The 144179-nt window shown below is 41.8% G+C and overlaps 2 protein-coding genes across 3 annotated transcripts; one reads left to right on the plus strand and one right to left on the minus strand.

The window, feature by feature from the left end:
• The first annotated feature begins 484 nt into the window (after positions 1–484).
• On the plus strand, positions 485–25415 carry WDR41 (WD repeat domain 41). Its single transcript, XM_076363239.1, has 13 exons — positions 485–623; positions 4566–4681; positions 8842–8890; positions 10735–10866; positions 11221–11283; positions 11796–11907; positions 13635–13697; positions 14937–15047; positions 16368–16552; positions 19457–19578; positions 20574–20662; positions 22467–22600; positions 24486–25415. Exons 1-13 carry the CDS (start codon positions 573–575, stop codon positions 24636–24638), a joined length of 1380 nt encoding a protein of 459 aa, XP_076219354.1. The 5' UTR covers positions 485–572; the 3' UTR covers positions 24639–25415.
• A 3271-nt stretch (positions 25416–28686) lies between these two features.
• Positions 28687–117199, minus strand: PDE8B (phosphodiesterase 8B). Of its 2 annotated transcripts, none has more exons than XM_076363237.1 (22): positions 116873–117199; positions 80151–80210; positions 75113–75303; positions 73704–73763; positions 72618–72675; positions 65325–65413; positions 61429–61507; positions 60756–60896; positions 58991–59079; positions 58257–58317; positions 46442–46505; positions 43370–43447; positions 42373–42449; positions 40961–41125; positions 40102–40147; positions 39526–39661; positions 37524–37722; positions 36296–36513; positions 35173–35308; positions 31979–32146; positions 30292–30421; positions 28687–29753 (listed from the first exon to the last, which is right to left on the minus strand). In XM_076363237.1, the coding sequence occupies exons 1-22, from the start codon at positions 117182–117184 to the stop codon at positions 29638–29640; spliced, it is 2673 nt and encodes an 890-aa protein (XP_076219352.1). In that variant the 5' UTR covers positions 117185–117199; the 3' UTR covers positions 28687–29637. The 2 variants fall into 2 exon arrangements, with proteins under 2 accessions (XP_076219352.1, XP_076219353.1); XM_076363238.1 differs by having other exon boundaries at positions 80151–80207; positions 116873–117184.
• Between the last annotated feature and the right edge of the window lie 26980 nt (positions 117200–144179).

The following is a 144179-nucleotide window of genomic DNA, read 5'->3' on the forward strand; positions in this document are numbered from 1 at the left end:
GACATCGCAGACCTAAAGGAGGTTCAGCGAAGGAGAATGAAAACAGTCACAGCCAAGGGAAATCTGTTATATACAGAAAATTTTGGTGGTTGTTTACTTCAGGAAACAGGTAAGATGGTCACAATAAAATGGTAAAAATTATTATTTTGTTGTAGCGTAAATTTTCTCTGAAATTGGAAGACAACAAGGAAAAAGCTAGTAAATATTTTATTTGTCCCTTATACAGAATTAACGCTTGGCATTAAACTGCAGAATTCGCCCACAGGCTAACCTGAGCCAGCCTGAGGCTCCCGCCGCTGCCTCACGGCTCCCGCCACACCACCGGCTCCTCACAGCTCCCCCCGGCGGCGGCACGGCAACCACTCGGCGATCGATTGCTCAGGCCCCTCTCGGCCCCGCCCGCTGGAGGGCTGCTCTCTGCGAGGAGCTCGATTAAGAAGGCCTTTCCCTCAGCGGGAGCCCCCGCCCTCGGCCATCCCGCCGAGCCTGCGGGCGCAGCAAGGCGACGAGGGACAGTCTCGCTGCCGTAGCGAGCCGCCCGTGGGGGGGGGGGGACGCGGGTGCCGCTCCCGATGCTGCGGTGGCTGATCGGCGGCGGCCGGGAGCCGCAGGGCCTGGCGGAGGTAAGGCGGTGGGCGGGCGTGGCGGAAGGGGGCAGAGCAGCTCGTGGCGGGAGGCGGGGCCAGGAGGAGCGTTAGGGCCGTTGGCGGGTGGGGGGAGGGGAGCGCGGTCCCTTCAGTCAGGAGCCGCCGACCGGGCCGGGGGTGGCTGCCCGTGGGGACAGCCGCCCTCGCGCAGCACGGCGCCGGTGGAGGGCCGTGGGGAGCTTTAGGTCTGGGAGGGGAGCGCTGTGAGCAAGGGGGGCGCTGGGCGGTGGCCTTTCCGTCGGGTGGGTCTGCTGTCCTGTGGTAGCGCGGCTGGGCCCTGCGCCGGGCTCTCCGGAGCAAGGGGCCTTCAGGGCTAGCTCGCAGCCTGTGAGACTTTCTGGCTGTTAGAAGGGGTTGCAAGCTTCGTTGAAGAGAAAGAGGGGAGGGGCAAAAACACAAAAGCAAACAGCAAAACGCTCAAGCTGAGCTTGCCCAGGAGCTGAAGTGCTTGGGAGCCGTCCCTGTCAGGAGCGTCCCGGCTTCCTCCCTCCTCCTCTGCGCGTCCTGGGCAAGTGGGGGTTGTATTGTATAGTTTGCAAGCATATGGAGTCTTGCCTTCGGGACTCGCCGGTCGATAATGTAAATTATAGGCAGTAACTTATTAGTTATGTGGCCTAGCTGTAGTTTGTAGTAGTAATCTAGCATTTCTTCTCAGTTTCTCATCCGTAAAATAGACTAGGCCTATGTAGTGCACTGAACACTGACATCCTTCCTGTTGCCTTACTCGGAAAAAGAGTTTTATTGGATTTGAGGGAGAGATTATTGGGATTTTCTTGTTCCCAACACTGCTGAAGTTCTCAGCCTGGACTTAACAAGAGTTAATTAACACTATTACTGGGCTCCCAACACTTAGTGCTTTTATAATCTAGACAAATATGAGGAAGTAAGTCTTTTTCAGCTGCTGTATGTGACCAAGCTATGACAGTATCATGGTTGATTTCAAATGCCAGTAGTTACTTTGGTGGATATTTGAGTCTGTACCAATTTGGAATGACAATGTCTGGGAATGCTTCTGACCTTTGTCATCAGTCAAAATTTGGTCGTATTGCAGTCGTATTTAGCAGGTTTGTGTGCAGTTGTTTCTAAAAGGAAGATGGGAAATATGCAACAGCTTGCTGAGATGTGTTAGAAAACTATGCTGGTGTGTGTCCCTCTCCAAAGTTTAAACTCTGACTATGGTTTAGTTATACTGTGATTTAATAAAGCATGAGCATGAGTCAAGGTGTGGTCCAGTTCTTCCATTCTGCCATTTGTAGCTTGGTTAAACCTGATCCACAGGACTTCTGTTCCCATTGCTACCACTGGTTTGCTCAATGATGGTGATCATTTTGCTTCTCTGTGGAAAAACTGAATAACAAGTATTGATATGGGTTAGTCCCTAAACTTTTTGTTCTTTTTTCCTGCATTATATAATATTGTTTCATCTAAAGATCATCTTCATAACTATTAATTCTCTCTGTACTCTTCTTAAATAGATAAGGAAGCCCATAGCAGTGTGTGGGCTATGGATTTACGGTGTTTGTTTCATGTGCTATGGCTTCAGCCAGTCATGAAAAGGCCAGATGTATTAGAGTGACAGTGCACTGGGTGAATAGAGGAAGCCTCTGGCAAAGCTGTCCTAAATTAATGAAATGTAAATTTCTCCTTACCCCTTTCTTTTTTTACTATGGAATTGAAAATCATTTAGACTTAAGCTGCTGAATTTCTTCAGTTGATTGCTATGGTGTACATCTTAAGCAGGGTGGCTTTGGTAATGGGAGCAGTCTAACTGCAGTAGTATCAAGGTCCATATAAGCTAATTTATCATGCTCCATGATACATACATAGGTATGTCTGTGTACTCTTGTATCCATATTTTTGGTGAATTGCTTTTGAAAATCCCATTTTCAAATGCTTCAGATCATGGGTTTATAGGAAGTTCTGAAGCTGAGATAAATGTGTTTTTTTTCACTTATTGTAGTGATGCTTACAGGTCCTGCATAAAAACATGCAAGTTGAGAATGGATTCCATTAGCATCAGCATCTAGCTTTCTCTTCTGAAAACTTGGTGTTGCTACAAGAGAGTTCAATTAATAGTTTGTATAAAAATAGATTTCTTCAGAGAAAGAATGCACATGTAACTGAACACTTTGGTAAATATTAATGAAGATCTGAAGAGAGCATAGCTTGTTGTATGACAGTACTGGGGGAAAAACTGTTATTTTGTTGTTATCTATAGTACTTCATCAGCAGCACTGTTCCTTTCAATATTCACAGGCATTCTTAGAATTAAGAAAAAATAAGATGAGACACATTGTTCAAAAGAAGTAGCACTGTCTTGTATTGAATAGGAAGCAACAACAGAATATAGAATTGGGATGTTAATGTTACAAATTCTGACTTTTTCAAGGCGGTGTAACAATTGTTTTGTGAAGGTATGTTTCTGTTAGTAAATAAAAATGGAAGTCTTCTGACTACGGTATTGCTAATGTCATCCAGTGATGCTGAGATGTGCTTAGGATTTTTAGAACTCAAATTTTTTTTTTAAGGAATGTTTTGATTAGCTTTTGACAGCTGAACTCCAAGTTTCCATAATTTGTCCAACTCTTCTTTATAACCATGTAGACTCTACTTGCATTATTTTAAATGGGAACTGCTATTCTCACATAATTGCATAAAATGAGGAACAGTTGCTTCATGAAATGCATCAGATAGCACAAAACCAAGATAAAATCACAAGAACTAGCATTTTGACAACCTCTTCATTTTAAAAATAAACACAGATTTCTTTCCCTGTTTATTAACTTTGTCATTCTTAACTTCTGAAGAATAGTATCATAGTACCTATATGGAAGTAATAGAAAATAATTTATTATTCCTGCAAGAAAATGTTGATGTTTCTGAGGATAATATGGTTGTCTTTCATGCAGGGTTACCTGTCACGTATGCTGCATGTTGTACAGTGTTTAGTAATTACTGTTTTACAGTGTAGGTTCTGTTGAAGTCCTCAAAGAAGAGACAGTCCTGGAAGTAAGATGGTGTTGACTGTCATGTAAAATAAATCTAGAAGGAGGAGACTGCTGTCACTGAGTTACTGCTGAGCTATTTAGATATATATATATATTTTTTAAATAAAGTCTAATAGCAAGTTGTTCCAGAATGTGGAAGACCTAAAATACAAAAAAAGTTGTCTTCTGTTGAAACAAACTGGTGATTGAGGTTAGCAGAACTGTCGTGCCTTGAAACTGCAGTCCTATGCAATATTTTATTGACCCTGCCTGGTGATCAGCTTGCTCTGAGCGATTGATTGTTCTTTTAATTAATAGTCTTGTTGGGGTAATTGCAGATGCTGTTCTATAAAATGATTAATCATTCTTTATGTTTTTTTAAGTGGTTTGCTTTGGTATTTTGTGAATAGAGTCCCAATGGATGATTTATATATTATGTAACAGAACAGCGTTTAGTCTTATTTGTTTTAAATATGTCATCTTTATATAGGATTTTAAAATTGAATGGTAGATAAAAGATATGAGAGGTTCACAGACCTCTCGGAAGAGGTGTAATTTAATGAAAAACTGAATGTATGGTGAATTGAGTCACGAAGCTGGCTCCACATGACAGCTCATGACTAAAGTGGGTTTTCATCTTGGTGTATCAGTGATTAAAGCAGTACAAAATGTTTTTGTTAAACAGAAAATGCTATATTATAATTTAAAATACATGCTACAGAAAGATATTATTTACTTGAAATAATAGGAAATGATCTTTTGTAATGATTTTCATTGAGGCAAAATGATGTTTCAGAAACTTAATTTAACTTCAAATGTAACTATACATTCACACATGGGTCTATATGTAGATTGCCAGACATTACAAAGACCTGATGAAAATAATTATGTCAGTACAAAATAAATTTCATTCCTTTTTTATGAATTTTAGAAATCATCTGTACAGACAATTGGTGAAGAACAAATACAGAATCCTTACACGGAGCTCCGTGTGTTGAAAGGTCATCAAGATATAGTACGATTTCTAGTGCAAATAGATGATTGCAGGTATGAAATTGTATTTCATATTGTTTCACAGCATCCTTGGTAATACTTCAGAGAATATTTATGAAAATGTAGTAATATTTTTAATCCTCTCTTTTTATTTTTGGTGGGGGAGGGCAGGAAAAGCCCGGAGTTAAAAAAGGCAAGGGGTGAATGCTCCCTTTTCTTGGTATCTTTTGGCTTCTCTTTGTAAGTTAAACTTTCACGAGAAAATAATGGTGTTGAAGTTCTGTTTCTTGGTACAAATTCCTTTGTTTGAAAGAAATGCCTTTAGTTAATTCAGCCCTTCTTTTTCAGGCTGTTCCTGTGTTGAACGTTCCTTTCTATACATTCATACACACACTTTCTCCCAGGACAATATGCAGTAGTGTCTGCTTCTGTTCTCAGTGGATGCATGTGTTTTATGTCTCAGAACTGAGGACAGCTGTTATTTCACCTTTTGGTTCTACAGAAGTATGTAGTAGGCTTCTACAGATACACTGTAGCAATTGAACATGACATTCTCAACAGTATTGAATGCTGATGTTCCTTCCTTTCTTTCCAATCTTTTGTTACACTTTCTTCTGAAACTGGAGTGCTTAATTCACTTGAGCTTTGGTTAATGCAACTTTTTTTTGAAATTCTCAAATTTTGAAATTTTCACCACTTTATTCAGAGTGCCTACTTAGTAAAATTCAACATATGCCTAATATCTGCATTACATATCTCCTCCAATTTGATCTTGTTCAACTTGCTGTACTTCTTTGAAACATGACAGTTCCTTTGTTTCTCTCTTCAAATTTTTAGCTTTGTGCACTTTTTTGTGTATTCCCTGACAATCTTCATCTGTTCTGTTCTTAGTTCCTTGTAGCTAGGTCCAACTTTATTGTGAACTCTGAGGATGGAGTTATCTAAAAACTGGAAAACTGAAGCAGAGATGAAGTAATTACATTTACCATTGTCACTTCGGAAGGGTGACTGAGAGAATGAATTATGATCGGTTTATGTTACGACCTGGCTTCTATGCTAGCTTTGTCTAAATTAGCCTTGCATGTTCTCTAACTTAGCTTAATCCTGCAAGAGAGGAAATATTTATCTGCCTTGAAAGTAAGGTTGTGAAGCCTTTAGTCAATAATAAGTGTAGTGACTCTTGGCTGGTGTGGAGAATTAAATAGAAAACCTTTAGAACTAAGAACGTTAAGTAATAGGCAAGAGTCTCTGTTAAGGAGCTGTAGTAATTTATATCTTTTATGGATTAGGCACAGAAGGGGATTTCTAATATATTCATCAATACACTACACAAAGTTAACATGGGTAAGAGTTTGGTTTATACCCTTGCAGTGTACAGCAGGTGTTTTGTGAAGGAAGCTTCTCTCCTTCCCCATGCACATTGATTGGGCAGGTGGTCTCTTCCAAATTTGGAATGCCTGCAGAATCTTATTTTCTAATAATTTTGTAAATACATAGTGTGTGTGTGTATATACATATATACAAAATATATATCTATATAAAATTTCACAGAAGACTCCATGGAGAACTTTTAGATTGTCAGTTTTCATTCTTAATGTCATAAATATATATCAGGAAAGTTACATGCATTACCATAAAATTTAATTTTCTACATTATAGTAATCTACCAGAAGATTCATATAAAAATAGAAGAATCTTGTGGGGTTTTTTCCAGACCTTTTTTTTCCCAGACAAGTTATTAAAATAACCTTTCCTCAAAGTACATTTTTCCCAAAACACATACTCAATAAATGTAATTGGTCTTTATAGAAATACCAGAGTATTCTTAGATTGTACACACTGTCTGGTGCAAATAAATCTTTTACCATTTGGGGCTTCACTGTATGGTAGCAGGTCAATTATTGAAGCTAAACTAATGATAATCAGTGTAAAACTAAAGCCTGGATGGCTGCATTGAAGATAGGTTATAAAATAGCATATGGATAAGGAGTAAGTTATATAGCTGGTTAATATTCTGAGAGTTTGAGGAGTTTAATAGAGTCGCTTCACTGGACAGTAATTCTGAGGTCTTATTTATGAAGAATATGGTAGTTTCTGGATTGTTAAACAGCTGATAATATTTTTCACTTGATTCTTTTCAGTAATATTAGTATTGTTACTCAGCTTCTGAAATGTTTTTATTTAGTTTCTGCAGCTATTCCATTGTGTGCTTTTTGTCAACTATTGTAAGCCAAGTTTCACGCTTCAGGTCTTTAGATAATATCATTTTATTGAGAATTTTGAAGAAGGATTTTCTTGTTTTCTCAGTGGCTCAGCTAAAACCAGTGAGTGGAAAATTTTCTCAGATTGGTTTTTGAAGATACTAAATAAATCCTGTATAAATGTAACAGAAAGCTGGGGTTTTTTCCTTCTTTTCTCTTGTACTTTTTGAACATGAAGTAAGGGTCATATTGATTGGAAGATCACAAAAGAAGGCTAAGCCTCAGCAAGAGTCTTCCAAAAAATGGACTGAGATAAAATTGCATGTAATACTCTAGCATTTGACACATTAAACTAAACAGACTTCATAACACATTTTAAGAACAGCTTTTTTTGTTGCTCATTTGACCATTCCTTGCTCCTTCAGGAAACAGACAAGGTTATAGATGATGGTGATCATGACTGGAAAAGAATCAGGTGACCCATGAATCTCCACCTTGGTGAACAGAATGTAACTGTAGGATAACTGACTCTACAGTATACCTTTGTATTTAAACAGAAATCCTGGTTAGACGATGAGGAGGAAAATACACAAAACAGCACTCTATTGAACTTCTATGTTGATGAATTACACTTATGCCTTCTTTCAAACACCAGTTTTCTTCCTAGAATTTTGTTTAAGTGGCACACAGCTCCAATATTACTCAAGAAAGGAATCGGAATTTAAAGGGTTATTGCAGAATTGTGAGAGTCTTACTATTTTAAGTTCTTGACGTTGTGACAAAACAAGGTATAATAGAGCCAAAAGGCAAGTAAAGATAAGAAATTAATGTTATCAGAGGTGTGCATGGAAGGTTGTTTTTTGCTCAGATCTTTTTAAAGAAGGGCTTGATTTGATGTAAAATAATGAAAGATATGAAGAAAGTACAGCTTACGCTTTTTTTTTACTATAATAGAATAAAACAGGAGGATATGTGGAAGAAAGGGGGGGGGGAAACCCTATAGCTTTATGCCTGAAAACTTAGTCTGTTAGCAAGTTTCACAAACATTGTAATTACAAAGAGTCTAAAAGAAAGTATGTGTATATAGTTAATGAAACCATTCACAGCTGGTAACAAAAAAATGAGAAGTGATGTAACCTCTCTTCTTCATGACTTTCTTGCACATAGTACAAATCTTAGTTGGTTCTCTAAATATTAACTGTTTAACCCTTGGTGAAGGCTTAAAACAAAAGGAAAAAAAAATAGAAAGGTATATTTGCAAGTAACAACTGAAATCAATTTTCTATGGAAGGTCTTGTCTCTGTTCTAGGCTTTCTCAACTCATCGTACGCTTTTACTGGGATAGCTGGGATGTGTGCTCCAGCTACAGTGTAGCTGTGGTGGTGATAAGGTGCAAATGTAGGCAGATGGTTAGATATTCACTCTAGCCTAGGGAAAAGATTGAATTTAGGTCAGACTTTGTTAATGTGAGATTAAGATGCTAATATGAACCTGTTTTTTCCTCATATGGTATGCCTTCCAGCTGGATTTTTAGCAGAATACAAATTTAGCACCTTAAATGCACTCCCTTTGGCAGTTCTTTTAAGACACAGTTTAAAGTGTCATGATAAATACTGGGCTCCTCTACTCCTGAGTGGTTTGTAAGTTGTTAGATGTCTTGCAGTCAGTTGGCTCTGACTAACAGTATTTGGTTTCAGAGTTCACTGTTATTTGGTATGTAAGATCTCATATTTTTAAACAAGAGAATTGGTTCTGTAATGCGGGATTCTATTTATAATAGTACGTATTGGAATTCTTAACCCTTGTTCTTATATTAAGTATATGTTAACACCTATTTAAATGTACTGATTTCATTTTATAAACTGTAATTGGGATTTATGAATACGTGTTTATTCTCTAAAGTGAGAGTCTGATATATCTTGTAAATATTTTTCTTACATAACTGTTTATTGCTTTTCCATTACTTCATGCTATATTGAAGTTTTCACAGCTTTTTTTTTTTTCCCATTTCAGGTTTGCATCTGCAGGAGATGATGGAATCATATTTCTGTGGAATGCTCAGGTTAGCTCTTTTTTTTTTGGGGTAGCTTGTGTGCGGTGGGGAGGGTAGAAGTTGGGGAGAGGACTTAGAAATGTCTAGTAGCGAAGAAGCAGAATGAATAAGAATTGCTGCAGAGTTACTGTTCAAAAATGTAAAAGCGGAGGGAGTCTGTCAAATCTTAGTTTACAAAGGACAGCTAGGAAAGTGAAAATTGGGTGAACCCAAGAGAATAAGTTTTAAAAGTTAGAATGTTTTGGGAAGACAAATGTTTTTAGAGAGATTTGAGATGAAATGATGATGTGAAAAGCAGAAGCGTGTATGAACTTGTGGCTTTAATTCTTCTTTTAAAATATGTTCGGTGTTTGCTGTAAACACTGAAATGTTGACTAGTAACTCAACAAATACATAGCAAGGTCCCAATCCTACCAAGATTTATATATATACGTAAGTTTTAAGTACATTTCAGTGGCTCTATTAGCAATACCTATTTGTAGTATAACTGATTAGACTAAATGGAGAGCTAACACAAAACTGTATTGGAAAGACACAAAAGTCAGTGGAAGTTAAGCATGCAGTGCAGAAACAAGGCCTTAATTGCTTGTTGTGATAAAAAATCTTCTTATAACTTTTAAAAACCTTACTAAGACATTAGATTTGTCATGGAAATAGTGCTCTGTAAGTGTGATACCCGCTGTTCTGCTCTTCTGCTCTCTGTCTCCGTATCACCGACAAAATTATAGAGAAGGGATGAGCATTAGACCTGTGTTAAAGAGGGCTAGTATACAAGTTAGATTGTTCAATAGGAAGTCTAAAAGGGAGACATACTGTGCTGTCTAAACTGTGAGTATCAAACATTCAACTTAAGGAAGAAAGAAATCTTAGACTGTAAACTTTTTTAGAAACCTTCTGAAAAATTTGTGGGACATTTATGATGGTGTAATTTTAAAATATGGAAGGGAGAACTTGAAACTTTAGCTCCCTTTTGAGCAGTTTCAGTTAGTGCTTTGCTGTTGTTGAAAGTCTCTTATAATTCTATAGTTTGGAAAAGGAAATTGTTTTTAAATATTCAAAACCATGTATGTGAGTTTATATACTCATTGTTCTGAACAGTTTGTGAATGTAAAACTCATTTAGATATCCAGCTTAGCAACGGAGTTCCATTTTCTACTTCTGTAGGATTTTTGTTAAAGCAAACCTTTTGTAGTTTTAATTTAAAAACTTAACCCACAAGTGTAAAGAAGTTTACAGTTATAACTACCGTGTATTTTAATTGCATGTTTAAAACGCCAGCATGCTTCTGCATGTTTGTTTGTAGGGTTCTGCCATTTGACTAAGCAGAGCAGAAATAGCTGCAGTTATCTAAACCACTGGCTTGAAGCTATAGATAATGTACATACTAAATAAAGCTGTCAGGAATTTGGCAGTACTGTGTTTGCCATAAATAGAGGTCAAGTTTTTCTAACCATTAAAAGAAAAAAAAAATTACTTTTTCAAGAGAAGGTTTGTCAACAAATCTGAATTACTGTAATATCTGTTAAAAAGGGTGAATGGCCAATATTTGCATTAAAATGAAATGAGTTTAATACAGAACTCAGTTATTAAGGGCTTTCAGAGTGTTTTTTTTCTCAGAGTAATTTTTATTATGTACTACTCCTTTACACTTATACTTAATATATTATTTAATTCTGGGTAAGATCTTGAACAGTACTGAAAGTATAAGAAGTAAATCCATAAATTACTTTAGAAAGGGAGACTTTAGACTCTTAGAAATTCTTGGTTTCAAAAGTCATTTGGTACCTATGTCATATGCTACAGTAGGCATTTTCCAAATTTTACCCTTAGTTTTCCATGTTTTTATTTTTCAGACTGGGGAAAAACTTTTTGAACTTCATGGACACACACACAAAATTACAGCTATAGCACCATTTTCTTCGTCAGATGCTTCTGAAGAAAAAAACCATTTGATTTTAACAGCATCAGCTGATAGAACAGTTATTGTATCCTTAGATCTGGAGAGGATTAAAATTTCTATGGGTTTTTTCTTGGTTTTTACTTTTAAAGGTAGCATTGAGACAGGCTGCAATTCATTGGGTGATAATATCCAGTAGGTATAATTGGATTACACTAGGATTTTACTAGTTATTGCTCAAAAGTAGATGCAATCCTTGCTACAAAAATGACTCCATAACAGACCTTTATTAATATATCATTTTGGCCAAATATTGAAAAGAGAGAGTTTAGAAGACTAAGTCTCTGCATACCTATTTCCCAATCTGTCATTTAGTTACAAACACAGCAGTTATATTTATAATTTATAAAAACCTTTCAGTTTCCTTAATGAATAAAGTCAGGTTTGGGACTGCACTAGCGGCAGGCAGGTTCAGAAAGTGTCATGTTTCCATTCTACTGTAAAGGTAAGCTGAGGAAACCTTAGGTATGTCTGTTGTTTTGTTGTATACAAGAATCTATTATGTATGGCTCATGGGCCATATGGGCAGGTGTGTTAAAATGAACAGCAGTGTTTGGTTTAAGAACAGATACATAATGAGTGGCTGAGAAGTGGGCACAATTCTTAATTTGTTTTTGGAACTCTTAATACCTCAATTTTCTTTTTGAAAGGATGCAGGACAAAGGTAATTTTATGGCTTGGTTTTGTTACTGTGTTGGAAAAGGCAACCTACAGTCAAACTAGTTCTTGAATGTTAATAGTAGAAAAAAAACCACTGAAAAAACAGTTTTTTGCATTGTTGATGGAAAAACGTAACATATAGTATGTAATTAAATCTGTATTTCTCAGGAAAGTGACACCTTAATGCTGTATTGCATGGTACTTACAGTTTTATCTAACTAAAGCTTGTGATCATTTCACTAAGAAACTCCCTGTAGAACTTTTGCAGGGGACATATATCTGATTTTTGTTCTGCAGTGTTTGACAGTTCTTCAAAGACTGGATGTATGGTTGTCTGGAGGGAGTGATCTATGTGTTTGGAACCGAAAATTAGATCTCTTGTGTAAGACCAGTCATCTTACTGATGCAGGTAAAAATGTAAATGACTCATTATAGCTGTTAAAGTACAAGTAAAATGGATCTGTATAATGGTGCAAAACCACCTTGGCAAATTCTTTTTAATTCTAATGATAACATTACGTATTAGAGCCAGTCTCTATTTTTTTAAATGTCAGACTTAATTGTTTCAGAATTAAGACTGCTTTTAATCTCCTGTGCTGTGTGAATTTTAGAATATGTCAAATCTTAGTAACTGTACATTAGCTTGGACTTACAGGGCTAGACCTCAGATGCTGATTTATACATGTTTGCTGTAATGTGGACCAGATCCTTTGGCTGGCTTTCTCTGTGAATGAGTGGGAGTTTTATTATTCCTAAGTAAAGCTTTGTAGTAGTAAAGCAGTAAAGGTTTCTTTTTATTATTAAGAATCAGTACTTTTGATGTAGAAAATGCAGGTTTTGATAGAAATACAGTAAATGTAATCAGGTCTCAATGTCAGTCATGCTTTTCTATTTATAAGCTTATATAATCTGTCCATGCGAAGGAAATTGTTGCATATTATTGCCATACTTTACAAAGATACCTATGAAGCTGTGAATCAAATTCTAAGTTGGAACCAATATTTTCATAGAGTCATAGAATGGTTTGGGCTGGGGGGGACCTTAAAGATCACTTAGTTCCAACCCTCCTGCCATGGGCAGGGACACCTTCCACTAGACCAGGTTGCTCAGAGCCCCATCCAACCTGGCCTTGAAAGTTTCCAGGGATGGGGCATCCACCACCTCTCCGGGCAACCTGTTCCAGTGTTTCACCACCCTCATAGTGAAGAATTTCTTCCTAATATCTAATCTAAATCTACCCTCTTTCAGTTTAAAGCCGCTAGCCCTTGTCCTATCACTACATGCCCTTGTAAAAAGTTCCTCTCCAGCTTTCTTGTAGGCCCCTTTCAAGTACTGGAGGGCTACAATAAGGTCTCTGAACTTTTGTTATAGAATGGAGTAGTGGTAGGCAAAACCTTCTGAATCTTTAAGGATATTAATACTTCTTCTGGTTCAATACGAAATATCATGCCAAATACCAGTTGGAAGTGGTGCTGTAGTGCTTAACGTGTGGTGCTATTGAAACTTTTGTACAAGGTGTCAATGGTGTGTGCAGCATGGGCCCTCTCTTCCCTCCTAATTTCTTGCTTCCTTTGTGGAGAAAGAGACAGATTGCTTTTTCCTTGGGGAATTTTCCTTTAATGGTGTGGCAGCACGGACTGGTTGAATTGTGTGCAGGATGAAGGCAGAGTAACAGCAAGCTGGACATTTTATCGTGTGCCCTATTCTTCAGCTGTCTCCGCATGATACTTAGTATCATGCATACTGTGGTAGTATCAGTATCTGATAATTTTGGCACTGCGTATGTTTGGAGTCTCAATAATTACTACAGTGTCCTTAATATTGTCCAGCATTAGGACATAAACATCTTAACTGTATTTAAAGTAAAAAGGTTATTGATTCTCAGCTTCACCTCACGTTTGACGTTCAGAATTCTGCTGGATTCGGGACCAAAACTCCTGACTCTACCTCCATCTGAGGTAACCTGTTCAATTCCAGTGCTGTTTAACTTTCACTTCAGGCCATATGCTTTTATTTTGATAATAACTTATAAGTGGAAGGAAGATTATGAAGAACTTTATTAATAAGGAAATAACAGTTTGCTATGTTTTCTTGTGGCCAATGAATATCTCCCTTATCTCCTGTATTTTTTCAAAGGTATCAGTGCTTTGGTTGAATTGCCTAAAAATTGTGTTGCGGCCACTGTTGGCAAAGAGCTAGGTGAGTATGTTGCATTTCTGTTAAGTGTTCATGTTCCTTTATAACAGCTGCTTATCAGAGATATGTGTAAAGAGCATGCTGCTGGAATTATATAGGAAAAGTAAATGGTATTAAGGTGTGATTAGCAACCTTCTTCCTTTTTCCCTTATTTCACAGAGGCAGACAATACTAATCCTATTCAGGAATTTTATTGAGATCTGCATGACAAAACTTTTCTATATTCTTTGTTATTGTTATTACTGTTATTGCCATCTGTCCAGATCTGATTGTGGCGATCTACATTTGTCCTTCTGGAGAAGGTCTGGAACTCATTATCTGAGCTGTCAGATACTAGTCTTCTCTACAGTCTCCTTATCCCAAGATCAGGAGTATGAGATATTGCCGATCTCATTATACTGTCCAAAGCTATAATGAGACAATGTAATAGTTTCTGTTGCTCACTTGGAGACAGGGTTTTCTATGGATGCAAACTGTAAATCATCAGCTAGCTGTCAGTGGAGAGTCTTAAATAAGAGTGTTTTATAAGATTACTGAAATTTCAAAATATGGAAAAAAATCCAGGAGAAAAAGTAGAGCACTGAATCAGCAAAACAACAGACTTTGCTCAATATGATTAAACACTTAGCTGAAAAATAGCAATTTGATATTCTGATCAAAGAATCAGGAGCAAATTAAAAATAGTTGTCTTGTGTTTAGACATTGGTATACAATGTAAACTTCCATGTGAACTTCCCACAGTTCTTTTGATATCTTGAGATATCATAAAAGAAATTCCAAGACTGTTAAAATAAAGTTTTAATTCCTGGAGAACTTGATTGCCTTACTGAACTTACTGAGAATATTGTATCCTTTTGAATAATAGTTTTCAGTCAGATGAGCCCTTAAGAAAGGTGTTTCGCTTTTACTTTACTTATCCCTGAAGATGTCTAGTACTTTTCACTTCTGTTTTCTGCAACTTCTGATGTTGACTGATTCTCTGAATTTCAGAGTTACTAGGCTGAAATGTTTTATCCGATAGTTGCTGTAGTAAGAGGCCTTATAATAACACTGAAATAATTTATTCCCTTTTTTTTGGTGTTACGAGTGGTCGTAAGTGGCTTTGCACATCTTGTACTGTCTTACTTTATAATATGTTTTAGTTTGTGTCTTTCTGAAAATGATGTGTTTTATTTAAGCATAGCTACATTTTATTCTGAATCATAAAGCTTGTTTAGACAATTTCTCTCTCTCTCTTTGAAGTAATTTTTAGGTTGATTGCTTCTAATGATGGGTCTGAAGGTTGGAATGTCCTTGAAGTAAAACGCCTTGTTGACCATCAGGATAACATTTTGTCATTGGTCAGTGTCAATGGTAAGAGTAATTTTATAATGTTACTAGTTTTGTTTGTTACCAGTGGGATATTTCAACTATGGAGTTTTTATTGGGACCAAACTTTTAACTGGAGTGAAACTTCATAACTAGTAGATGTATCTTCCTGTGTAGCTGCAAAGGTAGTGAAATATGAAAACAATGGCTTTATTTATGGATTAGCAGTGAAATGAAACCAGGTAGGTTACAATGTAGAAAAGGCACAAAAGAGGCAATGTCATTGATGGAAATGGAACTTTGGGTCTTCTTCCTGTTAGGAAAGTTTAAAATGCTATTTTTTCTTGTTCCTTCTGATCTTAAAATGGAATTTAAAATGCCACATCCTTTGCAGTTGTAGTCCCAAGGTAACTGAAAGTTTTGGGTGTGTGGATGTGGGCCTGCATATAGATCCATTATTTAGAGGCTCTGGAAGATGATGCAATCTCTGCTGCTCATTAGGGCAATACTGAGCTATTACCTGAAATTCTGTCTACTCTACTACAGGTTTCAACCCCTCCTACTTTGTTCTTCCCTGTCTTTTTTATGGAGCACTCCTAGAGCCCAGGGCAAGTTATTCCTGGTGTGATAGGGAGTGTATATTTGTCCTTGGGCTTATTTGTGTCAGCCTGGCTGGCACAAAGGGGCTGTGGTACAGAGTTAACAAGAAGGTGGAAAGGAGAAAACTTGGATTCTATGGTAGTTGTTTCTGGGGTTTCCTGTTGCCCTTATTTTCTCCTTTTTGATGATGAAGGGGAAGCAATATTGGGCTTAAAAAGACAACATGCTATCTGCGTTAAGTATTGTTGAAGCAGTTCCTTTCCATGCGTGATTAACAAATTCATAAGCAGCTACTTCAATCGTACCATTAACTCATCCATTTAATTTGTGATCAGTATTTCTGTTTGTCAAAGGTGTTCTTTGCTGTGTCTGAGGGGTGCTCATACACCTACTTGTCCAAGGAATAGAAGGGTTTTGTATGTAGGCAACAAATGAACTTCAAATACCTGTACATACTTCTGGTGGTGGTCCTTGCCTTTGCTATACTGTACTGTGCACTGTGGCTGGTGAATGTTCTCTTTCCTAGTTTTAATTTTACAAGAGAGAGTGCTCATCTCCTTTTGCTCATCTGAGCTATGCTAGGTAATCAAATGAGTATTTACTCAAAGGGAGAGGTTTTTGTCCAGTCAGTTACGTACTGCACGTTCTACATAGATTCACTTGAAAATGGGCTCTCTTAACTTTCTAGGTTTGTAACTTTGTGTGAAATGGATTTTTTTTTTTATATCATGTGATTTCTATGTGTGTGTTTTTTTTCCCCTCTAGACTTGACTTTTGTGACAGGTTCTCATGTGGGTGAGTTAATAGTTTGGGATGCACTTGACTGGACGAAGCAGGCATGTGAGTGCAACTTCTGGGACTCCTCTGTCCCTCCAGATGTACAGCCGGAAATAAAGTTATCCCAAAGCCCAAATGAAACTTCAGTTCAACACTTAACATCTGATGAGGAGGTAAAAAACTTTAAACAGAGTAAACTACTTCAAGTGAGCTAGCGTGACCTTACCACAGAAGGCCAAGTGTTTTGTGTTTTCAGTTTGCTTGTTTTAATATGAGAAGCTTCTTTAAAATGTGCACAGCTATTTTTATACAGTCAACAGTTTTTATATAAAATTTTGTTCTTTGAGCTAGCTGAAGGTTATAATCTGTTCATGGTATAAGAACTAACATAATGGACTGTCACAACAGCATTTCTTTTTGACTGACGAAGATTTATTAGTTGTTTACAGTACCACTAGAGAAAAATAAACAGGTGGTGTGTGTTTTGATGGCATACGTCTTTCATATTCCATAGTTCTGCAAATGCAGTTTCCACAGTAACGTGCCTCTTGAACAGTTATATGCCTATTTAAAGAATAGGCATATGTCTATGCTTAGTAGTAAATAAATATTGCTGCTTCTGTTCAGATGGGCTATATTCAATTGTAAAGAGCACAAATACGGGTCCAAAATCCAGTCTACTGTAATCATGCTTTAAAGATAATCCAAGAGTTCTTCGTCAGAATACTCAGACAGAACCCAGTTATTGTTCAGGAAACACTAAAAATCCTCAGGTTGTTATTTACTTTTGTGAAATGTTACCAACTGTTAGTGGCAAAAGAAAACATGTTTTATAGTTGGGGTACAGTGGGATTCTGTTTAGGGGCCTGTAGGCCCATTGCTGGGGAATGATTAAGAAAGGGACTCCTGGAAATGGATTCAGAGATATGACCTATAACAAAATAAAAGCTGTGGAAAAGCCTGAATGTAGGCTGAGGGCCAAGTAGTCAGTGATGCATTTGTCTGTGAAAAGAGCACTCCTAAAACACTGGAGAGAGAAACATTGGAAGGGTGTGGAGGTAAAGAGATGCAGTTGTCTCTAAAGGTAGGATTTCCAGTGGTTTTGTTGTGGGTGCTTAGTTCTAGAAGGAGCAAAAAGCCAATCCTGTTCAGGAAAGGTTCTATAATTTGGCTGCAAAACATTTTGATTCCCTGCTTGAAAGCTACACAAGATGTGTTTTAAAAGAGGGGAAAAGAATTTTGGGAAGTTCAGAAGTACTTAAAACATTGAATGTGGAATCTGAGGCTGCTGAGGACTTTCTTCCATTCATGGAACTGAACTAAACAAATTGCTGCAGAATTTTATTTATTGTGAGACTTTTGAATGGTGGGAAGAAAAGGTGGTTCTAGTGTTACATCCTGAAATAGTAGGTGGTTTTAGGGCAGAGCTGTCTGTATTGTAAAGTTACTACTTAGAAAGTGGTAGAAGAAACGTATTCCTATAATGAATTACTTTGTTACCTGCTATCCAAAAGCAGAACACTGTTCTTCATGTTACAAAAAATAAAGTAAAATTGGCATTTTCTCTGTTAGGAACTTTGTCAGCAGGCTTGGTAGTTAGGTCGTTGGAGAAGATGTACTTGTCTAGTTTGACACTGAGCTTGTAGGCAAAACATCATTCAGAAACAAATGGGATGGTAAAGGTGCAGCAATACTAGGAAACAGTGCTAAGGACTGCATGTGCTGTCCTGGCACACGTGTGTGTGTGAGTTTTTTAACTTGCCTGTTAAGATAGGAGTCGAATTTATGCTTCATCATTTGTTACTTTCTTGGGGTTTGAGATGACCAGGGTTTTGCCAGGGCTTGTGCAAAAATAGATCTGTGAAGACCATCTTTTGCAAAGCTATAAGACTATATGAAACTCAAGAGCCTGTCTCAAGGTGGAAGACTGCAGGGGAGAAAAGGCTGAGATACAGGAGTGGAAGAGTGATGTGGAAGGCTATTGAATTGGGCTCAGTGTTTTTTCCTTGATTTGGTAGAGTGCTATCAGAAATCTGAGCTTAGTTTCAGAGCTATTGGAGCTCCCACCGCAGATGTGCATAAGAAAAACCAAAACAAAACCCATCAAAAACCTGGACAAGGAGTTTTGAACAATGTCAAAACACCGTTGAATATATATAGGAAATCTTAGTCAAAGACGCTGGGTTACCAGTTTTACAAAATGTTGACAAGCGTGTAGTGTGAACTGCTTATGAGACATTAATGTTTGGGCTGTGTAGATGGAAGCAGGCCATTCAGGGAAAAGATCCAGCCTACCATCACCTAAACAAGGTATCTTCAAAAACCCAAATATGTACTGAATGGAAGCATTCTGCACTCCTCTGGTAGCAAATATTTATCATGTGTATGTACACATGATGGTACGTTTGTCCTCTCTCATGACTGCTAATGATTTTAGAGGGTCCAGGTCCAACGATCTGTAAACTGTTTGTGGCTTCTTAGGACTGTGATGGTTATGAAACGGAATCCCTGCACTTTCTGAAGAGGAGCACTGAATGCAAAATGGTTCCAGATCTTTGCAGTATTGTGTAATACCTTTCTGTGAGAGAGTTCCTTTTCTACACTCAGTAGAGCCCAAATGCTTGAGCAAGACCTCTTTATGCAGCTTCAGTTAAATTTAAAAAAAAAGGCAAAAATGCAAAACAGCTTCCTGTATTCTCAATCTTTCTTGCTAAGACAAGAGTTTGTCAAAACACAGAGCATTACTTTAGTGTAACAACATAAATGTTTAATTGTCAAAATGTGTTGATTGTTGGTATCCTTAGTTTCCGGTTAGACTGTAAGGTACGGCATGAAAATACAGAAATGAAACAACTGCTTAGAGTATAAGAGGATATCTCTCATTTTCTCCAAAAAATCATTATTTTTTCTATAACTTGCTGATTCTGTATGTTTGGGATAAAGCAGTAACACAAGGACAGAAACAAGCTAGATAATATGGGCTAGATGACGTCATAGTACTGCTGGAAATCCATTACACGCAGGGTGATCTTTCAGTATCTGTTTCTGTAAGTTGTTCCATTGAATTTTCTTTCCAGTGTGTGTTTGCTGCTGTTGGGAAAGGCATATACGTATATAATCTTCAAATGAAGCGTGTGATTGCCTGCCAGAGAACTGCTCATGACTCCTCTGTACTGCACATTGAGAAGCTTCCAAACAGGTACGAGTCACGGTATATTTTGTTAATGCAGTAAAGAAATGTAGAACTTGGAAGGGTGGCTAGAGACAGTCTGCAAAGCTACATCTAATTTCTAGGGCAGGGACTTGATCTTTAGTTTGATCTGCTTTTATTAGATAGAGTTTGTTGATCTGCTTTTTGAAAATGCATCACTGTAATTCAATGTGAAAAAACTATAATCCAGTATGCTTGATGCGCAGGCTCAGAGTAAAATATCTTGGCTATTTTCAAAATCGGACTTGATAAAGCACTTTTGTCTACACTGTGAAAATATAGCTTAATGGCATTTTACTTGTATAAAGCAAAGGCCTATGACATATTCAGTAAATATTTTTCACTAAATTTTTTGTAACAGTTGAAATGTTTTAACAAAAAATAACAACTCCCAGCCTTTGTTCGTTAGTGCTGAATTTCTAGCTGAAACTTATTTTGACAGCCAAGTTGGACAATTTGCTACATAGGTATAATCTAATAGTTGTGTTGTTAGATCCCTTTATACTCTTGTTCAATGGAGCAAAAGACTGTCGGAAGATAAAAATTAGGGCCTTTATCTTGTAAATGCATGTGCTGTTCTGAACACTTCTAAACATGTAATGAAAAGGAGTATCTTTCCTTTTGTTATTTTTCCATAAGAAAAAAATATGTTTTTGCTTAATGAAAGTAAGCTCGGAAGTCAGTTAGTGGAACTGTATTTGCAGAGTCTAGAATTGTTATTTTTTGTTTTACAGAGTGGTATGCTTTTAAAGTGGGATTGAAAATGTGTATTTTTTCCACCTATTTTGTAAGTCCATTATAGTTTGTCCTGCTATGAATGCACCTTGTTTTGTGTGGAACATCTGGATGTCCTGCTACGTTTGAGAGTTCTAGCAAACCTGTGTAGAACCTGAGGCACTTGCTGTCTCTTTTATGGAAACATCACAGGGTGACTTGTGCAGTTAAGTATCCATACTAGTGTTGCTTATCAACTGTTTTTACAGGCAGCTGATCTCCTGTTCAGAAGATGGCAGTGTGCGCATTTGGGAGCTCCGAGAAAAGCAGCAGCTGCCAGCTGAACCGGTTCCAACAGGTTTGCTAGTAGTGGGGGTCGGTGAAAAGCACTTTTAAAAAGGATAACAGGAAACCCAATATTCACCATATAGGAATAGAGAGACTTACAGGCTTTGTAAGAAGAGATGTGTCTTGCATTCAACCAACTGATAACAGGTGGGAAACTGAAGAAGACAAGGGTGTACAAGCCCTCCCAGATTTGATATGGGAAGTTAGAAGGTCCAGCTGAAGCAGTTCTGTGCCATAAAGCTTATTTAGAGTTTACAGTTGTATCAGCTGGTTTAACAAAAATTATGACGTCTCCTGACAAACCTTGATCCACTTCTCCTTGTACTGAATAGTGCTGGATACTCTACCATGCAAGAGTAAATAGTTGCAGGACCTTGTGAAGAAAGCTAAAGAGAAGCTTGCAGATGAGCAGCTGCCACAAAAAAAATGTTTTCTCCACATCTCCTTGAACTTGGAATGAAACTGGGACTCACTTTGAGGCTGTATCCAACCTCACTTACATACTGCCTCTGGGCGTTTTAGTCCTCGGGGCTAGTTGCCAGTGTTTTAGGAAGCATTTTCCCCCAAGTACAAACATTGCCTGTGTAGTGCTTGCTGCTCTTTGACCAGGCCAGCAGCTTCCCTGGGCACTGGCAGGTGTGGTCTTGGACAGGTGCTCTGGACAATATAATTAGTATTATGGACTGGTAACAGTAGTGAGCTGTTACTCTCTTGTAGGAATTTTTTTTATTTGAGCTGTGAATGATTTTCTTGATGTATTTTGTCTAGCTGGCTGTTCACCTGTTGACGGTAATTTTTGCTGCCTGGATTGATTTAGAAACTTTTTCAGGCATGTTCTGTCTTCAGTATTGCTGGTGACTGCTGATCTATACAGTTCTGCTTCTTATTGTGACAAGTGGTATTTGGTTTCACATTGGAAATTTGTAACTTCTATGATTGGAGACATTTGAAAGAAACCATATGCAACAGCAAGATAAGTGGACTGCTGTTGATTTGCTCTATTTTTATTCTAAGGAATCCCCTGAGTAGTTGTTCATCTCTCCAGTTTTCTCGCTTGCACCAGGGCCATGGTCTAGCACAATTCTTGTTTTGTGTGCTGATGGGGCTGAGGGAAGGGTCAGGAAGAAAGTCTGAACTGCATTGTGTACAGAAGCCAACTTTCTTACTTCTGTCAGTATTATTACACAGTTCTGGAGGCTGTGGCACAGATGTGTAATTTCGTGCTATCTAAGTGGAACACATGCAGTACTGTCTTTACACTCCAGTTTGCCTCATGGTTTTAAATCTGAAGGAGAAAGCCAGTGGGCAGTATAAAAACAGGCAATTCAGCATCAGAAACTTGCTTGTTACCTGTATGCCAGCACTCTAATGCCTTAGTGCAGGACATACAGGGGAGAGGCTGGCACCTCATTTCTCTCCTCTTTGCACAAGTAGCAGTTTAAGAGGACGGAGCAAAGGTAAACATCACTGTCCTGCATCTACCTCTGCTGTTCAGTTAGTTCATTTAGGCAGTCCTTGGATTTCCTGCTAAATCCATTTATTGTCTCATCCAGGTGAGTAATTCAACAAGTTTGCTAAATTACATCTTGTAAGGACAAAAGACAAAGTAGCTATGTTTCTTTCCCCCCTCAAGATGAATAAATCAGATGTAGAAATGCTGTGCAGTACAATGCTTCTGTCATTTTGCCATGCAGACTGTCCTGCTTTTAGATTTTAAGTGATTCCTGTAGTTCTCTCTTTAGCTAGAGGAAATAAATTGTATCTGTGACTTTTGCCAAAATAAAAGATTTTTTTTTTTTCTTTTTTTCCCCCAGGGTTTTTCAACATGTGGGGATTTGGAAGGGCGAACAAGCAGGCAAACCAAGCTGCTAAGAAGATGCAGGACAATACACCTATGTATTTCTTGGAGCTGGTTGGTGATTTGATTGGTCATTCATCAGCTGTGCAGGTAGGTCAACTTTAGTAAGAACAAGAAAAAGTGAATTTCACTTACTAATGTAATTTTGGCACTGTTTCTTAAACAGCTGTAACTTTCGCCTGTCTGGCTCTGGAGGCTGGGAACACATTGATTGTGTGGTATATTTAGTGCAGTTTAAAAAAACCCCAACAAACAGAAAACATACTGACTTAAAGTTCTAATGAGAATTCAAACACTCACTGATGCCTGAGAGTTGTGTGTGCAGATATATACATACATGCTACAGATAATCTGGTGGGGTATTGGGTTTCTTTATAGACTGCAAGCAATACAGCTGGGAACTGCGTGTTTGTTCTGGATTTCATCTTAAGTTTGCGATCTGAGCAAGGGCTCATATAAAACAAAGCCCATTCAGGAATTTCTTAGACTTCTGTGCTGTGAGCCTTAAGGAGGTCTTTTAATTTTAGATCAGGTACCATTCTGTGCTTCTGTCTGTCTAATAGATTATGTTTTTGTTTTAAATGGCATTTTCCCTCCACACCTTTTCATGTTTGACAAACCTATTGGAGTAACAAATCACTGTCTTACAGTGGACTTCTATACGCATTCTTGGCAGGAGCTGGGGGAAGGGCAGGTAGAGAAGCCGTGTGGTTCTGCAGTAGTTTTGCTCACAAGTATTCGTGAAACTGACTGGATTTCAGAACTGCTACTGCCAAAAGCTGAAAGCTTTTCATGAATAGCTAAGGTGAACCTTTCTGCTACAGGGATTTCTGCAAGGCTTTCTGCCCCTCTCTACCATCTTTCTTTCTGAAAAACTGTTGAAAGATGCCCTATTATCATTATGGAAAGTTGCTATCTAAGAAAGAGGACATAGTGTGTAATTCAGCAAGAGGCACAGCAAAGGTGGTGAGAGGCACATGTTGGGTCTTTGCTGGGATGCTGTGGAGCCAAGGAGTAACTGAGATGATGATGGATGTGATTTCCTGCAACATTCTACATATGGAAAATTCCATTTTCAACTGTGGGCAGACTGGAGCAGTTGAGGCTGGAAATGTTGAGTAGTGATGAAATGTGATGGTCAAAGATGTGGGCTTGGCCAGAGTATTTCTACTGGAACCACATAGCTAGTAAGTGGCCGTTCCCAGAGTAGGTAGGCTGTAGCACAGTCCTTGGCCTGAATGCTTCCCCTGAGCAGATCCCTTCCACAAGCTGAAGAGTCAGGACACTGCAAGCATGCCGTAGTGGCATCATGTAACCTGGTTCCATTGGCTGTTGTGTTGAACTGCAATTAGTGGCTAATTTTAGGCAGCCTTGTGGAGGTCTCTGAAGTGAGGGATGACTACATGACTTGTCAGCTCCATTGCTCTTGCAAAATCCCTCCACTGCTGCTGTACTTTTCTCCTGTGTCACAGTTCTTGCTGGTTTGGCTTCGTCTGTGTGACCTGGCACATGCTGATGTCTGTCACAGTTGTTTACTCTTCGATCCTTCCAGGCCTGGTGATGGTAGCCTGTGGTGTGGTGTGGGCAGGGGACAGTGTACCCAAGTGAACAGAACAGTGGCTTCTATTCCTAAGAAACCAGGAGATCAGAGTTCATGCAAGTCACTCACTCTTCTACTGCTGACTTGGAACAATTTCTTCAATATTCTGTACCTTAGCTTCCCTATCTGTAAGGCTTTGCTGCTTTTTCTAAATTGAGATCTTTCAGAGTGAAGTGCTGTTTAAGAGTTGTTTTCATGTAGGGATTTTATGATGTCTCAAACTTATAGAAAGTATACATTGTAATTTTGCATACCTATGTTCAAGCGGAACCATTTCAGACGTGTGTATTTGTTTAGTCCAGCTGTGCACTGAACACTTAAGCAAGCTGACAATTTCCTGTGAGCATCATGGTAATAGTAATTGTTTCATTGCAGATGTTCCTGTACTTTGGTGAACTGGGACTGGCTACGTGCTCTGCTGACCACCTCATTATTTTGTGGAAGGACGGTGAACGAGAATCTAGGCTCCGCAGTTTAACACTATTTCAAAAATTGGCGCAAAATGGCAATTTGCAGCTCAAATTTTAAATTGCTCTAATACAGGCTACATATATAAAAACTGGATGTGTGTTAAATGTGAGTGTAAAGAAAAGACCGAGCTACTGGGAATGTGACTACCAGTAAGCTTTACACTTAATGTCATGTATTATACTGGAATTTTGATTAGTTGCTACTACTCTTCTCAAAGGAGAATTTTGCATGTTGAAACTTACTTGGCTTACTCTGTCAGCAGAAATGGTGTTCTCTTGAAAGACTGAATGATGACTCATTAAATGGTTTCTAATATTCTTCCTAATGTTTAAAAATATCATGGGTTGACGTCAAAATTAAGATTTGTGAAGATCCTTAGATGGATCATAACTACAGCAGCTGGGGGCATTCCAGTGTTATGTGCAGAAAGGAGGCACAGAAAAAAATCTGAGGCTTCCTGCTTTATGTAACTTGTTTCTTGAAGCTAAACACTAGTCACTGATGGCTCAGATTTATGTATCTACAAAAACCCCCAAAAGAAACAGTTCTCAAATAGAATTTTTGCATTTGAAGTTACTGTCCTGCACCAAGGGTAGAAGCAAGAAAGAAAAGCAGGCAATACTGGTTTGTCAGGTTTTAATTTTTGGCAAAGCGAGGTATATAGATACTCCTCACTTGTAGTAGCTGCAGTTTTACTGTGGGTTAACCTACGCTACTGGAGTTTCTACAGCACCATTACCATGTCTAACATGAAGTGTGATTGGTTTAGCTTAGTCTTTCCCTAGTGCATTCATCAAATTAATTTGTATCTAATAAAAAGCATTGGCCTTACCATGGATTTTCAGGATGTAAAATACTTTCTTAAGCCGTAGCAGTTGATGTGTTCAATACTAGCAAAACGCTTCTGCCAGATGAACACTAAATTCTCAGCTGAAGTTTGACTGCAGAGAAATCTGCACCAAGTTTCTAAGGATAAGTAGTATTTTAGAATTTTAAAATAAAAAGCCTCTAAGTACACAATGCCTTTTTCAAGTCTGAGATAGCAGCAGTAATCTGCAAGCTAAACAGGAGTCGGAAGAAACCCCAAACTAAAACAAAAACCCCAAACCAAAGCAACAAAAACCCAAAAGAAAAAAAAAAGCGAAGTTAAACCCAGAACTGATACAAAGAAAGTGGGAGGGAGGATGAGTTAATGAGTGGTAAGTTACCATTTGAACAGAGAAGAGCTAGGGAAGGGGGCAGTTTGGGAACTTAGTGACTTAGTGGTTTTAAAGCCACGTAGAAGAGCGTGCCACTGTCCTCAGGTCTACTTAGAAGATCCAGCACAGACTCCAGCACTGTTTAGGAGTAAGTCTCATGCAACTTTTCAGTGCCATCTCTTCCTTTTGAATCAATGAGAACTGTTTTCAGTACAGGAGACTACAGGGCTTTAATTCTAGACTTAAGATCCAGCAGCTGCAGTTAGTGCAATCAAAACAAAGGGCTAAGCAGATACTGATGAGCAGAAGCAAAAGGAGGAAGCTCCAGCTTCCTAGAAGAAACCAAGGAACCTCTTAGACTTGCTTCCCCCAGCCCCTGTGGGCACTTACCTTCCCCCTACCACCCAGAAGCCAAGCTTTGCCTCTTGAGTCTGACCATAACCTTCCCTGGAACTCAGCGCAGAGGGACAGTAAAATTTTGAGCTGTATTTTTTTCCCCACTGTAGTCAACTTGTACAACTAATCTTGTTTGAGTGTAGAGCTCAAAATGACGTATTTGAAAAACACAAACCAGATGGAGAAATTGTTAAATTATCCTCTCCTTTCAGTTCAGGAAGGTTAAGTCAGTGTTAAATCTTGAGCTGCGTGTTCTTTGCTCAGGGTGGCTATTATATCGACCAGCATAGGAAGGGTGTTTGGATTACAGCTGATGATAACATGCCCTTGGGTATATGGTATTAAACTTGGGGGAGGAAGGCATGTTAAGCCTTTCTGCCTGTCAGTCTGCATTCTTTCAGCTTGTCTTCATTAGCAAGTGTTGCATTTTTGGCTACCCCGGTACAAGCTGGGGAGATCAGTTTCTCTTTGGCTCTTTTTCCCTTGTTTCAATTGAGAAGTAACTGTTTAGTTGTATATAAAGTGTGGGGTTACACATTGTTACTAAAACTTTACAGTGAAAGCTTATAAAACTTAGGTTTTTTTGGAGAGGCTACTGCTATCATCAGTTATAACTAGGGAGAAGGTACATCATCTTTTTATTACCTCTTCTTCCTATACCATGAGAACAACTATTTCATTTTTATGTGACTGCCTTTAAAGTGAACACCTGGTAGAGAAACAGACCTATTTAACTGAACAGTTCTAGTCACAAAACTCACTGTGCATTTTACAGGGATGTAATTCGGCCTTAAATAGTCCTACATGAATGTATAAATACTTATATCTATCAAAAGTGCTGTTGTTCTCAGATACACTCCATTGGTAAGACTCCCAAGGGTCTCTTCCTTTAAAGATGGTTGAGTTGAAAGTATTGAATTGAGTTCTTTGTTTTACAAATGAACTTGGAGCATACCAGTGAACACAGTAAGGCTATACTGGCCCACTCCTGTTAAATAAGAGTTTTTCACTTGCTGTTGGGAAGTGCAGTGAGCAGAATTAGGATGACCAGATTAGAAATTTTACTTCCACCTTGTGTCCTTTTAAATTTCTTTTTCTACCTTGCAGTAATGCAGAATTATGTATGTTCACATCAGGAAAGTAAATATCTTTATCAGACCTACCCTTAATACTTGTGTAACTCTTGAGTGCTGTTTTACGTATCTGTGCACTGACAATAGCATGAAACAAGCAGCTGTTAGTCAACTGGACAGGTTAGAGTCTAGGAGATCTGACACAACTGGCAGATGACAATTAATCTGTGCTGATTTCTTTTGCTCTTAAAGACGACATATCTCCATGCAAATTATTTCTTTGCTTAGTCTCTGACTGTGGGAAGAAACACAGGATCTTGCAACGACTATACTGATTCCACATTAACTCCTTAACTCGTGAACCAGAACTGAGGCTGAACTTTATTTCGTATGTTCCTTCTGCCATTCACATTTTCTTCCTTGTGCCAGAAGTGTGACCAAAAATAATGAATTGAAATGTTTTACATGGATGTGGTCTTACAGTGTTGCTGTATTTAACAAATCAAATTAAGATGATAAAGCTTTGAAGCTTGTGAAAGTCTTTTCTCTAATGCAAGCTGCAGTGAGCATTGAGTTATCAGAATAGTTAAGGTACAACCACAGAGACCACTAGTTCTAAATAAAGGAATGGTAAAAGCAAACAGTTTACAGTATAAAAAACAGAAGTTCAACTTATCTGAATAAAAATCCATTGAAGAATGTTGCAATAGATAATAAGAAAGAATGAATAAACATACTTCACCAGAAACACCATTCTTCAAATAGACACAACGCAGCATTTTAATCCACAGCAACCTGCCTTAGCTATGACAAAAGTAAGGTTCTATTACAATTCTAACAAAAATATAGCTTATATACATTTCTCTGCACAAACGTTTTATGAATGTTTCCTTTTGTTTCAGAACTTGGTACAAAACATACAAAAAAGGTTGGCACATTATGTAGGCTACCTGCAGTAAACAACAATCACTGTCACTTTTCTTCCACAGCAATCTAAACTCTGTTTTCTCTCTTCCCCCCGCGCCCCCCTCTCCCCCCCCCCTTTACTGGGTTCAGGTCTTGGTAGAGCATAGGGGAGGTAAAGAGTATGTCTCGAGACCTTTCCTTTTAATGAGTAGTGGACTGCTTCTTCAACGGCAGCCACAGCTTTGATGCTCTTGGCTGCAGCCCCGAGTGCACAGTGTTAAAAATCAGCAGTTCTGCTAGTATTTATTAACTGAATAGTCTGAGAATAGTCTAAAACTTGAACTCATGTTCATGATCTGCACGTGATTAAAATGAGATGTACAAAAATACGCATTTGTGCTTTGGGAGCTTTAGCATAAATTTTGTATCTTAAAACTAATGGAAAACTATGTTTGATTTTTAACTTATTTACATCTTTTGAAGTACTTTTTACATCACAAAACAAACCAGCATTTTATTAGGAGTGAAAAAGCAGTACAAATTATAACGCTGTTATAAATTATAACCTGGAAACTTTTTTTAAAAAGCGACGGGTTCATCCTAGAAGTAAGTAGCACAATATATGGACTTATCATAAAATTTAGACCAGTTTAATAAAATTGATGACTATGTGTACAAACATCACTTTATAAAAAAGGATGTTGATCAAGTGCCACAATGGTTTTTGTGTAAAATTCAACAAAACATTGCATGGTAACATCTCCAAGATGGCGGAGAAACGTGTGGATGGCACCAATTCTACAGACCATGCTTACTTTCCTGCAAAATGACCAATTTTAAGGGAATTTGACTCCTACCAAGATTTTATATGCAAAAGAAAGAAGAGACAACAGCTGGTGCTCTGAGAGAGAGTCTCTGTAATAATAAGAAGGTTGTTTTAAATGGTGCGGGGTTTGTTTTTTACTGGATCCAATTTGTGGAGGTTTACTTGTTCTACTGTGCGTGTTCTCTTGAGAACTATGGCTCAGAGAGCTGAAGAGCAGCGATAGAATTGGAGCAAATTTATGCTAGGTAAGTGGGAAGTTTTGATGCTCATTTGTCAACCTATTCTTACTCTACTGGTGACTAGATTACCCCTCTGTCTGAGGAACAGTTGTGTGAAGTGTTAGTGAATACAATTGTATCAATTACAAGATTTGACAAATGCATATTCAGTATTAGAAATTAGTTTCAGAAGCACATTTTCTGCCACAAAATGTTATTTCCAAAGAGCACTTACTCATCTGTGTATTACGTGGCCTTTCTGAAAACATTTTTTCTGTAGGATTCAGAAAAGCTTAAAAGTGATGAATAAAATCTTTCCTTCTTGCCACGCAGTCTTAATTTCACTGGAAAGCAAACACCATCCCTCTTGCAGCCAAGTTAGTAAGTGATTCACAGTGAAACTGGTAGATCGAGAGGTCTGTTTTTCTTGCCTTAGTGTCAGTTGTTGTTTTCCGATGGAAGCCTGAGACTCTTGCACTTTAACTCATCCAGTGTTTTCCAGTGTTTGTAGTTATTAGCCAAGTGTTGCATCAAAACAGGCAGATGTGCAAATGCTGAAATGAACAGGAGGAACAGTTGTACTACGTACGCAGAAGGGGCGGAAGAACAGCCCAGCCTCACCTGAAACTGGCATTCTCCTACTCTCTTTTGTTCCTTCAGCTGTAAGTTAATGCTAGAAGGGGAAAGATTTTTTTTTCAGTCTGTTTCTCTTTCAAGTGAACCCCTTTCTTAATGTATGACGACTTTATTAAATTATGCTAACACGCAACCACTGTGGTCTCAGTTTCTGCTGCTCAGAAGAAATACATTGCTAAAGGAAAAAAAGACCTAGATGAAAAAAAGCTTAGTTTTAAGCCATTACTCCTTACTTCTTTATATAGATTGTCTAGTAAGTGCTCAACTTTCACAAAGCTGGTGGTGTTTGCAGTGAAATGGGCTTCAGCAGCATCGTTGTTTAGATCCTGTGCCGTACTGCTTACATACAGGTACTGTCCCTGAAAAAAATGGACTCAAGGCCAGCTTAAGGCTATTCATTTTAGTCTGTAGAAATCTCTGCCTCAGAGCAAGGAAGAAAAAAGCTGAAGTACTTACCATCCCACGCATCGAACATATCTGTTATAAAATAATCAATGAAGGAAATTTGAGACTTGGGGATGCTGCAGGTGTTTCTGTCAAATACTGGCATTACAACAGGCAGACCCTGTCTCTTCTCTTCATCAGTCTAAGGAAACAAAACTCCAGTTAGCCCCTAGAGTTTTGCTGGCTTTCATGCTGGAGTAGCAAAGGCCAGGGGATTAGATGAATTGCAGTAGGAGATTTGAGACAAACCTTAGAACCCCTGAGGTGAACTGTCTTGGTTCCATGTGCTTTATTTCATCTGGAACAGGGGCTGAAATCGCCATCTCTTCCCTTTCACAAGTACTCTATTACTGTAGTGCTGTGATCGCTCTTAGCTCCGGTGAGACAGAACGCTCTAACCTGGTGATTAGGGCACACCAGCTAAAAATGGAAAATGGGGTTGCAGAGTCCTTTAGCAGAGGACAGGTTTGATCTCTCCTTTTTCCACATCTCTAGTGGCTGTTTCAAACCACTTGTCTTTCAAGTAAGAGGGATGTTGCTGTTGCTATTTTCTCTGCTTGTATTAGGTTATAAGGTGAATAGAAGTAAGGGTATGGCCTTTAACTCTGTGTCCACAACTGGAAGAGGGCTGGTTTTGTTGTGCTCAGTATGGTGGAGGAGCCAATCATCTCAATAGTCTTAGAATTTAATGACAGGAAAACATTTTAAGTGGTATAGGCAGCACCTAATGCTGGAATTGGCAGCACAGCGGTCCCCAAAATTACCAGATGAGGTGAATGAAGAGCAGAACGGTTCTCAGCACCTCACATTGCTGCAGGTAGGCTGGTGCCTAAGATTGGCAATTTAAAGCTAGCTCATGGTACCTTGACTGCCAGGGAGATACAACCTGAGTGATCCTTGATCTTACCTAGGAAGTGATCAAATTTATTCACTATGATTAAAATTAAATTCGGACATGTCCCGGGCACTAGCTGCTATTTTCTTTCAATAATAACTATCACATGTATGATCTGAATTTGGATGGTAGGCATGCCTGCTTTTCTGTCTCTCCAGTCGTAGCTGCTGATTTCCACACCATTAGTGGCAAATGAAAGCTAAGAATCTGCCAGTTGTTCAAATAAAGAACTAGAAGAGTGTTTCACTTTCAGGAAGCTGGTGCATTTGTGTTGGAAAAACCGAATATTAAGAAAGAGAGATTCCATGTGATAAGCATTTACAGTGCCCACGTGCCTGCAGTACTGGCCTGCCACATCGTCTGCCTAACATGACAATAGTTCAGGTGCTATCTTAAAAGGGCCAGCCTGATGATTCAGTTGAGGGCTTCATCAGTCATGGATCTTCATGCTCTCTTTGGGGAAGGTATTGAGGCTAGACCCTAGAATGGTGACAGTCTTGAATTTCAGCCAATTAAATTGACTAAGGTTAATCAAATCATTTTGTTTTGGTCTGATGGAGAAAGTTGAAAGTGTAAAACCTCCTTTCCACCATTCTGTATTGCAAGCTTCATGGTAAGCAAACTAACTAACTTTGACTGAGGTGAATTCTTCTGCATGATAGTGAGGGGCCGGTTCTGACTGGGGACGAAAAGCATATGTCTGGACTCTGTGGTGATGCCAGGCAGACCCTGTGTGGAACAGCAGACCAGCTGACATGCACTTTCTTACATACCATAATAGTCAAATTATAAAAATACACATACCTGTGCGAAGTACTCCTCTGAAATCCTCCCTGCCCATTCAATACATAGCTCTAGGGGGCGACATGGATTTGCTACATCCGCACATTTAATCATCATGCGCTTGATCAGTGTCTGGTTATCTGGAAAATTCTTTATATTGGCTGTACATTCACAGTCGCTGCCTTCGCTCTGTAAAAGAGGGTTGGTTACAAGGGCCGATGGCCAGCATCCCTGCTAGCAGGAGCAAGGGCATCGTTACCAGCTTTTTTGCACTTAGGCAGTAAGCGGGCACCCAGCCTGATGCCTTCTAATTTCATGCAGAGCACCAGGAATTTGGAGGAGAAAGTGATGTCTGAGAACTGCAGCCTTGCTAAGTAACTAATGACAGCCCCATTACATATGACAGTTGTGGAGATTCTCAGAATTAACAGCAAGGTTTCTGAAATAAAGGAGCCATGGGCTCTTTATCAGTTAGGGCGAGTTACCCTTCTCTGCATCCCAGCCTTGCCCTCTTGGAACAGGAGCAGGATAGGGGACGCATCCACCAACTGCAAGCTGATAAACCATCCTCACTGCTGAGCGTCTAAATTCGGGGGTGGTGATGGTAGGGGGCTGCTTCATTTAGGTGAGTTTCTAGAGTTTGGTTTTCATTCCTAGATAGAGAAAACTGAGGCAGGCACAGGGGGATGAACCAACTTGCACAACTGACTGCTTCTTTTACAGGCAGAGAAGCAGGTCTGTGCCATTCAGTTCCAGTACGTTTGGCAATAAAACTGCCTTCTTGGTACTGGATTTTGAACGCTTGGCCTGGAATACTTTTTGGTCTTGGTTACCAGCTAGGATGAAGTCCCAGATAATCTACGAGATTAACAGTAGGGAAATGCAGGAGTGGCAGACTGACTGCAGAAAGTCTCTGCTGGCTAGGCAGTAAAATACCGAACTGCTTATTGACTGCTCTGGAGAGCGGGTGGAGGGGACAGAGTAGTTGTTACAATTCTGCTGTGGCATCATCTTCTGGGTCTTGAACAGTTTAGAAGGGCACAGGTGTATTATGTTCCTTAATGAGTAATAACAAGCCTCTGCCTCAGCTCACCATGGCATTAATACTATTTTCAAAATAATGTATTTGTGTAATTATGGCCTCCCTTCATTGCTAAATTCAACTCTTGAGTCGAAAACTGAACATAAATACTTTTTACCACCACGGCTAAATTAATGTCTTTGTGGTTTATGGGGAGATATTTTGCAGTGACTTGCCAATTTAGGCATTAATCTTCTAACTTTAGCAGTTAATTTTTTCTTCAGCATGGGTAGCCCAGCAAAGAGCTGCCAAATTAACCCTGCTCCTTAACTGCCGTTCAAGATCAAAAACAGGAAGAGCCACCGTTAACAATAAGGAACAGAACAACCTAATACTGGGGAAAAAAACAAGTCTGTAATACAAGTGGTTCTGTGCTCCACTTTTATTGCTCTCCAACTCTTGTTCATTTTAAATAAACTGGTAAGATAAAGGAGAGTGAGTCAAAGAAAATGTTCTCTATAAAAGAAAATGTTCTCTATAGGATAGAAAAGCTGATTGCAATAGAATGAATGGAGAACATTTAAAAGCTCTTTAGGAAGTGCTAGAACAAATGCATTCATGGGATAAAAGGGAGATTCCCAGAAATCTGTTCAGAGCTTGGAAACGCCATGATTTCAGTGAGGCTTGTGAATCTAAATCCTACAGGCCAATGCGGGGATGCCAGAAAACTGAAAAGATTTTAAAAGGGTGGAGATGGAATAAACATTTCAGAAAAATGCTTAAGCTGTCAGAGGGAGAAATGAAGCACTGTGAGAAGCCACATTTCCCAGTGACACCTCAGAGGGCTTTTTTAGAAATTGGTGGAGCAAGCTGCTATCTGGTCCACATGTAAGTACAGAGAAATGTGAGAGCGGGTAATTCCACGCCACCCACCAATGTGGATCTTCCTTTCCTCTGGGCTGAGATCTAAAGTGTGATCCCCACTGTCCTGGCTTAGCCCGTGCCACGAGGGCAAACCCATGAAACACAGCACCAGGCGATGTGCTGGGAGCACAGTGCAGAAACAGTGATAGGGGCCCCCAGCAGGGCCCAAACCCCGTGCTGTGAGCCTTCTGGCACTGAAGAGGATCAGGCTAATTCAGATCTAGTGCCACATCCAGTGAGTCCTCCAGAGCTTGGAAGTGCTGGGGAGTACAGTGCAAGGTGTCTGCAGAGCCAGTGAAGTTCGGCAGCATTTGTGATTTCCAGCTCCAACTGTTGGGAGAACGGAGCTCAGCAGTCCTTAGAAGCAGGTCAGTTCAACTGACGTAATGCTGTCCCTAAGGTCGTAAACCCCACTGGTCCTGACTGGTTTCTGCACCCATGACAGTATATAGTGCAAAAAAGTCCAGTTATGGAGAACTGACAGAAGCTACTTTTATTTATTTTTAATATCACTGACCTTCAATTTGGTCTGATTTTTTTTTCAGTGTTACTAACAAAGCACTGTTTTCACTAAGCTGTGATAAGATGGTCTTTGCTTGGGTGAGTAACACTGCCCTGGAGAACCCTGTCAGTCACTGAGTGCTCAACCCCGAAAGGCAACAAGAGAAGGTAAAGCGGGGCCTGGGCTGGGAAACTCGAAAGCATCTTATGAAATATACCCTGGCTAGTGATGGAGCATTAGGGTGTATAACTGATAGGAATAAAGGCCCGAACATATCTTGGTACAATCAGGAATGGGGATGGGGTGGAGAGGTCTCAGGAAGCAATGGAATTATTCCTCATGGCTTGAAGGCTCCAGATTATATAGACATAAAACCATCAGGGCAGGTTCCTCAGTTACAATCCCAGGCTTAGGCAAATCCCTCCGTTTGGAGGCAGGACCGTAGGCACAAGTGCCGACCTAGCTCCATGCACAGAATTTTGCGTGTACAAAAGCACTCACCCGCATGCTTTGTGAACACCAGATGGCTTTGAAACCAAGGCTTATAAAATGAAGGGTTTAAATGAGCTAAGGGCAGAGCCAGATGTAGAAAACAAGAAAATAAAAGTATTTTTTCACACTTTGAGGTGTGAGGTCACAAATCCAGTTGTGTGTTTTGGGCATTACCACAGTGCAAATTAATACAACGTGAATGAAAATGATACTTAGAGGTATCTTGGAAGAACTTCACTGAAATGGCTGAAGGCATAAAGTCCTGCAAGCACTTACGTGTGAGCTGGTCTCCTCAGATGCCATTGGCTTGTTGACGCTGTTCACAAATTTGTTCACGTGCTCAAAGTGCTTTGTCATCTCCGTTGCCAAAACCATATCAATAATGGCCTGGCGCAGCGTCCGGTAGTGATTTCTAGGAAAGAAAAGTAGTTCCTGCTCACAAGCCTGCCAGACAGAGCTCCGTCCTTTCCTCGTCCCTGCCCAGACAGCGCTGCAAAACACTGCTCGGGGGCTCATCCACATGAGCCGGCACCTTCAGAGTTATGAATAGTCTAGGGTTGGAGGAATGAACGAGATCATGCCTCTCTGGGTTCCTCCAGCTCTGAATTCCTGTATTGCCTTTTTCTGTTACTTTTACCTAATGAAAACCAATCCCCTGAAGTCAATAAAAATTTACAATTCAATTTTATAATGCTGTAACACTAAGTAACCTTCTCCAGGAATGGCACCAACTCACTGTATGTTAGCTTGGAACACAAATCTCAGGTTTTTCAAAAACCAACAGTGTTCTGGGGGGGTAGACAAATTCATTACCTGTTTTGGGTCAGGCTCTTTCCCTTTCAGATCCCTTTCTCTCCCATCCTGTCCCTGCAAAAGCTAGGCTGATGCAAAGGGAACTCCCAGGCTATGCGCCTGCCCAGCAGCAGGGTGCCTCCAACCCTTCCAGAGCTTCAGCTCCCTCCGTTACCACCCCTTTCCATCCCATGTGAATGCAGCAGTGCCAGCAAGCATGGGACCATGTGCAGACACAGCATGCAGCGTCTGGCTGCTTGAGTGGAAATGCGTGGCCCAAAAAAGTAATTTCCAGGCTCCTGCAATGAAAAGGCAGTGGATCGGGATGCAGCCTTGAGGCTGCCAACTAGACCATGCCAATGTAATCCATAAAAGATTATCAAACATCTCTATATGCTTCCAAAAAATACAAATTGGAGGTCACAGGGGGAAAATTAAAGCCTTTTTAAAAATCAAGTCTACATAGGATTCTGGAAGAGGTTAAATATTAATGTCTCTATTAAAATTATATTTTCTGGTTTAGAAGGTAGGGTCTCAATCTACACCAAACTAAAATCCCCAAACAAGCAATCCACATGTGCATACTCCCCTTCTCCAGCTGACCCACCTATCAATATTCTTGAAAATGTTGCATTTGCTGTCTTTAGCTGTAAGCTGAAACGCCAGTGCTGTGTGATGACTCTCTAATACAGCCGTATCATTGTAAAGGACAGCTAATTCACTGCCTGCATTGCACAGGAAAGAGTTGGTTCGTCCAGGGTGGTCTACGTCATGAATGGTGGCAGCTATTAAAGCAGCCACCTCATCTAAATGGTCAAGGCTTCCCTACAGGAAGAGAGAAAAATTATGATGTGGCACAAAAATTACAGTAAATAATTTCTGATCATTTCCAGGTACCCACAAATAGGCAAGTGTAAGCTTGAGTGCAGGGATTTTACTTCCTTGCAATTGTTCTCCGCTCAGTGGACCCACAGGTTACCTACTCCAAAACCCCACCTCCCACCCTTACCCAAACCCTGTTTCCTTAATGAAGCTTTTTACTGTGCTGTCACCTAAGCAATATCTTTGCATTAAATCCTCTAATGGTGGATGGATCCTCTAGTGGTGACCTTCCACTTTGTGTTCTTGCTTGAATGCCTCTGTACCAACTCTGCTCCTACACAGCTTGTGTGTTTTAGGATAGGATAGGATAGGATAGGATAGGATAGGATAGGATAGGATAGGATAGGATAGGATAGGATATTTCAGTTGGAAAGGACCTACAATGATCATCTAGTCCAACTGCCTGACCACTTCAGGGCTGACCAAGAGTTAAAGCATGTTATCAAGGGCACTGTCCAAATGCCTCTTAAACACTGACAGGCTTGGGGCATCGACCACCTCTCCAGGAAGCCTGTTCCAGTGTTTGAACACCCTCTCAGTAAAGAAACGCTTCCTAATGTCCAGTCTAAACCTCCCCTGGCGCAGCTTTGAACCATTCCCACGCGTCCTGTCACTGGATACCAGGGAGAAGAGCTCAGCACCTCCCTCTCTGAAGCTTTTGCAAAGCTTTATTAAGGGCGGTTACTAACAGCCAGTTACCAAGAGATAGAAAAGAGCCAGATTTTTCCCCCCTATTGTTGCTACTAAAAAAATGTAAATTCCTTACTCATATAAACAGACTTTAGAAGAAACTGCATGGGCCTGCAGGCATCACAGCAAAAGACTTCAAGGGCAGAGCAACTTTATGAAGCCAGGACCATTATTTAAGTAAACATCTGACTTTTGAATGACACACATAAAATGGTAAACACACCGAAATCCTAGCCCAAAGGACTCCTAGGTGATGGTTATACCTTAACTCTCTCCTTCCCGAGAAAGAAGGCTGTAGCATGCAGGACATCCGCCGCGTGTGTGGAGTTGTGGTATGAGTTGGAGGAGTGGTAGTTGGCTTCAATCACCTGCAGCCACGCTCGCAGTGTTGCTTCCGAACAGTTTAAAAACTCAGAGACCCCAAACCGAGCAAAAACTTTTAGGCCCAAATACACTAACGGCCTGAAAAACAATAGAAGAAAAAAGCACCGCTTGTAAAATAGGAACTTCTGACATTCTAGAGAGCGATGGTTTTGACAAAGAAACCAACAAGACCTTAAAAATAAAAGGTGGGGGAGAAATGTTAAACATTCTTAAATTGCACATCTGTAACCTCTCAAAAGTCTGGCCAAGGTTACAAATTATTACATCTACCATCCTTTCAGACATTACTTTGATATGTTTTATAGAAATGGCGTGGTTCCACTAGAGTTTCACCAATTCTTGTGGCTTCAGAAAAAATTCTTAAAAGCTCAGGTCTTTTGTGGTTTTAGTATCTGTCAATCAGTCAAAAATACATTTTTTTTCTGAGGAGGAAAAGCAGACTTTGAACATGACATGGGCACATCCCAAAGGCTAAAATGCCCTAAGACAAAAAACGTTGAATGTTTACTGTTTCAAATAATCCTGTGACTTCAAGGGGTCCAGATTTCTACTTCCTGACTATCTGAAGTTGACAATATGCAAAGTACATTGATGCTTCTCAGAGCAGCTTTTAGCATCAGGTTACTATTTCACGTGAACTCTTCTAGCTTTAGGAGGACTGGATCACTTTCTAGAGCTGAGGCAGGAGTCTGCCATCGGTAAACCCCTCCCTGCACCTTGAATTCCAAATGCTAACAGGCAGTGGATAACTCTATGTATGTGTGTGTTTAGAGGGAGTTATGTTTAAGATATTGAAATTTTGAACTCTCAAGCAGAAGCCTGCTACTTTCTTGCTTCAAGTGGTATGGGCTGGACTAAACAGAAGTGGCATGTCCTGAATCCTACCAGCAGTGATCTCCTGGCTGGAGAGGGAATTTGAGGTCTGGTGAATGTAATGCTGGGGAGGACAGTGATGAGCCTGTGTGTGAAACAGTAAGTAGGATAAAATCTCTAATCTTGTTGGTTCTTAAATCCAAATCCACTCTGGGTTGTCATTTACTCTGTGTTGCCTGTGACAGGGTCCTATTTATCAGTCACATTTTTCACTCTTGTGAGATGATCTACAGGGCTCCTGAGCTGTGAATGGCATGACCAAAAGCTGACATCTGCAAATTAAAACCAGGCAAATGCAAATTCCAAAAATGGCCATTTTCTTCAAACACAGTACAAAAGACCTGGTAGTCTCTCCAATTCTTTGCATCATGGAATGAAAATCACTTTTCTCTGTGGATGACGTTTATTTTTGTGGTCTGCATGACCTCAAAACTACTGGCATCTTCTTTCATTATAAGCTTTAGAATCTCAGGGTCTTGATCCTGTCACTGGTTTATCCTCCATCCCAGTTTTTTATCCCTGTAATCAGAAGCCACAGTTGCCTCAGAGCTTCCTAAATCATAGGGTGATTTAGGTGAGGGAGGGGAGAGGTTTGCTTATTCCAGCATGACCATTTATGCATCAGCAGGAAAAAGGGGCATCTGTGGGACATCCAGCATGTAACAACACCATACTGTGCCAAACAGTGTCACATGGACAGAATGGATGGGATTCAAGCAAGGTAAAAGTTGAACGGGAAACAATCCTGGAGGGCTGCAGACGCTGTCAGGGAAGACAACAGGCTGCACAGGGCTCTCCACGGCCTGTGCATGCATCTTGACCACGTTGTGTGCCTGGCTTGTTAAATGGGACAAGTGATATCAACACACACACACACACACACACAAAAAAGAAAGACAGCTCTCACAGATTTGCTATGTTTTGCTTCAGTTTTTCCAGAGCAAAGTGCTTTCTGCTACAGCTCCCAAACAACCTTTTTGTGGGTGCCCAGGGAAAGGAGTCCAGTACCTTTTATTTGTAACAGCCTCCAACTCAAAAATATTGAAGTCCCAGCTTTCCTCATTATCCAGGAGCTGTGCGATACAGGGTGGAACATCATTGATGGTGTTTGGCACTGAAAGGTGACTATGGCTCAGGCTCATATCTGTTGAAATGGAATTCGGGAATTACAACATTTCTGGATTCCCCCCTCCCCCCCCATGCAGAATTCCGTTTAGAAAACAACTCTTTTTCAAGAAAAACAACTCTTTTCCTTACATGAGAAAGTCTGTAAAAGCCTATAATACATATGGTTTATATTATTACAGATGATTTGTACATAAACCAAAAAGATCAGTGAACATTTCTTTGAGTGACAATTTAGTTTTTTCCTAGTCTGATTTTCTGCCTTTTGAAATGTATTATTTTAATTATTTGAACCTGCTTCAAGTCCAAAATGGAGGCAGTCTAGCACTTGTTCTGCAGTCACTTAGACAACCATTTCCAAAGACATACATCCCACTGCAAATTAGCTTGGAGCTCTATGTCACTAGCATCTACAAAAGAAGTCACATGTGCAAAGGGAAGTTTTAAATGGTGGCTTACTCTTAGAAAACACATACTCATTTCCTGACAGTCTTCTCAAACCATCCTGAAAAAGCAAGTTTATCGTAAGTTTTAGGCAGAGTATCCATGCATCATTAATTGCAAAAACACTACATGCACTTTCTCTTTAGGTACTATTCCTGGGTACTAAAAGCACTGCTCCTATGATAACACTACAAGAACCAACAAAACCACCAAAAAGACCTGTTTTAAGGTCTTTCAAAACAGACATGAAAGGATCCAAGGAACACTATAGTATGAGATCCAGAAAGGATATTATTAACTCTACAGTGTATTGCCCTCCTTGACCCTTTCATTGGCACCTGCAGGTTTTCATCATTCAAATTAACCACTATCATTTATTTTTCATTTTCTTTATATTATCTTGACAAGGATTAGCTCAGTGTACATTAAAAAATGAGGTAAACCATGATGAAATCTAGACGGTCTGTCTGTGGCAGACAGTGTTGCTGCTGTTACAGGACCAAAGTCAGAACCTGATTAAAGTAACCCCACTCTTACACTGGACCAGCTGTAGAGCAATCTCTCTAATCCCATCTAAGCTTCTAGGGTTTCTAAAAAGTATCTCCTTGAGAGAAATCAGATTGGATGATATAGTTTCTAGTGGCAACTGTGTTCACTTATGTATGAGGATGAATGCACCCGGTAGACTGAGATGTGGCCATATCTTACTACATCTTGGTGCCTACTGTTAGTAGAGAAGCCAAAATACTTAAGTGAAATGGTGATGAATTATAAGTCCCCTTCCCATTGCTTGTGAAGTTTTAGCATAACAGAGTGCTGAGCTGTGATGTAGGACACTGGTAGCAGTAATTTAATCTTTACTAATTTTACTCACAGTCATCAGACCTCCAACAAGATCACTTGTGTGAGGATCTTCATCTTTGGTACCTAGCTGAGGGGAATAAAGTTCAGTTGTCCGCAGGATTTCCAGAACTCTGTCCAAGGCCTCTGCTACTGTGATGGGGCTGTTTTCCTGGGCAGCATTGATTATGTTAATAACCTGAAAGCAAATTAAGGAGGCAGGTGAGGAAGAGTGAATGGCATTTTTGTCTTTTCTTGTTACAGAATCTTTATTCTTGGCTTGATAATGCTACTTCCCATCTAGCAAATGCTATGTAATTCCCCCCAACCCTTTAAGTACAAGTCTGAAAATGTAAATTTGTGCTCTGATTCCCTGTTACCCGTCTGCTATTTATAACTGGCAAACTCCTGGGAAGTGAAAGCAGAAGAGTGTGAAATATCTGAAATAGTTGCAGGTGGGTAGACCAAAAACTAGCCATGTTGCAGTCCTTCAGCATAGTCAGAGCTGCTCAGAAGCAATCATTCAGTCCCCAGAGGAAAAAAGCAAACAAACGAACTCCTGGATGTGACTCAGATATCTTGATATTGGATGTAAACCTTAATTTTCTCAATGTGAAAACAAAGGGCAGAGAGCAGCCACAGGTGGGATGTGGTTGAGGGAGAAGAGGATGGCTCTTCTTTGCCTCCCACCTTATGTCTCAGCCACAATCTGGGAATACAGCAATGACACAGCAGCGCCAAGGACTGCTTGTGGCATTGCCAGGACTGAGAGGGAGAAAGCCCCAGTGCTGTCTTCTCCAGCAGCCCGAAGCTGCTGCAGGGGCATTACAGGCCTCCTGCAGGTACACTTGGAGAGAAGGAAAAGGAAAGAAGTCAGCTGCTTTAACAGGCACAGTGGTGCTGGGACATAAAGACCTTGACGCCAGGAAGAGAAGATGGGGAGAGAGGAAAAAATGGTTTGAGGGTGGGAGATGGCAGGCACCCTGGTTTACGGGACAAATGATTGTGCAGCTGTTTTGCGACAGCGGTTTCTATAACATGGATAGTGAAGAAAAGACTGCAGGAAAGGGTGGGGGGCACAGAATTTGGTGCAGGTGCTCCTTCCTCTGCATGCTATCTTATAAATATAAATGTTAAAAGCAAAGTTGAGACTGGAAGCATGTCTTCCTACACATGCATGGCCCAACAAGAGCAGGGTCCCCTTCCTGCCACAAGCAGTGCCTCTAGCAAGGACACTTTTTCCCTTTTTAATATTCTTGCATATGACCAGGATTTGGAATGAGACGATGAGATGCAGAAAGTGGTAAGAAAAAAAAAAATTGATTTAAACTATTCTGTTAAATACAAGGTGCAAGAAACCCCTGGCTGACCTGACACAAACTACATACTTCCCTATGAGAGCAGCTCCAAACTGAGTTTGTGGAAAAGGCAGTGCTCAGGACTCACCTTTGTGATAGGAGCTTCTATTGTCATTGAGTGGATCCTTGCCATGGAAGAGTACCGTCGGGTCTGTAAACTTGGAGCTGCCGTTAAAGAGAGCGCTGTTTACATGCCACAGAGTGTGAATCAGATGACAGCATTTGAAGAGTGCAGAAGGCTGTCACTGGGGAACAGCATGACAGAATCCAGCCTCCTCTACCATTTCTCCTGTATCTCCCCCCCTGCAAGTTCTTGCTTTACTGTTTAACTTCTTGCACTGTTGTTTACCTCTTTTGCAACCACCCCTCACTTCTGCTGTCAGTTTTTCTGTCCATCCGTCACTTCAGCTATACTGAAATGAAGCTATACTTAAGCTATATTATACTTCATGCCCAGTACGTGCCACTCTCCCTTTGTTTGCAATGGATCTCTGTCAGACATGGCTCCTCCTGTGAGAGTATGTGTGTTTGTCGCTCATCTCAGTGATACAGCTGCTCTAATGAAACCTGTTCCTGCTCCCCATAAGCTGTACTTCTTTCACTACATACTGGGGCAGAAAGAAATCTCTGCCACCACCGTCCCAGCCCCAGCAAGCAGTCACAAATGGGATCAGGAGCAGAAGTACTGCTCTCAAGTAACCAGTAGCAATAGATCCCTTCATGTCCCCCACTAATGAAACCAAAATACTGGTTCGGGAGCACAAGCTGCAGCTTTCTAAGCGGTGGAACTAACGCTTCACCACACACTCTTTTAGCAGGCTGCCCCCATGCCACAGCACAGCCACTCCTCCTCTCTGTGAAGGCACCACACGCTGCATGCATTGTGTAGTGATGCTGGTGCTCATGCTGGGCCACTGTTTTGCAAATCAGAATAAAGAAATTGTACAGCAGTTATAAACAGAAATTACTCCAGTTTTTTAATCAGCTGTGAAACTATCTGGTTCCTCTTTCATGCTGCATTTTTATTGCCTAGGGCAAGTCTGTTCTTTATTTATAACGTCATTCTTGAAAGTTTACTTTCTTACCATCACTACTTTGAGATGTTATTGACTTAACATCAGTTGAGTCTTTCCTTCTGTTCTTGCATTTGAAGGAATGGGATTCTGTAAATACAAAACAAAAGCTTTAAAAATTCATCAAGTAAGACCTCTACAGAGTCTTATCCAGCTAAAATTCTGAACATTTAATTAAATGATCTTAACGATAACACATAAGTGGGGGAAATATTGTAATCCCTGCACACCAGAACAAGTGACTCTGTGTCTATCAATTTACAGCAACTTGTCTAAAGTCACCTGGAAAACTGTTTTGCAAAGAAGTCAAGATGCCTTACGGAACAGGGGAGTCGCTTCACCTAACTTTAGCTGCTTAAAAGCAGCAGTCTTTCAGGTTGTCTTTGTCTAAGGTAGTTGTCAAAGATCCTGCTTTAGGAGAGATGTCTCAGGCAGGGGGGTTGAACCCCTCCTGCAAGTCCCTTTTGCTCACCACCAACCACTGAACGAGCCTGAGCTTGACTGCCTAGAAATTTAGCCAAGTGAGAAAAATCCGATCTCAGTCTACACTCTTCCAGCCCAAGCACAATTCAGACTCAGACAGCTTTTGCTTTTAATTGTAATAGTTGTTTGTACCCTGTGTTTAAGAAAAATCCAACGTACTGAGAATGATTATATCAATCAGTTCAGTTGCTGTGAAAATTAGCCACACACCAAGCTGTCATTCTTGAAACTGCCATTGCTAAAGCAAGAGAAATTATCACATCCAGACAAATACAATAGCTGGACGAAATGCCTGGAAAGAGCATTAAAAAAAAAAAAAAAAAGAAAAAAGAAAAAGAAAAAAAGATTTGGTAAAATTTCATTTTCCTCCAAAACATTACAGTCTACACTCTCCCTTATGTTTACAAACAGCAACCGTGCATCTATGCACCTCTTTGCAAGAGTGTCTATAGTACCTATTCCCAGAGTATCTGAAATGCCACTCAAAGATCAGAGACCCCAGCAAGCTTTCAAAAGGAGATAACCACCATGTGAAGAATCAGAAATATCATAAAATTCATATTGTCAGCATAAGGACTGATTTGCATAACCATGTTACAAGCCTGTCTTTAGCAAAATAAAATGTTGGTATAAAGTTCTCCAGAATTAAAAATATATCCATCTCAAAAATGATTGAAATACAGTTTCTGACTTAATTTTTTTCTTTACCACAGATTTACAAGACAGCTTGCATCTTTTTATTTTGTTGTAGTCCAGACCGGAGAAACTGAAAGCATTTTCCTCTGTCGACAACTAAAAGCAGGGAATAACTAATGCATGTTAAATTATTTTATTTATTTATTTGATAGGACTTTTCTTTCAAACCCCTTTCCTGCATTAACACTTGGAGGAGTTTAACGTAAGGCACTTGAGTGGGAGCAAACTTTTACACATAAACATAGCTGCGAGTGGCAGTAGCAGACAAGTCTAATCTCCTTGTATTAAATAACAACTAGCAAGTTGGAAACTTTGCTAGTGCCACCTAGAGAGTCACAGGTGCATAAAAGCTACTCTGTGCCACACTACAATTTCAGCTGAAAATATTTAAGTGCTTAAATAAAAAATTTGCCTTCACCTGGTGAGGGGAAAGTCTCCCTATCTAGATGTGTTAGAAATCACACCTTCGCAAACAGTATGATACACATGGATTATTTTTCTACCCTCATCAAATACTGGTATATGCCCATGGCTCTGGGAATTTATTCTTGGAGCACAACCATGGACTGCAGTGAAGGATAACCTACGTCACATACATGTGACTCTAAGGTTGCCTGCTTTCACTGCACTGCAGTCATCAACATGGCTTCATGGGATGTGGCCTCCCAGTCTTGCTGAAATCTGTGACAATAATTATCAAACCTAAATGCCCCACATAATCTGTAAAACACATTAGTAAGCTAGTAACTATGTGTTAACTAGTTACAAGTGTTCTTCAGCTTAATTCACATGTGTTCTCACCTTCCCATGTTTGCAGGAAAGAAACAGTGAGAAAGAAAAACTGCATTTATTACAAGGACGCAGGAGCAAACAGTTTAACACATGATGGATCAGTTGTGATGGCAGCAATGGTAATGAGTGCAGCAAATTGCATATATTATCTCTTCTCCCCCCTGCCCATTATTATTTGGCATCACAAAGCTCTCTAATGCTTGTACATATTCTTATGCTCCTTGAAAAAGTAGGTGATGTCAAGCAGTCACTTCCCATGCTCTTGGTATGTTATATCCTCCTCCCATGTGAAAGTCAGAAGCTGCCTGACATTGCACGTCAATGTTGTCCAGTGTTTCATAGTGGGAAGGACGTCAGGTGCCAGAAGGTAACAGGGCATGAGAACCTGTTCACTCAGAATAAGACAGCAGTGCTGCATATGGCTCGGATCACTACAATGACAAGCTTAAAATTGGCCTTTAGTGCCTTCTTCTTCGGGGAAAATGGTTATTCCAAACATTACACAGCATCAGAAGAAGAGATTATCCCCTTATACCCCACAACTTTAGTCAAAAGCTATCTGCAGAAGTTACTGAGAGCTTGAACATGCTGTCTGCAAGTAAGCAAACCTGCCCGAGACACAGGGCAAGGGTTGTGCAGACATGCTGCAGCAACTCAGTGCTGACTGGATATGACTAGCTCTAGCCTGGGCACTACAGACAACTATCTTAGCCCTGTGCTGGGGCCAAACCAATTGCCTGCTGACAGGTCCTAAACTTGGAAACACTAGGGCAGATCTGCTGGCACAAATCAGCACAGTTCCACATTAATTTCAAACAGAAAGGGGTGCCAACATACACCAGCCTCAGGATCAGACGCAGTGTTTTAATACAACGAAGAGCAATGCATCTTAACTCTGAATGCACGGCAAGAGTTCTGTACAGGAGACTGAATTATTAATGATGGTTACAAATCCACTTTGTGATGCGACATCAGAGCAGCTGGCATCCGTCATTGACCATCTGCTCTGACCACTGACTTGACAGAGGGAAGAGACAACGTTTCATACCAGCAAAGCACCCAGCTACAACCTCAAGCACAGCAGCATATAAGGGTTAATGATAGCATTCTAACCTGACTGAGAATTGTCTCCTGTGTGCTTCTCATCATGGTGACTCTTGTAGAGCTGAAGATGCACCTAGAATAAAATATATATGTAAGGAAAAAGAATACAAAAAGATTTTAAAAGGGCTACATTCAGCAGTGTCCTTATCCAACAGTTACTGTTCAGTTATTTAAAAGAAAAAAAGTGTTTGGCAAAGACTCTTCTTTAGGTGTAATTAGATGTAGAGAAATAATATGAAAGTAAACAGATATGCAATGCAGGAAATCACAAATACAATAGTGCTTTTATGTACTAAGTTCCTGTTTAATATCTGTGTCTGCAGGAGAACTGACATCCATTTTTAGATAGTGTTTTAAGTGCAAATTGCATATGAACCAGAAAGATTCCAGGAATAAAACACAAAAAGAAAAAAAAAAATCCCCAAATGTTCATTTTTGCCCTCTGTACACTAATTAAAAAACATTTTCTTAGTACTATCTAAGCTAATTTTGCATGCATGCATCCTTTCATGGGTCACTGATAAACTGGACTTCAAAAAACCCAGTTACAGAAACAACTCTCCAGCAACTGAAGGGTAGAGATAGGTGTCATGCATCAGAACTTTCTTTATTTCCAAGTAATTTTTAATCACTCTCATGAATGAAGAAGTTAAACACAAAATCTTAATTCTTTGTGCTTCTGAAACATCTTGGGTAGCTCCACTGATACATATTTTAATCTTTCTTAGAACTTAAATAGGGTATTTCCATCATCTCAGAGTTTACAGCTATTGCTTGGTTTACAATAACACAGATTAAATGCTCCTCTGCTTTTCCATCCTGCTCAGAAACAAACACAGTCTGTCCAATACATGACAGTTTAACGTCTGCTAATCACTTCACCCTGTTCCTTTGTTGGGAAAGTATTTTGCTGTTAATAGGAAAACTGAGCAGAACTTTCAGTTCCTCAAGTCTTCCCCCTAAAATTAGCACATGACGATTTAGGTATAGCTAACAGAGACACTGAAAAGGACTAAAAATAATTCATTACTTCTTTTTACTGTATTCACTGGAGAAGGTATACATACCCTGTACTTCAGATGGATAAACTTCAGTGCTTGACGCTAAACTTACACATTATTCATTACACATTGTATTTAGGAGTCCAGTGCTGTCATCTAATCTATGGTGATTGGCTCCTCTGACCAAATCCACCACCTGCCTATAGCAAAGCACTAGACTGCATGGAAGCAACCTGTGAGTTAAAAGGAGAGTATGGCGAGGTTGCACTTATGTGCTTTTAGTGTCCATATCATTTTGTGACAGTGCATGCTGCAGGGTCCTTACAGGGATTATTCAGAAAAGAAAGGAAAGGAATGATACAAATTCTCTTTTCCATCATTCTTGCACACCTTCCATCTTTTTTCCTATTTGCTATTGGGGGGAGGAGGGGAAGAAGGTGAAAGGGAAAGAGAAGAGAATGGAAAGGAAAAAAAAACAAGATTCAGGAGTGGCTTTCTGTAATAAATAAGAAGAAAAAAAAGGAAGGGGAAATCCTGTGCTCATGCTCCATATAAATGTTGTTTGAGGGAGTGTAAGGAACGACTCTTCCTCCAAAAAACTGATTTTAAAAGCTTAAACACCTCTCTTGTAATCATGCAGGAACTCTCAGAGAAATCATCTCATCCAAACAGAGTAAGATTCATAGAATCATACAATAGTTTGGGTTGGAAGGGACCTCTAAAGGTCATCTAGTCCAACCCCCCTGCAATGACCAGGGACATCTTCAACTAGATCAGTTCGCTCAGAGCCCCGTCCAACCTGACCTGGAATGTTTCCAGGGATGGGGCATCCACCACCTCTCTGGGCAACCTCTGCCAGTGTTTCACCACCCTCAGCATAAAAAATTTCTTCCTTATATCTAGTCTAAATCTACCCCCCTTTAGTTTAAAACCATTCCCCCTTGTCCTGTCACAACAGGCCCTGCTAAAAAGTTTGCTGCCATCTTTTTTATAAGCCCTTTTTAGGTACTGATAGACTGCAATAAGGTCTCCCTGAAGCCTTCTCTTCTCCAGGCTGAACAACCCCAACTCTCTCAGCCTTTCCCCATAGGAGAGGTGTTCCATCCCCCTGATCATTTTCGTGGCCCTCTTCTGGACCCGCTCCAACAGGTCCGCGTCTTTCTTATGCTGAGGGCTCCAGAGCTGGATGCAGTACTGCAGGTGGGGTCTCACCAGAGCAGAGTAGAGGGGCAGAATCCCCTCCCTCGCCCTGCTGGCCTCGCTGCTTTCGATGTAGCCCAGGACACGGTTGGCCTTCTGGGCTGTGAGCGCACATTGCTGGCTCATGTCCAGCTTTTCATCCACCAGTACCCCCAAGTCCTTCTCGGCAGGGCTGCTCTCAATCCCTTCATCCCCCAGCCTGTATTGATACTGGGGGTTGCCCCAACCCAGGTGCAGGACCTTGCACTTTGTATTGTTGAACCTCATGAAGTTCACATGGGCCCACTTCTCAAGCTTGTCCAGGTCCCTCTGGATGGCATCCCATCCCTCTGGCGTGTCAACTGCACCACTCAGCTTGGTGTCAATCTGCAAACTTGCTGAGTGTGCACTCAATCCCACTGTCTGTGTCATTGATGAAGATATTAAACAATACCGGTCCCAATACGGACCCCTGCGGGATGCCACTCATCACCAATCTCCATCTGGACATTGAGCCGTTGACCACTACCCTCTGGATGCGACGGTCTAACCAATTCCTCACCCACTGGACAGTCCACCCATCAAATCCATACCTCTCCAGTTTAGAGAGAAGGATGTTGTGGGGGACCATGTGAAAGGCCTTACAGAGGTCCAGATAGACGACATCTGTAGCCCTTCCCGTGTCCACTGATGTAGTCACTCCATCATAGAAGGCCACTAAGTTAGTCAGGTAGGACTTGCCATTGGGGAAGCCATGCTGGCTGTCTCGAATCACCTCCCTGTCCTCCATGTGCCTTAGCATAGCTTCCAGGAGGATCTGTTCCATGATCTTCCCAGGCACAGAGGTGAGACTGACTGGCCTGTAGTTCCCCGGGTCTTCCTTTTTTCCCTTTTTAAAAATGGGGGTGATGTTTCCCCTTTTCCAGTCAGTGGGAACTTCACCGGACTGCCATGACTTTTCAAATACGATGGATAGTGGCTTAGCAACTTCATCCACTGGTTCCTTCATGACCCACAGATGGATCTCATCGGGTCCATGGACTTGTGCACCTTCAGATGCCTTAGATGGTCTCAGACCTGGTGTTCTCCCACAGTGGGCGGCTCTTCATTCTCCCGGTCCCCACCTTTGCCTTCTGCAGCTTAGGTGGTGAGACTCGAGCACTTGACAGTGAAGACCAAGGCAAAAAAGTCATTGAGTACCTCTGCCTTCTCTGTGTCTTGGGTAACCAGCTCTCCAGTTTTGTTCCGGAGAGGGCCCACATTTTCCCTCATCTTCCTTTTATCCCCGATGTACCAATAGCATCTTTTCTTGTTGCCCTTGATGTCCCTGGACAGATCTAATTCTATCACGGCTTTAGCTTTCCTAACCTGATCCCTGGCTGCTCGGACAATTTCTCTGTATTCCTCCCAGGCTACCTGTCCTTGCTTCCACCCTCTGTAGGCTTCCTTTTTGTCTTTGACTTTGTCCAGGAGCTCCTTGTTCATCCATGCAGGCCTCCTGGCGTTTTTGCCTGACTTCCTCTTTGTTGGGATGCATCACTCCTGAGCTTGAAGGAGGTGATCCTTGAATATTACCCAGCTTTCTTGGGCCCCTCTTCCCTCCAGGGCTTTGTCCCATGGCACTCTGCCAAGCAGATCCCTGAAGAGGCCAAAGTCTGCTCTCCTGAAGTCCAGGGTAGTGAGCTTGCTGTGCGCCCTCCTCAGTGCCCTCAGGATCTTGAACTCCACCATTTTGTGGTCACTGCAGCCCAGGCTGCCCTTGAGCTTCACATTCCCCACCAGCCCCTCCTTGTTGGTGAGAACAAGGTCCAGCATAGTACCTCTCCTCATTGATTCCTCTACCACTTGGAGAGGGAAGTTATCATTGACGCATTCCAGGAACCTCCCGGGTTGCTTATGCCCGGCCATGTCGTCCCTCCAACAGATGTCGGGGTGGTTGAAGTCCCCCATGAGGACCAGGGCTTGTGAGCATGAGGCTGCTCCTATCTGACTATAGAGGGCCTCATCCGCTTGGTCTTCCTGGTTGGGTGGCCTTTAGCAGACCCCCACCATAAGGTCACCTGTCCCTGCCTTCCCTTTAATTCTGACCCATAAGCTCTTGGTCGGCTCCTCATCCACCCCCAGGCAGAGCTCCATGCACTCCAGCTGGTCATTGACATAGAGGGTGACACCCCCTCCTTGTCTCCCCTGCCTCTCCTTCCTAAAGAACCTGTATCCCTCCATCCCAACACTCCAATCATAGGAGCCATCCCATTACATCTCCGTGATGCCAATAATCATAGAATCATAGAATCATAGAATCATTGAGGTTGGAAAAGACCTCTAAGATCATCGAGTCCAACCGTCAACCCAACACCACCATGTCCACTAAACCATGTCCCTAAGTGCCGCATCTACACGTCTTTTAAATACTTCCAGGGATGGGGACTCCACCACTTCCCTCGGCAGCCTGTTCCAACATTTAACCACTCTTTCAGTAAAGAAATTTTTCCTCACGTCCAATCTAAACCTCCCCTGGCGCAGCTTGAGGCCATTTCCTCTCGTCCTATTGCTAGTTACTTGGGAGAAGAGACCGACACCCACCTCGCTACAACCTCCTTTCAGGTAGTTGTAGAGGGCGATGAGGTCTCCCCTCAGCCTCCTTTTCTCCAGGCTAAACAGTCCCAGTTCCCTCAGCCGCTCCTCATAAGACTTGTTCTCCAGACCCTTCACCAGCTTCGTTGCCCTTCTCTGGACATGCTCCAGCACCTCAACGTCCTTCTTGTAGTGAGGGGCCCAAAACTGAACACAGTATTCGAGGTGCGGCCTCACCAGTGCCGAGTGCAGGGGCACGATCACTTCCCTACTCCTGCTGGCCACACTATTTCTGATACAGGCCAGGATGCCATTGGCCTTCTTGGCCGCCTGGGCATACTGCTGGCTCATGTTCAGTTGGCTGTCAACCAGCACCCCCAGGTCCTTTTCCACCAGGCAGCTTTCCAGCCACCCTTTCCCAAGCCTGTAGCGTTGCATGGGGTTGTTGTGGCCGAAGTGCAGGACCCGGCACTTGGCCTTGTTGAATCTCATACAGTTGGCCTCAGCCCATCGATCCAGCCTGTCCAGGTCCCTCTTGGAGAGCCTTCCTACCTTCAAGCAGATCAACACTCCCGCCCAACTTGGTGTCGTCTGCAAACTTACTGAGGGTGCACTTGATCCCCTCATCCAGATCATTGATAACAAGACTGGCCCCAATACTGAGCCCTGGGGAACACCACTTCTGACCGGCCGCCAACTGGATGTAACTCCATTCACCACAACTCTCTGGGCCTGGCCGTCCAGCCAGTTTTTGACCCAGTGCAGAGTACACCTGTCTAAGCCATGAGCTGCCAGCTTCTCTAGGAGAATGCTGTGGGAGACGGTGTCAAAGGCCTTACTGAAGTCCAGGTAGACCACATCCACAGCCTTTCCCTCATCCACTAGGTGGGTCACCTGGTCATAGAAGGAGATCAGGTTGGTCAAGCAGGACCTGCCTCTCAAGAACCCGTGCTGGCTGGGCCTGATTCCCTGGTTGTCCCACACATGTCCCCACCATGTTTCTGTGATGGTGACTAAGTCATATCTATCCTGCTGCACAATGGCGTCCAGCTCCTCCTGTTTGCCTCCCATGCTGCATGCATTGATGTAGATGCACTTGAGCTGGGCTATCAGATTTTGCCCCCAGCATTGGCATGCCACCCCTAGGCTCATCTCTAGTGAGCCTGGTTTTATCCCCTTCCCCCTTCAAACCTAGTTTAAAGCCCTCTCAATGAGCCCTGCCAATTCATGAGCCATGATCCTTTTCCCACTGTGAGACAGCTGAACTCCATCTGTCGCCATCAGGCCCGGTGCCGTGTAAACCTCCCCATGATCAAAAAAGCCAAAATTCCACTGATGGCACCAGCCCCTGAGCCACGCGTTGCTCAGGTGTGTTTTCCTGCTCCTTTCAGTATTCTTCCCTGCCACTGTAGGGATTGAGGAAAACACTGCCTGTGCTCCTGATCCTTCAACCAGTCGCCCCAGTGCCCTGAAGTCCCTTTTGATTGCTTCAGGACTTCTCTCTGGAACCTCATCACTGCCCACCTGTATAACCAACAGTGGGTAGTAGTCGGAAGGCCGTACCAGACCAGGGAGTTTCCTAGTAATGTCTCTGACCCGGGCCCCAGGGAGGCAGCAGACTTCCCTGTGGGATGGGTCCGGTCGGCATATGGGGCCCTCTGTTCCCCTCAGAAGGGAATCGCCTATGACAATTACCCTCCTTTTTTTCTTAGCAGAGGCAGTCATAATGCGTGGGGCTGACTGCCTCACCCTAGGCAATCCCCTGGATGGACCTTCGTCTACATCCTCGTTTGCCTGGCCCTCAAGTTCCAGGGCCCCATATCTGTTCTGTAAGGGCAACTGGGATGGTGAGGGAGGCCGGGCGGGGGTTCGCCTGGCACCCTGAGCAGGGACCTGTTTCCATTCCCCTCCATCGCATAGGTCCCCTCCGGAGACCTGGACAGCTGTATGCTTGCGTGAGGGCTCCGTCTGGGTCGCCACATTCCTTCTGGCGACGGCTTTTGGCCGAGTGGAAACCATAGCTGAGTCCTCTTCTGGGAGGGCGACGACTACTAGTTGAGTTGGCCTCCAGAGCCAGGAGGGGGACTGCGCCCCGCCCGATCGCCTTCCCTGCGCGAGCTGCTGCACAAACTGCCACACCACGCCCTGTTCGCTGCGCTCCGGGTCGCTCGCGCTCCCTGGGGGCTGCTCTTGTATGTGAGGGGGTTTGGCCGCCGTCCCTCCTGTCCCGGCCCATGCCGAGTCAGAGCTGCCGCTTGTCAGGAGCTCCCTCCTCCGGCTCGTGGGGGGTGGTGGGGGCAGGGCTGGGGCACCTTCTCACTCCCTGCGCTTTTGCTTTCATGGGTTTTGCCGTGGTTTTGCCGCTTCAGGAAGGGTCCCCCATCACGATCCTCCGCTCCGGAGCCCTTTGCCTCGGTGACTTCGCTGGTCATAGCCCTGCAGGCTTGCGCACGTCTCTAACTCCTCTTGTTTATTCCCCATGCTACGTGTGTTTGCGTAGAGGCATTTAAGTTGGGCCCCCAATGAAGCTGTCTTACTGGCTGGAGTTCCTTTGTGCTGCTCTTCAGGTGCTCTCCTGCTGACCTGTGTTCCTTCTTCAGGCTCTGGGCATCTAGTGCTGGCCCTGGCATCAAACCGGTAGGAGTGGGATGGATTAAGGTTCCCCTCCCCCAGCATCTCTAGTTTAAAGCCCTCTTCACCAGCTTGGCAAGCCTATGACCGAAGATGCTCTTCCCCTCCTCTGGCAGATGGACCCCACCAGCCCCAGCAGACCAGGTTTCTCAAAGCGAGTCCCATGGTCTAAGTAGCCGAACCCCTGGCTGTGGCACCAGTCCCGTAACCATTTGTTGACATATCAGATTCGACTGGCCCTTTCCAACCCCTTCCCTTTGACTGGCAGGATTGATGAAAAAACTACCTGCGCTCCTGAGTCCCTTACCACCACTCCCAGGGCTCTGTAGTCCTTCTTGATAGTCCTCAGACTGCTCCTGGCTGTGTCACTGGTGCCCACGTGAAACAGCAGCAACGGATAACAGTCAGTGGAGTGTATGAGGCTTGGTAGCCTCTCGGTGACATCGCTGATGCGAGCCCCCGGTAAGAAGCCCACCTCTCTAGAGAGTGCATCCCGTGGGCAAATGGGTGCTTCCGTACCTCTCAGAAGAGAGTCACCTACTACTATCACCCGTCGCCTTTTCTTAGTTGCACTGGTTGTTATATGGGGGGCAGATCAGGCTGCTTTACTCAGCTCCAGCGCTTCTCTTGGTGTGACAGGACTTTCCTCTTGGGCCTGCAGAGTGGTGAAGTTGTTCTACAAGGGCACCTCAGGCTTCGGGGGAAGTCTCTTCCTCCTGCTGCTCCTTGCCTTTGCAACCGTCCATTCTTCTGCACTATTGGCCCCCCCGCTCCCTTCTGTGTGTGCCAGTGAGGGAGTTATTGGCTGTTTGGCCGTGGGCTGCGGGTCCACTGCAGACTGCACTTGGAACCAGCTATCTAGCTCCTTCTCTGCCTCCCTGATGTTACGCAGTCTTGGTTGAGGAAGCTCATCAGATATGGTACAGTGACACAAGGCATCTGAACTGCTTGTTCTGGTCACAAACTGGAGCTTCTCTCAGAGCCCATGGATATATCTGTCTACTGCACAACTGGCAGAAAACATTGGCACGGTCCTCTAAGTGCTCTACTAAAAAAATAAAACAAACCACATTTCAGTTCTGAATACTTCTTTTACCCCTTCTGCAGGCATGACCTGAAGGAGCCATGTAAGGTAAGTTAATGAGGGCAGTTACAGTTAATCTTGGGCCAATATGTTCTTAAGAGGAGAAACACCACCTCTGTTGTAAATTTATGAATGTGCAAACACTGGACTCTATCCTGCCAGGTCTCAAGTTGACAAAGGCAGAATTAATCATTACCTAGGCTTCAGCACATGGGAATAGTCACATGAAAGTCAATCCCCATTCATAAATCTTCACTGTAAGAATACTTAATACACTTTCAGATGTATTTTTTTTTTCCATGCATAAATCTAACATGCTTAATTTTTGCATGTGATAAATCTGGTACAGAAATCCATGAGGGTTCTTACACAGTGATCTCTAATCATACTGTGATATCCCTTACAGAGTCTGTCAGTAATGACAAAGAACGCATCTGTCCTGGTTTCGGCTGGGGTAGAATTAATTTTCTTCCTAGTAGCTGGTACAGTGCTGTGGTTTGGATTTAGTAGGAGAATAACGTTGATAACACACCGATGTTTTAGTTGTTGCGAAGTAGTGCTTACACTAGTCAAGGACTTTTCAGCTTCTCATGCCCTGCCAGCGAGAAGCTGGGAGGGGGCACAGCCAGGACAGCTGACCCAAACTGGCCAAAGGGCTGTTCCATACCATGTGACGTCATGCTCAGTATATAAACTGGGGGGAGTTGGCTGGGGGGCGGTGACTGCTGCTCGGGAACTGGCTGGGCATCGGTCAGCGGGTGGTGAGCAATTACATTGTGCATCACTTATTTTGTATATTCTTTCATCATCATCATCATTATTATTATTATTAATTTTCCCTTCCTTTTTTGTCCTATTCAACTGTCTTTATCTCAACCCACAAATTTTACTTTTTTTTTTTCCAATTCTTTTCCCCATCCCACTGTGTGGGGGAAGTGAGCGAACAGCTGTGTGGTGCTTAGCTGCCTGCCGGCTTAAACCACAACAATGTCTACATTTTTTAAGGTGAAACAATGCATAATAATGTAAGGATGTTTCTCAGTCTGCATACAGTGTCTGATTTACTTTTATCCTTCCATAAAGAACTATCTGTGGCTTGAAAAGAAACCAAGTATTTTTTTAGGGCAGAGAAATGTTCTACTGCTGCAAGTATTCAGGCATGGATTTTAGGAAAACTGCAGTGTCCAAATGTTGATCAGGATTGATACCATCATATTACTATTGCTTCAAAAATAACTCTAAGAAGTCTTATGAGTATAATATAGATATTCCTGTACATCACCATCACTGCCCATATAAAATGAAAAAAAAAAGCCAACACAAACCCCCAAAATTCCAAGACACTGTGTGAATTTTTCATGCAATGCAAGAGCACCTGGTGCTCTACTAGAGGCAGGAGATATTTCTACGACAGAAGTGAAACAGAATAATTACCTAGTTCTGTGGGATGCACCTTGTTTTTTCCCCAATGGATCTTAAATTTCCACAGACCATACTTTTTGTTAGGCTGTGGTCTTTAACCTTTGTGGTAAATCTCTACATCTGTGGAGAACCCTTCAAAGGCCGTATTCCCTGGGCTCACCAAATGTGTAAAGCTCCCCAGACCTATAGCTTGTCACGTTAGTACTTTATTTACCAATAACTGCTCATGAACCAATACTAAAAAACATGAATTGATGGTGCTTTCCAACAGTGCCAGCAGTACAGGGAATATGAATGTGGCCTTGGACAGAAGTCCTTTATTAAAATTTGTTTCTTAGGCTTACTGGCTTAGGCAGCCCAATGAACGGGGCAATGACAAACAGAAGAGAGAAAGACTTTTATCTATATTCCTACTGCTGCTTTTTACAAATGGCTGCAAGTTTGTAATTGTTTTGTACTGATTGTCTTGCACTAAGAGTATCACATCCACACTTCCCTGTACCAGTCTTTCAGCTGTGTGTATATTATAGAAAAAACATCAAATTGTATCTCACTTTCAAATCAACATCCAAGCAGCTATAAATGAAACAGTAACGATGACATTTAAATAATGAATGAAAAATAAATACATGTAATTTTAGCACTGCTTCTATTATAAAACTATCTTGCACTCTAGCCTGAGCACTTTAAAACATCCTGCTACCTTAAATGATACTTTCCTGCTAATACTAAAATCCATGTTTTACTTCAAAGATGAGGTCAGTTTAAAACACTTTGAGCCTTGTTTTTCAGTGATAGACCTTCAAAGTTCTTCCAAAAGTTGTGCAGATTTCTCCCTTGACTTATTACTACCTGCCACCACAAAAACTTGTGCAAGGGGGATGGTTTCAATGGTCAAATTTTACAGAATACCAGCTATGAACTTCTTCCAATAGTAGAAGTTTTCCAATAATGTGTTAATATTCAGTATTGTTATACTGAAGAAGGGGCAACTAGAAATAGTGGTGACTTTCTAAATACCTTTTATGCGCAAGTGTCTTTACCCACATCATGGATAAAAGCACACTAAAATTCTAAATAAACCAAGATACATAATCCCTCCCCTAAAGAACATGGAAACACATCATGTTTCCCAAGCACATCCTCAGTCTAAAATGTTGCCAGCTACTTCCTATGCTCCCCACTTTCTATCTCACCCCTACAGACCACAGGCTAAAGATAGATTTAATTCCTTTGCTTACAAGAGTCCACACTTCTTTACTCTACAGGCCATGTACTAGAGTATTTTTGAGGCAAAGCATGCGATACCATCATTTGCTTCAGACACTTTCAGAGGGAGGGAACCAGGAGCAGATGACAACAAAGAGCTCCCCATGCCACCAGCTTTGTTGCAGGACTTGCTCGGGTGGATATGTGCCTGGACTGCAGAGACTGGGGTCAACTGCTACTGCTGGTTTACTTGAGTTATGGCTTGGGTTACACCCCTCCACGACACGTGTTCTGATGAGCATGAAATGTCTCAGGTCCTGTGTGAAGGCTACACTTTATTCAAGAACCACACGTTGGCAAACCTTGTGACAGCTGAGCATAGGTCATTGTCAGACATAAGTACACCAGATCAGACTGGCAAGAGCAGCTCTAGAAAAAAGCCCCTGAACTCCCTTTGGACTATGGTCTGTGTTGCTCCACAGTATCACAGACTCAACTGCCACATCCATGCTCCAGACAATTAAAGTGTTTCTTTCTTTACTCAGCAGTTCTACAAAAGGAGAATAGCCATGCAAATGTTGAAGTTTTCTTGCTTGCTCCAACAATCAGTGAGAATCTTGTTGACAATATAGATCACATCCTCTTGGAACAATATCAATTTCTAAACTAAAAAAATCAGTTTACTAAAAGTGATGAAAATTATGACATGCAAGAAATACGATACCTGTTTGTTGTTTTCATTGGTACAATGCAGCCTTTTGAGGGACACAAAGTGCCTTATTTTCCTAGCAACAGAAATAATCACTTGTTACCATATCAAATGGTAAAGAGAGAAGTGAAGTGATACACTGCTATTTTCCAAAGCAGAGGTCTCCATGCCCTCATGAAACAAGATACCAAACCCAACACCAAACAGACAACTGGGCAACAAGCACTCCTTCAGCATTACAGCTAAGTTTTTGTCCCGGGACACCTGATCCTTTTGCTCCTGCAGGAATTCACCTGCACATCTGGGAGCAGAATTTGGCAACGTGCCCATACTACACCACAAAGGTGTGAGCACATACAAGCACGCACACAAACAAGGGGATCGCCCAGCTGCTGATCCTTCCAGCTGACCGGGTAACAGTTTGGATACTGTAGAATAACTTCATAAAGAAATGCATGCTAACATGAACCTAAACATCAGCTTGCAGGTACCTATAGCAGTAACACTGTTAACTGTTATGACTTTACAGTTCTTTTAGCCAGCATATGATGACAACAAAATGAACAAATATCAGCAAAGAACATGAACTTCTCAACTTTGCTTATTCTTTCCACATTCCTTGAAGTCAGCAGTTATATCATCACCCTGTTACTAAATACAGAGAGGTTCATGTCAAACTTACAGATGGGAAAAGCAGAGACAAGGCCCTAAAAACCACAAAGCAATTATGTTCTGGACAAGTTAGTTACCCTCCTTGACCAATCACAGGCGTTATCTTCACATGCTGCTGGATACTGTCTCCTGATTTTCTTCTTGCATAGTAAACTCCTTGCCATTCCTAAGCAAACACACACAACAGAGACAGCATCTAAGAATACATAGCTTGCAGTCAAATATTATTTACTATTACATATCCTTACGGAGTAAATAATTACATATTATTTCATGGTTGTATTTTTTAAAATAGTATAAATACAGAGTGGCACCTTTAACAGGCATTTGCTAACATGAGGACAGTGTAAATATGTTTCTCTTGTGAGAGAGTATATAATTTTTACAAAGAACTTTAGGAATCATCTACATTGAGGGGCTACAAACATTCTTGCTAGGTACCACCGTAAGCAGTGGTGGCTGCAACACATCCAGAGAATATCTCCCTTGGGAGCAGCAGAACCAAACTCTGCACTGAGCACCACCCAGCTTTAAATTTGTCAGTCGTCAAGCAATATGTATGCTAAATTTCAGAATCCCTTGACCTAAGGATGTCCTTCAACTAACTTCAGGTAACAACAGCCTATTCTCACTCATGTTTCTAGATCAGCAAAAGGAAGAAACAATTTCTTCATGGCATCTTTTATCCCGTTCTTCCATGCAAATGCCCATTTCTCTGACTAGCCACTAATTTTCCTTCCATCCCCACTGCTACAGGAAAGCATCAAGAAGACTGCAGGCTAACCAAGAGCCATATATGCACCATCTTCAAGCAGTCCACTGATGCAGCAATAAAAGATTTCCTCTGGTACAGATTGGAGAAGAAAGGAAGATAAAGCAGAAGGCTTCTCTCTCCTTACCACCTCAAAGAAGAGAGATTTTAAGGAGGGAACTACTTGGCAGCAGAGTAGGATGAAGTTGGGAAATGGGTGGAAGATACCTTCTCAGTCACAGACAAAGGTGGGTGGATGCAGAAGACACACAGGGCCTTCAAGCAGGCAGTGATAGCAGCTGGGCAGCCTATATAAACGAGGAGGAGCAAAGCAAGAGTGGTCTGCAGGTACTGCTAATGAACCAAGGTGAACCTGCAAACAACTTCAGACAGTGACCCCCAAAACTCAGATCATTGTTGGAAGTGACTCAAAGGTTCAAGAACTCCCCAAAGTTAATGAAGCAGAGGGTGAGACAGGGAAGTGTGAGAGGTACTTCTGCAACCCATGGGAGATGGGATTAGGGGAACATATTGCCAGGAACACGTAGCGCTTTTGCAGCCCGTCACCACCATGACAGGAGTTCACAGTGCACTGCAGATATTCTAACTATAGTTAGAAAAACAAACCCCACTGGGTGCTGATGTATTTTGGTCACAACTGATTATGCCACATGGTGCTTAAAGCATGCAGTCAATGAAAGCTCTGCAGTTGTGACAGAACAGTTAAACCTTTTGGTTGGATGGTGCAACCACTGGAGAGACTGACTGAGGGACAAACTCTTATGTTCCAACTAACAAAAGCTCCATGGGCTGTAAGCAAAACAGAAACACAGAAAACGTTCTTATGTTGATTTTAAGCCAACAGATCAGTAGAGGAGTTCAGTCAGATCCTAAAAGCAAAGCTAAGGAAATCTGGAGACACTTGTCTGAGGCATGGGCTGTTGTGCTCCTAAGACATCTGAGGAGAAGAATTCTGGTCTTATATGTGCACTTATGAAAACCACATCTTGTGTTCTTAAACCTAGAACATTAAAAATAAATCAGAATAGAAATCTAAAGCAATTTTGCGTGAATTTATTTTATTTGCTTACCTTTCCTTTTTTAATAAACGTGTTGATAGTGTCTAAAAGATCCACACAGTTTTTGTCGCTTTTTGGTAGTTCAGTAAGTTCCTTGCCAATAAGCTCTCCCTTGTGATACCCCATCATCCGTTCAAAGGCTGGATTAACATACTGCCAAAACGAAAGTACTTTAGGATAATATGAAAGAGAACATACTTAAAGGATAATTACTCACATATTACTATCAAAGTGTTACAGGTTATACATCTAAAGCCATAACCACACATCCCTACAATTCAATGTTTTTCCTATAAAAATACTGTGTAATGGTGAAACATTTTATTCAAGTAAGGAGCTGAATGCAGAAGGCGATATGTAAACTGTTATCAGAAGGCACAGAAAGAGAACAAAACTCTTTACCATACAGGTTATCTAGTTCTGCTGCAGATTTCATGCTGGTTTCACCATAAGCAACATTACTTTACTGAAAATTACAATCTAAGTAAAGTTACTGAAGGAAAAGCCTTAAAAATTCAGTAGGCATCAATATGCAGCATCCAGAAATAAGGCAGTTCATTGCACAGGTCTTTCTAATGGGCAATAAAACTAAAATACTGAAATAGAACAGAAACTACTGAACAAAGGTCTCTTTGGGGTTTGTCTCTCCAAATTCTACAAAATAGTTAATTCTTTTTCCCCCTACCTGAATGACATGATCTTCACTGGTTATTTCTATAGCTTCCTGACAATGGTCTAATGCTGTAAACACTGCATTACAAGCCCTGAAATTAGCAAATGATTCACGTTAGTTTTATTGTTAGAACATTTTGCTCACTATAGATGCATTATTATATTGTGTTTATCGGTAGGCGAATCACAAAGCAGCATGTTGTTTTGACTAAACCATGTCACTACCGCCATTATGATTTTTTTTCAGGAAATTCACCTTCAGATGTCCCTATTTTTAATGTGTTTTTACTGCAGATCACATTGTAAAATTGCTCATGGGTACTGCAGCATCTTAATAGTATACTTCTTTCTCCAAATGTGCTCTAGAGAGCAGGAACTAACAATTAGCAGTAAAAATAACAAATGGCTGTTACATCAGAATAGAAAGTTTTGTGATCATTAAAAATAGGGAACACAAAAATCAGCACAGCAGATACGTACAAAGTTTTCAATACAGCAAATAAATCGGCACTATCAAAGAAGTTGTAATACAACATAATTAAGGGAAACAATTTAAGCCATCCCAAAGTCCTAGTCAGAAAAATATCAATTTTCCTGCTTCCAAGTAATAATTCAGTGACTTGATTTCCATACATCCTGATCTTTATTAAGGGCCAAAATGATCTTCGTTTCCCATTTTTTTCAGGGTTACAAAATTTAAGCTGCTTAAATTATGATTTACACAGGATGGGATTAACATTAATATAGGCTCCTAATAATAGAAAGAAAAAAAGAATACATAAAGAGAGAGCGCATACTAAAAGAAACAAGCCAGGCATACTTGCTTTGATAGATGACAGTACTTCATCTCTGATTTGGACTAAACACAAACTAATTATCTTCTATGTACCTCTCATTGCAGGGAGCATAAATGCACCATGCATAAACACTCTTGTATACAGTTATTACCTAAACGGAACATCTTGCTCCCAGACTGCACAGTGGGGTTTGAATTAATACCGATGACTAGAGAATTAAGAAATACAGGAAATTGCTAGTTCTGCTTATCATAGAAGTAACTCAAAACCAAAGAGAGATACACAGAGAAATAGACATGCAGCCGCGTGGATGATTTTTAGGAAAAAGTGTTGTATACAGAAGATGACAGCAGTATTTCAACTCATACAATAAAAGGAGCTCCCAATGCAATTTTACAAATGATTTTCTAGCAGTCCAAGCCGGCTCCAAAGTGGCTTGTGTGCCGGCTGTGCTTTTGTGCTGTGTGAAACAACTAATTTATCTCAGTGATAGATGCCCATCTGGTACACCAGCTGCTAACAAATGTCATTACATAAACTTTCTGTAAGAAAACACACAGCTATGTTTGCACTATTCAAACCTTAGTATTTTCACTTGACCTGGCAACCAAGCCAGCAAAATTACAAGTTTAAAAGGCCTATATCATCTTTGATTAATACACACCTCCCACAGATGTCCAACCAAGCTTCAAACCAGAAGCAGCTACATGGAGAAGTGGAGTCCCCGCTTGGAATGGAAAAATACTTCTGACCACTGACATGACCTTATATACTGCTTTCTTGGGCTGGTCCTACTTTTCCACGACATTTCTCTTGTATCTGAACACCTGAAATATCCTGGTTTTAATTCCATCGACTAACTTTCTGAAAATATTCTGTCTTCCCTTTCACTTTTACAAAGCTGTACAGAAGACCTACCGTGACAGCAAACAGATCAGAGACCCAGTGAGATAGACATACATGGCAACTCTTTTTTCCCCACTTAATTAAACCACATGGATGAAAACAAATTATAATGGAATAGTATTACCAAACACTGATTCTGCTTAGTTTTTAATGGCAAATTCTTCTAGGGCATCTGCCTAATCAGGTAGAGGTAGGCGGAAATCCTCTGTTGCAAGATACCAGCTTCCCCAAGTCACAATATTCCTTTTCAGAAAGTTTATCTTTTAAAAGGCTACTTCATGCCCTCAGAATTTAGTACAAATGTTGCTTATAAGCGTTACTTGTGCTTGTTACATGGTGAGGAGTATTTAACTATTCAACTATCCTGGGCCTGCATTTATTAAACTCTTCAAACTGCTTAACTATTCTGGGACTGCATCTGCCAGTGGCAGTAGCAAACCCGAAAATATCACAGTTTTTTTTCATAGTATTTTGCAATGCTGCCAAAGGTTCCCAAACCAGTCATGTTCAGAGGAGATGTGAATATATATACACACACAAAAATATATATGTGTATTATCAATATACAAAACACATGATAACACAGAATACTTTTTATATAATGTTATTATTTACATAAATTAAAAGGAAGCAGGCTCACAGTTTATGTAACTACATTCAAGAGAGCAAAAGCAAGCAGAATTGGAAGTGGGTGGTATACTGCTGTTTCCATAAACAATATGAATGAAAGAACTGTCAGTAGATGAAATGCCGCTGGGGACTGACATTGTTTCCTTCCAATTTTAAGGAATTTTAAGATTTTTTTGGTGATGGCTATAGATACACTTGCAGAAAAATAGGGTAGCCAATATGAATCATGCTTCCTGTGTTGGAGTTTTAATTTTCTGCATTCAATTCAATTGATACTACTCATGTAGAGATGCTCAAACTGTATTTGCATCTTGTTCTTGAAATGAAACATAAACTATAAGCATTGTGTGTATGAACGACAGCTCAATCTTTCTATATAAAACTGATGTTTCTGATCTATGCTGACTTAATTCAGAAGTCACTCATTTCATGTTGCATTTACCACTGAACAGCAAACCAAGTCAGGACCACCATAACAGCTAATCAGCTTCTAAAATGTCACAGCTGCTTTATTTTCGTGCTGAGTTTTGGAAAACACCTATTAAAAATTGTGTGAGCCCAAATTCTATTTTTTTTTGTCCCTGAAAATTTTACTGTTATTGCATTCTGCATGCACAAACACGTAGTTACTTGAACATGAAGTTACATTGGGATTGGTTTGCAAAGAAAATCTTAGAAAAATCTACTTCTTAAATAGAGACATTGAAACCTGTACAAAAGTGATAGTATTTTCTGTAGATGGAACTGGAATTAATTTATGACACCCAGGGAACTACACCTTCTCTGCATGACACTCAACTTCAAGGGCTTTTTTTTCATATAGTTGTATTGCAAACATATTTACGTGCATGTATAAGGCACCTGTATTAGATATAATATTATTCACATTAAAGAAAAAGTGATAAGGGAATGAAAGTAATTTAATTTCTCACTAAGATAAAAAACTGTGCTCCTGGTCTGCGAAGTCTTGCCCAAGCAAGAAAATAAAAACTCAGGGTATGAAGAGCCAGATCAAGATTGCGTTCAGCTCAAGCTATCAGATATGAAATCTCACACACATGAGATCAAGTGTGACTTTGTGAAGTTTTACCGTCATGTAAATTTCAGCCCATAAACCTTACACACAAGACAGGTTTTTAAAATGCTGCTTGCAATTAAACGAGCCTAAGTTGTTGTTCTGCAATATTTCTGCTACAGGATCTTGCCCTGACTGTATTGCTGGTTATAATGGCTGCTAGAACATTGCCAAATTCAATATGGGCACCTCAAGACATATGGGATACAAGCAAGCATCAGAATAAAGAACATGTACTGCATTTTGCATTAAGGAAAGCCGTCATTTAAACCACCAGTGAATGAAACATACACAGACCAAGCTTTCTCAGGGTACTGGTTACTAAGGCACTTAAATTTGTCTTTTACAAAATAACAGAAGAAGGAAATAAGGGTATAGTATATTAGTTAACATACAGATGCAAATCACATATATGCGTAGCTGGGAAGAAGCAGGAAGTAACCTGATACAATTATGTAGACCAAGCGGTGGATGTTTGCAGTTTCTTACACTTCTACATACCGTAATTTGAACTGAGATCGCACTTCCCCATGTTCTATTTGAACCAGTTCATTGTAACAAGCAGTTATGCTGCTATTCTCCATGAATTGCTGGAAGACAAATCAAGAGTGCATGAAATAGATTGGAATGGTTTTAAACTGTCATTTCTGTTCCTGCATCTAAAACTCTAACCTTATAAAGAGAGCTGGCATGAGTCCAGCAAAGGGCCACAAAGGTGATTAAGCATCTCTCCTGTGAGGAAAGGCTGAGAGAGCTGGGACTGCTCAGCCTGGAGAAGAGAAGGCTTAAGGAGGGATCTCATCAAGGTATATAAATATCTGAAGAGAGAGTGTAAGAAGACAGAGCCAGCCTCTTTCCAGTGGTGCCCAGTGGACCAGAGGCAATGGGCACAAATGGAAACACAGGAGGTTTCCTCTGAACATCAGGAAACACTTTTTTTCCTGTGAGGGTGACTGAGCACTGGCACAGGTTGCCCAGGGAGGTTGTGGAATCTCCATCCTTGGAGATCTTAAAAAGTTGTGTGGGCATCGTCCTGGGCAACCTGCTTTAGGTGGCCCTGATTGAGCAGGGAGGTTGGGCAAGGTGACCTCCGGAGGTCCTTTCCAACCTCAACCATCCTGTGATTCTGTAGAAATAAAAAGCTTCAGCTGTACCTTTTGTGTTCAGTAATCATCTTTTCCCCAGAAATTATTTTCTAGTTCTTAAGACAACATATCTATTTAAATAGAAAGCAAGTATAAAAATATGCTAAAACTTCAATGGTGAATTTTCCCTTTTGGTTTTAGCAACACAGTTAGAAACAGATAATCTAAAAAAACCCAAACACAGTCTCACACAAAAACGGTATTGCCTTGATGTTTCATTTTGAACATCTATCCTTAATCCAGAATGGAAATGGAATACCTTAGAGACATACAACATCCATGCTAAAAAAAGAAAAAAAATTAATAATATTTGGCATTCCGTTTGTTTTCAAGCAAATATTGCAGCTGAAGCTCAGAAGATGAAGTAACTTTGCTCCACAAGTAATCTCACTGAGCTGTCATTGTGAATTCAGAAGTGCAGAAAAGTATATAAAGTAAGGAGCATGCTGACAACAGTTAACAAACTTTTATATACTCCAGATGGGAGAGGATGTCGTCTCTTTGTTAGGCAAAGATAGTAAGCTGAAAGGTCTTGTGCTTGGTCCTGCTGAAATCAGAAATTTTAGGTTGATACAAAACAAGTAGATTCTCTGACTTCAGTTAAAGTTTACTGCTCATTACTAAACTTCTGCTATGAAGAGCTAAATCACTCCTTTAGAAATACATACACCGACTCCACTTTTCACAGAAAATACCCTGTGCTGTCACTAGTTCTCACAGCACAGCTGCATGCAGAGTCAAGAGGCAGCACTCAAACCTCCAAGGAACAAAAAATGGCTTTTAAGAAATTTACACTTCTCTCCTGTATGAAAAATTGTGTTTTGGGGACCAACAGTTTAATCCCAAGTTGCCAGCAAAATGTAAAAAAAGTAAAATTAAAAATAACTGTTGATATGGGTCTGCTTCACTCCTTAATGTTAAGTTCTTAAAACGTTTCTGTAACTCTCACTTCACACAGTAAGTGAATGCATGGCAAACCAAAAGGCGCAATATCAAGTTGGCAGAAGCAAAGGTGCAAATGTTCAGTTTTTGCATAATAAACTGCCCACAAACAAACTTGCCTTCTACAGCACTGTAGATTTAGATTTTCAGTTTTAGGGTGCTCTTTTAAATATTCAAATAAGCTTGTGATAAATTTAAAACAATATAAAAACAAATCTATCAATAATGTACAATTTAAGAATGATGGCAACCTATTTTACAAACTAAACTTACTAGAACATACTAAAGCTTTTTATAAAATGAATTTTAAAGTAGTGCTGTTTACTGACAAAATTTAACCACTGCTGTTTACTGAGAAAAAAAATCAACCACTATCTCAGTGCAATTGTTTGGCTAAGAACCAAGAACTGCAACTTGTTGATGTGCTAAATCTGCTCTTAACCGTTGTATAGTCTTCTGCAGATGCACAGAATCTCTTTAAGTTTATAGTGCTAATGCAATTCATTCATTGGCTCACTCAAAGCTGAGAAATCAACTGTGATCTGAAAAAAGCAGGAAACATTTCCTTTTTCTAATCTGTGCATTGAAACGAGGCACAAGAAGATGAAGATCTATTAACTCAAATAATAGAAGGCAAACAACAATACTTTCTTCTAATAAAGTTTAGTATTTATACAGTACATTTTGACTGGGGACTTCAACCACCTCGACATCTGCTGGAAAAGTAGCACGGTGAGCTGTAGGCAAACCAGGAGACTCCTGGAATGCATTGAGGATAACTTCTTAAGCCAGGTAATAGACAGCCCTACCAGAGGGGATGCGATACTAGACCTGATGGTCACCAATGCAAGAGCTAATCGGTGATGTCAAGACTGGAGGCAGCCTGGGCTGCAGTGACCATGCATAGGTGGAGTTCACAGTCCTGAGGGATATGGGTCAGGCGAAGAGTAAAGTCAGGACCCTGAGTTTTAGGACAGAAAACTCCCAGCTCTTCAAGGAGTTAGTGAATGGAACCCCCTGGGAAACTGCCCTCAAGGACAAGGGAGCAGAAGAGAGCTGGCAGGTCTTTAAGGACTCTTTCCATAGAGTGTGAGAGCTCTCGATCCCCAGGTGTAAGAAATCAGGAAAGGAAGGCAAGAGTCTGGCATGGATGAGTCGAGACCTGCTGGTCAAACTAAAAGGCAAGAAGGAAATGCACAGGCAGTGGAAGCAGGGACAGGTATCCTGGGAAAAGTACAGGGACGTTGCCTGGTTGTGTAGGGATGGGGTCAGGAAGGCCAATGCATGGCTGGAGCTGAACTTGGCAAGGGACACAAAGATTAATAAGAAGGGCTTTTACAGGTATGTCAGCCAGAAAAGGAAGGTCAAAGAAAGCGTACCCCCCCCCATGAACACGACTGGCAAACTGGTAACAACAGCCAAGGAGAAGGCTGAGGTACTCAACAACATTTTTGCCTCAGTCTTCACCGGCAATCTCTCTTCCCACACCTCTCAAGTGGATGGACCACAAGACAGGGACTGGAGGAGCAAAGTCCCTCCCACTGTAAGGGAAGATCAGGTTTGAGACCACCTGAGGAACCTGAACATACATAAGTCTATGGCACCTGATGAGATGCATCCCTGAGGATGCATCCTCAGGATGAGTCCTGAGGAAATTGGCTGATATAGTTCCCAAGCCACTCTCCATGATACTTGAAAAGTCATGGCAGTCAGGTGAAGTTCCTGGTGACTGGAAAAAGGGAAACATGCACCCATTTTTAAAAAGAGTAGAAAGGAGGACCCTGGGAACTACCGACCTGTCAGCTTCACCTCTGTGCCTGGGAAGATTATGGAATAGATCCTCCTAGAAGCTATGCTAAGGCATGTGGAGGACAAGGAGGTGATTTGAGACAGCCAGCATGGCTTCACCAAGGGCAAGTCCTGCCTGACCAACCTAGTGGCTTTCTGTGATGGAGTGACTACATCAGTAGACAAGGGAAGAGCTACTGATGTCGTCTATCTGGACTTCTGTAAGGCCTTTCACATGGTCCCCCACAACATCCTTCTCTCTAAATTGGAGAGAGATGGATTTGATGGATGGACTATTTGGTGGATGACGAATTGGTTGGAAAAGATCCTGCACCGGGGTCGGAGTAATCCCCAGTATCAATACATGCTGGGGGATGAAGGGATTGAGAGCAGCCCTGCCGAGAAGTACTTGGGGGTACTGGTGCATGAAAAGCTGGACGTGAGCCAGCAATGTGCGCTCGCAGCCCAGAAGGCCAACCATGTCCTGGGCTGCATCAAAAGAAGCGTGGCCAGCAGGTCGAGGGAGGTGATTCTGCCCCTCTACTCTGCTCTGGTGGGACCCCACCTGGAGTACTGCGTCCAGCTCTGGAGTCCTCAGCACGGGAAAGATGTGGACCTGCTGGAGCGGGTCCAGAGGAGGGTCACAAAAATGATCAGGGGGATGGAACACCTCTCCTATGGGGAAAGGCTGAGAGAGTTGGGGTTGTTCAGCCTGGAGAAGAGAAGGCTTTGGGGAGACCTTATTGCAGCCTATCAGTACTTAAAGGGGGCTTATAAGAAAGATGGGGACAGACTTTTTAGTAGGGCTGTAGCGACAGGAGAAGGGGTAATGGTTTTAAACTAAAAGAGAGTAGATTTAGACTAGATATAAGGAAGAAATTTTTTATGCTGAGGGTAGTGAAGCACTGGCAGAGGTTGCCCAGAGAGGTGGTGGATGCCCCACCCCTGGAAACATTCCAGGTCAGGTTGGACGGGGCTCTGAGCAACCTGATCTAGTTGAAGATGTCCCTGGTCATTGCAGGGGGGTTGGACTAGATGACCTTTAGAGGTCCCTTCCAATCCAAACTATTCTATGATTTAACTAACATATACTCTTAAATTACATTCTACTTCATTATAATTGGATTCCACTGTTGTCCTATACAGAACTTGACCCAAGCCACAAGAGTCATCAGCTAGTAGGAATGCATCATTCTTCTTGCTCAGAAAGAATTACTAGGTTTAATATTAAAGGTTTATTTTGTTGCAAACCAGAAAGTTTTAATAGTAACTGATCAATAAGAATCAACATTTGTTTAGGAAAAGAACTAAAGTTCAAAATACAAGACAAGATTGTAATTGAGTAACTGCAAACATTAAGGTCCCCTGTTTGCTAATTTAAATAACTGTTAAAAATCAGTCAGGTAGCCAAATCACTTATTTAAATTAGTCCATCCTAAGTAGGCCATCACTATTAGATTTATGACACTGAGAGGAAAAAAGAAATCAGCATAATAAATGTACTGCATTAACACCACCATTAATATACAAACACAAAAGCTGTTAATGATACAGGGAAAAAAAATATCAGATGATGTAATAAAATAGACTTTCTTGAGAAGGAGGAAGAAAAACCAGAAAAAACTCAGCATAAAAAAAACTGCCAAAGGAATTCATAAAATGAACAGAAAAGACTCCCAAAATCTCTCTCTGTTCATAAGTTCTTTTAGTGATCATAGTGATCCAGATCTGGACAGTGATCAATCATCACTGGTTTCATTAGAAGAAATGAAAAGTGATTTCTTGAGGACTACTTACAATATATTTTATAGATACAAATGAAGGTACATAGAAGGATATCACTCTAACATAAGTACACATGAAGGCAACAGAACATTTTAAAGTGGAATAATCAGCTATTCACTGCATGAAAGAAAAAAAAAAGGTTATTTACAAGAGTATCCCCCCAAAAAGATTAAAGGAGTTTTTTGGAATCTTTAGATCCAAACCTGATGTAGAAAGTCTGGTTTTGTGTACAAAACTCTACAAAAAGGTGACAGAATAATTGGCTAGAAGCTCAGACTCTTTACTAAGCAAGTTGGAGATGCATTTAGAAGACAGCCACCACCAGACGGAGCATTCAGTGTTTTGTCAAGGGAAGAGGAGGCAGAAGATGAGCAAAAATATGACAAATGCTGATATGATGACTAGTGATAATGCAAAATAAAGCTACCAGAAATGTTGGACTGTAAAAATAAAAATAGTGAGGAGAAACTTATAATTTGAACAGATATGATTTTCCTCCTTTTTGCTGCTGAGGAAGAGATTCCCTGCAAACACTGTCTCTCTATTTGAAGAAGGGTATTTTTAAATCTTTGTGTATGTGTGTGTGGTTTTTTTGTATTAATGGATTTAGACCCTACTGATCCCCATCCAAGCAGAAATAATTCTGTGTCCTCCCCACTGCAAAAATAGGGTCTTTGACATCAGATGTGTTTTAAAGGCTTGAAAATAATTCCAATAGGGAATTACTATATTATGCAAATGCTCTGATAAATTTGGGACAGCTAGAGGGAATGATTAGAGCAGCTGTTAGGTACAAAAAGGTTTTACTTTCCTATGCAGACAGTGTGCCACTGAGATGTGTCTCAGAGCCGCACAGTGTCTCCTCTGGCTCAGTACTATACCTATAGTTATAACCTAGCCCATAAAACATATTGTCCTGCATTGTCTTTAAATGAAACACAAGACTTGAGAAGAAATAAAGATTTCTGTGAAAAATATTAAACCCTTTTTTCTTTTTGAGAGCGAGAGGGAGAAAACTACACTAAGAAAACACTGGCATTCTTGGGCTGACCTTTCTCTTAGCCCTCACTTTTCCAATTTTCAGAACATCTAAGTGCTTCAGAAATGCTTTTGCCTTTAATGCTTTTGTCCCCACAGTACACTTGTAGGAGAGACAAGGTCAATTACCTCTTTTTGGAGATGATCTGCAAATGGTGACTCAGGTGCATGTTCTGCTTGGTAAAGAAACTCGCGTTAAATACGAGTTAGCTCAGATACCAGACCCAGTATGAGCATATTAGCATGAGATTCTGCCTGGGCTAATTCCCCTCCTTCTCCGATTTTCCTTACTACAGTTAATTGTTCTAACTATATATAGTTAATTCTTCCTAACTACAGTGTCCACTGATGTGCTTCTATCTCTTCAATACATAACCTTCCTTATGAACGGCTAACTTCAACATTACAGCTGATTTATATTACATTAACATAACATTAATATCCATCCAAAGCCACTCACACAAAGGTTGGAGGAGGGTAAGTGACTGAACCTAGATTTTCAGAGCTGAGAACTCCTGCCTTTCTGTTCTCTCCTACGAAGTTGTTTTGAGAAACAGCACGAACAGTTATCTTTCCTCCTGCTGCCTGTACAGGAGAGCCTCTAACGCCGTCCTGAGAAGAATGGGTGCAAGCCAACACAACAGACCTCATGAAAAAAAAAATTCTTCACATCAGGAAGAGCTGGACTAGGCTTGCAGTCCCTTTAGAAGAGGAATCCTAGCAGTCTGAGGCACACAGAAATGTCTGGGTGACTAGTCAGCATGCTGAGATACGCAGTGCATGTTAATCAGGGTCCCCCATCATTGTTTTTTTAATGAAGTCATAAACAAAACCCACCCACCACCCACCCAGACCACAAGAAGTTAATCTCAGTACTCCTGTTTATTCTGGAAGGATTAGCTAGATCACAGATTATTTCATATGCTTCTTGGATACGTTGTTGAAAAGAAAAGAATACCCAATCAACTGTCACTGGTTTCTCATCAGTAAATTTTTGACAGAAGGAAAAGTATATTTTTCAGTTTGAGGAAGTAGAAGTGTCTGTAATTTACGAAGCAATCATGGTTACTATATTTAATATGTAATTTATACATACCCTATTAAAGCCTGCATTAAGAAGGGGAAGAACAGAAGTCTCTTCTTGGTCAGTAGATCTACAAAACAAAATGTATGGTCACACAACATTTAAGAATTAGATGGTATCAATTTGACATAATTACCTAAATATAACGAATGCAGTGAGAACACTCTTGCATAAAATGCATACATACGATCATACTATTACAGGAGTTGATGCTATAGTCTTCTTTTATACATATTTGCAGCTATTACTACAACCTGGTAGTTATTCCTACAGCAAACCTGACAGACATTCTAAAAGAAGTCCTGTGTCTCTTCACAGACACACAAGGGTATTACAGAAAGAAAGCATGAAGAGGATAAAAGACATCCTGTCATATCCTATGAGAAAGGATCTAGAAAAATGTTATTAAGTAAAAGGTGAAGCAAGTTGTAAAGTCTTTCTCAGCAACAAACTTAGTCTATTTTCTAATCTTGGCAGGAATAGTTCTTCTCCTGCCACTCTGTTTCCTAATATTTTAATTGAGCTAGGAAATGAATAAAATTAGAATGGATTCAGTAGTGTGCAGGAGTTTTAACAAAGACAGGAAAGGTCTCTTTTTCGAAGGTATTTGATAAACAATGTATTTAAGTCAGTAAGAATTCTACCTGAAAACATAGGGTATGAATTACTGAATAAGGATTTCAGGACAACATTCTGGTGAGTTTAGTACCAATGGGATTGAAGTGTACTCCATTACCCAGTTCCCTAATAACCACAGTGTGTTATTTGATCTAGTTATTTCTTTTAGAAAGTAATACACAGCTTTCTATTTCTTTTTCTTTTAGAAACCAACACATAGCTTTCTATTTTTTCTTAGTATTCAAGCCATTACATTATGATCCTCTGAAGGTGATAGGGTTAGTACTAGTCTGTATAAATGGAAAGTTATTAAATGCTTAAACAGGCCAGATAAAACATCACTAACCCATTTCAGGTAAAATAATATTAAACATAGTCTACGAGGCTTGCTAGTAAGATACTTTCTGTTATTGGATAACTATTATACATAACATTCTTATAAAGTAAAATAAAAATATTTCACAAAATAGTAATACTTACATGCGTGGAACCACAGCAAGTATTACAGTGTGTTCTGATGGTTTTGTGGCACGAATAGTCCTGAGGAAACAAAAATTTCTCAGTTACACCACATGCTTTCTCAACGTTACTCTGAGTATCTTCACAGACAATATAAATGAAAACCAGGACTAAAAGACACCATTGAGGCTAGAAAATAGGATATCACACTGCCAAAACCTACCTATCCCCACTCAGACAATCCATTTCCATTTTGCTACCAGATTCCTCAGATTTTGCTCACCGCAGTGAAGAGGCAAGAGCTCCAAAAACACAGGGCATGGACAGCAGCTCTTCAAATCCACTCTTATAGCCTAGCAAAGGTTTGCCCTGTTTACTTAGCTTATTTGGGGCAGACTGCCCTGAATGCATGGGATGAGAAAGGTCAGTCTATACAATGCATTTTCAATACCCATTAGCTAACTTAGACAAAACTGTCCACCACTTTTTCCCCGTATTTACCATTGTCCTTCTAGATATTGTAAAATTTTCTTTAGAGGGTGGGAAGTGCTTTTGGGGCATGCAAGTAAGAAAAGAGGGTATAGCAAATGTATATGATAGACTATCATTTATGAAATGCTGAGTAAGCAAAATTTTACCACTCTACATATTATTGAGAAACTGAAAAAAATATGACCAACTATCAGAAGAACATTCCATTCACCTTTTGCGGACTAAAGATATCTTTTTTCAATCATGTCACACTGTCCTGAATAAACAGGCTTTATATTTATTTGTTGGTCTTTTAGAAGAACTTCCATCAGCACATGTATTTGAGCTTTAAAATGCTCCTTGTCATAAACATAACAAATTTCAGCTCACAATGGACTGAGAAGCACAGTATGGTGTATGGTACAAAATGTATGCTTCAGCTGAAACAGTGTATTTTAGCAAAGAATCCCAATACTAAGTGCTTGCAACCTTAGAGCTGCTAAGACCGAGTCATATGGACCAGAAGAGTGATGTGAACTTTTGTGAAGAGCTGGCAGTGCCTGACCCACTGGACAAACAAACACATTCCTTTGAAGCCCTGCAGCTTCAGGCTTTGCTGCAGCAGACTTTGCTGCAGCAGACTTTGCTGCTTCTCCCAGGGAAGAAGCAGGCACAGAGGGCAGGGAATAATTTCACAACAGCTCTGGCTTATGCTCTGATAGAAGACCATGACCTAAAGAGATAATTCAACAGTTCAACTTTGCCAAAAGTATATTTTTCATATAGTTCTCCTCTTACAGATGTATGCAAACCTCCTGGCCTCAATCCCCAAACTTCTATTTTACTATAGTTTTGGGGATTCCCCCCCCCCCGCTAATTTTTGTTTTAGAAAATTAGAAGGTTTGGTTTTGTACAATATATTCTGAAGTTCAAGAGAAGCATAAGGTCCTTTAGGTTACCTGCAGATATCTTCTGCATCAAAATATCTGGAGTTCCTGTGATCTATAACAATTATTTCCTGGTGCTTATCAAGAAAACATTCAAGCGCTGACTCTGGAGTCCGGGCAATATTGCACCTGTATCCAGCTCTGTCACAAGCCCACCAGAAACCATCACTTTGGTTGTCTTCTTTTGCAAAGATCAGCAAAACCTGCAAAGCATGCAAAACAGTGTCAATACATTAAACATACAAAATAGTCCTCTGCGTGGTGCAAATCTTAACAGACACTTCTGCTATATGAAAGACTGAGTCTACTTTGAAAGTGGGAAGATTGAACTACAGACTGTAAAACAGCTGATGCAGTAGCACAACTTTCTTAATAGATGGAGTGATTATCAACAGATAGTCAACAGTTAACTGCGTAGGACTGATAGTTAGGACAAAACCAGCTGCCAGATGATGAGTCTCTTCTAACTCATGTTCAAATTCAATCAGCAGCCACCCAGAGTAGGTGGGTAGGTGATCAAACGTCATTGCCACTCTCATCAGGCCATCCTAGCTGCACACACTTTTAATTGTAATGAACTGTCTGAAATGCAACTGCCTTAATTATCGCTCTTCAGGGACAAACAATTAACATAACACAGTTTTATTCATTATTTCTCCTTTGATGTACAACAAAAGGGAGTTAACCCATATCCTTTCAAAACTGAAAGGAACAACAGACAAACAAGTATGAACAGGGCTGGATAGGGGAAAAAAACCTGATTCAAACATCACAATTTTTACCCAATAAATTGTCCCTAATTATGTAAATATAAAAGGTAGTTTCGACAACTTCAACTGAACACTTAAGGAACTGCTCACACAAGATCAGGTAGGATTAGGAGCTGTTCTAAAAATCAAACTCATGCTGTAGGAAGTCTGTTTGCTAACTGACACACAGAATATAGGCTGAAAACAGCTGTATTTGTGTGCTTCTGGTGTGAAAGAAAGAGTGTTTTTAGGAGAGAACATATTTTTCATCCTTGCCTTATAATACATACATTATCAGCATACAAATTACACAGCTAGGGACACAAGTCATGTAGAAAATCCCCTTCACAATTTGCACATATTTACCATAGCAACGGATCACTAATCATGCCACCCTGTGTGATAGATGAAGAAAAAGGTTTAGTGCAAATATGCTGTGAAAAAGAAAGGCCTGAAAAAGTCAAAAGTTTATCCACAGCTATTTAAATTGCACAGAAAGGTAGCAGCCAGAGAATAAAAGCAAAATCCTGTTCACTTCACAAATAAAAATCATCCCCTGACTTCACTGAAACAACCTGCCTGAGCAAAATATGCAAAATTTTGCCCAAAATGTCCATAAGAAAGGTCAATAACTTTTCATCTGTGTTGCTTCATGCAGCTGTGGTGTCACCACATGAAATTCAACAGTATCAGTCTAGAAGCTAGAAAAGGCAACCGGTACTTTTCTCTTATCTTGAGCTGCCTGGATTGTTGAATTCTAAACAATGAACAAATCAGTTAATGTTCTATGGCAGGACAACCAGTCAAGGTTTCATTAAACAGTGGAAGAAAATTATATGCTTGGAATTTCCATAAATGTTAAGAAATAACTTAAGAAGTTTCAATTTACTAGAAAGAGTAATTTTAATTGCAATTAACAATAAGCAGATTTGGGTTACTGACACTTAACATCCAAGGCAACTGTTGTCACTCTACTTAATCCCCGATTTTTTTCCGGCCATCAAAGTGTTGGAAAGCAGTGACGTGGTTGAGCTGCAGACTTTGTCTGTGGATACTTGGGTGAAGTCCCTACCTACTCTGATACAATCTTCTGTTCAGTTCCAACTGCTATTAGTTTTATTTTGTTCCTAGTTTGATGGGTACAATATGGTTCAGAAAACAGTTTTTTTGGGGGCACATTTTTTTTGATATGTTCCTTCTCTCAGCATTCCCAGTTTGGAAATAAAGAATTGCAAAATGCAATTGTTTACCAGCTGTAAAATAAGGGAGCTTAATTAAACCACCTGATCTCCCGCTGGCAGTGAATTATCAGTGTGTGAATCCTTCTGAGAATATTAACTTTAAAAGGCTTTTTAGAGTATTACTACGATGCTTTCTCATTAACATTTGTATGAAGCTTACTATAAACCATCAAAACCTAATGTAACTAGAAGTATATTGCAAGATACGCTCTCAAAGTCAAGATAAAAATATACCAATCCATATAAACAACACCGTCAAGGAAAAAGTTTAACTCAATATGTGTTTCTTGGCAAAAAAAAAAAAGTAGCTATTTTTTGGTGTATAATTTGTCAGTGCTACTGTAAAAAGATCATTTTACTCAGTGCTGCCCTGGTTTAGGAGCACCACGGACTGCTCCTGTGGAGATCTTTACACTTCTCAGTGATATATTGGAATTTTTACCATCTTTCTAAGTATTTGCTTTGCACAACTGTTGCATGTCTTGTTCCCAGTTTATCATACAAATACAGAAAATGGACAGAGATCTGCTTTAAAGAGCTCAAAATAAAACAAGAGACACCAGCCGAGTACAGACACACAGGGTACCACAATGAAACTGAGAAAATTACAAACTGCAACTTAAGAAGTAAAAATAAAGTTAGTTAATTATTCTTATTGTATTGTATCCCAGCAAGAGAGTTTTAAGGTGGAAAACACATAGTGGCTCTGAATTAAGTTAGGGAGGAGCTCTTGTTACACCGAAAATTGTCATGGGGGAACAGTAAAATGCTGTGCATCATCATGCTTCGTTTGCAGCTCAGCAGGGAAGATCACCATCATCAGAACAGAAATGGAGTTTGATGTCAATGCTGTGAAAGACGTGATGGCCAATGAATGTCCTAAGAGGTGAGAAAATGCAGCATCTGAATGGGGGACACATCCAAACCTTTATCAGCCCTGGTGAACACTTCTGCAAAAGGATAAGACAGTTTTTTTATGTGCATTAAAAGTTTATAAAAACCACCTTTCTCCTGTGTCCTCTGGAGAAAGTATATTTACATGTACTTTTATCATGGTCATTTCTAAGGTCTCAGAACAAAACCATACCTATTTGCAAGCCTTGGCACAAAATCGGGGCAGATGTGCAAGCTGCATGTTGGGAGGGCGTTTGGAGGGTTGGAGCTCGTAGGTTTGCTTTGGACTCTTCCCCTTGCCCCTTAAGGCCAGCAGCACCTGCGTCACGATCTAATACAAACCAAACCAGATTTGTCCTCCAATACAGATGGTCATAAAGTCCAGTAAGGAATCTATTAAATGCTTTATGGCAGGTCACAGTCACAAGTAAGGTGACCTCTCAGACAAAAAATATGGGCCATTTCAAGGTTGGCACAGGTGTCCCGTAACAGCATAAAACACGCACCAGAACATCGCTAAGAAAAGCCCTTGTGGTAATTGTTTTAACAAACTAAATTGACTTATCAGACAATTGTGAACATGATTAAGCACCCACAAATAGACATTTAAAATGTAATATTCAGTAGCTGTTTGCACTGCACAGAGAAACAGGTAAATCCATTGTCAAGGTGGAATAAAAGATTAACACACCTTTTTTTAAATGCGTGGATGTGTGCAATACTTGCCAAATTAGCTGAGGTAATGTGGCTTGTTCCACAAACAAAGGAGATGGGTTTACATAAAGTGTTTTCCCTTCACTGCAAATAAGTTAGTGTATGGCAGTGTCTTTATGGAAAACTCTTCTGTTAATGGTTTTACTTAAGGTCTGCTTTGTGCTTTACTTGAGGTCTTCCGTGGTAGCACCATAGATTCTCAATTGTGTAATGTAGGGACAAAATAACATCCACACTTGACAAGATACCAAGAATAATGTCAAACACTTTTAAAAACAACAAAAAAATCCCCCACTTGCCCTTCTTATAGGAAAAATCTTCACTTATAACAGCTAACACTGGTACTACGGTATTTTGGCAAATCCAGTTTCTACAAAGTAAAATCCTGACATAAGCACTGAGAGTATTTGTATTTGTTAAATATCTGCTTGACCATCTTTCTGAAGATGATCACAGTCTAAAGAAAATTTTTCTGTGAAGAGTTCCACACTTTTATGTTGAAATTCCTTGCAAAACCAAAGACTGGTCTACTGCTGAAGCCACTGTTCCACAGTGTTATTATAACATAAACAAATAGTTTCATCGGATCAAGCCATCATTAAGACTGCATGTTTAATACAGAAATAAAAATGTAAAGCTTTATGATGCATATACACATTATTTATTTTCCTTGAGAATAGTATTTCTTCCACATGTAGGTTTTTCCTCTCATAGCCAGATATGGGGGAAAAAAAACCAAACCCAAAACAGAAAAGGTGACTGGTGACTAAATGTCTCTGTATTTTACAGAGTTAAATGACCCAAAACGTTAATTCAAATGAATGCCGTATCACTAGAGCAATGTCAGAGACTAAGATAATTTAATTTCCTATCATCTGAGAGCTCTAACACCCACTATAAGCTAAAAAAGTGATGCTTGGCATCTGTTTACTGGCAGAGGAACAAAATGTACAGAAACAGAAGCAAGTACGGGTGAGAGCTGCTGCTCCTTAAGCCAAAGTTCAACTTGTCTTGTTGGAAGTGGTGTGATTTCTTGGATTGGTGACCTGTAAAAGCACAGTTCTCTGTCCTGTTGTGCAAAACCCAGCAAAACTCTCCAGGCACCTAAACTTTGTAATGGAGCTCTCTGCTTTGGTATATCAGAACCGAACAGTTTCTAACATCCAGAGAGGCAGCTCTTTCCCCTGCTAATGCACATACACTCCTTTTGACAGGGCATATAAAAGGAATGATCTGATGTTAATGGAAACCTAAGCACCTCGTTTACCAAGTTAATTTACTTGCAGATCTCTTCTCAAGCAATCAGATAAACCAAAACACCAATTACCCATCTTGCAGTCCTTGTACAAGTAAAATGAAAGTATTATACCTAACTATAGGGGTTGAACCTTAAAATTTCTTCACCCATTAACACTGAATTGACTGTATCAAGAAACTGAAAGAGCATCTTACCTGAATTGGATCTTGTGTCAGTCTCATGGGCCCAATTTGCACTTCTGTAGTTGAAGCCTGCTGAAGAAGAGTAATACAGATATTTTTTTCTGGTCTGGTTCTTAACAAGAAAGCATTTGACGTGCAAGAATGAAAGATCAAACAGAACCATGAAAGACTCAAAGGCAGGCAGGCATATAACTAACAGCCTTCATTTAGTTGTTTTGAAGTGTATCTTTTATGAACATGTTTTACCAAACTCCTGATTTTGTTCTATTTGCCTCTAAGTTAAAAATTGTAGGGTTTTACATAAGGAAACAAGAAACACCACTTCGTTTCCCCTCTTTCACCAGCAGAGTACCTTGGTTACACAGAAGGACTTGTATTTTGCTTAAGACTACAGAGAGCTATTTTTTCTGGCCAAAAATTGCCTTATTCATTTGAATGTAATACAGAACTTGTATTAAGGGTCTTGTGACGTATATTCAATAATAATATTTTAATGGGTTCGGTTAGAAAAAAAGTGACTTTTCAGACTAGAGAACTTGTTTGGATTACAGATTTAAAATTGTTTTCCAGAACCATAACCTTTAGTTTGCAGGAAAAAACATTGCTACCATGTGAGCCATCTCATTTTCAGAAGACATGAGAGCACATAATAATTTAAAGCTATTACAAGAAAGCCAGCAGACATTGGCTGTGGCTGCTTTGTTGCCATATTTCCTAGGAGTTGGACTACCTTAATACTTTTTGTGTCTTGATACATTTCAATACACTTCTCCTGTACACTACTGATTTGTTTCACTTCAGACCATTAGCTACAGAAGGTTGTTAAGCAACTGAACAATACCTATGTCCTCCCACAGATGCATGTACTCAAGGAAAGGTCTCTGAACCTTAAAATATTGTTCCTCTCATGTGTATGGAGGATTATTTACAAGTTAGCAATCTCCAAAAGGGCAAATTCTCTGCTTTCCTGGTACCAGTTACCCCAGGTGCCTGGTGTAGGTGAGTTAAAGCAGTCTCCCGGCAAGACATGTAATTTGAACAAAACCCTAATTGTAGGCAGATTCCCAGGACTGTTCCCTGACACACAGGAACCCTGGAGCCTTATTTCTGCAGCATTTTGCTCTGCGGTGCTTGTTAGTTTGAGCCTTTTGTCCAGGTATTACCTTACTCTTAAATTTAGTATTTTTCAAAGGAATGTGTATAAACATTCAAAATGGATGAAGTTACCAGTATTCAACTTTTTTCCTTAGAGAATACAATACCGTACTAAGTATTAACAGCCTTGCCTGCATGTGAGACAGTGATATTATGTATAGCTACAACTGACACGTTGGACTTTCATGCACCACTGAGCATCAATTCTTCTCAGCCCAACAACATACGTCAGAAGGTGGTAACAGGCAGTACCCCAAAAGATTAAACTACAAAGCTTGCCACTGTTTTCCAAAGCAAAAAATGCCCCCAATATAAGTGTAGTTAACCTCTCCTTTTCTCACACAAAAGCTTCACTTCCCACTTGAGCTCCTGCCATAACAGAATGTAACTTAATGCCAGTAAGGATATCAGAATAGAAATGAAAGTTAGCACCCATCATCAACCATGAGTTATGAGTAAGGTTAGAGAAACAGTTCCCTGAAAGCTCCCAGCCCCTTTTTCCCCCACCAAAAAAGAAAAACAGCACATTCACACTCCAATGGTATTATATAGGAAACTCTTAAATGTATTTTTTATCACTATTCACTTTGATTTAAAAAACCAAAAAGTTTTAAACTTGCCTCATTAGATGAATCTGTAAGAATACACAACAGACTTGGGTCAGTATCAGTGCAAAAACTTCTTTTTTTTACAATGCACAGCTCCGACTGTCTCAGAATGTATTGATCAAGAGCCTGGGATCCTTCACAAAAGACAGTTAGGACACAGGGACTTATTTTATTATCCATTTATTAATGCTACTAGGGAACTGGCATTGTAAATGAATGCCTTCCATTTTTCTACCACTTCAGAGGACATCCAGATTTACTTACTCTGTTTTGTCCAAGAAGGAATAACTGTGTCTACGGCATAGATCGATGCAGACAAGTCTATCGATCCCTTTACAGAGATTCCTTTATAGGGTAGCCACTGGTCTTAGCCAAGGTATTTTAAACCACCACCAACAAAAAAATCCACACAGCTGTGACTCAGGGTTTCTCTCCCTGCTGCTTCTGTGTCAGTGTCATGAATAGAACATACCTGAATAGAAGGACCTAAAAATCAGGGTCTCTCTCTTCCCCCCTCCCAGTTTCAGGGTGTTCCTGCCTTTGCTAACAGTAGGAAAGCTTCATGAGGATTAGAAAATCTGAGAGACCCGATGTAGGTAAACTTGACCCTGTCCTGCTCTGCGCAGACATGATAGGGTCAGAACCACACAGCGATGCAGAAAAGGTGCTGCTATATCTGAAATATTGCCATGTATAACCTTGAAGTCCCCAGGTTGCTCACCTTCATTGCTTATACAATGCATGGAAACAGATGGGACCCTCAAATTAAGACTAATAATGACTCTGAGCATAGGAAGGATTAATAAACCTTCTAATCAGATACAGCAAAAAGTATGTCTGAAATCCTCCTTCCTGGACTTGGAGTTCTGAGTTTCGTTTTACAAGCTGAATCAGTCCTTTGGATTTATATGCCCACATTGCTCTGGGTACAAGTGACTGTCTCAGTTTTCTCTTTCAAAACACAGCTAGAGGAGGCAGCAAAAATAATGACATGAGTGCCTGGCATTCACAAACATCCTACAGATCTCTCCTTGGCCTGAAGGAACTAATTCCACATCTTCCTAACTCCCAGAAGAATCTGACCATGTGGATGTCGCATATTAGTGATACCACGACCATACCTCTGCTCATTTCCTGACTTAAGTGAATATCTCATAGCTGATGATTTCCAATTTAAATAAATCTCTCATTATTGGATTGACTGTCAGGAAGGACTGCTAATAGATCTGCAACCTAAATCAATTAGTACAGTAGCTCATGACAAACTTTTCTGGTAAAACATGTGGAGACAAGCCTGGTTCCAAAGAGGTCAGTGAGAGAACCCCTGATTTCAGTGAGCAGGGAAACAGACACAGGGCTGGAAGCAAAGAAATCATAAATAAACTAACCATCTGGGAATAACAAAAGCTTAAAAACAGTGAAGAAATTTTTGTTTTAACATTTTAAACTCTCCAATATTATTTCCAGTATCATTCTAACCTCCTAGGCAATCTCCACAGGAATCAGCTATTAATCAAAGAATTAAAGACAAAGTCAATGGTACTTTCTTAAATCCTATGTTCTTATGTAAATCACTGATCATCAATTACCTTACTATCATAGCAGTACCATTAAGCAAAATGTACTTACCACTTCATTAAAGGTCCACACTTTTAAATCACCAATACAAAAGTCTTTACCCCCCAATATGCCTGCAGACTTACAGCCCCTGCAGTTTATGAATTATCAAAAATTAGTAACACAACCACTGTAAAAATAATCACTAATTAGTACAGCAAAATCTTCTTGAATAATTCTTCATTGCTCCAGAGCAACAACAGCAACTAGAGCCAACCAAGCATCGAAGCAAAGGTGTTGGTGAGTTCAGCCTCCTGGAAAGGCTCAGGATGGATGTGCCAGTTGAGAACCATCGCACAGATGCCAAGGTCCCTATGGACACCCTTTTGCCCTGAAGGGGCCTTCCCCCTACCCACTCTGTCTTCTTTCCTCTTTAGTCACTCCCACACTGACACATCACTCACCTTTGTAGTATGTTCTCAGACCCCTGTCCCTTTGGTTTTATAAGCAGGTAACAGAACTCTCTCTTCAACCCAGCTCTCACTGCACTGCTGCATTCCCCCGGCTCCATCCCCCCAGCTTTGCTAGGGCTCATTTGCATTTGTCTCCAGCTCACCTTTCCCCACCTACACCGCTGGTTAGGGTTGACACCTCAGCCCATCCTTTGGCTATTACCATTTCCATATTCGATTATACCACTATTTTCAACTTCAAATCCCTTCCTTTTTTTTCTTGGCCAAACTGCAGTCCTGAAAAGGATTACAACCATGCGTGACCTCAACACTGGTCTTAGCCTTGCTTGAATTCCCTTATGAGGCACAGGGCCCACAGCTGTTCTCCAGCATCCTTGGCCTGGAACTGGTGTCCTGATACAACACACCTGACCAGGGTGTCCAGCTCCTCTTCCACTGTTCAGCAACGTTACACCCCTCTCCCTTCCCCTCTCCCCTCTCCCCTCTCCCCTCTCCCCTCTCCCCTTCCCCTTTCCCTTCCCCTTCCCCTCTCCTCTCCTCTCCTCCCCTCTCCTCTCCTCCCCTCTCCTCCCCTCTTTCTTAGCAGAACTATATCCTAATCTTTCTCCTCTTCTTTTACTGTTTTATAATTTCTGGTCCATTGAACTCCCATCCACTGGCATTTTTCTATAGTTTAACACTCAGCCACTTTTTCTCCGTTTGGGGTGTCCCCATGCTTCTTTGCCAGCTTCAAGTGTTACAGGGAATATCACTTGACCTGTTGTTGTGGTTTAACCCGGCAGGCAGCTAAACACCACACAGCTGTTTGCTCACTCCACCCCCCGCCCAGTGGGATGGGAGAGAAAATCGGGAAAAAAAAAAGTAAAATTTGTGGGTTGAGATAGACAGTTGAATGGGACAGAAAAGGAAGGGAAAATAATAATAATAATAATTATAGTAATGATGATAAAAGAATATACAAAGTAAGTGATGCACAATGCAATTGCCCCCCACCCGCCGACCGATGCCCAGCCAGTTCCCGAGCAGCGGTCACTGCCCCCCAGCCAACTCCCCCAGTTTATATATTGAGCATGACGTCACATGGTATGGAACAGCCCTTTGGCCAGTTTGGGTCAGCTGTCCTGGCTGTGCCCCCTCCCAGCTTCTTGCTGGCAGGGCATGAGAAGCTGAAAAGTCCTTGGCTAGAGTAAGCACTACTTCGCAACAACTAAAACATCGGTGTGTTATCAACGTTATTCTCGTACTAAATCCAAAACACAGCACTGTACCAGCTACTAGGAAGGAAATTAACTCTATCCCAGCCGAAACCAGGACACCTGTGTAGCAATTTGTGTGTATTAAAGAAGGGACAGGTTTACAGGAGAAAAATGAAGAGCTCTTTTCACAAAGACGCCACCTCTGACTCAAGAAGCCCCTAAATGATAAGCTGGCAAAGGCTGGGAGAATAAATAGGACAGATCACCACATGCTGCTCCTGCTGGAGACTTGGTGCTGAGCTAAATGGCTTTTGGCCTGACCCCTGTGGCTTTTCCAGACACCATCCTTGCCTGATTCATTCATTTGCCCAGCTGCCTCCGTTCGTCCTCTCCACCCACCAATACAGCTACTCTCCCAACTCTCTTTCAGGGAGCACCGCTCTCTGCCACCTCTGTTGTCAAGTTCTGTTTTCTTTATTCTCCCCTTGCTGTGGCTTCCAGTTGACTTGTTCTTCTGCTTTCCCAGCTGCTCATACCCTGCATTTCCCTGGCTCTGACTAGAGAGCTGCCAACTCACTCTGCTCCACAAGCTGTTCCCCTCATGCCAGCCAGCTGCCACTTTTCGAAGGAGTCCAGAGGAGCATTAAATAGTTGGATTGCTCAACTCTAAGGTTAATGTAAGGTCATGCTATTTTATTAGCTGAAAATAATTATCAAACATACATACCATTTAGAAGAAATAAGGCTTCATCGTCATTGACTTAGCCATTGCAAACTCTGGAAGCATCCATAACTGAAGCCTGACCCATCAGTTACACAGGAACTGGTGAAAAAAATGCATATGCATTTTGAAGAGCTAGCCTATTCACAACATGTGTGACATAAGCTTTGTTTAAGTCACAAATATTTTCCAAAACAGCAAGTATGAACTTCCCATGGAGTTTTTGGAACCAAGAGGCCAGGACCACTGTAGACCCTCAATGCATCAATAACCTTTACACAGGCTTCCACTTGTGGTAACACCATGGAAATAACTGGCTGTATGCCGTCTACTGCTAAGACCACAAAATTATCTAGGCTTCAGTTTCAGCCTAAGATGACTCTCATGCCTTTCCTTCCTTAGCTATTTTGAACTCAGGTTCTCTTCACACTGCAGTCAAAGAGAAGTCTCTAAATCCTCCTCCATGCCCCCATCAGCTGCCTTTCACACCACTGACACTTCATTCTTTGAAATTTAGTCTGACGTTGGCTATCAGAAATCTCCTTTCTACTTCTCTTTTCACCCCTTCAGAAGGTCCTCTATAGAATATTCTCTAATTCTAGCAAAGATCTCAGGTTGTTTTTCCCTCCACATGTATCACTGTGGGGAGCGTGCCTTAGAAATACTGACCTAAAGGCCCATTTAGGGGAATAGGAAACCTAGATTTTCTTCTGGTTTTTTTCTTCTTTTTCTTGATCACAAGAAACAAATGATTTGCTCCAAAAACACAGCTCCCATGGGGACTTGCATCTATACCACTCTACTCCAGACCTCTTTTCGCTTTTGACAACAGAAATCTCAGCTTTTCTCTATGCATGTGTCTAGCTGTCATTTCAGGTAAGCCCCCCTTCCAAATCTGTGTCTCCCCCATCAACCTCTATCTGCAACCTTCTCTCAGTCACTGTGAGTACTGCCACCAACCTTCTTCTGCTCATACCCACAATCTGTAAGTCATCATCCACTTGAGCTTCTCTTAAGTCCTCCCACCCTGGCTCTTTCTAAATCTTGCTCATTCTATGTTATCTATAAAATGTGGCCTTTCCTTCTCAACCACCGGCAGTCTTTTCATCCAGCTCTCTTATGTTGCCTGCAGATTATTACAGCATCCTTCTCTTTAGCTGTGACATAGGAAAACTTGCCAAGCTTACATTCAACTTGTGGAAGGACGCAGAAGCCACAGACAAAGTCTTCTCTGCAGATGAAAGCAACAAAGAAAACAAAATAAAAAGGCTGCAGACAAACCTGTCTTCTCTCTGAAGACCTTTCCCAGCCTATTTCTTACCCCTATGTGAATTATCCCCACTCCCTTTGCCTGGGATGTCAGGCTGTGCAGCCTGGCTGTTGAGTTTTCAAGTTTCCAGGTTTTCATGATCTCTGCATTTTTGCAATGCTGACAAACAACAACAAAAAGTAACCCCAAAAGCCACGCCCCCAAATGTTTAGATGGTTTGTAGATATCATGGTGGCACTCTTACAATACTGTCTCACTCCTCTCATCTGTGCCCCTCTTAACAACTCCATCAACAGTTACAGGCTACCCTGTCAAAGGCAGCAATGCTATTTCCAGTTTGTGTTGTACAGCCCTTCCACAGTGGTGTCCTGGGCTTTTAAACAATACTCATGGTTGTGGTTTTTTTGCTTTGTTGAAAAGCATACACACCCAGGGCCAGCATATGCAAAAAAAGCTAGTACTTGCAACATTTTTATCATTTTATTCTTTCAAATAGTATCTGCATATTTGGATCCTTGACTAAAATTTATTATCTCACTTTATGATTTTTCTGCCCAAGGAAATGTTAATGAAATTTCTACCTTAAATAAAAGCAAAAAAAGGACAAAAACAACATCCACACATATTCTGCATAAAGCATTAGAGTACAAAATTTTTTAAAAATAGGATGGAAAGTGCAACCAAATTTTTTTCAGGATATTGATATATTAAAAGTACAGCCCTGAATTTTTATAAACCTTGCAAAAAAGTAGTATTTTCCATCATTTTCAGGAATCAGGAATTTACTACTGTAGAAAATACAATCAGAAGCAAGCCCTACTTAAAGGAAATTGGAATGTTTTGAAAATGATCTCCTCTCTTCTCCATAATTATACAACTCCAGATTGAGGCAAGTGGTATCTGACTGTTTGGAATTTAGGTCTTCTTGTTTTGCAAAGCTTTCAGTTACATTTCAGAATGCTTTCTGTTTTTAAGAAAGTGTTATTTAAAATGTGGCACCTCAAATAAGTTAATGCTATGAAAAACCCGAAATCAAACAGCATACTCCACAAAGAAGATTATTAAACAGTTTCACTACAAAACTCTAAGATAAGTATAGTTTTTTTCCTTGATATATTAAGTTAGCACTCATTTAGGAGGTCTGCGATATATTTGCACCTTAGTTTTAACTCATGCAGTGTAGCATTTCCCCAATCTAATGATTTAATCACTTAAAGCTTGTCTATACATAAGGAAAATTTTACTGTGTAGTTTTGAGTGTACTCTTCCCATATGTATAAGCAAAATTCATCGCCCATAATGGATTCTCCTCTTCCAGATACTATTTGTGATTTTGTTGACAAGTAACAAACCTCAAAATTCCCTTGGGGAAAAAAAGTCTTTTACTTATGTAGCTATCACACATACAGCTACTCAACTGGGCCAAATCCTCAGCTCAGGACAACACACACAGAGGCACGTAGCACGAAAACACTACATATACAGGCAATAAACTGGACCCAAATCCACAAAGACACGTAGGTTTGGCAGGTTCTGTTGTACTTTCATGCACCTAGCTCAAGGGTAGAGTTCACAAACCTGCAACTGGTTCTTCTGCTTCCCAAAAACAAGCAGAATTGGGATGAGGCCCTCTCAATGCCTCCAGTTAAATTTATGTCACTGCACACAAGGGAATTGAAAATCTGAGAGGCAGAAAGTCAAGGGAAGAAGAACCTTCCCTTCCATGACCACCCTCACCTCTGGGCAATGAAGTCAGGCTCCTGTTGCATACTTTCTCCCTCACCCATGACCCTTGCACTCCTTTTTGCATTGACCTGTGCCTGAAAAGGAGCCTTAAGCACTATCTAACTTCCTTTCCCACCTCCCTCTTGCCCACCAATCTTGCCTTCAGCTGGTGGGGGAGCACTCACCTGGGAGAGAAGCGTTTGAAACCAAACTTGGCTGGGCATAGGCTATCATATAGCAGATGCACCAGCCCACTGCTGTCCCTGCGTTTCCCATGTGCTCTGAGAATACTAGCCTGACTGGGTCCTTCAGGAGACCTGCCACAGAAATGTCTCTGGCTGTGAATTCCACATATTCTTCAGTGTGAAGTATGTGCCAAGACCACATATCTTAGTAGAGCTAAGATTGGCAGCAGTTCTAGAGATAAGCAGAAGTCCTCATAAAAACTTGAAAGGCCAAGGATCAAATGGCTAAAGTTGAATTTCTGTGAATTACGCAGTTGGTAACATATTGGATGCTTAAGTTATTTTTTGAGTTTGGTTCTCGGACTCTGCTCCTACAACTGCTTCTGCGCAAAGCTGTGAAGATCTGTCTGCTCATAGTCAGCTTCGGGAACAGATGTTAAGATTTCTATCTTTCTTCCTTCATCATCATTCTACTCTACATAGTTTCCTGGCTTGTGTTTCAAATAAGAAATCAGAGAAGTAAGTATTTGAAAGCACAGATTTGTTTCTTCTCTGTTTCTCACTCCTTTTCCCCCCTGCAACATAATTCATCTATTTTTAAGCAATTACAGACAGTACTGATAGTATAATCTTGCTGTTTCAATCTAAAATCAGTAGTAAGGGAAGAAAAGCAAACCAATGGGATGCAGGTAAACCTCTGAAAGACGTGGGGAAGAGAGAGTGGAACAAAGGGCAGCTAGCACAAGCAGGTCACAAAAATTGGATCATCCTTAATAGAAAAAGAATTGAGAAAGACAAAATGTACCAGTCTCAAGTTGCTAGCAATTTTAGGCAACCTCCTGAACGAGCAAGCTAACTCCTGTAAAATAATTCTGTGAACTCTCACATAACAAATGTGTGCCTGATATAAAATGATAACTGAAGCAAGAATATTATGTTAGGACTTTTTGAATTCTGTTCACATTTTGGTAGCAGCTTTCTTACAAATACATTGTCATAATAGGAAGTAGAACAATCAAGTAGAAAAGACACTAGTTTAGCCATTATTTTGTTAAATTTGGCATACAAATTACCATTGTCGATCCGTCCTCAATTCTACTCACAGCAGCAGGTGCTTTGAGACCTGTCAAGGGAAGATAGGCTACAAAAACCCCACAATGCATAAGGAGTAGTCCACATCCCTTTAATTCCTATAATTCGCAGATTAAGGCTTCCAACAGAATCTGGAAGCAATCCTGCAGATTTGTACATACAGTTTCTCCCCACACACATTTTTCTTACATGGATTCAAGGCTCATGATCTGCACATTGGTCCTACTAAGTACCACGATTCTGGTTCTTGATGTTAGCACAAAATAGATTTGGTGCCCAAGTTACTGTTGGTTGAACACAATTGATTAGGACGTCCCTTAATAAAACCCCATAAATCTCTGGGGAGATTTTTAAACACATTCCTATGTTCTTTTTTAGAAGCTCTGTGAGGAACAACCAAAAAAATCAGTCAGACCAACCAATCTTGGCCCAACATCCTGTCTCCAGAAGTGGCCAAAAGCAGATGACAAACTGAAAAATGCAAAAGCAGGGCAAGCAGAGAGTGACACTGTCCCTTATACCACCTAAGCTTGATGCCGATAGCTCATCTCAGCTTATGCTTTCCTTACAGAAAAAGCCATGCTAACTCTTCTCCAGCACATCATATTATCAAATTACCTACCACATCTACCTGTGCTACATTTTATCTCTAGACATAGTGTCTTGCCCAGTATGGAAACAGAATGTAGTTCCTAGGTTATCTTTGGTACCCTCTAAGGAAGACTAATGTGTCATTACCTGATTTTCACTCCTCTGGCACTGAGATCAGTTTAAAGAACAGCCATGGCAAAAATCTAACGCATCTATTTCCAGTAGTATTTTGACTAGGTATTCCTCCTCACAAAGCAGCAGGACACATATATTAAGAGCATACCTTTCTCCACTGACTATCTACAGTGCCTCAAGGTGTACAGCAGTAGGAAATTTCCTCCCCTTCCCCCAGGTACTCAGAACCTGAGTAGGAAGAATGGCCTGACTAATGCCTAGAAACACTAATTAGTAAAGAATCACAAAACTGTTGGTTTGAAGGGACCCCTGAAGGTCGTCTAGTCCCTCCAAGTGGTGCTATCGCAATGCTAGGTCAGGTCAACCAAGTCTTTGCCTATCCCTTTTCAACATGGCTGTTGCTCAGGCAATCACCTCCTAGCGTGTACTGACAAGAAATTAATTAGAATCCATAGACTGGCCAAGTGCTTTAACATCTGAACTACTGTGTAAGAGAAATATCTGCTATCATAATGTAGCCCTGTTTTATTTCAGTCCTTTCCCCTACCAGTAATATTGAGTAAATTCAGACCAAATTGACACTTTTTTTTTTAAAACATGGAAACAAATTTCACTTTGAAATACTTTTAAAAGTTAACATTGAACAGACCTTATGGACTCCTCCAGAGATAGGAAATTTCAGTAACTCTCAGTATAACTATCGTGGCAAGTTCAAAAATGATGGCTTCTTTAAGAAAAATACACTTCCACATTTTAATCCAGCAGCACACAGATAATAAAGAGACAGACTCGTGTCACAAACAGCAACATTTTTAGACTTGTGGAAAGAAAACCAATTACATAATGCAGTGCCCAGTGACATCGGGTTTATTTTGAATATTGACTTTGTCAACAGACGTTTCTCTGAAAGTGTATTTATTTTGTTAGTACACACATTTCACTTCAATAAATACGCATGGCAGGTAAGTTATGTTAATGTCCTTGCAGTGTAAAGAGGCATGGGGAAAACAAACTTTTCCAAACATCTGTCAAAGTAAGCAGAATCTGCCCAAGACTTGTGGATCTCAGCATGGTGAGACCTCTTTCTGTAAACCCATTTGTCATTATTGTCCATTCTCAACTTTGTAAGAGCATGAGTCACACACATTACTGGAGAATCCAGTCAAATCTCCTTACATCAATCTTAGGAAAAACACTGCAATTAAGCCTGAACTGTTTCAGAAATACCCACACTGGTGTTTAGGAGAGTGCAAAATCCAAAACTATAGACACAGAAAGATTTAAAAATTACTCTTATTTTCATCTTTCAGTAGTCAAAAAAGCAGCCAATGTGAGGATAGGAACAAAGAACCAAACAAAACAGGTTTATGCTGCCATGTAAATTTATGATGAACCCACACTTTCAATGCTGTACATCATCTTTTGTTTTCCTTGAGATAAGTTAACCCAAACTACAAAAATTAAAGAGAAAGCAACAAGAATAACCATAGGTATTCCAAGACATCTTTGGAGAACTAAAAAGACTAGGCTGCTTCTGCCAGGAAGAGAGGTAACTAAGGAACAGAATAGGCATCTATGAAATCATGAATGGTGTAGAGCTGAATAAAGAATGACTCGTCAATAGTCTTCACAATACAAGAAATATGATGCTTTCACTTAAATTATCAGGCCACTGGAGGGGGTGTTGTTCAAAAAGCAGTTGAACAGAATTTACCAAAGGTAGGCCCCTGTGTTCCTGCGAAACACGTCAGAAGGAACATAACCTCAACTCAGAAGCCCCTTAGTTATAGGTTAAGAGAGGCCCGGGAAGAGATCACTCTCCATCTGCCCTCTTTTCTGTCTGTTGTGTAAGGCTCTTTGCTCTTGCCCAAGACAAAATAATGGACTGGCAGACCTATGGTTCAATACGGTAGATCAGTTCTTGGGCACGGCTATTAAAATTGATACAAAAAGATATGAAGTGAGTTTCAATACTGGAAGATTCAGGTGATATGGTCATATAAGTATGAATGGAAAGAGCTAGAACATTAATTTGCAGCAAGCTGCTAGCTAAATAATCCTGATCTTCTTCCACCAGCTCTTGGTCTAAGTAAATACTTATAACTTATGAAGCATACTGTTAGTCTGCAATCAAACAATCATTTTAAAATGTAAAATTAACTTTGCCTTCCAAAGACTGACTAAGAAAAAACATCTGAAGATTGTCTGCATACACCTGAGGGGCTTCCAGCTCAGCATTTGCTCTAGAGACTGTTCAGTCCCCTCCACCTCACATGGAAGTTGCTGCCAAAACAAATTTCAAGTCCCACTTCTGTGCTGGGTTGTGGGGGACATACTTCCAAACCTCTGCGACATCAGTAGGAGTTTGCTGGAAGACAGTTACCATATTTGAAATTCCTCCTGGAAATTAGCAAAGGAAGAAGTTAAATATTTTAATATGTGAATATTCAGGATTTTTCCACAAGTCTACTTCTACTAGAAAAGGGCAATCTCTCTCCTTTCTCTTAATTCAATGTATTGCTGGCTTTGGCTGCTGCTTGTTGGAGGACTGTTTTAGTTCAGGGAGATTTTGACAAGAAACAGTGTCTTCTCAAATAATTTAACACTGGTGTTACTGTAGTAGATAACCTACCTGTTTTCTTACTGAAGGAGAAAATGTTAGTTGCCTTGGCTTCCACTGTTTATCTAACATAAACTATACAGTGTTTTACTGAAAATGAACAAATTAAGATTGAGTTGAATTCACAGGTTTTCTTTTGTCTTCAAAACCACTAAGATTATGCCCATCAATAGTCTGATAGCAGTCAGAAGCAGCACCTCAAATACCAGTTTGCAAGTGCACACATAGGTATTATGGACTCTACTCCAGGGGTGAAAAGGAAGACAGCTCTTTGACCCAAGGTATGCACTATGTTTTCAGTCTACCATTTCTCCAACCCTATTCAATGCAGCTACTACTAGCTATCAATATCAACCTGAAGCTGGAGTGCTTAGCAGGCTGCTTCTTCAGAGATGCATGATGGATGCCACCATCAGAGCTTTGGCTTAGTATCACCTCCTCTTATTTCTTATCCCAGGTGGGCATAGCTGGAAAGAATTTCTTCCTGGTTCAACAAGGTCTGTTTGTGTCTTCCTTTGCCAGCTACTGTGAGGCACCTACATATTATCTCAGCTTAAAACCAACACTACATTCCTCTTGCTGGAACACAGAGGAACAAAGAAAAACCAGAACAAAGATGTGGTGAGCACTAGTCACTTATTGAAGTTTTCTGAATTGTCTTTCACTTAGAAAAAACTCAGCTGTGAACTTTGATCTACATTTTACAAAAATACCAAAATAAACTCTAGTAAAGAATAGGGTATTCCTCACTTTCTTCGAAGACATAATGTTCTCTCTCCCCCACTCCTTCACACTGCCAGTGTTTGCTTCGCAGTTCTTCTGTCTTGATTGTTTGAGTCTGGGGACAGGCAGCTGAAGCCAACTAGTTTGGCTTTTGGATTAAAATTTTAGCATCCACAAGATATGTCTTAGAATTATACTTAGAAACTCTATTAAAAAAAAAATAAAACCCAACAACAACTCCAAATTGCAAATACACAGTACAACTACCAATAAAACAAAAATTAAATCTTCCCAAGTTTTCAGGATAACAGATACGTATGTGCCCTTTTTCCATTACAATCTAACATTGACTCTAAAATCAGAAAATAGCATTTAAATATGTCAAAATTAACTTTTTTGCCGTTGATCCTTTTATCAGAAACCAACAGATAGAAGAAGTATTCCCAGAGCAGACTCTACCATCTCAAGTGTCATGAGTGATGCTGTCTTCAGTAATACCTCCAGCTCAACACCGCCTGTTATTGTGCAGCTACAGATTATCAACATGAAAGTCTGTGCCATGTCTCACACTGAAAATTGTGCAGACAACAAAAAATCAAAGCCAAATTCTCATCAAAATAAACAACTCAGAGACTCTCATGCTGACTGAATAATTCATGATCACATTTAATTCAGTTTAAGTTTCTCTTTTAGTTTTGACAAAGCCACTGCAGATAATCCAGACAGCAGCAGTAGTGTGTGAATCTAAGACTCCAATACTGACATCTGGATATCACCTTCTGGGACGTGCACAGGGCCTTGCCCCACTGGTGAGTCATCTAACTGAGCCACATGGATGTTACCCAAACCCAGCATTTTCACCCTCTGTATTTTGTCATTCAAGACTAGAGTGTTTATGAAGCTTGTCTCATCTATTTAGGTTATAAATCTCAGAGGCAAAGATCACCTCTCACTTTTATAATACCTCGTATAACAGGGCACATGGGCTGACTGATCCTGTAAGCCCTACCCAAATACAGATGAAGAGTGAGGAAGAGTAGAAGTAATATTTATACAAGGTGGGTATAGTGGCACACATGAAGTGGTCAGAGGAAAGGGAAGCTCTGACCCAGAGGAACAGAGCAGCAGGTGTTAGATGTACCTGAAGTATTCATACCTCGCAAAAGTAAGACCTGCCCTGATAAACCTGGAAACTTAATTACCCAGTCTTACAAACTTGAATGCAGTCGTGATAATTTCACTGCCTTTACTCTACTCATGTAAATGCTGGTAGGATCAGCATGTTAGGGTTTAACTTTTGCATACAGCTGCAATCCAAATAAGCTCTGCGAAAGTATGGAAAGAAGGCATTGCCTAGTCCTTCAGCTGGCTTGCTACACCAGAGCAAATTATTACCTATGCAATAAGGAATAATCATTTTGATATTACTCATCACTATTTCCACAGTGTGAGGGGAAATCATAGAATCATAGAATCATTGAGGTTGGAAAAGACCTCTAAGATCATCGAGTCCAACCGTCGACCCAACACCACTATGCCCACTAAGCCATGTCCCTAAGCACCACATTACACGTCTTTTAAATACTTCCAGGGATGGTGACTCAACCACTTCCCTCGGCAGCCTGTTCCAACATTTAACCACTCTTTCAGTAAAGAAATTTTTCCTCACGTCCAATCTAACCTCCCCTGGCAAAACTTGAGGCCATTTCCTCTTGTCCTATCACTTGTTACTTCGGAGAAGAGACCGACACCCACCTCGCTACAACCTCCTTTCAGGTAGTTGTAGAGAGCGATGAGGTCTCCCCTCAGCCTCCTTTTCTCCAGGCTAAACAACCCCTGTTCCCTCAGCCGCTCCTCATAAGACTTGTTCTCCAGACCCTTCACCAGCCTCGTTGCCCTTCTCTGGACATGCTCCAGCACCTCAACGTCCTTCTTGTAGTGAGGGGCCCAAAACTGAACACAGTATTCAAGGTGCAGCCTCACCAGTGCCACATTAAAAGCTTTCTGGAAAAAGACTTTTTTTGGACATTTTATTCCAGTCTTCACAGGGAGAAGCAACACCAAATTTAAGTGCCACTTTCCAGACCCAGCATTACAAGAGTCATGCCAATGCTCTACAGAGAGCTCTTACTGCTACTCCAGTTTTTATGTACTGACATCTATTTGAACAGAATATAGTCATTTTAGTCCACCATTAGGATTGTCCATCATTTGGATATATTATGCAACTCACTACCAATGCAATACTGAGACGATAAAAAAAATCACACTATTATATTCTTCAAAGATAGTGAAACACAACCCTCTCGCAAATGTCTCAGCAACCAATCTTCTCCCATGGCTCCTGCACATGCACAGTATAAACTTCCACGCTCAAGAATTAAAAGCAGAAGTTCAGGCTGCTGAATGCAGTGTTAACTGCCACACTTTCTCTCCCCAGAGAATAGTTACAGCTGCCTATTTTCAATGCATCTTATATTGCAGAAGCTAAATTCTGTGCACCACAGCCTCAGTTCGGCAATCTGTTTAATTTTATTTTATGAGCAATATCACTGGAGGCAAAAAAGGTTTCTTGTACAGTTAAAGGTAGCATGGCCCAAATGTTCAGCATGTTGCAGAATTAAGCAAGTATTAAGCAACAGGAACTATATACATATCATATGTATATGTATATCTCAAAGCTGTAGGAGAATATTAATCTCCTCTCCAAGAGATCACATGGACAGTTCAAAGCCTGACACTTTCCAATCATGTTTACCTAGAAATCCTGTCTCTGAAAGATTTTGAAGAATTTCTAAAAGATTTTAGTTCCAATTCACTGACACAATTTTCACCAACAAAGCTTTTATAAGGCACGATCTCTTAATTTTAGTGGATTAGACTCAGTATCACATACAGCTCCACTGAAGAACTGCTTATGCATGAATTATTCACAACCTAACACTACTGTCCATGAGATTACAACAGAAAAATATATCGCTGGAGTTCTCCGTTATATCTCTCTCTTATATAACTCTTTATTTTACAACTGTCTTTGGATGGGCTTTGCAGAGAAATATGTTGTATTTCCTCTTAATATTGTACTTATTCGAAAGTGCGTATCACAATATAGAAAACATTAACTTCCATAAATTTCTTGCTGAGTCACATTCAGTTTTCAAAGGAATTGAGAAATTTACATAAGCTGGGGGAAGTGAGCTGCCAAGAGAGCAGGGAAAGTGATCGGGGCAATCAAAGGCCTATCATATCGGCACTCATGCTAAAAATCTGTGCCAGAGTTGTATGGAAGAATAAAAACATTGAGTTATATTGAACAGAAGATGCAATTCAATATAATTTTACCAAACTTACTGGGTCACCCTAATATAAGATAAAAACTTATAAAATAATAAAAGTGATTTTCTAGAGAAAGGAAACTTAATAAACCTGTCCTGTTCAAGACTGCTGAAAGGTACTTGTTGGTATGCCACAGGCAAAGCTAATAAAAAAGCTGCAGAAAATGGGGTGAATAAAAGAACTGCAAGGTAGGTAGGGTAGCAGAGAACTTTGAGGGCAGGAGTCGTAGAAATGGGCTGAAATTCAAACAGTATGAAGTGCCATACTGTGTACTTACGTATGTTGCTATATGTTAGAAGTTTCTTAGCTGAATACAACAGAAAAAGCAGAGATGATAGCTTAGGACTCCTGCCAGTAAAGTCAGAGAGGACCAGACGTAAACTTTTTCAAGGCTTTGATGAAATTAAAGGGGTTATAGAAGGTGGCTTCTTACAATTGCAGGGGCCAGCTCTCTGATGCAAGATTCCTTTCCAGAAATTGCATTTTACTTCACATAGCAAGGTACCATTAAAGTTTAAATGCTTCCCCAAAAGTAAATGAGAGACATTGGGCTGGAGGGCCTCCTAACAAAATACATCTGTAATGAAACGTCTGTAATTGTTACGGCCATTAAACATAAAAAGCCCATTTCTGGGCACTCTTAAAACAGTCTGACTAGCTCACTGGTCCCATCTGCAAAAACCTCGTGATGAAGTGATAACACAATACGGAGAGCTGGATCCTCCGCACTGAGTAACACAAGAGCATCACTGATTATTTCAGTTATGGCACTGCAAATATGTTAGTACTCCTCCTTACAGAATTTAGGCCCCAAATCTTCAGATCCACATAAAGTTAATGGAACAAGAAATTTTCACATATGCAGCTCTTCTTGGGGAAATCCCACTTTTCCTTTTTAGACCTTTATAGAGACATGGAGCTAACCAACTGTTCTATATTTAGCTGCCATACACAGGTTATAACCACCCCAAGGCTGTTTTAGATGGCTTCTGAGTGCAATGACCCTGCGGAAATGTAAAGTCAAACCGGTGCTCTGGTTTTTCCAGTCAAGCTGGATGGTTCTACTCGTGAGCTTAAATATTTTGCTAAGTCAGGCTTCAACGGAGGCCAGGATTGCAAACACATAACAACAGGTGCACTGGGTCAGATCAAGCCACCAAACTAACATCATGTCTCTGAGAATGGTCAACAGTGGATAATATGTACAAGACCAGGGCAAGCACATATGGTACCTCCTGCATCCATTCCCCACCGCAAGCCTTAGAGATTTCTGAAATACAAAGAAGTAATTTTTGATTTATGAATCCTCAAAAGATCTCTCTTTCACTTATTTTTTCAGTGTCCCGGTGAACTCATGTTAGGTGCTCCATGGAACGCTACCTCCTTTTTGTATATATAGCTGTAAAGCAAGGCACATTCTGTAATTTGCAGTCATTATGTTTTTCACAGAAACTGCTGTGTATCAGGTACAGATTACTCAGAAAATTTTCATTAAAAATAAAGCAAAGCCATTTTTAAGTCCCCAAGGTAGATAAAGTCATATTTTCAAAGTTAGCATGAATCAACATATCCCTGAATCTACAGTAGCTCTGTGACAACAGCTCTGATAGCCTTTAAGGCAATTTAACAGTCAGCATGGTGAACTTATCTTGCAGAGAGATCTGTTCTGAAATAGGAGTTTGCCTTGTGTACTCTAAAAGAAAAGTGGTCTTGATAAACCACTTACGTGCATCTTGTCCAGTGATTTTTTTTTCCCTACAGAAATTGAGAATGCTGCTTCTTGGATCCAATTAGGATAATTGGATTTTAGGGAGACCTTAGAAAAGGAGCCCCCCAAAAATTTAGCAGTAAGATGAGCAAGAAGGTGAGAAGTCATTTTGCTAGTGACAAGAACTGTAGGGAGTTTACAAGAGCATGCATTGTTGACCCATTTCAGCATCAATTTTTTAAAAAAGTGAAATGAATACATACAAAATGTTGAAAAAGTGCCATTTCCCCATAAAAGTCTGACTGCTGGGTTATACTTAATATTTCATGTTTTAGAAGTTTCTTGTGTTTTAATTTCTCTCGCAACTTCTAGTAGAAAGGTGCATATATTTGCAGATACAGTTCTTCCCGTAAAAGTTCTAATGAAGTACATTTGTATTAACTGGCATTTTTTATATCTCACTTTATGAAAACAGCCCAAACAAATATCCTTTGCCAATAAAAATAAAAATTAAAAGAAGTAATTCCCTAATCTGGTATTTTAATTTCAATCATAATGTATGCAGAAATATTTTTAAAAGATTCAGTCATTCTCACCACATTTAAAATATGATTGCCTCAAAACACTTACCATGAGCCAGCTAAGGAATATACATTTGGAAGTTTTCAGATATTATATTTTCATACATCCATTTCAGAGGATAACTAAAAGCAACTCTACACACAGTTCTCATTTTTCTGCAGAGTGGGATCTTCATCTCTGGATTGGGAACTATCCTTGCAGCCAAGGAGTCGTCAGCTAGGAGCTTGCTCCCACTTGGCGACACTGAGACCAACCTCTGTGGTGGTGCAGGAATCCTCATTGCAAAGCAGGAGCTCTCTCTGCAGCCAGCCATCTCGGGGGAGGCAAAAGCCACAGCATTAGAGACATCAGACCATCTCAGAACTTGGGACACAGAAGTCTCAAACTGACTTTGCCTATATCAGATCAGAAAAAAAGTTTACCCTATTTCTACACGTTATATAACTCATGACTTTGTAGTTGTCAAACAAGTTATCAGATTAAGAAAGTGAAAAAGTGATGTTAGAATAGAAACCTTCCCTATGTTCACAGCAAATAAGAGCTATTCCTTCATTTCTCATGCATGCCAGTTACATTAATTGAGTTTTTCTTTGTTGCATAAGACGCTATAAATTGCAATGAAATTTTACGCAGGTTCAAGTAACTAGATTATACTATGAACACAGTAATTTCACTGGTACCTGCCACAAACTATTTTATTATCCTTGGAAGACTGGTGAAGATGCTGTGACTGTGTACAGAAAGAATAAATACACTCTACTTGGCAAGGATTTATAAGTGAGCTCTAGTGAAAAGACTAATTCTGAGAAAATGAACAGCTAAAAAAGCATCTATCTTATTTAACATGGCTTGGTTTAATAATTGTCTATGCTGCTGTTGAAAGGTAGACTGCAGACATTTCTGTCTGAGATTACTATTTATCACAGAAATGTGTACAGCATGAAGCAGTATAGAAGTCTCCATGAATTTTTATGTACAGCAGAACACACACAATTGACTGTCATTCACTTTACCTTTCTGTTGCTGACAGTAGTATCAGGTAAGCATTTCATTCATATGCTTCCTCATATGACTAGGTTCTCCATGAAAAGAAACATAACAACAATGGATCGAGTAACAGTCTACTAGTCCAATTTAAAACCTTGCTTGGCTTCTTTTGACTGATTTGGACTCAGATGCATACCAAGTCAGAAACCATATTTATTTAAAGATAGCTTGCTAAATTCTTCACCTTAGCGCTCCACTTCATTTCTTTTCACTTCTTTTCCTTCAAAGGGAACAATTTTCCATTTCCACATGTGCTCACTGAACACATCTGCAAGCATTAAACACAGACAGCGAAGCCAAATCTGTAACAACACAAGTGATGTTATGGCTGATGGTAAGAAGAGTAAATAATGACTCGTTCTATTTTTTACCCTGAATTTTGATCTAACAGTGCAACCTCTACCAAGGATGCAAAATACATCATTGCAAAAACCAAAACAAAAATCAAGCCAGTTACCAAATGAGGAGGAAGAGCAGCAGCAAGCAGTGCAATCCCATTTGTGGAGCCACTGGGCCTTTATTGATCTGATCCAGTTGTCCAAGGCCACCTACTTGTCCTTTACAATAGTGGCACAACTGAGGCGTTTAGGCACCTGGTCAGGCCCCTTAGTACAAGGCTAGTTGTGTCTCAGCAAGAACCATGAGATCTTGGTCCTGTGCTTCCAACCTCAAAAGCATACATCATCGGGCTGTAGTTAGGTGTAGTCAGTACAGCCAGCTGCTGAAGCATATATCCAGCCTCCTAGTGTGTGTTTTACAGCTAATATTGCTGCAATTGTTAGCCCTCAAGCTTTAGTAATTTAAAGTTGGTTTAAATTACTGTGGGTATCTCTATGGTAACACATCTTTGGACCTCCCAACTGCAGCATGAAGTGAAGTGATCAAGGTTAGCATTGCCAGACAGTTAGAAATTTTCTAGCTGGATCCTCCCAGCCACCAAAAAATTTTCATTTATTAGAAGTAAAGCTTCTTGAAGAAGCAGTAAATCAGGTGGACGTTTTTATCAAAATATAAACAGAATCTGAGATTGACTATAGTAAATTCTGATTGACTTGAAACATTTTTCCAGAATTTTATCTTTGAAATATTTCTCTTGTTGAAGTGACATTTCCAAATAAGGAGGAAATCCAGTTCCCACTAACTTCCCATCAGCATACAAGTCAGTTGCCAAGCAAATTTCTGAGCAGACAAGCAGCAAAAATTTGGAAAGAGTTTAGAGAGGATGCACAGAAGACTACCCTTCCTGTTTTACGCTTAATCCTGTGGTAGGCAGCAACGAAAGTACTGTTTTAAGTCACACATCTGTGCCATGATTTTTTCCTGTCCATGGCAGACAGGCTGGTAGCAGAAAAGAAGATATGCTTGCTGTTGTCAGATACTCATCAGTTTTGATAATACTTGGAATAGGCAGAACTGCTTTCCTCCAGAGTGAGAAAGAACATAACTGATCATCAAAGAATGAATGAAGACATTTGGCAGCTGGTAGACACAGGATGTGAACTGTGACCAAAAAGAACCAAGAAGTCCACACATTTAAAAGTATCCTGGTTTGATCCCATTCTCAGCAATGGAAACACCTCTGCAACTAGTCGAAGGGGGGGGGGGGGGGGGGGAGAAAACCAGTCAAAACTGGAGGGGAGATACCAGAAGATGGTTCACCCAACCTGCAGACAAGCATACACCAAGTATGCATAGAAACATACAAAAGGATCGCACATCATCCAAAGAAGGCAGACTATACTCTTCAGTGATCCTATGCTGAAAGAACGAGTGAAACATGAAAATCCTGTAGAAGAGAGAGTGGCAGATTAACAAAAGGGAGTGGTGGCAAGAAGCACTGTCGACATCTCTAAGTGATGCAAATCTGGTATGTTGCACCTATGCCATGCCACTACCTCCTTCATTCATCAAGAAATGTTGAACACTTATCAGGGAGAGTTAGGAACGAGGCATTCGGAGAAGCAGCACTGCCCAGCCCAACTACTAACTACAACTAAAATAGCTAAGGGCTGTGTGGGAGATATGCTGCCAGCTGTTTTGGTCCCTGACAGCCCATTAAACAGAAAAGGGGATATCAGGGCCAAATCATTTATTTCTATTTAATTAAAAATAAAACATGGGGAAATTTTCAGAAAATTTGAATAGCCTTTTGCCCATTGCTATCTCCCTATCTGAAAAAGGCGAAATCTTCACCTCTCTGATGTCAATGGAGTCTTTCCAGGAGTAAGATTTGCATCCTAACTTATGGAGTGGTGACTTCTGAATTTGGCCATTTTTATCAGACCACATGTATGAATTGCACATTTCTGCACTGGGGCTGGAAGTGCAAAAAGGTACAGAGTTTTTACTGTTGTATCATTGAACACTGTTTTGTATTTTAAGCTCTTTCATTGGATTTTGAAATAAAATGCTGTTCTTCCTTCAATGATAAGAAGTGATACACAAAAAATCCAGAGTACTTCTTGGTAAACACCTTAAAAAATAATCACATGTATCTTCTTCATGTCCTCGTGTTCTGTTAGAAAGCTGGCTGGCTCTGTTAAATGTTCTTACAGTGCATGTCCACAATCAGAGTTAACCTGATCTCTCTCCTAAAAGTTTCTGAAGTGCGCAAAAGTTTATTGCTGCTCTTTACCACTCAGCTATTCCTAAATCTGCCTGATGACAGTATCTCATAGGAGTAGCTCTCCAGCCCAAACTCCAGGATGATCATATATGTCTAGTATCCATTTTACAACATCAGTAACATAAACTGAAACACCTTGCAACTGTGAGCAAGTTGCCTCCATTTTCCTTTATTTTGTTCCAGTGGACCCTGTGCAGCTATACTACCCGAGTTCCCGAATAAAACAAGATATGTTGAAGACATTCTTTACTCAATTGCTGTTGAACATGCTATACGCCAAAACCCATATGTGTATCATAAAATAGCAATTTGTAAACATACACACATCTTAGACTTGGATAGGTAAACTGCATTATGTATTGACACCAGAGAATAAGCATGAGCATGGTAATTAAGGGTCATCCTTTTACAGGCAACCATCTGCATTAACCGTGCAGGAAACCAGTGTTCTCTGATAAGACTTTACATGTGAGCCGCAGAAGTGCAGGGCCCTTTTCAATTTTAAGCTATCTGCAGACTATTTGCAATCAAATGAAAAATAACAATAAAGTGAACATGAAAGGATGGCCTTAAAGGAGTTACTTTCAGCACAGCAGATTTTTCAAATCTAAGGCGAGGCCACAGATGTCTTAGAGCTCTAAGGGGAAAAGAATTCTTGATCTAAAAATAGCCTCTTGCATAAATCTGGTGGAACCCATGAAAATGATTCCTTTCTTTGAAGATGATTCAGTACTGAACTCTTTGAACTGTATGGATGGTCCCTAAGCCACTAAAATGCCAGAGGGCAAAAAAGATCTGTATGTGCATCAGCTGTTCTAGTTAATGTGTATCTGCAAAGACACAACAAAGGAACCTTCTGAGTTGACAGGGTAGGAAAGAAACAAGCACATGTAAGCCCAAAGTCTAAAACTGTTGGTTTTAACTATTTTTTAAGAGGCTTTCTCACTACCTGCTAGTTTTTCTTCCTGAACTCTATAAGCATGTGTTGGGACAAAATGGTAGGTATTAGGACAAAACCCAGGAACACACTGAAATACAAGACTGTTCCACATATGTTCATGAGGGCCCAAACCCCCAAGAGCAGCATGTAGATCTAATTCACTGCAGGATCTTACCAGAGGTCATAGAATATCTTCATGCTTTCTGGTTGAGTGTAACACTGATCAGTCCCACTAGTTTTTATGGTATTAATAATTTTATGATATTTCACTTTCTTAAACATCTGGCTTCATACCTGAGAGAAAAAGTCTGATATCTCTAACACCAGAATGCACAGAATCTAAGTCAAAATGATGAAATTTTAAATATATTGTTTTTAAGACTGGCACAACTCTTGTCTTGAGCTTGAATCTTTAGTAATATCTATCAACACACAGTTTTTTCAATCTACTAATGGTGTAAGAAACAAACAAGTTCTGTTGCTCACTCCAAGCCCACCTGAAGGACCAGAGTAGTAAAAGGTAGCTCTGTCACACTGGAATGAGCAAAAATGCCAGAATGCACCAAAGAAACTGTTGCACCAAATAAAGTGACAACATTTATACAAAGTCATTTCTGAAAGAAAAAACTGCCATTAAGATTAAATTCATTCCCATGCACCAGACCCACAGAGCTAATATACTGTGTGAGTCCTCTCCTGGCAATATCCTATTTGTGCCTGGAATATAGGAGTGCATGCTGTCATTTTACAAAGTTGTACCAGAAGTATCTCCATATTACAACAATTTTGATTGTTATGCCCTGATTGGTGGTTTTGGGGTTTTGCTTTTGTTTTTGTTTTGGTTTTTTTGGGGGTAGGTTTTTTGTTTTGTTTTGTTTTTTGGGTCCCCCCCTTTTGTTAAAGCTCTCTTCAGGACAAGATGACCCTCCCAGCAAACTCCCTTTCCTGTCTTATAGTAAAAGCACTGATTTAGCTACCAACATTCTTCCCCCAACCATCACGACACCACAACAAACCAGCATGGTTTGTCTGGAGCAGTACTCCAGACAAGGAGAAAAAACACGTGAACCTAAGAATTTTTTTCCTTTCAAGAGTATAGAGCTTGCACTGGCAAACAGACCGGTTAGTAGACTTCAGTTTGCCTAGACAAATATTAGGTATTTCTCTCTTGCTCTCAAATATTAAATTACGTATGTTTAGGAGTCCCCTGCTGTTGTGATGGGGTGGGAAACAAAACTACAGAAAAGCAGAGAGTATTAGGTGACTTTAGGCAGCAGTGGATACATTACTACAACTTTGTAACACAGAACACCATCTATGCATTTCCTGCTGCAGTGAAACCAATACATGATTGAATTGTTTTAGAAGCTCATTAAGACTACCACAAATAAACTCCAAAAATAGCATGTTCAAGACGATTGCTACAATCCACAAAATTTCTTAGCATTGAGTTGCAAGCTACATTTTTGTTGTGTAGCTATAAGATCTGGACAGAAATCACTAGATTCAGACATCATATCTCCTCAAGACTTCCAAGTATCATTGGCATCCCGTGCCACCAAGACAAATCTTTTTTTCCCAAAAACACCTCTCTACCCATGTGCCCCTTCAGCTCCACTCCCTTTGGCTTAAGCCTCTGTCCCAGCCTCCTCCAGCCCATAACAGATGCTCCTTCCACAACCACACCCACTTAGGCTAGATTGATTACTTTCTTTTCACTTGACACAATGAGGTCTCACTCTGCTTAGTTCATCTCAGATCTTCACTTCATCCATCTCTTCTCTAACCATCCACTGCACCCTCATAGTACTCTGCACCCTTGTAGTACTCTAGTTGACCTTTTTTATGTCTGCAAAAACCTCTGGAACAAAGATAGCCACAGATTTCCCAGGTTTCCACCAGCACACTGCGGCCGCTGTCCAGAGCTCCATGGGGACGGGAGCGCTGTCCAGCAGCTGCAGCCCATTGCACCATGTCCACAGCCCACCGCACCATGTCCACAAGAATGTAAGAAATCAAAACTTTTGAGATGTCTTGCTATCCTGACCTCCCTCACTTTGCAGTCTGAGGCAAAGGGAAGCAGCCTGAAATGAGGCCATGGCAAGGTGTTCGACGTGGCAGTTACTCACCTCTTCCACAAGTCACAACACTGCCTGGCACATAAACACAGCCCTAACCATTTAACACATGTGAATTCCATTTCAGAATAAAATCACATACCATCTTTTCCTGAAAGCTTGTGTTATTTCCCAATATAATTAAACAGCTGTTGAGGAAACATCTTGCTTTGCGACAAGAGGAAGTAGTGATTCATCAGGACAGGACTCTTTGGAAGGGATGGATTTCAGGGAAGCCATCTCAGAGCCAAGAGGAAGAGAAACCCACAATAGCCAACAGTTCAGAAGGCAGAGGACTCACGTGGGAGAACCTCTTCAGACTCTTTCAAATCAGAGAATTGAACTTGGGTGTCTCATCTCCAGAAAACACCCTAGCTACCACGTTACCACCTACCCTGGGGTCTCTGAGTTTCAAAAGAAATTTGATTCACTTTGGAAATGAACACACACTAAAGTTAAAGCCTCATTTCCCCCCTCCTCTTCTAAAAGAGATTTCTTGGTTTTCTGCCTAGCACAGTGGCTTGATACGATGCATTTCATAAATGGACATGACGATTATTAAACATAACTGCAGGAGAAGGACAATCATTGACAACATTCAAGTTCACAGTGCCTTCGGACAGCCTTCCAAATCTGCGACGGGGGAAGAAGAAAGCCTCTTTTGCTGTCCCTGTGGCAAAATGGCTGACCTAAGAGCAAAGGGAAAATGAAGGGCTGGAAGCAGCTCCAAAGCTAACTTCAGAGACCTCGTGCCCAATTCCACATTCAATTAAGCTAATTTTTTTATAGTACTAAAATGTATGCCACTGGTAAGTATATCACTATTTTGATTAAATCATGCATAAAATGAGAAAGGAATCAGACCCTGTCCCTCCAAATATAATCAAATAAGTTGTAATTAAATCTAACAGGTTACAGCTCTACATGCAAACTTGCTGTGAGCACAGTTTGTCCTAGGCTTATAAATAGCTGTTGAATAGCTTGTTTTCCAATAGCTACATTGCTTCAAAACTCCATTCTGCCCATTTCAGCTCATTGCCTTACCTCGCAGTGGACATTACTGACCCTATTAATGCAGAGCCTCTCAGCTAACTGTTGTTTCTTTAGATTTCTTACGTAAACACAATTTCATAATATCTATACGCATGCTCACACTTGGCTGCATTCTCTGTGAATTCTGTGTGCTGGAGTCCAGATCTTAACTTCCCGGATGTCTGCTGGAAATACAACACGGTAGAGAGGAAGCAGCCTAGGAGGTTCCTGGAGCGTGTGGAAGACAACTTCCTGACACAGCTGGTAAGGGAGCCTACCAGGGGAGGTGCCTCGCTCGACCTGCTGTTTACAAACAGAGAAGGACTGGTGGGAGATGTGGTGGTCGGAGGCCGTCTTGGGCTTAGCGACCATGAAATGGTAGAATTCTCCGTTCTTGGTGAAGTAAGGAGGGGGGCCAGCAAAACCGCAACCATGGACTTCTGGGAGGGTGGACTTTGGCCTGTTCAGGACACTAGTTGAGAGAGCCCCTTGGGAGACAGTCCTGAAGGGCAAAGGGGTCCAGGAAGGCTGGATGATCTTCAAGAAGGAAGTCTTAAAGGTGCAGAAGCAGGCTGTCCCCATGTGCTGTAAGAAGAACAGGTGGGGAAGGCGACTGGCCTGGCTGAACAGGGAGCTCTTGCTGGGACTCAGGAAAAAAAGGAGAGTTTACCACTTGTGGAAGAAGGGGCAGGCGACTCAAGAAGAGTACAGGGATCTCGTTAGGTCGTGCAGAGAGGAAATGAGAAAGGCAAAAGCCCAGCTGGAACGCAATCTGGCCGCTGTCATTAAAGACAACAAAAAAAGCTTTTACAAATATATTAATGACAAGAAGAGAGCCAAGGAGAATCTCCATCCCTTATTGGATGCGGGGGGGAACATTGTCACCGAGGATGAGGAAAAGGCTGAGGTACTTAATGTCTTCTTTGCCTCAGTCTTTAACAGGCAGACCAGTTATCCTCAGGGTATTCAGCCCCCTGAGCTGGAAGACAGGGACGGCGAGCAGGATGAACCCCCCGTAATCCAAGAGGAAGCAGTCAATGACCTGCTACGCCACCTGGATGCTCACAAGTCTATGGGGCCGGATGGGATCCACCCGAGAGTGCTGAGGGAGCTGGCTGAGGAGCTCGCCAAGCCACTCTCCATCATTTATCAGCAGTCCTGGTTAATGGGGGAGGTCCCAGACGACTGGAGGCTTGCCAATGTGACGCCCATCTACAAGAAGGGCCGGAAGGAGGATCCGGGGAACTACAGATCTGTCAGCCTGACCTCGGTGCCGGGGAAGATTATGGAGCGGTTCATCTTGAGGACACTCACAAGGCATGAGCGGGACAACCAGGGGATCCGGCCTAGCCAGCACGGGTTCATGAGAGGCAGGTCCTGCTTGACCAACCTGATCTCCTTCTATGACCAGGTGACCCGCCTAGTGGATGAGGGAAAGGCTGTGGATGTGGTCTACCTGGACTTCAGTAAGGCCTTTGACACCGTCTCCCACAGCATTCTCCTAGAGAAACTGGCGGCTCACGGCTTAGACAGGTGTACTCTGCGCTGGGTAAAAAACTGGCTGGACGGCTGGGCCCAGAGAGTGGTGGTGAATGGAGTTCAATCCAGTTGGCGGCCGGTCACGGGCGGTGTTCCCCAGGGCTCAGTACTGGGGCCGGTCTTGTTTAATATCTTTATCAATGATCTGGACGAGGGCATCGAGTGCACCCTCAGTAAGTTTGCAGACGACACCAAGTTGGGCGGGAGTGTTGATCTGCTTGAGGGTAGGAAGGCTCTGCAGAGGGACCTGGACAGGCTGGATCGATGGGCCTCAGCCCACTGTGTGAGGTTCAACAAGGCCAAGTGCCGGGTCCTGCACTTCGGCCACAACAACCCCATGCAGCGCTACAGGCTTGGGGAAGAGTGGCTGGAAAGCTGCCCAGAGGAAAAGGACCTGGGGGTGCTGGTTGACAGCCGGCTGAACATGAGCCGGCAGTGTGCCCAGGCGGCCAAGAAGGCCAATGGCATCCTGGCCTGTATCAGAAATAGTGTGGCCAGCAGGAGTAGGGAAGTGATCGTGCCCCTGTACTTGGCACTGGTGAGGCCGCACCTCGAATACTGTGTTCAGTTTTGGGCCCCTCACTACAAGAAGGACGTCGAGGTGCTGGAGCGTGTCCAGAGAAGGGCAACGAGGCTGGTGAGGGGTCTGGAGAACAAGTCTTATGAGGAGCGGCTGAGGGAACAGGGGTTGTTTAGCCTGGAGAAAAGGAGGCTGAGGGGAGACCTCATCGCTCTCTACAACTACCTGAAAGGAGGTTGTAGCGAGGTGGGTGTTGGTCTCTTCTCCCAAGTAACTAGCGATAGGACGAGAGGAAATGGCCTCAAGTTGCACCAGGGGAGGTTTAGATTGGACGTGAGGAAAAATTTCTTTACTGAAAGAGTGGTTAAATGTTGGAACAGGCTGCCGAGGGAAGTGGTGGAGTCCCCGTCCCTGGAAGTATTTAAAAGACGTGTAGATGAGGCACTTAGGGACATGGCTTAGTGGGTGGTGGTGTTGGGTCGACGGTTAGACTCGATGATCTTACAGGTCTTTTCCAACCTCAGTGATTCTATGATCTTTGCAATTCCTGCTGCACTCTTCCATCCTATGAAACCAACTGACATTGGTCCAGTTTTCCCATCCTTTTAGAAAGAACACTGCCTCTTCAAATGCAGTATGAATCCAGGACAAGAGATCAATGAACTGTAAATCTACATCAAAATTAGTTCTGTATTTTCAAAGTGAGTAACTCACATTATTAACATTAATTATTAATATTGAGACTGATTCTAAAGTAGCAGCATTTAGCTGAGGGGCTTCTCAGCATAAATCTAAGCTCCACCCTTTCTATATTCACTGGATGGCCAAATCAGTGGGTAGAGATATTCAGGGACTTTTTTTACCAATTCTCCAGAGTAACTGTCTATTCACAGAGTCAGAGGTAATCCAAAGGAACAGAATGTCTCTAATACATTTTGTTCTTGTATAGCTAACAATACAAGTGAGAAAGACATTTATAAATAATTCGATGCTGAAGTCTGGGGTGGTGGTGGACACAAATGGTTGAAGTGCAAGGGAAAAATAAAGCTCATGAGCAAATGCACTAAAGGTCCTCTCAAGGGGAGAAAGTTACCTGCACTAGACACTACCTCCAGAAGGCTGTGCAGCATGCCATCTTACTCAGAATTAATAATGTATCTCTGGACAGCACTTCTTCCTCACACGAAAGGAAAGGTGACTCAAGCTTCACAAGCCAAAAGCACCAGTGTTTTGGGGGAGTTGTGTGAGCTCCTATAGAATGAGCTCATCATACTTTATGGCATGTGAGAATTGTCTCAAAGAAGATGCCCTCAGAGAAGCAAGGGGACAGTCAGCCGTTGCTGCCCTACAAGACCGGTGACTTACTGGGCTGGAAATGCACTTATTAAACTGGGCCAGAGGGAGACAGTACTACACAAGAGATCATCAGGTGGCAGCCATTATTGTAAGCTCATGCCCTCAACCACAAAATGATGCACTTCAAACACACATGCTATGTTCCACAATGCTCCATACATTTATCTTTACATTGGTAAAGGTGACTGTTGATTTTCTGAAGCCATAATCCTCCTACCATTGACTTATTTTGAAGTCCAGAAAATACTGGGTTTGGTTACCATGACAACACTCCCCAAAAAGAGTTAAACTCTGCTACACCATAAAACACTTCACATGCTATTTCCTAGCAACCATGCAGGTACATACAGGCTTCGCTGAAGGCAATTTTAGAAAAGTTACATGTACGTTAAAGATAATTGTACAAATTTCACATACACCATGTATCTTTCACTTTTCACCCTTACTGAAAAACCCTGTAACTGAGACAGACTTGAATGTTTAAAAAAAAAAAAAAAAAGAATGACCAACAGGCAGACAGAAAATACAGAGAGAGAATGATCTACATGGAAAGTAAAGTACCCTGAGATCTGGCAGCGGTGCAGGTGGCGCAAGAGAAAAATTTAACCCAAAGCACGGCTTCTTTTCCATCTCTCATTCCCCTTCACACCACTACTTACACTTTCACCCAATCTTACTCTCCTGGACAGCATGGAGGGGGCACTCAAGCCAGCTGACAGGAAATGTCTGCAAGAGATGTTTGGTAGCTTTGCCTCTCTCTTAGACTACCTGCACAGCAGGTGTGAAGTTTAGTTTCACAACCTAAACCTGCTTAATTACTCTGCTGTCTAAACCACTACTTAAAGTGTGATAGATGACTAGACTATTCCTCACCTGAAGGAGAGGAATAGGAAACTATGCGCCCATTTTCTGTATCACACCCTAGTGATCATTAAGCATTCTCAGCTACAGGAATTCAAACCTATCTATCTCCTGCATCCCAAGAGCATGCCTTATGGCATGGGTATATGGCACAACTTCTCAGCTTGCATTACATCTTTCAGCTGTGTGGTCAGTTTTATTTGAAATCCCTCTGCTCTGCATTCAGCATGATCATGGGGTATTAGGAATTGTCAAAAGGTCCACATCAAGCTCCCCGGAAGGTAAAACCTCAGAGTCTCATTTTGCACATAGCAAATGGTACAAAGTAGAAAACAGATGCTACTAACGCTCAGTTTACCTAAAACTGTTTGGTATTTTGGGCACTGAAAGCATATGTTCCAAAATAACTTTTTACTGGAGGACTTTTTACTGGGAGTAGAGGTCTTGAGACACCTGTTGACTCTCAATGATGAAATGGTTGAGGTATATTTTTCTCTTACAAGCTTCCAACGCCTCTCTTTTCTTATACAAACTAAGGGGGTGGGGGTGGGTGGGTGGGAAAGGTGCATTTTATATTCAATGATATAAATGCCTATCACTCAGAACAGTTTTGGAAGTCCAGAATGTTGTGTGACTCAATACCAAGTAAGTTTAATTTACCAGGCTGCTCTGTTTCCTTTGCCAAGTGGTTTATTATTTTCTGAAGAAATGGTTTTCTCCATTCTGTAACACTTCTCCTGTCTAGCGTTGCTTAAGAGCACAACTACAGTGCTTGTTGAAGTCTACCTGCACCATTTGAAGGAGGAATGGAAAGGTCAGATACAGAGCAGCAAATCTTTGCAAAAGTCCTTTTAGTGTATTTATTTAAGAAGTCTGGGCTTAGTCCAAGAAAAGCACTTCTCTACTAGCAATTTTCTTTATGGTGAGAGTTATTCAGGCCAGCACCTCTCAGAGAACAGCTAGCCTAAATTAAAAAGGCTCTGCACTGTAACATAGTTCAACATTTTCTGGCCTGCCCAAATTTTTTTCTGCCAGCTTTGCAGCCCCAGAGTATGTTCAAGAGGACTCTGATGTCTTAGGTGTCCTATTGAGTTGTGAAACGGACCTTCATCACACTAAGTTACAGAGTCGGGAGGTTTATTTTCCAAGTTTACCCTACATCTGGCATGTTCCACGTTCTACAGAACATACTAGCAACCAGTTAAACAGTAGTACACTTCAAACAAAACAAAAAGTGCAAGAAGTACAGTGACTTTTCTTACACATGATACTGCTTTAAAGAGAAGAACTGTATTTGAAATCAAGGCAATGCTTAGGGTTGCGTTTCTCTGGGACCCATGGACCTGATGCAACTCTCTCAGGAGCTGGATTTCTCAATGCTCACCATACCACTTTATATTTGTATTTGGCAGCTGCATCCTTTTCCCTATTCCCCCAGGTTTAAAAAAAAAAACAACTCGTGAAAGCTAGGTGCTTGACTTACTGGGGCACATCCTTCTCAATGCTTCCACCTTGGAACTTAACACAGACCAACACTGGTAAGAAATACTGTCCCATTGTATTTCTTCTTATTTCTGAGCTTTGCTTCTAATAATTATTTTGCTTTAGAAAAGCCTGAAAACTGTCAAAACCTGTTCCTAGTGTGACTGACTTTCAAGAGAGGTTCATAAACAGGTTTTTCTCTTCCACAAAGAACACAGCATAAGAAGAACCAAACCATTACACCTGCTGTTCCTGTCAATTCAAGAAGAAAAATAAGATAAAGTAATCAATAGAAGACTGCCGAGGGTTTTTTTTTCCTCCATTAGGCTGTATTTTAGCAACAACAGCCTTAAAACTTGTTTGTTCTTGTAGTCTTTAAGTTTGGCTAACGTTTAAGTATCAAGATGTTCAAGAAAAGCGTATCTATGCACACACTTTTGCTTAAGATTTGTATTTGGCCATAAATAAAAGATGTATTTGTACATCTTTTAATACATATGCATAAATAAAGTGAACTTTTATTACCTTTTCAAATCCCCAAGGAAGCATTCAAGAAGCTGTTTACTTCTTGCTAAACAGCTGGTACTGTTGCATTTCAGAACCAGCAATAGTTGAGTGATGGGTCAAGCAGCCATTATACACTCAGTATCATCTCACGCTCAGTGTTATGCTTCAGTGATGTAAGCTAAATGCCTTGTATCTTTATATAAAGCTGATGTAGGGTTTGAGATATTAATACTATTTGCTATTGTGATACTGTTTGGTTTTATTAAGGAGGGAATGTGGGCAAGGAACGTCTGGTTTTTACTCAAGTGTTTCTGCCCAAGTACCTTAGTAACATAGCATATGGCTGGGCACCAGAAACTGTAGGTCCTATTCCATATTAGGATGCGGACACATCTTATAATACTTAACAAGTCCACTTAAGATCTTTGTCAGGTAACCTGTAGATATTTGTTACCAAGCTTTTGAGATCCACAAAGAAACACGCACACACACTTGTCATGGTTTAACCCCAGCCGGCAACTAAGCCCCACACAGCCGCTCACTCACTCACCCCCGGTAGGATGGGGGAGAGAATCAGAAGGGTAAAACTCGTGGGCTGAGATAAAGACAGTTTAATAGGGAAAGCAAAAGCCACGCACACAAGCAAAGCAAAACAAGGAATTCATTCACTACTTCCCATTGGCAGGCAGGTGTTCAGCCATCTCCAGGAAAGCAGGGCTCCATCACGCGTAACGGTTACTTGGGAAGACAAACACCGTAACTCCGAACATCCCCTCTTCCTTCTTCTTCCCCCCAGCTTCATATGCTGAGCATGACGTCATATGGTGTGGAATATCCCTTCAGTCAGTTGATGTCAGCTGTCCCGGCTGTGTCCCCTCCCAACTTCTTGTGCACCCCCAGCCTACTCACTGGTGGGGTGGTGTGAGAAGCAGAAAAGGCCTTGACTCTGTGTAAGCACTGCTCAGCAGTAACTAAAACATCCCTGTGTTATCAACACTGTTTCCAGCACAAATCCAAAACAGAGCCCCATACTAGCTACTGTGAAGAAGATCAACTCTATCCCAGCCAAAACCAGCATAACGCTAGAACTGCTGAATGGTTACTCATAACCAGTGTGAGCAGGATGCGACCAACACATCTGAATGCTCTGAACAATTCAGAACTTTTTATTAAGGAAAGGAGAAGAAAACAAAACAAAAAAATTGTCTTTGTAACACTGACATCTCCCCAGTGAATACAGATTAGATGGACTTAAAAAGTAAGGTTTAGGTAAGCCATATAATTTAAGCGACATGGGATCGGGTTGAAATCATTACAAGTTGATTTCTTTTAAAGCCAGTTTAATATTACGGTACGGATGAGTTTTAAAACATTGCATAAAGATAGGGTCAAATGTGATAATGCAATACTTGATTGTGTAAACAACTAAAGAACAATTCAGAACAGAAAATGAAGACAAATGAAGCAGCATGGTTTAAGTGGGTTAAATAGTTACAAAACTAGAATATTATATTAATATGTAATAGTGCTAACAGCCATTTGACCCGTGTATTTGTTTTGTCCCCTAAATAGTTAGATGAGATTTCAACACACCTAATATGTGCAACCAAGCACTTCAGCAGTGAAAACCATGTGATATTGCTAGACACTTTTTCTGTACCAAAATAACTAAGTTTTTTTTCATTTTTTAAGTTCTATGGGAATAAATACTGTTATCAGGTACTATTGGAGAACCATATTCCATACATTCTGCTCAGACTTCGTCCCTATCACTGATTATGCAGGTTCTGCTTCTGAATGAGTAAAACAACCAATGTAACCGCAGACAATTCTGCAAGTTTCTCAGCATTTGAACAAACAAACAGACTATGGGTTGTGGTGGTGGTTTTTTTTTTTTCCCTGTGATCTCTCTCACTTATGTTTCCCTTAGATGATTTCTGGATTTTTTAAATTATAGAAGAAGATTATATAATCTTTTAATTTCTTAATTATATTATAACAAAATACCAGGATCTATTTAAGCCCATGGAATTACTTTGTGACATGATATCCTGCTTTATTAGTACAACAGAAAAGTAACCTGAGGCGCAGCTGGGATAATGACACATTTGTTTTGATAATAAGCTTTGGAATTGGGCAAAAAAGCTAAATTAATCCTTAGAAAACTTTCAGGGAAATTAATGAAAAATCTACTCTGATATTAAAAAAAAAGAAAAAAAAAAACCCAGAGCAACCATCTCTTTTAACTGCTAAACTTAAGCGAAGATGTTGACGAGCAGGTTGCAGCAGTGCCTGCCTTACTCACTGAGGGGGTACCCAAGCTTTTCACATTTGGAGTGAGATGACCCTATAGACACGGGCCCTGCCCGCCCCTCCCGGGAGTATCCCCTCGCCCTACACCAGCAAGGCGTATTTGCCCATGTGCGCAAATCATAGCGGTTCGGTTCTCAGCTGAGCATCCACGCCTAGCAGCAACAGTTCATTTTAACCAGATCGGGAGGAAGAAAGAGGGATGAAGAAAACCCAACAGTCAAGTACGGGCTTTTTGCTGTGGAGAATTAAGCGGGGGGAGATTTTGTTCCGGCATATTAACACCTCTCCCAGTCGCCCACTCCCTGCCATCGGCCTCCAGGCTCGAAACAAACCCTTTCCCCCCAGCCGTAACCCCAGGAGCGATCTCAGCACAGGGGCACCCCGGAGCCACCCCAGGGCTGCGGGCGCGGGACGGAGGGAGCCCGAGGGGCCCGGCGGCCGGCGCTCGCCCCCGGGGGGGCACCAGGCGAGGCGTCCCCCGGCGCGGCCCCCCCGCAGCAGTGCCAGCCCGGCCCGGCCCGGCCCGGCCGCCGCAGCTGCGGTGAGTCAGTGGGCACCAGGGCAACGGCTCCTCGCAGCTGCATCCCGCCTGCCGAGGCACCATCTCCCTCCCCGGCGGAGGCGGGGGACGCTCTGGCTCCGTCCTCCCTCTGCCGCGGCCGGCGGGGACCCGTACCAGCCCCACCGGGGACCCGCTCCGGAGCGGCCGCCGTTTACCTTGACGCCGGCGGTGCCGGTCTGGGTCTCCGCCTCGATGCCGCAGCAGCGGGGCGCCCTGGCCCGGGCGGAGGCGCCGGGCTCCCTGCGCTCCTTGCGGCGGGGACCGGCGGAGGACGGCGGCTGCTGCCGGCTCTGGTAGGCGAGGACGGAGGGGATGGAGTCGGCCGCGTCTGTCTTGATGAAGAGGCCGTGCAGCGTGGCGGTGCCCTGGGAGATGGTGGTGGTCTGGTGGGGGGAATTGGACTCGTCCGAGTCCCGGCAGTAAATCACGCCGCTCTGCGAGACGTGGATGCTGGGGGCGCAGCCCATCCCTTCCCTTCCCCACCCCGCCCCACTGCACCGCCGGCGGGCCGGCCCGCTCCGCTCCCACCGGCCGCCGCCTCTGCGCCGCGCACCCCGCGGCGGCACCGGCACCACCCCCCGCCGGTGGCGCTGCCCCGGCCGCTCCCGCCCATGCGGCGCCTCCGCGGCACCCCCGCCCGTCTCCCCGCGCCGCCTCCAGGGACCCCAGACCCGTTAAGCCCCTTGGCCTCCTCGGCAGCATCTTACGATGAGGCCACCGGGTCCTTCAGCCGGGTGGGGGGGGGGGGGGGGGAGGGGAAGAAGAAGAAGAAGCAGAAGCAGAAGAAGCAGCAGCAGCAGCATCGATGGTGCAGCACCCTCCCGACCCTCGCAGAGGGTCTGCTTTCAAGCCGTCCGTCCGTCTGTACAACATGACCCCCCCCGCCCCATTGTGTCAAACACTTTCTTTTCTTTTTTTAAAGCAGTTAAAAATACTTATTTTGCCAGTCAAAACACACCTACTTTTCTTAGCCATGGGTAAGCAAATCTCAATTGTTTGGGGGGAGTGCAGGGAGGAGTTTGTAGCCACACAGCACCCACTGCAAGTTCAGAAAAAAGGCCAGGATTGTTCCACAATTTTTAGTGCTGTTTTTCAATTAGGCCAATATTCAAAGACACAAACTGGTATTTTAGCCTGTATGTGTGATAGCTGCCAATCCCTGTTTCCAGTCCCTGGGGAGATAATCAAGCAAAATGTTTAATGATGCAGAGATTTACACATCTTCTTAGCTTTCCACAGTGAATAGTTTCATTGACCTCAGTGAAACTACCTACAAAGTGTAAAGCTAAACATGTGGTTTTTAAGCCTTTGCAAGATTTTAGTTTAAATCTCTCTGTTTTCAATGGCACATTATAAATACTTCAAGAATTGGTAATGTCATCCAAGCAGTATGCTACCTGGCTAATAAAGCATTTATCTGTCACCCAGTTACCAACAAACACTTCTGTATACACCTTTTCTTCTACTTAGAGTGTTACCTGATGTTTGATCACTGTCTCTCCACCTAGTTTTTGGTGAGTGATGTAAAAATACTAGAAATGTGAAGCACAGTTGGTGCAAGGATTGTGATGCTGAATGACAAAGTGAACAAGTTATTTTGGCTTCTAATACTCCTGAAGTGCTTTCATGGATTAGAGACCAGTTTATTCAGAAATGATGGCTTCACCGTTAAAACACCTCAGTTTAGAGAGACTGTTTGAGCCTTTAGCCTCTGCTTCTGCTGATCCAGTCCATGGGTCATTGTAATTATGGCAATATGGACATTCACTCATCCATCAAGGACTGGACTGAGATCACCAACCTATTTGACAAACTATGGTTTTCCAGTTACCCGAGAGAGCCTGTGTTAGTCCTAGTAATCAAATTTCTCTAGGTAATTTTTTCCCCCAATTCCAGTTGTCAATGTTCACAAACCAAGTTGTGGCTCATATTGTGCATATGCTGCATGTTTGCATGCTGCCACACCGCTCTGCTGATGGCTGTCTTTGAGGACCACCTTGAAGACAGGCTCAGTGCAAGCGAAATGAAGCAGACTATGTTTCATCACCCAACCATGCAGCCCTTCTTGCTGCTTAGGCTGCAGGTCTGCATGAGACCTTCCACCCTCCCAAAGCATAATGCACTTAGTTGCAGAAGAACATGGCCTAAAACTGCATTTAATAACAAAAGAACAACCAGTTGTATGTATTCCTTGCAATATTTTGAAGTCCCTCTTCATTTCTGTTAATGGTTGGGAAACTAAAGTGGGGGATTTGAGTTACCTGCCCTAGACCACACCTGAGATTTGCAGCAGAGCCAGGAGCTCAGGAATGCCACTCAGAACCCGCAACATTGGTGTAAATCACATTGCCCCAAAAGATCTCTAAGAGTTGTTGACTGTCTAGCTTGAGACTTTGTTCATAGGAATTTACCCACCCCAGGTATCAACAGCATCTAGAATTTTAATAAAGGATGTGAATGTAAACCATATTTTGACTTTGCAGACTGAGCTTGATGAAAACGTCATGTCACACCCTAAACTGTGTTGCTTGCTATTCACAGTCCATTTTTCTGAATGGATATCAGTGATAAGTTATTTCATCAGTCAGTCAATACTTCGGTTTCCTTAACATCCCAGTATCTGGCTTTCTGCCCTCTTCCTACTGAATTCTGTGACAACTTTGCTATTGATTTCAGACAGCATTGCAGGCACCTGCCCATTCTCACATGGATTTCCCTTGCTTAGATATAACATCTAAGTTGATGTCAGAGAATAAGTTGTAGGAATAAGAAGACACAGCTCTGGAGAAACTTTGCTAAATGCAGCTCTCAAGTAGCTCTCCTTGTGCCCTTGATTTTGGGGTAATGGGGAAGGATCGCCACTGAAGAGGATGAGCCTCCCTGTGCAAGGTGTCAGAGTGCTTGAGAGGAATGAAGGCTGCAGGGTGGGGAACTACGTGAACTGCTGAAAAGCAAGAGAAAAGTGGGGAGAGTAACTTAATGCTTTGTCTGATAGCAGGATCACAGAATCATAGGATGGTTGAGGTTGGAAGAGTCATCTGGTCCAACCCCCCTGCTCAAGAAGGGCCACCTACAGCTGGTTGCTCAGGATGGGCTTATCTGGACGGTTTTTTAATATCTCCAAGGATGGAGACTCCACCACCCCTCTGGGCAACCTATTCCAGTGCTCAGTTACCCTCACAATTCCCTCCTGATGTTCAGAGGGAACCTCCCGTGTTTCAGTTTATGCTCATTGCCTCTGGACCTGTCACTGGCACCACTGAAAAGAGTCTGGCTCCATCCTCTTTGCACCCTCCTTTCAGGTATTTATATACATTGATGAGAACCCCCCTGAGCCTTCTTTTCTTCAGCGCTCTCAGCCTCTTCTCATATGCACAGTGCTCAGAAGAAACTTAGAGAGATGGAACAAGCAAGTGATGATTAGCATGAGCAGAGACTGGAGTGGGGCAGAGTGAGTGGGTGCAGAGGAGAAGTATGACTGTCTGCCACTGGAATAGGAAGTGAAGAAATGGAAAGTTAAAGATGCCTTTTCCTAACATTGGTACTCTTCCTGCATCTTGCCTCTGAGAAGGCAACCATGGGTTTACTGGACGGGGGAAGAGGGAATATTTAAAACATATGCATGCACGCTTGCACCACCTCTTATGGCACACTCAAGTCATGCTCCTGCAGTCATCTTGCTGCAGTCTGCGCTGACTGATGCCCACTAAAGCAGAAAGCTTTACTGTGAGCAGCACATAGTAATTCAACCAGGGGCTTACAGGAGGGACAGTTAATGTACTGAAGCAGACTCTGCCCACAGAAACGCATATTTGGTATGGCCCCAGAATTAAGCTAGTGCATCTGACCACTGGAAGACACTCACGTGCACCAGTTTTTCCACTACTAAAGAGCCTTCACTGGCTTTAGTTGCAACAGTGTAAATCCAAACAAATTCTATGCTCACAGGAAACCAATTTCTCACACATGACTAATTTCAGCATGGTGAATTTAAGCATATAAGTGATTCTGGAAACCATCAGTGGAACCCTGAAGCATCTTGTCTTTTTTTCCAGTAAAAAGCAGTGGATACACATTCTCTGCAGTGTTTACACCTGCAAATCCCTCCACAATGAGGAAAATATACTCCTCCAAACTTTATATCCCTTCCAAAGCCAGTCATAGGCTTCACTCTGACCTCAATATTAAGACTGTATGCTACAAGCAGATTGGTAAGTTTATGTTGGCATTATTGGAAGTAACATCTGCAAATCCCAGTTCATTGCAATAAGAATATACTACTTCAGAGGTCGCATTTTACAGAGACTTAAAAATCTGGTACTTGACAACCAGCTACTAAAGACAGTTACCTCTATTCATGGTTCATTTACTGTAAAACCAGTTTAAGAAGGTATAAATAAACCTGTACAAAAAAAAAAAAAAATTACTAAGCTCTTAGGAGGCTCAACAGTTTCTCAGTCCTTTCATATTGGTCCAACAGACTTCTAAACTACAGTAAAAACTAACATGCTGCATACCCAGATTAGAGCAAAGTAAATATCTAAAAATTATTTAAATTATCCAGACTATGCGCTGTGTTTTTAACTTAAAATAGATATGAGGAAAATAATAATAATTGTTATAATAATCAGAACCCTTCTTTGTATACCTCTATTTTGTTAAAAACCCCCACCTCTATAGTAATTTGATAATCTATAATAGATTATCAAATGCTAACCTCGTGTTTTTACTCACCAACAATACAAGAAATGATGGTGCTTGGAAAACAGAAAGATATTAAATACAAGACACGAAGGTTATTTCTTTTGCTTGAGGAATAGCAGAATGTACTTTTCAGTCCACAAATCTGATGACTGTCTCACCAATGGAATCGAGAGTAACTTCACTGAAGGCAATGACCTTTCTCCAACTCAAACAAAAAGCAAAATCAAGTCCTATTTTTTTTTCCCTACCCAAAACTCCTTTTATTTTTTCACTGAAAAAATCATTTGTTGCAGCAAAACTGTGTTTTAATTTACCATTGGTTGGTTATACTGTGTTTGCATACTAAATTCTGTGAATGCTGTGAATAACAATCTCCCAGTAGCAACACTCTACAATAAGATACCCTCAGGTAGGTATTGCTCAGACAGAATGGGTTTGCTGGGATTGCTTGCTAATCACACTGTAAATCCTGAATTTGGCTTTCTTTTAGTTAGATTTTGACTGGCTTGGACAATGCCAGCTATCTCAGTTTTCCCCAGAATTTCATAAAATAGTTTGCACTATGGATATTTTGCAAGTGGGGAAACTGAGTCATGGAGAAGCCTGTTTCCAAGCTCACGCAAGGGAGCAGAGCTGAAGAGGGAACTCAGTCTGGTTCCCTTCCCACTAGCAGTCCATGCTGCTGTAAGTGCCGCGAGGCACAAATTGTGCTGAGAGTGCATGGAGGGGCAGGGGCCTTCCTCCACTCTCTACCTTCTCCACCCCTTTGTGTGCGAGAAAGGAAGAGCTATGGTTCCTGCCCTCCTCTGCAGCTGTTTCTCTCTCCCCAGGGGCAGGAGAAGATGCAGTCCTGGGCTTTTGCTCCTCACTGCTGATAGGTGATGAGCTGCCCCAGGGAGGCAGATTTCCTCCTGGGGACAGACACCTGCAGTTGTTTTCCCTATAATGGGCCACCTTGGCACTGTCCTTCGTATCAGCATATTCTTGAGAAGACACAGCAACCCTTTACTGCTCTGCTTTGAAGAGGAAGAGTAACATACAGAAATACATAGTAACTACAGGCTGCAGCCACCAGCAGTAGCATTATGTGTTAGCATTACCCCGCTCAACTTTTGGCAGGGCGGTGGCCAGATACTCCTAGCTATAAGCAAATTTTCTAGGACAACAGTGATCACATCACACTTAAAAGGCTTAGACTTCTGCTCTCCATGAAACCCTTTGGTGTGCCTTTGAGTAGGACTGAATGAAGTACTTCGCAGCACTCAAAGTTAGGAAAAGCAACTGCAGTTCTCCTACCAGCACTGAAACGTCCCCCAGCAAGGCTTCAGTAGTTGTTTCCTCACAAGAAGCCTGTTCTTTGCTCGTTGTTACTTTAATAACACAAATCTTCTCCCTTGATTTATTCTTCTGCGGGAATATTTGAACACCTGCACAGCAAATCCCTCTCGGGTGGTCATTGCATTCACAGGACGCCTTTGGCTCTGGGCACCGGGCACTGCTGAACACAGCTCCCGGAGAGCTGAGCCGTGTTGAGCGGGGTCGCGCAGCAGCTTTGGCAGCACCAGCGGCCGGACACACCTCCACCAGCCCCCGGGGTGCCGCCCGGAGGGGGAGATCTCCCGGAGAGTATCAGCACCCGACGCCGCTGTGCCCCGGCTCTGGGCGTCCCGGAGCAGGGGGGAGCCTCTCGGGATCGCCCGGCCTCCCCTTACCTTCCTCCCCGGCCCGTTCATCCTCCGAGGAGCGAAAGGGAGCTGGACCGGCGGTCCGGCGCGGCTGCTCAGGTGAGCGGGGCGGGCCCCGCCGCCGCCGGCGCCTCCCCCGGAGCCGGCCCGGCCCCCCGGAGCTCCCCCACCGCCCCGCGCCCGGCCCCGCTGGGCTGGAAGCGCTCCAGGACAATGAGTTTCGCCTCCGGGGCTCCACTGGGAAGGAGGGCGAACCGGCTTCCCCGAGCTGTCCCGGCCCCCCGGCCTCTCCCCCTGCCTGTGCCCCGTACAGATAATTTTCTGCCCTAATGGGGAACATTTAGTAATGGGGAAAACCGCTCGGGGAAAGTAAGGTGAACCAAATGCTCTGAGCCCGGCTTGGTTCAGTATGCTAATAGTTACACAGCCTTTGGAAAAAGGCAAACCCTTACATCTCCTGGAGAGACTGGTAAATCCACCCACAGAGCACATAGGTCGTTGCTGGTGCTTTTCAGGATCCTCGGTAAAATCCAGCCTCCCAGTTGAGGAGAAGGGAGACAAACTGCCTGGGGTTGAGGGAGGGCAGCATGACCCTGATCTGGAGCAAATCTCAACTGCCAGAGGTGGGACCAGAGACATACTTCAAACAGCCTGTTTTCATCTTTGAGATATTCTAGTTTTTAGCAAGTACCAGGCAGGTGGAATGCATCATCTTGGGAATGACATCTTTGGGCTTGACTGGACTTGACTCCCTCACTTTGTTGCTCTCTCCTTCATGCTTTAAGAACAGTTTATTGCTGTTTTTCCTTTTGGAGTATTGCTGTTTCTTGGGAGTTCATTAATATTGTCAATACTGTCATTGCTCTGTAGTGGTACCCACAAGGCCTCAATGAGGGAGCTGTACAAGATAATCTGCAAACATAATAGAAAACAATCCCTACCCAAAAAAGTCAAAGGCTTGCACACAAGACAGTGGAGAGCACATGAATGTCACAAAAGTAGAGCAACATTAAAGATGACTGGGAGCTGTGGGACAACTAATGGTCAAGTCACAGCAGCTGCCAAGCCAAAATCTCACACAACCACAGACCGCAACACAAAATAAACCCAAAGCAAACCCAAAACCTGTGCAGAAAATCAGTTCCAGAGAGGAGAAGCAGAACCAGCGTGGGTCAGCAAGTTATGTCAGATTGAGGCTAGGGACTGTGAAAAGCTGCCCTACTTCTAAGGGAGAAGACACACAGTCAGCAAACTCAATCCTCCTCGAGCTTCCCAGAAACCCTAGACAGCACACATATTGAAATGTCCTCAACAGCAGGTCAGAACATCCCCCCTTTAGTGCCCATACATCTGCAAGAGCTGTTGTCTGCGAGCTCATGTCTTTGGCATTGTCTCAGAGGTCCTGGTCCTGCATGGATGAGGTGGATGGGAGGTTTGCTACAGCTTCAGCTGCACACAGCCACGTTCTTGGATACCTGGGACTGCAGCCCTGGTATGGTCTCAGAGGAGGTATAACATTTCCTTTTCAGTACCTCTGCATAAGTGCCAGGTGTCAACCAGACTTTAGCTTCAAACCTCAGAATCAGCTTTGCCCAGTTATTTCAAAGGATTGTCAGACAAGCAAGCATCACAGCCTGCCCCGGGACCCTGCTTTCCCCAGGCGGAGAAATTAGGGACTAATCAAAGCATGCCTCTTGCTCTTGTCATTCTGTGCAGCCAGGCTGCCTTTCCAACAAAGACCCAGGAGAAGGAGGAAGGATCTCACCCAGGCACAGCATCACGATCAGAGCAAGGTGCTCATCTGGACAGAATGGCTCAGATGTGCCCACAGTGCTAAGTTTTGGATGCAGCCACACAGACTTTTTGCAGTTCCCACACAGGTCTTTCCCTGCATTTCTCCTTGCACTGTCCCCTTTGAGCTGACGTGGCTTTTGAAGACTCACTAGAGGAATGCTGAGACCTGCCAGAGCGTCAATTCTTTGCAAGCACTGAGAAGCTGACACGGGAAACACAGAGGGCTCAGCCCTACTGCTAACAACCACACTCTGTATGTGGCAGACGAACGGCATTTTGCGTGCACTCCGAAAGGAGGTCGCCATCCTTCAGTGACTGTGCTGTCAGCAAGGCTTTCTCTGAGCAAAGAGCACAGGCACAGACCCACTCACTTTTTATTCACCTGTGACTTGGGACTGGGCTGCTGGCACTGACTGCAGTGCTTTAGAAGGTAAAAAGTAACTTGGTCCTTGTTTCTGGGGAAACAGCCCAAATGTAGGGGATTATTCTGCCTACTTTTCTTTTAGATGTAGAAGTAAAATAAAAAGTAAATTTTCTGCTTTTTTTAGTACATTTTGCACGCATGTAGATTTTAGCATGCACTAAGGACCCCACTTCAGGCTTGGTGTACTACTCCCACTGAACTCAATGGGAATGTGGCTGTTTATATTTTAATAGGAATGGAATTAGGCCCTTCATTTGAACTTTAGAGCTTTTTTATTCCTTTTTTTTTATTAATCTATTTCATGATTCTTAATTTGCTTCTTCTGTGTTCTGAGAACATCGTAAGTACACTCCAGCGTCCTGAATAACATCTTTAAATTCTAGTATGCAAACATTGTGCCTCCTAGTGGGTAATATATATGGACTTCAACTCTCCTTCAGGTTGCATTTTCATGCTAATTTCTTGGGACTTTCTTCTGTAAGTATCAAGGAGGTAATTTTCAACATTTTTGTCACTCTGGAAGTCCCCTGTTTCTTTCCTATGCCATTCACTTTGTTCTTTCTTGCACACAGCCAGTTAGGTTCTGAACATTTGGCCTTTTCCGAACATTTGGCCTTTGCGATTTTCTTTGCTGTGCATAAATCTGCCATTAAAATGCCCCTCATCCACAAACTTGTTTCTGAGGAGCCTGTTCCTGAGACGTTATTGCAATCACACAAATAGTAAGGAAGTGGGTGTTTGTGTATCCCCCTGAGTGGACTTTCCTGAGTACATCATCTATGCCTGAATTGTACCATGACAGCAGTAGAGTTCATGTTTCTTATGCAAATGAAATGTCCACTCCATGGATTCTGGCAATTGTGAAAGAGGTATCCATCCAAGACATGTCACAGGTAAGACACAGGATACTGCTGTTGTTGGGTGAATTCCCCAGTCTATGGAAGCAAATGGCAAACTCCAGCAGCAGACCACTAGGTCTAGGTACAGTAAAGTCCATAATCCATTTCTGCTTCCTTAGCTGTCTGCAGCCTGGCTGTAGCTTCAGCTCACAGCATCCACATGTAGTTTATGAAGAGACAAGCTCTAGGTACCTGCTGGTGGTCAGGCTGAGGCGTGCTTGCTCAGACACTCCTTCCTGCCCCAACGGCAAGGACCAGAGCTTGGTCCTCCCAGGCTCAGGCAGACTCCAGAGCTCAGATTAAGTTTGCACTTAACTGTTTCTTTGGCATTAGCAAAGCACAGGATAAAACATTCCTGGTCTTGCAGAGAGACACAGTCCCATGAATGGCATCCTCACTCATTTCTCTGCCATCAGAATTTCCTCCTCTGATCTCACAGTAGGCAGGAGTAGGACATCTTTGCCACTTAGACAAGAATTTTTTTTCTTTTTCATTTATATTTGGCTGGCATTGAAAATGCTGCTAGATCTCAACAGGTAAGAAATCATCTAAAATTAGCTGTGCTTAAAATGAACAAACAATTTTTATCTCCGAACATACATAACCTATGTGTAGGTTAGAATATTAATCCTGAAAAGGCCATGATTTACCAGACTGCAAGCACAGAACAGTTTCATTATTTTTTTTATCCAGTCTTTATACACTAGCTTGGGTTTAATCTCTCCTTGGGTTTCAGGTCATCACAAGGACAAACAGAAAAAAAAATCATTAAACGTTGACGTTAGAAGCTGGGGCAAATAGGTATCTAACAATACCCTCTGGCAGAGCACAGCTGGGTGAAAAGGACACTGCCTGATGGAGATTTGTCATGTGATGTGTCCTCAAAAAAGCATTGCTTTTGTCACTGGCTAAGAAAGAACGATTCTTCAGAGAAGGAAGTGTCATTCAATAATAGTAATAATAATAATGATAATAAATAATAAACAATAGTAATAGATTTGCATTCCTGAACAATTCACTGCCATTTTATATAAAAGATAAACCTGATAAAGCTGTGGGCTTTATGCTGCATTTTACATGCCCAGTTCTTGGATACACATTGCATTTCCAAGCTCTTCCCCTGCTTGATGCTGTCTCAAAAGCCTTCAGGGGAAATGAAGGGCTAGTTCTGTCCCACACTGCCACACATCTCCATGGACTTTTTATCGAAAAAAAAAAAGCACAAAAGAGTTGAGTCGCTCCCAGTCCCACTTCTTGAGTGTGGCCTGCAGAAACAAGGGGATGACACAAAACGGTCACTGGTCACTTGAGAGTGAGAGATCTCAGTTCAAAGAATTTCCAGCAGGCTTCAGACAGTCCTGATAGCCTTTGACTTTGCTGGGACTGCTGGTATAAGTAAAAGGCTGCAGGATCCTTCATTAATCCTGTTGTTATTTACAAGCTTCAGAGTGTATCAATAATTTAATTTGCCCTAGTTAATCTTTTACAGTGTAATCTTTGTATGCAGTCAATGCTATAATATTTTAAGTACATATCAGCTGATGCTATAAATTGCATCAGTTGATATGTACAGTAGCTTCTTGTCTTGCCTTGGAGTGATTCCTTTGGTTAATGATCAATTTATTGTTAAATGTGTCCTCAACTGATAGTCTGATTGGACTCTCTTGTGTTCTTATGGAGTAAGTAAAAAGTAATGAACGGTAAGAATAGTACAGGAAAATTTGTAAACAACAGGCCAGAAAGCCACAAACATCACACAAAGCAAACACTCATGAGGGATATCACTTCTCTCTAGACTTACCGTAAACCAGAAGATAACATGCCATGCTGTGAGGAAGAACTAAAGATACTGAAACACTCAACTCAAGGAGCCAGTCTGGCAGAATTAAGCAGCGCTAAGCCATTTGTATCTAGAACATGGAACATACACCTCACCATGTATTTCAGATGAGATTTTCTCTGCCTTGAGTATATTTAGGATACCTAACACTAGGTCCTTTTGTCAGTGATGTTCACATGAAGACATTGTCTTGTTCTCCCGTCATTAGGCAACACAAGGCTTCCGTGGATCACATGGTCCTCTCCTGACTCTGGAATAAAATGTGCCACTAATAAAAGCAGATGAAGGTGGCATTCTCTAATTGGAAAACAGTTTTAAGGAACCCAGTAATTCCTGACTTGCACTGCTGTGTCTTCAAAAAATAAGGCATTGCAGAGCATATTGTATTAAAAGCAGTGTGAAATAAAAATCTTCTTTAGTTCAAGCAAAATTCTTTACCCTTTTTACTGTCTCCCACAAACCAACACTGACTAATAGCATTGGGGATTTGCTGTTGAGTATCCATTGATATAAATTTTGCTATAAAGTATTATTAGGAGCATTCATCTTAGCCATTGCAGGGAAATTCCTCTTCTACTCATTTTGGCAGGCTGTGTACTTACTGAAGATGTCTTCCCTCCTGGAAAGACATGATCATGGCTTTCAAGAGCTACAATACTTGGCAGAACCCTGTTACTTGGACAGGGCACAAAAGAAGGAAGCAACATCAGTAATTTTGTGCCTGTAAACTCTCAGGCTTCAAACACACAAACATGACTTCCACTATTTTAGAGCACTCCACAGCAGGACTATGTTGTAAGCAATCCTTTGTCAAAGATGATGATTACATCACAGACTGCCTACTTGTGCGACACCTGTGCATGGATGGGCAGGCACAAGGCTCATGCCAAGGCAGCTATGATGAATACAAACTTCACACAAGTCATTAACATTTGTAAAGCTCATGGGGTTATGGGACAAAAGACAATATGCCTGTGCAAAACACATGTTAATATGATGTTTGCAAATGGATGCTTCTGCACCTGCCAGAATGAAATATTTTAACAGGTGCATTTGGAAGTCTCTCCAATGTTATAGCTCTGAGAAACCACTACCTAGCTCACCATATAGAAATAATCTGATTTTTTTATCTCTTTGCAATAATGCAATGAACCTGCACAAACACAATCACACCTGAACAACTAAGGAGTGTCAGACGCAGCAGAAGAATCCTTTTCTTTGCATGCCACAGTGTCTAACCTAGAGCCATTGCACCAAAATATTGGTATTCAGCTCTGCAAGTCATGGCTATCTACAAACAATCTCAGTTTAGAAAGTTCAACCCTCTTCTTGGCCCTTTTGCTTTCTATTATACACAGGGATGAATTAGTGTAAGCATACACAAGAAAGAGTAATATTACATTACTCTAGGAATGAGTGATTTAATTTTAGAAAACCTTGTAGTGAAGATCCACTAGATCCAGCAGTTGACAGAAAGAAAATCACTGAACCATTCTACTTTGTGTCACAATAAAATTGTATATCCTTTATTATAATACCTACGCTTGTCTCATGATGTCCACAAAGTTAGCTGTAGTTATGGAAGGCTTGGAGAAAAACAATTTCCAGAGCAGGAATAGAAAAGCAGCAACACTTTAAAAAAAAAATCATAATAAAACAGACCAGTTCCTGAAGGGACATGGTGGCAGAACTACATATTTTTCTCTGAGCTGCACAGCCCTGTCTGAGGCACAACAGCTCCAATCTGCTCATTTCCACAAGCAATGAAGATGACTTGTGTTGCCCTCCAAGAAGCATCCAAAAGTCTTCACTACAGTCTCTCTTCCCAGCCGTGGTAGCAGGGGTGTTAAAATTATATCTGTACAAAGGGCAGAGAAGTCTTTCACACAGGGCAAATGAGAGTATAAAAGGCTGCAGTGGGTTCAAGGCACAATGCTGGAAGTGCAGCAACAAAGAGGTGCAGTCACCCCACACACAGCACCTCGGTCCCTCCATTCTGAAGGCAGCCTGAAATTCATAAACCTGGGCGGTGCAGATCAATGAATGGCTGCCTACCAACAGTTTTACTCATGAAGTGGCAACGTGGTATCTGTAACTGTCACACCAAGCCAAGGGCTCCCAGGCTGGTCACAGCCTGTAGCTCATCCAGCCTGCGGACTCCACAGGGGCACAGATGAATTGCTGGAGTGGTGGCAACCAGCTCTTACCTACCTTGCTTCCTTCTTTGCCATTGTGCTGGGTTGCTGTATGTGCTCTACATGGCTGTGTAGTACAGGTAGATATCTGCCTCCTTCTTGGGAAGACAGCAGGGCACCCTGGGCTCTATTGGCTGCTCTGGTTACAGCAGTTGCATGTCCTCCTTTAGCAGAGGCAGACTGACCAATCTTCTCACAGGCCCCTTAGGTTGGAAAGGTTATATGCTAGTCATACCGCACAGACTGTGAGATCTCCAAAGCGAAGCACTCCTGACAGAAGTCACAGAGAAAGGCAAAGCCACTAGTCAGTTGAGTGAAGGCTTCCAATGTAAGGACAAGGGGTACAAAAGCTATGACTCCTCCCCAACTCTCTTGGTAACAGAACGAGCACATGAAATCACAGGTCAGAGGGCAGTCCTACTGACTTCTGGAAAACACCTTCTAGAAAACGTAATGAACTCCAAATGTGAAAAACCAGGCTTTTTCATTCTCCATTGTAATCTAGAGTGCAAGACCATTTTCAACAATATACAGCTATTTGCAACTTGTTTGCTGACCCAGACCATTTTCATCCACAAGTCAGGTAGGTAAAATATTCTTTATTTGCAGTCAGAAATCACAGCGTGCAATGTTTCCAGGTTCATATCAATAAACCAAGTTCAAATCCATTTAAAAATCTGACCTTTAAAATGACTTAATGGCTTTCTCAGTGCATTGTATGAGAGTGATTATTTTTCCATAATGGGTAATTTCAGGTAATAATGAATACCACAACTTCAGCCAAAGAAGGAAACACACTCCAGGAAAAAATCACACTGCCTTAGACTTACGACAGTACCAGTTAATTTTCATTAAAAAAGAGATGTGCTTTTGCAGAGACTATCCTGCCTCAGTTTCCCCTCCTACTTCCAAATTAATCCATTACTTCTCCCTTCCCTTGTATCTTTTTCCTCTCCTCTCTTTAAGCAGTTCCTCTCTTACAGTTTTTGCCCTTTCCCCCCACCTGCCTACAGGTATACACCTTGGTCTTCTACTCAAAAAACCCCATTTCCTTGGCAATAACTGGTTTTCAAACTACTGCCTTCTCTCACCACCCTTCTCTCACCCCCAAAATTGTGGACTATGTTGTTTGCTTTCTCTACTTAATTTTCCTGTAATTAAATGGTGACCCCTTAAATCAGGTCTCTGGCTTATGCTTTCTCTCTCTTCCATCGAATTGTTCTTTTAAAGGCTGATCATGTTCTCCATTCATTTGAGTCCCCCATACTGCTGGAAGAGTAAATAGCAACAGTGACCATTCACTCACAGGGCAGTCGAGATTGCTTGGTCACCTGAGCACAACCAGAAGTACGATTCTACATAGAAGAAAGATCAATTGGAAACAAGGAATGATCAAATACAACCAAGGGAGCAAAACTATCCCAAAGCAGTTCTGTCTCTTCCTATCTGTGACCATCATTGCATGCTCATCCTATCTCATGGCCAAGAGTAGTGGAATGATCCATCTGAAATGAATCTGACAGCATTCACATGATACTCCTGTCCATTGCAAGAAGGTCACCATCTACAGCTACTACTGCTCTTTTATTCACATGGCTCTGAAAGGAGACTGATAGGAAATACTGAAGGCAGATGGATTGCCTTCTCATTATCCTTTCTACAAGGAGCAGTTTAGCATCAGCTAGTAAATCTGGAGAATAAAAATACACTTATTTTTGGGAGGGGATAGAGGAGGGAGTGAGCCAAGTACTACAGGTTTGCTTACCCTGAAATGGTCCTGGATTCTCAGATTCTACCATATGTATTTTAATCACTCGGAAACTGTTGCTTAATGCTGGTTTCACGTTTGTGGTGTGGTAAGTCATGTTTGGCCGTGATGTGAGGAGCAACGCAGTGAGACTGTTTGTGCCGTGCTGATGAATGCCATTAAAATAGCATCAAGATGATGAACTACTAACTCATTCAGCAAGAGTCTCTCAGGTTGCAGAAGCTCTAAGTAAAGAGACAGAAGGAAAACAAACAAGCAAACAAACCAGCCAGAGCAAGTAGGAAGATGAGAATTAAAGTCACAACCAGCTGCATAAAAGCCAAAAATCCCAGAAATGATGATTTATAAAGTCCCAGTAATACTGCTATCTGAGCACCCTCTAGTGGTACACGGTTAAGAATAAACAGCTCCAGAGATGAAAATGTGATCCCACAGGGAAAAAAATAAGCAGAACATATAGTGTCTCATTGATTTTGTTTGGACAATTAATCACTGTATGTGTGTTTCCATTTGGAAGAGAGGGAAGTAACTCAACATTCAAAAACAATTTTGTTATTTATCTCCTGGCATTGTGTTCCCAGTATTTCCTTAATTTTCATGTTATCTGACTGGTTAAAGGCTTCTGTTAATTTAAAAGTATTCTATCGATTTATTTTAAACTCATTTTCTTTGGAATGAGAGATTAGAGTCAAATGAAAAATAATAAGCCACTATAACAATACAGAGGGAAGATATGGAGGGAACAGAAGTCAATTCAACTGATTTCCAATCCCTGTGGTGCCAAGGTACATTTTAACTTAACTGCAGATACCTACTGAACTTGTTTGGTTTGAAGATAAGGCTATTCATTATTTTGCACTTGTATTTAACCTGGAAAAGAAGTGGAGACTGGTCTAATCATGCAGCGATCACACATCACAGCTTTATAGTTCAATATTTTTCAGGAAAATTTTAAAATTAATTTTATATATGCACAGAATATGCTTCATGTTTGCTCTTTTCCACAATTTTTTTGGCTTACGGTCTGTTATCAGTTGGGTTCAACATACAAAAAGTGTACTCTACTAAGACAATGGTGCTACAATTACTATTATTTTTACTGTTAAAAAAAAAATTAATCCCAGATAGTGGGAGATCTCTTATTTCTTATGGAAATCTCCTATACTTACCACATTTCTAGATCTGCCAGACATTACTCCTGGAGACTTTGCCATGGTGAAGGTCATCAGGAAGACCCGAACTGGTGATGACAGACAAAACTTCAGCTCTTATGTTCTCCTACCTCAGGGACTGTGGGTGACCTCCTCCATGGCAGCACTAGCCTACGCAAAGAGAACAGCTTCAAGGAAGATGGATATCTGTAACTATGGGGAGGCTTAACACATGGGAGCATCAAATCAATCCTACAGCAGGGCCTAGGCTCCTTGAAGAAAGACAGGACCATAGATAAGGCTCCCTGAAGCTGAGATATCTGTCCTCAGTACCTGTCTTGCCAAGTGACTGGATTTGGCCAGCAATAACAAAAAATGGTGGCTTCAGAAGGGGAAAGGCAGTTCTGTCAGACTGCATCCCCAAGGGCTCCTGGCCTCTGTGAGGGCATGTGAAGGGAGGCACATCTCTATTAAATCACATAGCTGAAGACATCCCTTGCCCCCAACGGGCCTTGTCCTCAGTGCCGGGACTCTTGCCTCCACCCCCTATTTTTTTTTTTATCCATGGGGGATGTGGAAAACACACTCCACCTCTACCAAACCTGACCTAACTGAGCTTCCCACATCAGGGAAAAAATTGTCGATGAGTATATTGCTGTTGATTCCTATGGAAAATAAGTGTTCTCAGGGTTATGGCTTGAGAAGAGAAAATGGAAAAGATTTTATGTCCTAGATGAAAGGCATGGAGGACAACCACTCTCCTAAGTAATTAAAAAATCCAGGGTAAAATATCACTCCAAACCGTCTGCAACCTGGAAGGTGGAGATCTGAATTCTGGAATATTTCAGACAGTTCAGAAAATCTTGTGGTCTGACAACTGCTCAGAGTCCTGAATACAGCCATGATCCACTAAAAATGCATATTCCATCTTAACCAGTCATCTACTGAGGGAAAAATCAAAGTGAGGACCCCAGCAAATATGCCTAGTTTCCAATTATCTCTTACTTTTTCATCTTCTCCTTACGTACGTGAAAGAAATAATTTTTACCTTGATCATAAGATATGCAGCCAGAGGGGTAATTTAAAATCTTTGGTGGAGCATGTATTTGAGAAATACAAGCAGAAAAAAAACCCAACCAACTTCATTGCAGTTAATTACAGTTAAAATGGTTTTGGAAGAGAAACTGCTCATATTTTAAAGGCAGCCATGAAAAAAAATGTAATGAGAGTCAGAGACTGATCTGCACTTACCCTGGTTTGCATTGGTGTAACCCTGCTGCTTTCAGAAGAGTTTCTCTCCCTTTATACTCCTCCAAGTGAGATGAGAATCAGGCCCACAGCCTACCTGCCCACCCTTGCCATGATGATGATGATAATGATAATGAAAAAATTAATGGACCTGGAGTCAGTATTAAAAAATGCTTGTACCTAATACTAATTTTCCTCATGGCTGTGAAGCCCTCTTTTTGATGAGAAGGAAAACAGAACAGTTACCAGCTGTTCACATAATGACAAACACTAATAAGGGAAGACATGCATGTTAATGAGCTGGGGGAGGGGAATCAGAGGGTGCACTCATCAGTGTGCAGCTGTAAGTGCAAATCCTTCCTGTGAGTATTTTGGAAATCTGATGGCATGTCATGCTGGCAAATAGCCTTGAGAGTGAAATCAGTCCCAGATAAGGAGAACAGCACTTCCAGAGTCTGCTTCCAGCCCCAGCCAGGTGAAGAGCAGCCTGCCTTTCACCATGCTGTTAGCAGTATTAGGATAGGTATTTTCACCACATGTGACATCTTCTAAAAAATTACTATTGCAGTCACAAATGAACAGTCAAACAGGGATGACCTCATGGGTCCAGCAGAAAATAACAAGTGAAGAAGAAAGAGACGTGTGGATCAGAGCTGGGAGGAGAACAACGATGCCATTTGTACTCTCTGGTCTGTACATCACACAAACAAATTGAAGCTTAAAGGCTTGCCTGCATGCAGAGTTGTAGGGTCTTCTTTCAAAGTGTGATTTAAAACCTGATGTAGCTGATTTAGTGCAAAAGCCAGCAAAAATCAGTCTTTCCTTAGTTTAAACCCAGCTTATTTTATCATAGAATCACAGAATCATAGAATCATTAAGGTTGGAAAAGACCTCTAAGATCATCAAGTCCAACCATCAACCCAACACCATCATGCCCACTAAACCATGTCCCTAAGCGCCTCATCTACATGTCTTTTAAATACTTCCAGGGATGGGGACTCCACCACTTCCCTCGGCAGCCTGTTCCAACATTTAACCACTCTTTCAGTAAAGAAATTTTTCCTCACGTCCAATCTAAACCTCCCCTGGCGCAGCTTGAGGCCATTTCCTCTCGTCCTATCGCTTGTTGCTTGGGAGAAGAGACCAACACCCACCTCGCTACAACCTCCTTTCAGGTAGTTGTAGAGAGCGATGAGGTCTCCCCTCAGCCTCCTTTTCTCCAGGCTAAACAACCCCAGTTCCCTCAGCCGCTCCTCATAAGACTTGTTCTCCAGACCCCTCACCAGCCTCGTTGCCCTTCTCTGGACACGCTCCAGCACCTCGACGTCCTTCTTGTAGTGAGGGGCCCAAAACTGAACACAGTATTCGAGGTGCGGCCTCACCAGTGCCGAGTACAGGGGCACAATCACTTCCCTACTCCTGCTGGCCACACTGTTGCTGATACAGGCCAGGATGCCATTGGCCTTCTTGGCCACCTGGGCACACTGCCGGCTCATGTTCAGCTGGCTGTCAACCAGCACACCCAGGTCCTTTTCCTCTGGGCAACTTTCCAGCCACCCTTCCCCAAGCCTGTAGCGCTGCATGGGGTTGTTGTGGCCGAAGTGCAGGACCCGGCACTTGGCCTTGTTGAATCTCATACAGTTGGCCTTGGCCCATCGATCCAGCCTGTCCAGGTCCCTCTGCAGAGCCTTCCTACCCTCAAGCAGATCAACACTCCCGCCCAACTTGGTGTCGTCTGCAAACTTACTGAGGGTGCACTCGATGCCCTCGTCCAGATCATTGATAAAGATATTGAACAAGACCGGCCCCAGTACTGAGCCCTGGGGAACACCACTTCTGACCGGCCGCCAACTGGATTGAACTCCATTCACCACCACTCTCTGGGCCCGGCCGTCCAGCCAGTTTTTGACCCAGCGCAGAGTACACCTGTCTAAGCCGTGAGCCGCCAGCTTCTCTAGGAGAATGCTGTGGGAGACGGTGTCAAAGGCCTTACTGAAGTCCAGGTAGACCACATCCACAGCCTTTCCCTCGTCCACTAGGCGGGTCACCTGGTCATAGAAGGAGATCAGGTTGGTCAAGCAGGACCTGCCTCTCATGAATCCGTGCTGGCTAGGCCGGATCCCCTGGTTGTCCCGCTCATGCCTTGTGAGTGTCCTCAAGATGAACCGCTCCATAATCTTCCCCGGCACCGAGGTCAGGCTGACAGGTCTGTAGTTCCCCGGATCCTCCTTCCAGCCCTTCTTGTAGATGGGCGTCACATTGGCAAGCCTCCAGTCGTCTGGGACCTCCCCCGTTAACCAGGACTGCTGATAAATGATGGAGAGTGGCTTGGCGAGCTCCTCAGCCAGCTCCCTCAGCACTCTCGGGTGGATCCCATCCGGCCCCATAGACTTGTGAGTGTCCAGGTGGCGTAGCAGGTCATTGACTGCTTCCTCTTAGATTACGGGGGGTTCATCCTGCTCGCCGTCCCTGTCTTCCAGCTCAGGGGGCTGAATACCCTGAGGATAACTGATCTGCCTGTTAAAAACTGAGGCAAAGAAGACATTAAGTACCTCAGCCTTTTCCTCATCCTCGGTGGCAATGTTCCCCCCCGCATCCAATAAGGGATGCAGATTCTCCTTGGCTCTCTTTTTGTCATTAATATATTTGTAAAAACATTTTTTGTTGTCTTTAACGACAGCGGCCAGATTGCGTTCCAGCTGGGCTTTTGCCTTTCTCATTTCCTCTCTGCACGACCTAACGAGATCCCTGTACTCTTCTTGAGTCGCCTGCCCCTTCTTCCACAAGTGGTAAACTCTCCTTTTTTTCCTGAGTCCCAGCAAGAGCTCCCTGTTCAGCCAGGCCAGTCGCCTTCCCCACCTGTTCTTACAGCACATGGGGACAGCCTGCTCCTGCACCTTTAAGACTTCCTTCTTGAAGATCATCCAGCCTTCCTGGACCCCTTTGCCCTTCAGGACTGTCTCCCAAGGGGCTCTCTCAACTAGTGTCCTGAACAGGCCAAAGTCCACCCTCCCAGAAGTCCATGGTTGAGGTTTTGCTGGCCCACCTCCTTACTTCACCAAGAATGGAGAATTCTACCATTTCATGGTCACTAAGCCCAAGACGGCCTCCGACCACCACATCTCCCACCAGTCCTTCTCTGTTTGTAAACAGCAGGTCGAGTGAGGCACCTCCCCTGGTAGGCTCCCTTACCAGCTGTGTCAGGAAGTTGTCTTCCACACGCTCCAGGAACCTCCTAGACTGCTTCCTCTCTGCCGTGTTGTATTTCCAGCAGATGTCCGGGAAGTTGAAGTCCCCTACGAGAACAAGGGCTAGCAATTGAGAGACTTCTGCCAGCCGCTTGTAGAATGCTTCACCGCCTCTTCATCCTGGTTGGGTGGTCTAGAACAGACTCCCAGCAGGATATCTGCCTTGCTGACCTTCCCGCTCATCCTTACCCATAAACACTCGACCGTACCATCATCACAATCGTTGAGCTCTAGACAATCGAAACACTCCCTAACATGCAGAGCCACCCCATTGCCTCTCCTTCCTTGCCTGTCCCTTCTGAAGAGTCTATAGCCATCCATTGCAGCACTCCAGTCATGAGAGTCACCCCACCATGTCTCTGTGATGGCGACTAAGTCATAGCTATTTTCATTAGGTTTAGGTCAGACAAGCACAGGCTTATGTTGAAATATGCCATTCAGCCCAAAGTAAGGTCTGCATACAGGCTTACAGTGCTCTAACTAACCCACCTCAATTATGGGCAGACAGGACCTGCTCCCAGGTCTTGTAGAGGCGATGGACTTCAGGCTACCATAGGTGCAAAACCCCTGCTTGCAATTCACTGCCTCCCAATTTTCTGTAAACAGTCTGAAGGGGCATTAGGTTCTTGGAGGACCTCAGCAACATGAGTCCTGGCAGCTTTATTAGAAGATAAATTTGTTCAATTTGTTCACCCTGAGCAATCTTAAGAGACTAATCATCAAAACTGAGCAATGTTAAAGGGTAGGTATGGAGAAAAGAGGCCTGCTTAAAAAGAAAATCTTGCTCCAGAGCTTTTGACCTGCTGAGGATTGCTTGGCCACGTCCACAGGTGCGAATCCACAGATCTATGGATTATAGTTCTGTATATAGAATATATGGAATATATACATATAGAATATATACTGGTAAGATTGCCAGTATGAAGGAGCGTGTTTGGTGTAAAACAGAATAGGTGGTGTAAAACCATTTAGCTGGGCCTATACTGATTTACATCAACTAAAAATGCCTTTGGGGTTTTTGATGTGTAAATAGGTCTTTGCAAAAGGGTTAACATTTCATGGAAGGATGCTCATTTAGTAGGTTTTTATTTCTCAGTAACAGATGTGGCACTTAAATCAGTACTGCAAGTTGTTATATCAACCTCTGTGTCAGGCTCAGATTGAAGAGAGGCTGCTGGGGACACGTCCTCTCCTGAGTAATATGAAGATAGAGCTTTTTTTTTTTTTCTTAATGCAAAGAGGAGACTGAAGAGAAACGTTTACCATTCTAGCTCTGTTTCTTCTACAGGAAAAACGTACGTTGCACAGCAGTCAGCACTTCTCAGCAGGAAAAACTGAGACCAAGAACACGGAGAGATGTGAAATCGGAGAAGAAATGGAAAACATGATCAAGGGAGATAAATTAGAAAAATAATTTAGAAAAACTCAATTTCCTAGTAAGTTCTAGTTAGTCTCACAGAACACACTGAAACAAAATGCAAAACAGGGAGTCCAACTCCATCAAGATGCAAAGGTTGCACAGCATGGAAGCCAGTGAAATCATATGAATTCATTTAACTCTGAAAAAGTCTTCAGAAAAGTAAAAGCTTCCGTTGCTTTTGCAAATGGCTGTAACGGCTGAGCCTGAGAGATGTACCAACAACAGGGTGAAGTGCAGAGTTAAAGAAACACCCAAACACAAGTGTTTCAAAATTTACAATTGAGGGTAGAGAGTACTTTATGTGGTGAACTGATCTGACGCCTACCTGACCCACAAGCTGATCCCTACCTGAGTGATCCAACAACATTGCTAGGTTGCTCCTGAACATGTTCCCTGTAGCACTAAATAGCAGGGAGAATAGGGCTGGAAGAAACTTCAGGAGATCTATCCTGGCTGCCTTCTTGGGGCAGGACCTGGTACAAGATGAGGACCTGTTGGGGACAGCTGTCCAACTTGCTGTTACAAACTTGCACTCTGCCTGGAGATTTCATGACATTGGCCCATGGAAGGAGAAAGTTTTCCGAACTCAGTTGTCTTTTGCTGAATATTAGGCTCATTTATACTTGTTCTTTCCTTCATAGATATAGCAGATAATTGGTTACCATCCTCTTCAACACCATGCCTCCAAAGTCTTTGTCCATGTCTACTCACTCTTCTCTTTTTTTAGGACAAACAAACCAAATTCTTCAGTATGACCTCCCAACCGTGTTTTCCAGTCCTCTACTCATTCTTCCTACAGCCCTTCAGACTACTTCCAACTTCTGGCATGGTACAAGGTGGGTGGTGGGGATGCACAGAAAAAGAGGTTTCTGAAGGCCAAATGAATGCTCAGGCCATTTAGAAGAAGCTGTAAATAATTGGGAAAACCACTGCCATTCACTTGATGAAATCAGCCTTTGCAGAATTTCTAGCACTCTTCCTACAAGTAGAACAAGGGCTTTGGTTCTGCAGAAGCATGAGGGCAGAGATGTATAAGGCACTCTTCCAACCTGAGGAAACCCAGGTCTCTTGTCCTGCTGATCATGAGCCAGACAAGCAGCTGCATTTTCAGCTGCCACTGCAATTATAAAGGGTGTTGAAGCCACCAGACTGGTGGGAACAGACTCTCTGCTCCCCTCCAGTCTGTCTCTGGCTCAGCTCCCCATAAACAGCCCATGTCAGGCCAGTGCAGAAATCTCTCCACACCTGGGAGATGTTGAGCAGGTGCGCTCCTCTGTGCCATTGCTCTGGTCGTAATCCCCATTGATGTAGCCATGCTGGAGATAAAGTAGTCTCCACTTTTTGCACTCCTAGTAATAGTGTTGCTGCCCTACAGGAATGAGGCAATGGCAACATAGCTACTGCATGACCGCTTCTGACCAGAAGCAGCAATGAAAAGCCCAGAGAAAATTTAGCGCAGGGAAAATTTATCCATACGGAGTTGCGATTCTCAGGGTTGGAGTTTGGTCAAAATACTTCCATGTGTGCTGAAAACCTTATGGAAACAGCCCAGACAAGTTAAGATCTTGGATTTTCACCTCTTCTGGAAGACTGCAGCACAATAAGACATTGGCCATGTACTGATCAGAGCATTCAAAGATTGGTTTTGGACTTCAAAGCACTAAAGTGTGTTGACTGACTTTAAATACATGAATAACCAACAGGACAGCCGACATGGCTTCACTAAGGGCAAATTATGCCTGACAAATTTGGTGGCCCTCTACAACAGGGTTACAGCATTGGTGGATAAGAGAAGAGTGACTGATGTCATCTACCTGGACTTGTGCAAAGCATTTGATACTGTCCCGCACAACATCCTTGTCTCTAAAATGGAGAGACATGGATTTGACGGGTGGTCCACTTGGTGGATAAGGAATTGGCTGAATGGTTATACTCAAAGCCTTGCGGTCAATGGCTCGATGTCCAGGTGGGAGACCAATGATGAGTGGTGTCCCTCAGGGGTCCATATTGGGACCAGTATTACTTAACATCTTTGTTGGGGACATGGACAGTGGGATTGAGTGCACCCTCAGCAAGTTTGCAGATGACACCAAGCTGAATGGTGTGGTTGATATTCTAGAGAGAAGGAATGGCATCCAGACCTTGACAGGCTGGAGAGGTGGGCCCATGTGAACGTCATGAAGTTCAACAAGGCCAAGTGCAAGGTCCGGCACCTGGGCTGGGGCAATCCCAAATATGGATACAGGCTGGGTGATGAGTGGATTGAGAGCAGCCCTGCAGAGAAGGACTTGGGGATATTGGTGGAAGAAAACCTGAGTATGAGCTGGCAATGTGCACTCACAGCCCAGAAGGCCAGTCATATCCTGGGCTGCATCCAAAGAAGCGTGGCTAGCAGGTCGAGGGAGGTGATTCTCCCCCTCTACTCTGCTCTGGTGGGACCTCACCTGGAGTACTGCGTCCACCTATGGGACCCCAGCATAAGAAAGACATAGACCTGCTCGAGTGAGTCCAGAGGAGGGCCATGAAGACGATCAGGGGGCTGGAGCATCTCTCCAATAAGGAAAGGCTGAAAGAGTTGGGGTTATTCATCCTGGAGAAGATAAGGCTCTGTAGAGACCTTATCGCAGCCTTCCAGTACTTCTTGGGGGCCTACAGGAAAGATGGGGAGGAACTCTTTATCAGCGAGTGTAGTGATAGGATGAGGGGTAATGATTTTAAACTGAAAGAGGGTAGATTTAGATTAGATATTAGGAAGAAATTCTTCACTGTGAGGGTGGTGAGGCACTGGAACAGGTTGCCCAGAGAAGTTCTGGATGCCCCATTCCTGGAAGTGTTCAAGGTCAGGTTGGACAGGGCTCTGAGCAACCTGGTCTAGTGGAAGGTGTCCCTGCCCATGGCAGGGGGGTTGGAATTAGATGACCTTTAAGGTCCCTCTCAACCCAAACCATTCTATGACCCTATGATTCTGTGACTTGAAAATAGTAGGTGACTGATGTGCTTGTATTTGAAATAATAAAAAGGTCATTTATTCAACTGTTGGCACCGCTTGCTGCAGCTTCATGTTCATGCACTAGTTGTAACTGCACTGCTGTAGCATGCATGGTGCAGTGCAGGCAGCATGGGAATCCTAATGATGAAAAGAAGGGATGGTCCAAGGCAGAGCATGGGATTTTTGGTGCAGGCCAGAAGATGTGAAGATGAATCATGAGTGGGGAAAGGGAAAGGGAAAGGGAAAGGGAAGAGAAAAAATTTTATCCAGTTGCTTGCTAGCTAAGCACATTCCCTCCTGTACAATAAGAGCTGTAAAAGGACTTTGGAAGTAAAGAGGGCATGAGAATATAATTATACATTAAATTGTGAAGCAAGAAAACTGCATTGAAACAACACTGTTAGCATCATGCAGTTAAGCATTCAACAGCTCGAAATTCTGACAAATGTTCAGGCAACTGTAGTTCTTGCATTTCTGGAACACTTGAGGCCCTGACTACAATGTTAACAACATACCCTTCATGTTGATTTTGTGTGTGATACAAGTATCAGTGTGCTCAGCCACGTTATGGTTACTACCTCCCATTCTCAGGATCTAGGGCTGGGGACCTATTTCTCTTCTTCTTAATACTAGTGTAAATTCCAAGTAACTGCATTGAACTGAAAGAGGTGCTGTCATAAAAAAAACAGATGCAAGCATCAATGAAATAATATCCTATTCTTACATAATCAACAGAAACTTAAAGCGGCGAGTAGCTGGTGAAAGATACCACTGTGAAAGCCTGAAGTGAAGACTGCTATCTTCACTTTGAAGAAAATGATTTTTTACTCTAAATGAGCCTTGTAGATTCCAAAATATGCATTGTAAAATCATTGCTAATTATCAGATGATTGAGTCACTCCACCTGAAGCCAGTAAAAAATTGTGCCACTGCAGCTGTCAAAAGTTATGGATTTTAAGGCTCTAAACTATTTTTAATGGCATGTAAAAGAATATAAAACATGTAATTATTCAAATAAGAAATGTGCAATCTGAAATATGCAGTGTTTTGAAAATGAGCATCCTGACACCTGTAACATTGCTGCAATTTGGCTGGCACTATGATTACGCCAACTATTAGTGCAGCTGTCACCCAAAATACTGAATACAAGCAGGGGGTAAATGCTTCATTTAGGACAGCAAACATACCAGGGCTTCTAAATGAATGACAATAGAAAGATCTTCCTTGGCTAATTGCTGTGGTGCCACACACAGTTTGGCAGGAGGATGGTGCTCTGAGAGGGGAATGCATTTCTCAGTTTGGGGTCATGCTGTTCCTCCGATGTCTGACATAAGTATTTTAATTTCTCCTCCAGCTTGCAGAGTTAGGGCATGTGTATATGTGTGTAGACTTCTGTACCAACACCTACACTATTATCTGTTTACTAACACGGGCGTATGAGCATCTGGGGCCAGATCATTAGCTGATGGAGGTGAGCATGCACTCACTGAAGACACGGTGACATCCCAGTTGAGACTCCTGCCCTTATATTCCAGAATTTGTAGGCTGCTCTTTCGAGCTTTCAAACCAGGCACACTGTCTGTATCCATGTCTGCATAACAAAAACTTCTTCCTTTCAAAGCAAAACAAGTGAAAACTAAGGTGAACAAAATGACATGACTCATTAGTTAAAATCCGCCAAGAAAACACATTCTTTACCTAAATCAGTCGTGGCAGCTATTAATAATCCTGCCAGCTGTTACAGGAGGCCTCTTCGAGTGTACTGAGATCTCAACTTAAAGGTCTCCTGACAATGCATCCACTGCAGCATTTTAAAAATGAGCCTTACACTCAGTTAAGCCTTCTTAATCTTTATTTGTAATGACTAAAGTGATTTATCTAGGCTTCAACAGTTCATTAGTTTTAATGGTGAATACTGGGAATTGGAATATTACCATAGCCAGGTGCCAGCAGTGTCTAGGGGAAAGGAAATACTTTCCTGAATGCAGGTCACAGGGCAGCAAGGAAACAGGTGAGGCTCACATCACATTTTATAGACAGTTTTTTAAACATTTTTGCAATGTCCCACCATCCCTTGAATAACTCCAAATATAGAGC

This window comes from Aptenodytes patagonicus, chromosome Z (assembly GCF_965638725.1).
Source record: "Aptenodytes patagonicus chromosome Z, bAptPat1.pri.cur, whole genome shotgun sequence".
NCBI classification, from domain to species: domain Eukaryota; kingdom Metazoa; phylum Chordata; class Aves; order Sphenisciformes; family Spheniscidae; genus Aptenodytes; species Aptenodytes patagonicus.

What these genes read in the sequence shown, in the direction of transcription:
- PDE8B (XM_076363237.1), bottom strand. Translation starts at nt 117,184, where the DNA reads ATGGGCTGCGCCCCCAGCATCCACGTCTCGCAGAGCGGCGTGATTTAC. An exon ending in CGTTTATTAAAAAAGGAAAG is followed by an intron (nt 59,080 to 60,755) that starts GTAAGCAAATAA and finishes GTGTTTGCTTAG; the next exon opens with GAATGGCAAGGAGTTTACTA. An exon ending in CCTGTGATTGGTCAAGGAGG is followed by an intron (nt 58,318 to 58,990) that starts GTAACTAACTTG and finishes TTCTGTTGCTAG; the next exon opens with GAAAATAAGGCACTTTGTGT.
- WDR41 (XM_076363239.1), top strand. Translation starts at nt 573, where the DNA reads ATGCTGCGGTGGCTGATCGGCGGCGGCCGGGAGCCGCAGGGCCTGGCG. An exon ending in GTGCAAATAGATGATTGCAG is followed by an intron (nt 4,682 to 8,841) that starts GTATGAAATTGT and finishes TTCCCATTTCAG; the next exon opens with GTTTGCATCTGCAGGAGATG. An exon ending in GTCATTGGTCAGTGTCAATG is followed by an intron (nt 15,048 to 16,367) that starts GTAAGAGTAATT and finishes TTTCCCCTCTAG; the next exon opens with ACTTGACTTTTGTGACAGGT.